The sequence below is a fragment of the Brassica napus genome, chromosome C8 (assembly GCF_020379485.1).
Source record: "Brassica napus cultivar Da-Ae chromosome C8, Da-Ae, whole genome shotgun sequence".
In the NCBI taxonomy this organism is placed as follows: domain Eukaryota; kingdom Viridiplantae; phylum Streptophyta; class Magnoliopsida; order Brassicales; family Brassicaceae; genus Brassica; species Brassica napus.
In genome coordinates, this window is record NC_063451.1 from 42,310,274 (window position 1) to 42,445,862 (window position 135,589).

Below are 135,589 nucleotides of genomic sequence, written 5' to 3' on the forward strand. Positions count from 1 at the left end.
TCACAAGGATTATGGCAACTGGAGACTAATCTCACCAAGATGAACAAGGTATCAATTCCTCTACCAAGTTTTAACTCAATCAGAGAAAATCTCACCGTTAAAGCTACCAAACATTCAAATCAGTAGTACTAAAAAGTTGTGACCACAAGCTTCCTAAACTCTAGATAATATAGATAATAGAAGATCCAACCATTGATATCTATATCCCTTTGGTTAACCTTCAACCCACTAAGTAACAAAGCTTATATATCCCTTTGGTTAACCTTCAACCCACTAAGTAACAAAGCTTCCCACAAAATATCAGTCAAATGGGAACCCGTTTTATTTTCCAAACCTACCCTGACAAACCCAGATAAATCATCTTTTCTTTTCTTTTTTCTATTTTTCTCTTTTTAAAAGTTTTCTTAAGAATTTTTCTTTTCTTTTCTTGTGTTATGTTTTTATAGTGGAGATGTGTTTACCACACAAATTAAATTAAAAATATTTACATTGTATTTCACTAATCTCCAAGACCCAACATTAATGTCAATGTTCCAACTCTAAATTTGGTTATTTACAATCAAATCCATTAAAAAAATTTCCACCGGGAGAAACCCAACACAACGTTAAGCTTTATTCTCGGTTAAGATTAAAAGCTCTTAACAAAATAACAAGAAAACCCCTTACAAATGGAACCGAATCTTTATCGAAAATGCCCAACAAAAACAAAATATCTCAAGTGCATGGACATAGTTGCTAGAAGAGATAGAAAACCGAGTCTCACTACTGGCAAGCTTCCAAGAAGAACAAATTCAGAATAGGTTTTCTTTAAAGAAAAATATCTGGGAATTTAGAAACTTTAGATTCACAATCCTTGGATTTGGACTTTAAGAACATTTCTTACCCAATTCCGATAAAAAAAGTTTAACTCGTATTTAAAAATAAGTTTAGCAAAACAAATAATCCTAATACTTTTTATATGCTCTATATAACTCTATTAGTTAATTATACTAATAAATTGTAAACTTCAAAAACTGAATCATGTTTATTAATTTTTTATTGGTTTAAACTGTGAGAAATAAATAATCAGAAATTTTGATATGTTTTAATCAAATTTAATATATTTTTGAGAAAAACAAATTATATTATTAATATTTGTAAAGTACCTAAATGTATTTTTTAGAAAGAGAAGAAATATGAATTAAATGGTCAAAGAAAAAAAAAGAAGAGATGATAATGTTAAAATCCTAATTCCGTCGTTTTTAGTTTCTCAAAAAGCTTCCATGATTCAGTCTACTAATGTTTTTGTCGGCAGGCAACTTTATTCATTTAATGACATGCTCTTAAACTTTTCAGGGCCGTCAAAATTACAAAACTAGTGTCAACTATTTTATTCCATAAATGCTATGCAGTCCAAGTCTTAACAAAAAGTTGCACATATTGAGAACGTGTACTTCACGCGACTATTATTTTAACGTTTTAAACACACATCTCGCCACGTACTTAATCAACCACATTTTTTTTTTTTTTTGTCATATTTATTATAATGCAAAAGCCTAAAGAGGATTTTACAAGATTGAAACCATCAAGGTCCGACCATACTAAAAAAAAACCAAACGGCCCAAAACGGCCCAACCAGGAAAGACGTCCAAAGGAAGAAAATGACGAGGCTGACATCGTGTAAAATGAAAAGCGCATGTCATGCGCTGAAGGGACACGTGCCAAGCGAAGGCGCCACCATTCTTCACCGACCTGCATGTCATCGTCGGAATTCAAATCGGCATTCCACCGGACACACCGGAAACAGGAACCCGTTCAATGGAAACCGTCGAAGACAATGATTGGAAGTGATAAGACTTTGATAACAACTCCTTAATCTTCAACACCGGACCTTCAACCACCGGAAACCTCAATCGACACCGCCGAGAGTAAATCCAGTAGCAGAACCACCGTCGTACCAAAGACTAAGCCAAACGGTCTCTGCTTAGAGAAAATGCTTCAACTGCATGCGATTAAGCTTAAGAATCTGATTCACAATCAGATCTGAGAACGAAGCTCTGTCGAATCAGGATAAGCTCAAGCGGAGAGAGCAGACAAACCGGAAACTTCCGGATACAAAGCTGCCGTCAGCACCGAAAGATAAGGTGCGACGCAGAGACTAAAGCCGGCCGCCAAACACCTGAAGAAAAAAGCGTTGACGCCAGAACCAAAAGCCGGCCGACCACCGAGGAAGGTGCGACGCCGGAAGAGAGACCCAAAAGGGTGAAGTTACGCCGGATAACACCGGCCTGAGGTTTCGTCTCATCACTTCCCTCTAAATCAACCACAGTTAATCTCTCGGTCGATCGAAAGGTCTTTTATAAACTGCTATAATTTATAGTTGCGGCCTTATTCGTGCGCACTCCGTAAATATCTCTGTTTAAAATTTCATGCATATAGGTGGAATGGTTTATAATTCGGTCATATCTACCAAATTCTTGAAATTGCTGAAGTCTCCGACGAAACTATTCTTCTATTGAATTCTCACAAAAAAAAACCATTTTTTTTTTTTGATAACTCTGGTATCTGGCAGCCACATTCCCAACTATCTCCCGTAGGGGATCCAACGCTCCAACGGAAGGGATGTTAAATCCGCTGTGGCCGGGGCTCAAAGTCGTGATGGCGGGCACCTCAGCCGAGGTTCCTTTACCACCAGACCACGAGGTCCGGTTAAAAAAAAAAAAAAAAAAAAAAAAAAAAAAAAAAAAAACCATTCTTAATTGCAATGGTTTACTTTTCACCAATGACTGCAAAGATCTGAAGTTGGAAACATCGAGACTTTTCTCCTCGTTTGTTTTATACTGCCTCTGTTTTTATTTGTAGGTAGTTTAACATAAAAGCACGCAGATTAAGACTTCTTAACTTTTTATAAATCAGCAAGGAGAATACGTTGTTTTATCTATGACATATTTATTTTGTCGGGAACATTTAATTAAAGAGTGAGGCTATTGCTATTCTTAAGAAGAATAAAAGAAAAAGAAAAATTAAAAAAGTAAACAAGAATACCAAAAATCACACATCTGAACTTTTAAGAATTTTACAACAAAATCTTGGAGCTAATTTTTACAAAACAATTTTGGAGCCAATTTTTGTATAACTAATTTGAACTAAAAACTCAAAATTTTACAATGGAGCCAAAATCAATTTTTTGGAAAGTTTTTGATGCTTATTTAAACACCAAACCAGAAATGGTCACTCATTCTTCTCTATGGCTTTTGATTTTGATTTAAATGTTTCAGTTCAAAATTATGAAAGTGGTAATTTGTTTGATTTAAACACAATTCCATCGGAAGAAGAAGAAGAACAGAGTGTTAACAATAGCTATGAAGTTATTCTTCCATTTAGCTCGGGTGATATTATTTGTTAATCATTCATTTTACTCATTATATTAATATCAAATCATCTATTTGTTGGAATATTTGTTTGCCTTAGATTTGTTAGATTTATAGTGAATTTAGAAGACACAGTTTTTGGTAACTACTTAGTAAATATTAGTAGTTGACTACCTATTAAATTTAAAATTTACTTTGTAAGTTGTGTTCAACTTTTTGGAAAAAGTAACAACTATTTAATTTAATATTTTTTAATTATATTATTTTATTGTTTTGGATTTTGTAACATCTTATATTGTGAAACAAATCTATTTTGCTAAAACTACCTACAAATAAAAACACAAGGTGTATTAAAGCTCCGAAAGATAAAAGAGGATTAAGCGGTGCGCAACAAGTGGATTGAATACTGCAGTGCGGTTAAACTGCAGTTTGTATAAGAGAAACGCACACTGCGGTTCGTCTAAGCGGTGCGGTTCAAAATAAAATATGAATGGTGACACTTATAATAAATAGTGCAACTGCGGAATATATATATATAATATTTTATATTTATACACTAAAGATCACTGATACTAATATAATTTAAAAATATGTATATTAATTATTTTAAAAATATTTTATATAGCTGAATATTAATAATAGGTTTGGGTATTTAGACACATAAATAATAGCTTTAAATTATTTGATATATATAATATATTTATATTTTATAAGCTAAAAATAAATGATACTATATAATTTTAAAAAATTATACTGCCATATATTTTCCTACACCACAAATAATATTGCTTTAGTAAATAAAGGGTTAACAACCGTATTTTATTTTTTCTTTTATGTAGTTTTAAAAATTGACTTAAAACATAATTGTTAATTTTAAAAGTTTTAGAAAAAATTAAAGTTTAAACATGTATCTACAACTCAACCTGTCACTTCGAATATAACTAAATATGTTTCAGTTATATGCAATGTTTTTAAAAACGGACCATAAGCTAAATCGGATCATATTTGGATCACGATTCAATATGGTTTGACCAGGTTAAATCTCGTTCAATAATCTTATTTAATATATTTTTAGTGTATACATTTAAAATTAATGTTAATAAATATGATATAATTAAAATATAAATGAATTTAAAACATAAGACACTATACATATAAACTAATTTTATGTTACTATAGATGGTTTATAGATTTTTGATAGTTTTAATGGTTTTTATCTGTTTAATAAACCGGTTCATGGTCGAACAAATTATTATCTAACTCGGCTATATAACCAGTTCATGGTCGTACAAATTATTACATAACTCGGCTATGTAACCGGTGGTTCATGATCGAACCCGGTTCAAACTATCAAGTCGGTCTGGTTTTAAAAACACTAGTTATATGCTTTAATTTATTTTAATATTTTTGAAAAAGTAATTTGAAATATTGTGTAAACTGATTAAATACATTTATATTAATTTTAGAAATATTTGATCACAATAATTATTTAAGGAAGCTATAGTAAGGCTAGATAAAATTAAATAACAAAAAAGAAAAAAAAAGATTGACCGCACTTGACCGCACTTAACCACACCAAAAATGAGAGGTGAATAAAATGCAAAACGGTTCGTAATTTTGTACTGACACGATTCTCAATGGCGGTACAAATCATTTGAGAAACCCACTTAACCCAACAACCACACCCTTCCCGCGGTATACATTCACAGCCTAAGTTGAATTGCTTCTTGTTCCATTTGCCATCTCGTTGTCATAGCATATCGTAGTTTTGAATTAGATTTTTCTGGACCATATATACAAGGCATATATAGAATATATTATATATTAATAAATTAAATATTAAATATTAAACCGTAAGAATATTTTAAGAATGTCAGGCGTAACATTTTTTTTGTCATCCGGTGTTATTACTATTATATGAGTTCAAAGGTTACAACATTTGGAATACTAAAATGGCTACTAAGACCGTTATCGAAACCGGTTAAGTACCACTGTCTACAGCTCAAATAGAGAGACTATGCCCTAGAGAAAGGAAACCCAACAACAACAAAGAACCTTAAATGCCCTTTTAACAAAAAAAACAAAGAACCTTAATAAGGATGGGGGATAAAACAGACTTAAATCAATCCAAGCTCAAACCATAAACACCTGCAACAAGATGCTTCCACACTAGAACCAATGATAGCAGGAGGGTTGAAGCTAAACAAACGAACAAGAGCACTGAGACTCTCAAATCACAACTCCACCTAAAAAACATGAAGAGAATCGAACCCACGAACTCCACTAGAACCAGCAACGCAGTAAAAACACAAAACAAGGAAACAACCGCTACAAGAAAAGAAGTCATTTCAAACGTCAAATCCGTCAGAAACCGGTTTCCGGCGGATTTGACGGTCAGTTCTATTTGGTTGGAAAATTTTAAGGTCACAAATTGGTTGAAATTTTTTGACCGTTTTCCAGTCGTTACCAAACCGTCAGAAATTTCCAAAATTTCCAACGGAATAACCCCGTCAAAAATTTCCAAAATCTTAGGGCTTAGAATATAATATTTTGGTTTAGATTTATGCTTTGAAAATAAATTTTGAAAATAATAAAATTTTGACTTTAAGTTTTAGATATGGGTTTTGGTGTTTGTAGTATAGGGTTTAAAGTATAAGTTTAAGATTTGAGTTTAACCTTGAGATTTTGAGATGTAATATTAAGTTTGTTTAGAGTTTAGGGTTTAAAATCATGTTCATGGTTTAGGGTTTCAAAATTTGGTCAATCCATCGGAAATTTCTGATGATTTTCTAACCACTTCATTCAGTTAGAAATTTTCGACGGATTTCCAACGATTATATTTTTAAGATTTTGTCGTCTGAAAACAGTTGAAAATTTCTGACCGTCTTCTTTCCAATTTATTTCTGTCGGAAGTTTCCAACCAATTTAAATATCCGTTGGAAATCCATCATAAATTTTCGACCGAAAAAAATACGAATAAAAGTCCGTTAGAAAAGACTTTTTCTTGTAGTGAACTAGAAGCAAGGTGGAGGAGCCACACCTGAAGTAGACCACCAATGGATCAAATAAACAATAAAACAAGGTTCAAGGCGAACCCTTAATCTGTGACGGAAAAACGCCGACTGTGACCAGCAACTCTTACACGCAGACACTCACATTCCAGATTCTGCCACCTTCAAACAGAAGACTGGCCACTTCTCGCAAGAGAAAATTTGATGATCAAAACCACTGCATAGCTAGAAACCCAAACCTCAATAGCTCACCGAGCAACAAAAGAAAGGATTTAAGATGACTCCGCAAAGATTTAGCATCTAGAAGGCGAACCCAAAACACAGCCTAACCATTCTCTAAACTCTGACCAAAGGGACACACTGAACATGGCAGAAGAACGGAACAACTGATACAAAAGTCAAGCAAAACTTAACCCACTCTGAATCCGAATAAACCAAGAAACAAACAAGACATGCGACTTACAACCAGGCCCGTGTTTGAACACATGCTTAAGAAACATTAGCATGGGCCTACAATTAATATAGTTTTTTGGCTTATATTTATGTTTTTGTTGTTAGCATATGAAAGGAAAAATGTGTTCTAAGACTTATTTTGAACATATAACATCATAAAAATGTTGGATATTCTTTTTCATTTTCTTATATAAAATGAAATAGAAAGATAATTTTCAGAATTGATACTTTTATAAGTCTTAGGGATATTGTAATTCTTAACTGTAAATTACAGTTTCAATAATTTAAATTTTTAATTAACTATTCAGGGCCTATATTTTTAGTTTCGTATTGGACCCGAAATATCCCAGGACCGATACCGTATACAACAACGCACAGAGACGTATGCAACCATGGTGCTACGGCCGACGTATATGAACTAGCCACAAACGATTCTTAGAAGACGTAAAGCTACCCAACAAATCAACATCAAAGACCAATAAAACACAGCCCTACTCCGCTCCAAGCTTCAAATCAAAAACTGAAACTAAACTCAGGAAGGAGAAACCCCCATATACACGATTTGTGGAAGATTTCAGCTCCGTAGCTTCTCTCACTCACAAATTATCAAAAAAGTGTGGGGTTCACTTGGGGTTTGGAGCAAGAAGAGGCATTCCAAACACTCAAAGAAAGATTGACCAATGCGCCATTATTGGTATTGCCCAACTTTCTCAAAACATTTGAGATAGAATGTGATGCTTCTGATATTGGGATTGGAACTGTACTGATGCAAGAGAAGGATCTTGATTTTAAGCTATATATCTATTATAGCATATATTCTACTGTCAAAGTACCTGAACCGGATAGCATTAATATTTCCCTATGTTGCCGAAAACAAAAAACAATCTGAGGAAAAAAGTAAACAGCTAGCTAGACACTAGCTTTATAACATTTAAGAATCAGAAACAACCATTTCCATAGCCAAAATGATAAGCATTAGAAAGACCAGAAGACGTGTTCATGTAAGAAGGAGCCGTCACTTTATTAGTATCCAAGAAACCGAACACATCCTCTTTCACCTCCTTAAACGGCACCGTATTTGTCTCTGACACAACAATCTTCCTCAACTCCTCTAACGCACATTTCATTACCTTTAACTGAACCACATTCATCTCGTCCACTGGTCCTTCCCACCAATTTGTCACCAACCGCCTCGCCGCATTCCCTTTTCTCACATCTGCCATCGCTTGACCCTTCTTCTTCTCTTCCTCTACCTCACTCACGGTCTGCGTCAGCAGCATATTCAGCTCGCAGTTCCCTGCAGTGTTTCCCTGCGGTTTCTTTGTTTGGGCTAAGGACAAATCGTTTCGGGACAAGTAACGGTCCAATACGGATTCGACGCTGGGATGGCCGAAAGAGAAAGGCTTTTTGGCAGGAGAATACACGATGATCCCAATCTCTGCGCCACACAATGTGCAAAGCTCGCTAGCTTTCTTGAATAGACCGGCTCTACGTTTTGAGAATGTGACTTGCCGATGAGTCTCTTTCTTTATCTTAACCATCGGAATTCTCTGTCGTCCCATGCTTTCTTTCTTCTTCGACATCATAGTTTTTTTTAAGGTGTAGTTTTAGTTGCTTTGAGTTGTTGGACAATTTGGTGGAGAAACTATTTGTTTATATACATGTTTGAGTGTGTGTGCGGCATAATTACGAGATCAACTTTCATAGTTGGCAATTTATTTTTATTTTTGTAACATCAAACTTGTAATTACTCAGTTTGTCTTTAATTTTGTAGATAGATAATAACATTCTAAAGATATGTGTATGTTATAAAATCGTAGTTTAGTATGGCAATTATTTTATTTCTTTTCTTTGCATTTTTGTCCAGTATATGAATGCATGATTTTCTAGTAACAAAAAGTTAAAAGTTAGCTCTTGTATATTTATATCCAAAATGATATAATGATCCACCAATCATGATGCAAAAAATGTAACTAAAAGTAAATCTAATAATCTGCAACAAGGTGATGAGGATCAAAAATTTAATTGAATAGAATATTTTAATAAGTTAATTCATAGGGAAGAAAAATAACTAGAAGTCAAAACAATGATTTCTATATATTCTTGTAACAGCAAGCTTGTAATTACTCAGTTTATTTTCTAATTTTGAAGATAGACAGTAAAACTGCGAATATTTGTTTATGTTATGTCAAATCTAAATTGGCAAAGCAATGATTCTTTTTCTTTTTTTCCTTGTATTATTGGCTTATGTGTAAATGCATAATTTTATAATCACCAATTGTTAAAAATCATTTCTAATATATATATTAGAAATTTTATATAAGGATTCACCAATCATGATGCAAAAAAATAAAACAGTAAAACGAATAATAAATAATCTGCAATAAGGTGAAAGGAATGGAATTACCTTAATTATACTCCCTCCGTTTCATTAAGATATTAAGACACAAGTTTTTTAAAAAAATTGTTTCACAAAGATAGTTTTTTTTATGTTTCCTATACAAAAATTGGAAATTTCAATAAAATTAATTGAATTTATTGAAAAAGTATTGGTTAAAAAACATTGAAATTTGATAACTTTTAAGAACAATGCATGATTAATGCGTTTTCTTAATGTGTGTAAAAACAACAAAATAACTATTTTTAAGAAACAAAGTACTATTTTATCGGTTAGTTCATAGGAAACGTAAAATATGTAAAAACAATGATATATTCTTTCTTTTTGAGTTATTATTTTTTAAATTTAGTTACGAAAATACCGCAATTACGATTACACTTTAAATTATATATACTACACATGAATTCACAATTAAGGTAAAACAATGATATATTATTTTACCTTAATTGTGAATTCAGGTGTAGTATATATAATTTAAAGTGTAATAGTATTTGCGGTATTTTTCGTAACTAAATTTAAAAAATACTAACTCAAAAAGAAGGAATATATCATTGTTTTTACCTATTTTACGTTTCCTATGAACTAACCGATAAAATAGTACTCCCTTCGTTTCTTACAGATAAATATTTTGGTGTTTTCACACATATTAAAAAACACATTGATCATGCATTGTTTTTTAAAATTATCAAATTTCAAATACTATTACATTTTAAATTATGAATACTACACCTAAATTCAGAATTAGCTCTTCCAAAACATGAATTGATGCTTCCAATTTCCATAACACTTTCGACTTTTTAGTAGAAATTGATTCTGAAGCAAAAACCATTCTCGGAGAAAGTACAACTTGAGTATTTTGATATGAGTCATATCAATGTTTTTAAAACCGGGCCGGCTAGCTAACCGGAATTTTTTTGGGTCATAGGTCATTGTGGTTCGACCGGTCTGAACCGGATTCAATCGGGTTTACTTACGTTAAACTAAATTTAATAATATTTTATAAATAATATTCATATTTTTTTTATAAAAAATAGATCATATCAAATAAAATGTTTACATAGCCATAATGTGTAGAAAAATTTAAAATCTAAAACCAATATGAAAAACACATTTAAACTTTATTCGCAAGATCTTATCACTCTAAATATTCATCACCTTTAAAAAAATATATATATACATATTAGGTAAAAGTTACATTTTGAAATACAAATTTCAGAAACGTAAATATTTTAATTATTTAAAGTCTTGAAAACAAGTGATCATGAAATAAAAATTTAAACAAGGTGAGAAGTAGACAAAAACAATATCTTGACGTGAATATTAAACTTTATGAATCTTGTAATTTATAAGTTGTAAAAACGACAAAAAAAAAGACGAGAGATGATACTTTATTAATCTTTGATAAATCTTACTTTTACTTAAAAAGAAAAAAAAATAATTGTTTCATTAACAAAAGTTTTTGCATATATGCGAACCGGAGTTTGGGCAGTTCATTGGGTCGCCGGTTCCCAGGTTTTTGACGGTTCGATAAGGATTTTTAACTGGTTCGATTTTAGTTGGCTTTTAGCGCTAATCCAACCTGGATTATTTTTGGTTCATGGTTCAACCCGGTCCGACCACCGGTTCAGTCCGGGTTTAAAAACACTGAGTCATATACAACAAAAAAAAATTATGTGTTTTTGTCCTTCAACAGCCCATAAGGATTACCGTGTAACTTAAATAATTAGTGATTAAGAAATGCATTTATAAACAGAACAAGAGTATTAAGAAAAAAAAGTTATTGTACTACCAAACCAAAATTTGTGTAACATACACAAATCCTAAGAATTTTACTGTCTATCTACAAAATTTAAAATAAGCCGACTAATTACAAGCTTGCTGTAATTGGCAAATTATGCATTTTGATTTCCTAATAATGTCACCCAGACTCAAACATGTATATAAACAAATAATTTCTCCAACAAAAAATGAACTAAGTCTTTTAGTTAATTACAATATATAGAAAATAAATATATAAAAATTTATATGTTTTCATAATTCTCAAAATAAAATAATAATTATTAGTTATATATGTGTTTATATTTAGAAAGTCACACATATCGTCATTTAATACCTTTAGTAAAATAAAATAATGGTAAGTCTTTCTTAACAAATACAAACCTAAACAATATTATCATAACATCAAAGCTTATGAATCTAATCTATTAAAACAGAAGTACATTTTCTACTTAATCGAGTTTTTCTAAATAATTACCACACTGGTATTAAACATATTCGTTTTATACATTTGCTAACCTATTATTTCGCTAAACTATACCATGAAGGACATTTGTGTAAACCTACCATTAATCACAGCCAAGCCGGATATTGAAATCGTCGTTGACCTTCTCAATTTGTTGAAGCTCGAAAAGTCCGCCGTCGAGAAGCCGTTCAATTCAACCAACAACAGCTCCGGAAAAGGTTATTTTAACCGCGAGGCTTTCCGGCGGATTTGGAATATTCAGACGTGGATCTCATGTACGAGCTCCTCCACCGCCTTAAATGTGTACAAAACCTGGATAAACGCCTCATATTCAGGTATTTCATCAATCACTCCTCTTCTTTAATCTTTAGATCTGAAAGATGGTATCATTGAACTTGAATAAGTTGTGTATGGAGCTATAGGAATGATGAAATATAAAAAAAATTGTTTGTAATTATAGTTACGTTTATTCTCAAGTGGTTTTGTTTGTTGTTTTGGTGTGCCATATGAGTTTAAGAGCAAGGCAGAGATGCTTGTAATGTTAATAAAGATCACAACCATTAATTTTATTATGTAATAACTTTTAGGCTCAGTTATTGTCTTAGTTTGGAGTAAGACAGATAATGCTTGTACCCAGTGTTGTTTTATTTGGTGACTTTCTTTGTTTTTGGCATCATAGACTCCGTTAGATATAGTCTCTATTGAGGTGTCTTCGTTCTGAAGAACAAATTATGCCAGTAGTTAGAGCTGTAAGCATGGGAGTACTTCCATTTACAAGGAGCAACAATACTAAAATGTGATTATGCGATACTTGAACCAGTTCTATCCTTCGTAGAAACGAGTAAGCATCTGATCCATAGTACTCTGGTTTAGTTCTTGAAGTATTTTCTTACCATATCATTATATCTCAACAGTTAAGTTAGTTAGTAAAAAATATTTATGCGATGAGTCTTTGTTTATAACCATGGAGTCAGTTTTCACCTTTATTGAAAGGGCTCTGTCTTTTTCGAAACTGTAGGTCACTTTCTTTATCATATAGTTGAATAAATATATTGCAGCAAATCAAAGTATATGAATCAGTTTGATGTCTCAAGTTGCCTCTTCAATTAAGTAGTGACTATCTTCTTCTGTTCATGATTTTATGTAGAAGTTATATGACTGAAAACATATTCCAATCTTTGTATGGCATATTCTGTAACAAGTCTGACCATGGTTATTGTATTGCTTGTGGTACAAGTAAAGTTAGTCATGACACATGATGGTCTCTGAATCATTTTTTCCAAACATGTAATCTTGGAATAGGACAATTTTTTCTATCCACTGTGTTTTTGTTCTTTACATATTCTTTTTGAAATTCCCCCTTATAACTATTTTCTGCTATCAATGGATGAACATGGCTGCTACATGCTTCAGAAATGTCTTGGTATGGTCGTCAGGTGCTAATCCAATATTGATTCATGAGAAAATCATAACGTGTTGAGACTCTATGTGAACATTTTTGCGTAAACATGCGATGAAATTATGTATATTCTTATCTCTCCCTTTTGTTTACTCACCAATATTATGTTATCTTTCAGAAATTATGTGGTGGATCTTAAAGTCCAAAAGTTACACTTTTGCTTCGGCAACAGGTGTTAGGAGAGGTAGCTCTGATCTTCTGTGAGCTGATAGTAGACCCTTTTACTTCTTATGTCATTTGGAAGGTTATGCAAAAGTTTAGCTCTAAACAGATCACTCGAATGATTACAATAATCTATACTTACTTTTGAATTTTTTTTTGCAACTTGCTTTCATTATTTTTATGTTTCTATCTAAATAATGTATTTGTTTCAAAAAATCTCATTATAAAATTTGAACTTTATATTCAACTTTAAATCTCCGTATTTGTAGTATAATTTAATAAAACCCACAATTAAAAACATGATTAAAAACACAATTAAAAAAACACAACCTTATAGTTCGGATACTAAACACATTGAAGTAAATACACCAATGTCAAAACTCAATAACATATGAATATGTAGCAAGAACATAAACAATTATATTTATGACATTGTTAAACATGAAAAACATATAAAACCCGCGCGGACGCGCGGATCAAAGGCTAGTAGTAAAATAAAATAATGGTAAGTCTTTCTTAACAAATACAAACCTAAACAATATTATCATAACATCAAAGCTTATGAATAGTAATTAAATCGATTAACCAGTAGTTCATATTTCGCCTATTCATAATCCACTTATTAATATGATCATATTGTTAGACTACAATAATAATAAAAAAATGATTTATTATATTCAACCAGAAGAAAAATACTTTAGTATATCAATAAATAATATTATTTAATGCTATTTTAGAATATTTCTCTAAATATAATAATATTAGTTCAAAAGAAGAGAAATAATTAGAATATCACAAAAATAGCTCACAAATATGAAAATGATCAAAATAAATTTTATTAAAAAAAATAAAAATATAGATATACTTTTAGGTTAACTAATCTAAACTTAAAGTTTAGACGAGAGAGTTTGCGGGTTGAGGATTAAAATTTTAAATTTAAGATTTAGGATATAAAATTTTAAATAATAGGTTTAAAAATATTTTTGAAAAGAATTTGTGAATTTCAAAAAAAAAAAATATTTAAATATTTATATATATTTATATGTATAGAGTAAGAATATAATTATATTATGTATCTTTAATGAAACTTTTTTTTAATCATTTTCATCTTTTTGTATTTTTTTGGTCATAAAATTAATTTTTAAATCTATTCGGGAGATTTGTCCTTAAAAAAGTTATCTTTTCAGGAAACCACATAGAACAAAAAAGAGTTAGAATTGTAAATTACTAAAAATTGTAAAAGCCGGTTCCGTTTAGGGGTCGGGACAAGAGGCTAAAACGAGGGTGGTGTTGCTGCTATGGCGAGCGAAGAAGACAAAGCCCTTGAAGATCTTCTTGATTATCAGCTGAAAGACCAAAGAGAATCACTTTCAGCCATTGAAGAAGCCCTCGCCTCTGACCCATCCAATCCCGAACTCCTCTCGGTAACTTCTCTTCCCCAAAATCAGATCCCAAGTTTCTTGGGAAACTAGATCATCAATCCATTGTGTAGATTACCCGTTTCTCTATTGACTTTATAATCGTTAATTGCAAACAAAGATCTCACCTTTGGCCATGAAAGGCATGATCTTCATTATTGATATTTATGTTTTTTTGTTATCTATTAAGGTACATGAAGAGCTTGTTGGAGCAATCAAGGATGCAGAGGAAGGGCTTTTCCAGTTAAAACGTGCTCGATTATTACAGGAAGCTGACATTGTTCTCCACGGTCTGAATAACGCTGCTGCAGTCAAACCTGCAAATGAGCTGGAGCCAGAGAGAGAGGATTTGGATGATGGATCAAAATGCAGATTCAGGCACACTGATGGACGTTGGTATAATGGTCGCATTATCGGGTTTGAAGGCTCTGATTCCGCAAAGATCTCTTTCCTTACACCCACTTCTGAGAGTATGATGGTAAGCACTTTCTTTGGGTGGCTAGTGTTTTGTGTTATGTGTCTCAGTCTCTCAGATAACTAACGCTGCACTGAACTACTTGCAGATGTGCAAGTTTTTCATGCAAGGGAGGTGTCGGTTTGGCAGTTCCTGTCGTTCGTCGCATGGTATGTGAATCTTAATAAATGCTCTGATAACAATCTAAAGAACCGTGGTTAACTGTGTATGAGATCAAATGCAGGAGTGGATGTGCCGATATCTTCTCTGAAGAACTATGAACAGACTGAGTGGAAGCAGTCCATGGTAGGCTCCAAGATTTGGGCAGTTTCTGGAAGCAAATACGAGATATGGAGGGTGGGCGAACTTGAATCATGGGATGATAAGCTACAGCTAGGCGGAGTTGTTTTCAGAGATGATGGAAGCTCAGCTAAGCTAGGTTCTGATGCTATGGTATTATCAGAGTACGCTGATGATGATGGAGAAGACGAAGAAGAAGATGGGAGTGATTCAGGCTCTGAAGAAGAATCTGTTTCGAGTGATTACGATGAAGAGTTTACTCAAGGCATAGGCATTCTAGGAACCACAGATCAAAGGAGAGGAGGCGTCCAGAATGAGACAGCTATATTCGCCAAGTGGGAGAATCACACCAGAGGGATAGCTTCTAAGTTGATGGCAAATATGGGTTACCGTGAAGGGATGGGACTCGGCGTCTCCGGTCAAGGGAGGTTAGACCCAATTGTTGCAAAAGTGCTACCTCCAAAGAGGTCGTTGGATCACGCTCTCGAGCATATCAAGAACGGAGAAGCTAAAAGCGAGAAACCAAAGAAGAAGAGGAGCAGAGGTGGGAAGAGGAAGCGTGAGAAGAAGTTTGCAGAAGCAGCTAGAGCAGCGAAACAGGAAGAGGAATCAGATTTGTTTAGCTTCATCAACAACCAAGAGAGAGTAAACGGCAGCGGAGAGACTGCGAAAAAGAGGCAGCACGTCGGTCCAGTAGACAGGAAAGCACTGGTTGCATACGAAGACGAAGTCAAGGACTTGAAGATTCAAGTAAAGAAGCTAGAAGAGATGGTGAAGAGAAACAAAAGAGATCAGATTTTTTCAGATGCTGCGACGAGAAGATTGAAAGAAGTCCAGAAGGCACTGGCTTCTACGTTAGCAGCTCAAGCTTCTGCCTCCAATGCTGTAGAAAGCAAAGAGAAAGAAAAGAAATGGCTCAAGTTCTAGAAACATTGCACCTTGAATCAGTTTTAACATATATTTCATTGGGAGAGACAATGGGAACCTTCTTGATTATAATTGCGTTTTCAACTAAAAACAGTTACAATACATTTTCTCATAGTCTTCTGTGTATTCTAACATCTAAGTGAAGTTATTGGTGTTCAGTTGTATAGCTCTTAAGCAAGCATAAGCTGCCACTGAGCACAACGCTGCTGAACCCAACAGTAGAGCCTTCCACTGTCTACTACCACCAGGATAGCCAAAGCTGTCAAGGACACGGCTGCGCCAGAGGACATTTTTCAGTTTTCCGTTACTAAATATACCCAAAAAGGCCATAAAAAGATTGTGGCGTTTGAAAACATTACGTGTTATTCTAGTAGTTGTATGTTTATCCACTATTGGATTCTTCTACTCGCTTTCTGAGTTGATAAGGAACCAAATCTGTGTTTCTGGAAAGGACCCTTCTGGAAATTAAGATGTGAATTATGAGTAATCCACACTCATATATAGTATAGTATGTTTCTATTCCTCTAATTGCGTTATGTGAATAAGACGTACAAGTATGATGTCCATAAGTTGACGCAAATCTAAGAACCGGTTGATATTTTCATAAGTTGATAATGGTTGATGACTGGTTTAACTGTGACCATAAAAATTTAGTTGTAGCTAAGTTGGTTATATATCTCCGTAAAATTGTTACTGTAAACTCTTTTTTGCAGAGATTTTTCCTGTAATTAAATTTGTTGTAGATGTAAGCTATAGACCGTAGACATTTTAAAATAAAATATGTGATGTATATATATATATATATAATTATTTTTATCAATTAAAATAACTTATATTCATTTTTTTTTTAAAAATTTATCAAATTAAATATTATTTAAAATGTGATATGTAAATAATATGTTGCAAATTTCTTGGCGTGACAGTTTTTTTTGGATTGAAAGGGAGCATTGTTGGAAGTAAACCACACACTCTACTACTTGAAAAATTGAAGCTTTAGTTTTGGTTTTTAGCTTACCTATTGCTGCTTATGTTCTGATTGTTTTTGTTCAAACTATGTTGTTTCATAAACTTAAGACTATTGTAGAGCTGGCCCTTAGGCTAAGCCGATGAAGCATGGGTTTCCGGCCAACACATTTATTGATAAATTTTGGCCACAATTGTTCAAATAATTACCATAGTCTACTGGTATAATCTTGAGTACATGGTAGTTGAAAGGACAAACCTGGGTTCGAGTAAGAAAAACAGTTTTTTTTTGTTTTTTCTTCTAGCCATGTCTAGGACCGGCTCTGGACCGTTGGTTAGGATATAAAAACCGAGTCAGAGCCTTAGACCATTTGATGTTATGTTGAAGACTGGCCCAGTAGTAACAACACAAAAGATCAATTGTATTTTTGGACCCTTTGATCCAAATTTCAAGTAACTATCACGGAAAGGCTTACCGACCAAAACTTGTTTTATTGTGTACTTCTCTGAACTTAGCACACCTTTTATTTCGTACTAGGTAACTGGGTGTATAGATCAGACATTACAATTTCATTCTCCATGAATAGTTTACGAGATATAGTGGTTTGTTTATTTCTGTGGTCCTAAAAGAATTAATCTTGTTGTATATCAAGTCTTTCTGCTTGGTCTACAAAGTACCAACCATTTTTTTAGTTGCATAGATTCTCTTGTTCTTGTGTGCCAAATGACGTCTACTATAAAAGGCAAAAAAAAAAACCATTGGGATGCTTAAAGGGGAAAAAAAATTATTTGTACGAAATTCTGTTGCATGCAGTGGCTGTTTACTGTTCAGACTCTTGAGTCTTGAAAGGCGTCTCTCACTTTCAATTTCTAGCATTAACACCAAAACGCAAATCTTGATTTTGCAGATTGACAATGTGCATGCATGATGACTCCCTCTCTCTCACACACATGCACAAGAGAGGTAAAAACTGTCATTAAATTCTCCTGACTCAACCATCTCGCTCTCTATCTCTATCTGACAAAAACACAAATGCAATTTACAGTTATCATTTATCACAACAACTACCTCTTCTCTCTCCCTCTCTCTCTCTTTCTCTTTTCTCTAAGGGAAATTAATCAACTAGCATTGTCTTCACTTCAGAGAGACACATTCAAAGAATGGCGTCTCCCTCCTCTTCCTGCAAACAAGAACATGCATTCCTCTCCCCTCTTCTTCTTTTTCTTCCCCTACTCCTGCTCATTTCTTCTTCCGTAGCTGATCTCTCCTTCAACTTCTACGGCAGTTCATGCCCTGGAGCTGAATTTATCGTCAGAAACACCGTTAGATCAGCTTCTTCCTCTGATCCATCAGTCCTTGGGAAACTCCTCCGTCTTATCTTCCACGACTGTTTCGTCCAGGTATATTACTACCACTCCAAAAACATGACTCGTCCACCCATTTCATTATTTCTTAGATTACAAACTGAGATTTCTTTTTTTTTAATGCTGTTTCAGGGTTGTGATGCGTCAGTGTTGGTTCGAGGGAACGGTACAGAGAGAACCGACCCAGGAAACGCGTCCCTAGGAGGTTTTGATGTAATAGAAAGCGCCAAAAATTTAGTAGAAATCTTCTGTCCAGGCATAGTCTCCTGCGCTGATATCCTTGCTCTTGCTGCTAGAGACGCCGTCGAGGCTGTAAGATTTAACCAAATACACATATAGATATGACTAAAACTAATATTTTTGTATAAAAACTCTGTTTCTTGGTGGTGTGAATACTATTGGTTCGGACAGCTAGGAGGACCTGTAGTTGCAATTCCAACAGGGAGAAGAGACGGGACGGTCTCAGCGGCGGAAAATGTCAGACCAAACATCATTGACACCGACTTCACAGTTGATAAGATGATCAATATCTTTTCCTCCAAAGGCTTATCTGTTCAAGATCTTGTCGTTCTCTCAGGTAGATGTTTAAAAACTCTTAAGAGATTTATTAATCAAACAAGCCTGAAATTTTTGATTGTACTACTACTGTCTGTCTAAGGAGCCCATACTGTTGGTGCTGCGCACTGCAACACATTCAACAGCAGGTTTAAGAGAGATCCTAGAGGCAATTTCGAGCTCATAGACGCGTCTCTCGACAATTCCTACGCGCAGACACTTCTAAACAAGTGTTCGTCTTCTATGGATCCGACGACTACAGTCGTAAACAACGATCCAGAGACATCGTCCATGTTCGACAATCAGTACTACAAGAACTTGTTGGCGCACAAGGGCCTGTTCCAGACGGATTCTGCTCTTATGGAAGATGATCGGACGAGGAAGATTGTCGAGATTCTAGCGAACGATGGGGAGAGTTTCTTGGAGAGATGGACCGAGTCGTTTATGAAGATGAGTGTGATTGGTGTGAGAGTTGGTGAAGAAGGTGAGATCAGACGTTCTTGTTCTTCTGTAAATTAAGCAGAGAGGTTAGATGAATTCAGACAGAGGAGCAAAACTGCAATATAGTTTGTGGTGTCTTACTTGCGGTTAATTTTAGTACCACAATTTCTTTAATTTGTTTATGTTCAGCTGCAATGTAGACCAATGTTTCTTTTTTACTGAAATGTTAATTTTGTTATTTACCAACAAAAATTTAATAAAGGGAAACAGAATTTCAGAAAAAAAAACAAATGGTAGTTCAATCTTTTTTCTAAGAAAGAGCTCAAACCAGAGAAATAAAAAAAAAATTCATGTCAAACACTTGCTAGCAAAAACATATTTGCATAAGCTTAGTGTTGTTGTGGTAATAACAGATGGAGTCTACTAGTTAATATAATGGACTTGAATCATGAGTAATACGAGATAACCTATTTATAGTTTTATTTTCGACACCTGATTTATAAATGCTGTCAAACTCATAATCCAAATCCTTTCACAAGAGTCGTTGATACTCTATAAAAATGCGCATACACAAGGATGATGAATTAGTGAAATAAACGTAGAAAAGTTCACCAAGTAACCATGTAATAAAATGATTACGCTATAAACTTATAGTCATGTTTTTTGTTTTGTGTTTTTTTTCGTGAACAATTTTCTATATATAGCCATGAAATTTGTCTCATAACCACAAATTTTGTGTGTGGCTGTAGCTATTTTTTTTACTAGTGTAAGGGGAACATCACCAAATTGATACAGATGCCTATTATAATCTACAATAAATAATATGGTCCAAATACATAATTCCATGTAGTATCACTACATACTATACTATATTTTAAACTAGATTAAGATCTGCGTCTTGCGCGAAAATAACATTGTATATATAAATTATTTTATATATGTTCTTTTATATATTGAAAAATAATATATATACTGGATAATCAAAAGTCAATAATTGTTACGTGTATAATTAAATTGGTGTAAATATGTAAATAAATTTTATTAATCCAAAAATCAGTTTTTCTATTTTCTATTTTTATATAATTAAATTTACACAATATATACATAGATAAACATTATATTTTTAATATTGATATATTGTTAATTGATGCATTCTACTTATTTGTATCTTTTATAACAAAAAAATTAAATCGTTCATAACAAATTTGCATTGCGCAATGTTTTTGAAAGTTTTAGTAATTTATAATTTTTATAAACATTCAATGCAAATTTTAAATTTTAAATATTAAGTTGTCAGTATTTGTTCAAAGATTTTATCAAAAAAAAAATTGTTCAAAGCAAATTTCAAAATTAAAATATTTATGTATTTTCTATGGTATATAATTTAATTAAAAGATATTAATATGTATGAGACTTTCTACTTACATGATTTTGTAATAATTTGTATCATGTCATAAAAAAATATTAAATCATGGATCATAAAATTTTCAATGTGAGACTTTTTTAAAAGTTCAAAATATAATATATACGAAAAAATCTAAATTTTTATTATATGGTTAATGTTATTGTTTAATTTAGTTTAGTAACTTAAAGTTAAACAAAAATAATAGATAATACACTAATTTGTATCAAATCTTTATTATTCAAAATTATTAATTGTCATATATACTTTAGCCAAATTAGACAATTCCGTAATTTTTATTGAAGGAAAGAATTGAGAATATTAATAATTAATTTATGGTTAGTTTAATAAAAAGTTTTTATTATTTATTTAGATGGACCAATCTATTTTATAAAAAATTTAAAAATCATTGCGGTGATGATACGTGGCTACCTCAAATATTAATCCTTCTCTTTTAATATATATAAAAGATTAAATAGTCGAGTAACCGTCAATAATAGATCCGCAATCTACCGTAGAATAACTCAATCCATACAAAGGGTCATGTACAATTACATCTCATCTTCCTCACGCCGTCTCATATTTCCTAGCATTCGTTTATAACTTATCGGTGTAACTGTAGCTACTCGATAAATTAATAATCTACATAAATTAATAAATTTCGCCGGTCCCAATTTAGGCCAGTTCAAAATTTGACACAAATCGATAAAATAATAAAATAATAATTGTTTAAAAAATTATATGTAAATACATAGTCTCATCAAAATTATAAATTAATAATTTATATGTATACATATTTTATATAATTAAGAACATACTATTATATTGTTTGTTTTATATTTACTTTGGACTTATCTTTATATTTTCTTAACACTTAATATATTTTTGATAAGATTTAGTAATATTATATCTAAAACCATATTTAAATTCTATACAATATATATTATATACACCAAATAATAAAATAATTAATATAAATGTCAAATTTCAAACAATTAATTTCTATACATTAAAATCAAATATTTTTCTTATATTATTATAAATATATCTTAAAATAAAAAAATTTAAATAAGGAAATTTTTATAAATTTATATCTCTATAAATTATTAAAATTTCGAGGTTCCATCGTTATTAATCTATAGAGTTCCACTGTAGGTCCAAACTAATTACAGGCTCCGCACTGATCGGGCCGTAACAATAATGGGCCTTAGAATAAGTAGGTCCAAAATATTCATATTCCTTCTCTCCTCACCTTATCAGTAACCGCAAAAAAAAAAAAAAAACAGGAACTGAAAACCCTAGGCACTCCTCTCTCCTCCTCAGCTCCAAACTCTTCAACCGCTTCCCAGACAATCCATTACCGGAATCATGGCGGAATTGGATATCGACACCCGCGCGGGTAAGCTAGGGATCGATTGGTCTCAGGTTAACCTCGATTCAATTCAACTCCCTCCTGGAGAAAACTTCGGGATCGAGAGGTGAGTTTTTTTCCTTCTCTCTCTATTAGATCTGTAGAAATGAGATGTGATGGGAACTATGGAACTGATTCTGCTTTTTTTTTTAAGTGATGATGAAGGTGTTTACCACGACGACCAGCTAGAGTTCGACACTGGGTTCGGTAACATAATCGTGGTTGATAACCTCCCCGTTGTTCCGAAGACCAAGTTTGAGAAGCTCGAGAATGTACTGAAGAAGATTTACAGCCAGCTGGGCGTTATCAAGGAGAAAGGGCTGTGGATGCCTGTTGATCCCAACACGGGGATGACATTGGGATACTGTTTCATTGAGTTCAATACTCCTCAGGTTTACTTTCTTGTCTTAATGAGAAGAGAACATGTGTTTTTGTAAGAGTTTGTGTTAATGTGTCGGGGGTTGTTTTTTTTTTTTTTTTTTGCAGGAAGCTCAAAACGCTAAGGAGACTCATGGCTACAAGTTGGACAAGTCTCATATCTTTGCTGTCAACATGTTCGATGATTTTGACAGGCTCATGAATGTCAAGGAGGAGTGGGAGGCTCCTCAGACCAAGCCCTATGTCCCTGGGGTATGTCTAGTTTCAATCAGGCTGTGTTTTCTAGTTAGCATGTACCTTGAAGACTTATCTTGAATATTCTCTTGTTGATTTGGTGAAATGAGTTTGATTGCATAACACTAGTTGCATGTACATTTGTGTATTCACTGCTTGTTCTCGTTACGATTTCAGGAAAACTTGCAAAAGTGGCTTACGGATGAGAAAGCAAGGGATCAGCTAGTCACGCGCTCTGGCCCTGATACTGAAGTTTTCTGGAATGATGCTAGGCAGAAGAATACTGAACTCGTTCATAAGCGTCCGGTAAGTTACTTGCATCTTCTTCCTGTGTATGTATGTTTAATGTAACCATCAATTAAATATATATGGTGTTCTCTTCCTATACAGTACTGGACAGAGAGCTATGTGCAGTGGTCTCCTCTTGGTACGTACCTCGTGACACTTCACAAGCAGGGGGCAGCCGTTTGGGGTGGTGCTGATACCTTCACTCGTCTCATGCGTTATCAGCATAATATGGTTCGTTCGTTCGTTGTCTTTCCTCTTGATTGTTACTTTTCCTCTGTTGTCCTGAAGTTTGACTTTTTTTTTTTGGTTGATTCAATTGTAGGTAAAACTAGTTGATTTCTCTCCGGGTGAGAAATACCTGGTAACTTACCATAGCCAGGAACCAAATAACCCACGAGATGCAAGTGTAAGTCCATCTTTGCTTCTGTTCCCTTCCTATTTTTTTTATTTTCTTATTGCAAAGGATTCTGATTTTCTTTTCGACTTTCAGAAAGTGGAGATAAAGGTCTTTGATGTGAGAACCGGGAGGATGATGAGAGATTTCAAGGGTAGTGCTGATGAGTTTTCAATTGGAGGACCTGGTGGTGTTGCTGGTGCTTCTTGGCCTGTTTTCAGGTAAATTTCCGTAACTGCTTTTAAGTTTCCTAAAAATGCGTACTCTACATTTGTTGATATATTGTATACCTTTTCTGCAGATGGGCTGGTGGAAAAGACGACAAATACTTCGCCAAGCTCAGCAAAAACACGATCTCCGTCTACGAGACCGAGACATTCGGCCTAATTGACAAGAAATCCATTAAGGTTGATAATGTCGTGGACGTCTGTTGGTCTCCTACCGACTCCATCCTCTCACTCTTTGTTCCTGAACAAGGTGGTGGCAACCAGCCTGCCAAGGTAGCTCTTGTCCAAATCCCTAGCAAGGTGGAGCTGAGGCAGAAGAATCTCTTTAGCGTGAGCGACTGCAAGATGTACTGGCAGAGCAGCGGAGAGTATCTCGCAGTCAAGGTTGATCGATACACAAAGACGAAGAAGAGCACGTACTCTGGCTTCGAGCTTTTCCGCATCAAGGAAAGGGATATCCCCATCGAGGTTCTTGAGCTGGACAACAAGAACGACAAGATCATCGCTTTCGCGTGGGAGCCCAAGGGTCACAGGTTTGCCGTGATCCATGGTGACCAGCCAAGGCCAGATGTCAGTTTCTACACGATGAAGACCACACAGCACGGTGGAAGGGTTACAAAGCTGGGTACTCTGAAGGCCAAACAAGCCAATGCCCTCTTCTGGTCGCCCACGGGGAAGTACATCATTCTCGCTGGGTTGAAGAATTTCAACGGCCAGCTTGAGTTTTTCAACGTGGATGAGCTCGAGACGATGGCCACAACTGAGCACTTCATGGCCACGGATATTGAATGGGACCCAACCGGAAGGTATTGTCTCTTAAAAACTAAACCGGTCATTGATGGTTTTCTCTTTGTTTCAATTGTAGACAAAAGTGATGTTGTTAACAATGGTTTTCTCTTTTACTTTGATAGGTATGTTGCAACGGCAGTGACATCAGTCCATGAGATGGAGAATGGGTTCACCATCTGGTCGTTCAATGGAAAATTGCTTTACAGGAATCTGAAGGATCATTTCTTCCAGGTATGTAACAAAAACATAACTTGGTCTCACCATGTCTAAATACATAATACTGTAAATTTTCTATGGTCGTATAGTTAGCATGGCGCCCAAGACCTCCATCATTCTTATCTCCGGAGAAGGAAGAAGAGATAGCGAAGAATCTGAAGAAGTACAGCAAGAAGTACGAGTTAGAGGATCAGGACGTGTCGCTGCTGTTGAGTGAACAAGACAGAGAGAAGAGGAAGGCGTTGAAGGAAGAATGGGAGAAATGGGTGAAGCAGTGGAAGTCGCTGCAGGAAGAGGAGAAACTTGCGAGGCAAAGCCTCAGGGATGGAGAAGTCAGTGATGAGGAAGAAGAAGAGGATGAAGCCAAAGAAGTTAAAGAAGTTGAGTTCGAGGATGTTATTGAAGTCACTGAAGAAGTCGTCCAAGAATGAAGAAGTGGCTTCTCGTTATTTACTTGTCCTTTGGATCTCTCTTTAGACATCATCAAACTGTTCTTTTCGTTATTGTCTTCTGTTCTTTGAAGTTTTAAGAGAATTTTCAATTTTGGTTCCTGAGGATATTATGTTTCTTTATCCAGTGTTTGAATTATATGTCGGAGCACTTTAATAAATCGATCGTATCTTAAATCCAAAATCACTTTGGTTATGTCCCACCAGCAACTCTTGAACGTGCTTTTGGGATCACAAACATCCTCATCACTTCCAATCACAACAATTATTATGTTCCTCACACACTGCGTAACATTCCATCTCATGGGACATCTTGATTGTACTCTTCCTCCCATATCAAACTGGGTCTATCGAATTCTTGCCCAAAACCTCTGTTCCGCTCATCATTTCAAAGAGGAGGGCACCACGCCTGATTCGAAGAACTAAGTAACATACTAAATTTCAGCCCTCGACTTACTGGGTTGTTTCACAACACCAAAGAAGCTCTTGCGATCCAAGCTTTTGATCATGAGCTACAGACAAATTCAAGTTTACTGCTATAAGCTGAAATCTCTGGCTGATCTGCTCTCCAATATTGATGCGCCAGTCAACAAAAGAACACTTGTCATGAAAATTACATCGGTGTTATCTAACACAGCCATTTTCAAGCTTTTCCAGTGCTAAATCAATGCTAGAGATGAAGTTCGTCTCAAAAAGATAAACAAGAATAATCACAAAGAGCTTATTAATCCAAAGACTTTCGAAATATCACTTGGACCCTTGTTAGTATTTCTTATCGGTTCATATTTCAATTTCATGTTAAAAGGTGATGTTCTCTTTATGGGTATCAATCACAAATCCGCGTAAGGTTTTATATCTTCTCTCAAAAGGAAAAGAATAATAATAAGGAAACATGTCATTGATATTTAACTCTTTAAATGAAGAACTAAGCACTTTACTAAACAACCCAGTAAGTAAAGAAGAGAAGATACAATGTCCAGGGGGGTGACGAGACAGTGCATGAAGATGATTCTAACCACTTCCCGACTTCAATGTATTACTCAACCTGAAGATCAAAGATAGAAAAAGCAAGATGAATATTTGAGAACCAATCAAAAACGCAAAGAGTTTGTTTTGTAGCATATAAACTGTGGTTGCATACCAGTCCAATCCTTCGAAAAGGCCCTCGCCTTTAACAGCACAAGTTTTGAAGATAGCCCACTGACGACTCTTGATCTTATGCAACTCCAAGGCTTCAGTCACAGCGGCATCATCAAGTGCACCAGGAAGATCCTGTTCAGTTGGTTTTAAGGAAACTCAGAACAAAGTTTTGTACGCATTTAGCAAAAACAAACTAAACAGGAGGAGGAAAAAGGATCTTCAATACAACTTTCAGATGAAGCAGGCAAGAAGGGCTACAACCATTTAAGATACTACTACTAACCTGCTTGTTTGCAAAAATGAGAACAACCGCACCTTTCAATTCCTCTTCCTACAAAACCAGTTCCAAAAGTTAGATGCTGACAGTTGAAGAGTAAGCTTTGATGCAGCTGCTGTCTATAACAATTCCTAAGAAAATGATTCAACAGAACAGAATAGAAAGGAGGAATCCTTGAGCAGTAGACCTCCAAAATGGCATGGAACTCCTCTTTAGCCACCCGGATTCGATCTGTATCGCTCGAGTCAACAACGTAGATCACTGCTTGTGTATTGGGAAAATAGCATCGCCAGTATGGCCTGTCACAAACAACAAAATTAGAAAGCGCACACAAAGGAAACAACTACAATCTTTGATTCAAAGTCTACCTGATGCTCGTTTGTCCACCTGCCACAAGAAACAAATTTGATTAATTTAAAAATGTGGAAACTTTACTCAAATCAATCTGATATGCTAAGTAAGCCTACCTAAATCCCAGACCTGAAACTTGATATTGTTGTACTGCACTGTCTCCACGTTGAATCCAATAGCTAACAACACATCGCCAAATTAAAAACAAAATTAAATCAAAATCGCATCAGCTAAGATCTAGAGATCAATTTACATACTAGGAATCGTGGAGACCACTTCCCCCATCTGAAGCCGATCTGTAATCCATAAAAAAAAATCAAATTCATAAAGAATCAAAAACGAATTGGTTGAGATGGAGAGGGGGGGGGGGGGAGTGATGATTTTACAGAGGATAGTGGTTTTGCCAGCATTGTCGAGACCGAGGACGAGGATACGAGCTTCTTTGTTGCCAAACACTGAAGAGAACATCCGCGTGAACAGGATCCCCATCTTCTTCTTCTTCTCCGGTTCAGATCAGATCAAAGGATCGAAAGAGAGAATCTTCTTCTTCTTCTCCAGGACCATTCGACCTTCTCTTCTTTGAGAGTTGGAGAAATTTTCAGTTATTTTTCGTCTTTTGATGCCTCTGATGCAAACAGAGTCTTTCCTTGGGCCCAAATATATATGTATATAATAAGTCCATACTATAGTTTCTAAGCCCATCGTGTATAATGAGCGCTTTTAGTAAAAATTGAAGATTCCGACAGAAAGCCATTATACCAAAATAAAAACTGATCAAGGATAACGCAAAACCTAAACTATCGACATTTGTATGGAGTGCACTTCACTTCAAAATCTCTTTGCATATCATCAAATTAAGGCAAAGCAAGCAAATGGGACTAGTACTCACGATGATCTTTTGTATTGCCATTTGTACCATACAATGTGTTGAAATTCTTAGTTCGGAAAATGTATTTGATGTTAATTCATAACAAGAGTTATTTTATCAACTCAAAATAATCTACGAATACAGCTAATAATAAGGCTGGTATGTACAAATTAGCTTTGGACTATCAAAATCAGCACAAAGATAATTAAGGGAAATAAATTACACAAGTTCACGTAAATATATGAAAGTAACACATAAATACATAAGAGACAAATTATAAGGATGGTATTATATTAATAATCATATGACGATAGTTTTAATATTTTATCAAAATTGACACGTGAGGGTTATACGTGCATGCATACTGAACCATGTAAAATTCATATCTGAAAATTGTACATCTATCTATCTATCTATCTATCTATATATATAAAATATTCTTTACTCTCTCCAGAACGCGCCACCTCAGCGCCACATCAGAAAGTCGAATTTTGCGGACTCGACAGGTGTCTCGCCTATACTAAACGCTGCGCTTCATTAAAATTGTTTCTGATGGGCTTCTGAATATTAGATTTTGGCCCACTGATGATCACTTTGTTTTCTTCACCTTGACGGGAAAGAACCTTAGAGTTTCCACCGTCGTAAAGCTTATGTCGCCTTCCTTCACCAATGATGAAGGTCCTTCCCGGTGCCATCCATTTTCACCGGCGAATGATTGATGCAAGCCTCTGTCTGCGTCGATTCGCTTCCAACTCTTCTCATACGTTTCGAGATTGGCAACGTGACGTAACTCCCGTCCATTCAATCACTGTCATTAAAGTTTTAATTGCCTCCATCTACCCACTCCTTCGACGATTTCACTTTCAGTACATCCCTTTCCTTCAAGTCGTCGGTGCATCTGCAGCTATATATAGGTGTGTTTCCCTCCATCAAAATCATCACTTTCTTACGGAGATTAACTCCATATATCCCATACCCCCATAAATGAATTCTTACTGCTCCCACTCTATTCTTCGTACCCTTTTATCCTTGCACTCCCCAAACTAGCCTTTCATTTATTCTCCAATTAAATAAACCAACCATAATTCAACAACCTACATGGCCCACAAAACAACCTTAACCAATCAGATTTCTCCTGACCCACATGTCTCCTTCTTCATCGTACAAGCTTCTTCCTCTCATCCTCCATTAGCATTTTTTGAAGCTCAAAAAATAGGCAATTCAGGTTCGTTTTCGATGATTTTTTTTTTGTGATATTACATTTAAAAATCGTGTATATGATGGGTAACGTTAAGAAAGTAAGATTTGATGAAAATTTGAGAGATTAAAAACGATTTCAAAAACTGTGTTTAGGGCTATCGGGTACTTTTAACGTCCGTTTTGGATGAATTTTTTGCTGAAATGTTATTAAAACAAGTGTATATCTCGGCTAGTGTAAAAAAAAGAAGATCCAATGAAAATTATGAGAGATTTAAAAAGATTTTGAAAATTGTGTTTATAGATTTTGGGTATTTTTATGTGTGTTTCGATGATTTTCTGTGTGTAATTTCATTTAAGATGAATTATACATCATGGTTGATGTAAAATACTAACAATAGGGTCCTAAAAGCGAATTAGTTAGTACAAGGATAAGTTCTGGGTATTACTGGTATAACTAGTTTTACTAAAGAAAAAAAGTTTATTGGAAATACTAGGATTACTATATTGATATTTCTTACTGTGATTTCTAGTATTACTATGTATAGTACTGAATTAAAGTAGTATTAGTAAGAGAAGATTGTACGGTGTGATAATTAATTCTAAACATCTTAATAATGAGAATTCTAATGATATTCTATTTTATTTCAGGAAGATGCAAAATCTGAATTGCACAATCATTTGTTTTGATTATGGAGGATATTATATGAAAGATGAGGCTGAAATAAAATGGATCTCGGGAGGTGGTGAAGGAGAAGATGAAATCCACACGATTGTGTTGAGGAAATCAATGGAGGATATCACTTACTATGCTTTGGTTGAGCGTATTTGCAGAAAGATAAGGGTAGATGAATCTAAGGTGCAAGTGAAGATTAGTTACTTTCCAATGGTATTGTATTCGTACAAGCCATCATACATTTGGAATGATGAAGACGTTTTTGGTTATCTACTGCAAGTAAATCATGAGAAGTGTAGAAGTGTTCTACATGTGGAGTTCATCAATGAAGAAGTGCAACTTTTAGAAGAGGATGAGGATGGTACTGAGAATGATGAAACTGATGTCTATGTCGGTCTATCTGATAGAGAGGCTATAGAGGCTGGTGATGAAGATGATAATGGTGGTGTGCTCACTTTTCACGAAGACATTGAGATGCATGATGGTGTCAATCAGAGACGGGATGATGGTATGAATTTGGTTATAGGTCAAGAATTTATAACCAAGGAGGCAGCAAAAGTTCTTATTCAAGCAGCGTCGTATCAGAAATCTTTTGAATTTGATATAATTAAGTCGGATACTAAGAGATTTGTGGTTAAATGTCGAGGAGCCAAAGATGGGTGCAATTGGTTTGTGCGAGTTGCAATGTTAAAGACGTCAAATATTTGGACGGTTAGAAGTTTCATCAAGCAGCATACATGTTCTGTCGTTACAAGAACATTGCCTGATAGAGAGGTTGGTGATGAAGATGGTACTGAGAATGATGCAACTGGTAATGAAGGTACTGGTGGTGTGCTCACTTTTCACGGAGAGATTGAGATGGGTGAGAATATCACGGAAAGAGATGAGCATGTGTTTGAAGATACAGAAGTAAGACCAGTAGTTGTCTATCAGCCACGGGATGATGGTACAGGTTTGGTTTTAGGTCAAGAATTTAGAACCAAGGAGGAAGCAAAAGTCCATATTCAGACGGCTTCACATAAGAAATGTTTTGAGTTTGATATAACTAAGTCGGATACTCAAAGATTTGTCGTTAAATGCCGAGGAGCCAAAGACGGGTGCAAGTGGTTTGTGCGAGTTGCAAAACTAAAGAATACAGATCTTTGGACGGTTAGAAGTTACATCAAGCAGCATACATGTTCTGTTGTTACTACAAGAACACTGCCTGATAGAAGGAAAGGCACATCACAAATCGTTGCATCAGTTTTGGCTCAAGATTATCCTGGTACATTTGACACACCAGTTCCCAAAGTTCTGATCGATTTGGTTCATCGAAAGGTTGGTGTGCATGTTTCATACACCTCAGCATGGAGAGGAAAAAGAGAAGCTGCTAATGAAGTGCGAGGAAGTCCAGAAGAGAGTTTTACTTTATTATACTGTTATATGCACATGCTGGAGCAGACAAATATTGGCACAAGAACTCGTGTGGTAGTGGATGAGGCCAACAAATTTAAGTATCTGTTTTTTGCCCTGGGAGCTAGCATAGAAGGGTTCAGTGCGATGAGGAAAGTCCTCATAGTGGATGGAACACACCTGAAGAATGTTTATGGTGGAGTTCTCCTCATTGCGACTGCTCAGGATCCTGATCATCACCACTACCCAATTGCGTTTGGTGTAGCAGATGGTGAGAATGATGAAAGCTGGATATGGTTTATGGAACAGTTGAAATCAGTGATATCCGATGTCCCGGGATTGGTATTTCTTTCAGATAGAAACAAAAGCTTGATCAAGTCAGTACGTCTAGTGTTCCCTGAGGCCGAACATGGGTATTGTATATGGCATTTGTCTCAGAATGTTAAAACCCACGTCCATAACAACAAAGATACTTGTGCGTTCAAGTTTAGAGAATGCACACACGCTTATACGGAGGCTGAGTTCAAGTACCTTTATCATGCTTTTCGCCGGAAGTATCCTAGTGCAGCAACGTATCTTGACAAAAGTGTTGAAGAGAAGAAGTGGGCTAGATGTTACTTCAGAGGAGATAGGTACAATGTTGACACCACCAATTCAATAGAATCTTTTAATGGTGTTATTAAGGAAGCGAGAAAGTATACCTTACTACCAATGTTTGATGTTATCATTGCGAAAATGTCTGAATGGTTTAACAACCATAGGAAGGAGGCAGCTGAAATACCATACACACTGAAGCTTGTGCCTATTTTGGAAACCGAAATGTCTAAAAGATGTGTTGATGCGGGGTTTCTTACAATTGACGAATTAAACAGCTTCCATCTTGAGTACAGTGTGCATGGTACTGACGGCAAGGTTTATACTGTTGATATGGCTAGGAATACTTGCAGTTGTGAACAATTTGATAAAGACAAATACCCTTGTGTGCATGGAGTGGCTGCTGCCACATTCATGTCTAAGGCAGCGGGAAGGGAACTCCATCTATCAGAGTATTGTTCAAAATACTATTTGGTGGAGCAATGGGCTTTGGCTTATCACAGGACCATATATCCTGTTCCTCATATGTCTGATTGGGTTATACCAGAAGATGTTAAAGCAAAGAAAATACTTCCTCCAGATTTTGACAAGAAGAAAGGAAAACCACAACAAACAAGATTTCCATCAGTAGGAGAATCCCGTGGAAGAGGAAAAAGAGGCAGAGGAGGAGCTAGAGGAGCCAGAGGAAGAGGCAGAGGAGAAGGTATGGCATCGTATTTTGAATGTGGGAGTGGTTCAGGTACTACCTAGGTTTTACTGGAGATTACTGGGCTTATTATGTGAAATTTGGATTACTGGGTTTTACTGGTATTATTATGTGCAATTTGGATTACTGGGTTTTACTGGTATTATTATTTGCAATTTGGATTATTGGGTTTTACTGGTATTATTATTTGCAATTTGGATTACTGGGTTTTACTGGTATTATTATGTGCAATCGAAACCAATGTGTATCACTACGTTATGTGTAATTTAGACTATCTTTATATGATTATTTTCAATTCGTAGGCTACGTATATAATAAATATATAGATTAGACTATTTTTGTTAATTATTTTCAATAGTTTAAGAAAATCTTAACGGTTTCCCAAAAAACTTCCTTAACTTTCATTGTTAGTATGTGAATGGTTAACAATATAGTAAGTAGAATTTTACAAAATACATATTTCTCGTAAATTGCTTATGTAAATGTCTTCTTTGACGATAATAATAGGGTAAAATCATTGGTTCTACTACCAAACATTCTTTTTTGAGATGGATTTACTACAAAAACGTAAAAAATGCCAAAGTATTACTATGTGTATGGTGGTATTACTATTACCTTGAAGATTACCATAGGTATTACTAAGTGTTAAAAATAATATTAAAATATTTATGACGGCTGCACGTTTTAAATGTGAAATGCATTTTTCAATTCGTTTTTTAATAATATATATATATATATATTTTAGTGTTTACTAATTTTTTGTATATCTTTTATAGTGTTTTTTGGCGTAATAAACCCAGTAAATCTAGTTATCCATCTTACTCATTTTTGGGCATGGTAACACATGTAAACTTAGTTTTCCAAACCTGTTGCAACACACCAAGATTTAAACATTCAAAAGCATTCTACTACCAAGTTTTAAACATCCAAAATACTTAACATTCTACTACCAAGTTTTAAACATAGATTCCTAATAAATACATAAGCCTAAGGCTTTGTTTTACGCTTCTTCCCCTCCGTGAAAGGAGTCTGCACCCACTGTGATTTCCTCTTTGGCCTGCCACTCTTCTTAGGTACAGCAACAGCGGCATTCTCCTTGCACCTATGCATGATCCAAGGACTCGGTGCTTCCTTGTAAACAACCATGATCAACCTTTGCTTTTCTTCCTCAGTATATTCCTCAACAATTTCCCCAGCCTGTTCCTCGACAACTTCCCCAGCCTGTTCTTCAACAACTTTCACAGCCTCTTCCTCTTTTTTCTCTTCTTCTGCAACTTTCTTCCTGCTTTTTCCCTCTGTTTCCCCAGCCTGTTCCTCGACATCTTCCCCAGCCTGTTCTTCAACAACTTTCACAGCCTCTTCCTCTTTTTTCTCTTCTTCTGCAACTTTCTTCCTGCTTTTTCCCTCTGTTTCCACAGCCTCTTCCGCAACAACTTCAACACCTTTTCCAGGTTCTCCCTCCATAGTCCTTGTCACTAGTCTCCTCGCAGCCATTGCCTTAGTCCTACCACGTGGTGGTGTGGGAGTTCCCTCCGTCTGATTCCCACGTGGTGGTGTCGGAGTTCCTTTTTCTATCTCTGCCTCCCGAGCCTCAGATTCCACCTCATCAGTCTCACTTTTCTCCTTATCTTGCTCCCTGGTTTCAGACTCTTTCCCTTCAACTTCTTCTTCTTGATCCTCTTTCCTTTCAACCTCTGCTTGATCATCTTCGCCTTCAGCCTCAAATTCCACCACTTTTTCTTCAACTTTCTCATCATCCTCACTGTTCTCTTTCTCTTCGTCACTGGTTTCAGCCTCTTTCTCTTCACCTTCTTCTTCATCTTGTTTCCCTCCAACCTCTTCTTCTTCCGCTTCAATTTCTTTCCAAAGTTTATCAGCTTGTACTCTACATATCTCCTTCAATTGCTTCAACTCATCAGTCTCACTCTCACTTTCACTCTCACTGTCTTCCTTGCCTTGCTCATCAGCCTCACTATTTTCCTTCTCTTTCTCATCCTCTTGCTGAGCATTGTCATCAGCCTCTTTCTCTTCCCCTTCTTCATCATTTTTTCTCTCAGCCTCTTGCTCAGTATTCTCGATGTTATCGTTCTCTTTCCCAGCCTCTTGCTCAGCATTAGCTTTGTCCTTCTCAGAATTAGCTTTCTCCTTCTCTTCATATGTACCATAGTCCCACTGTCGAAAATCCATGTCTTCACCATGACTCGGCTCCACCTTACTCTCAATAGAAGTTAGCTTGTCTTCCATTTTCTTAGCCCTTCTTTTCAAAATCCGCTGGTTCTTTTCAATATGACTCATCCTTGAGCCTAGAGCCTCTAGCTTTGTCTCCACCGTTACGTGAAGTCCAACAAATCCTTCTCCTATGAACTCCAAAATCCTCTCTTCCAGACCTTGCAACCTCGAATCTAAACCAGAATTAGAGGATGATCCTTCTGCAAACGTCACCTTTTCTTTGTCTTTATTTTTTGGCAACACTCCTCGTGCAGCTTGATCTAACTCATATAGCTCTTTCCACCAAATATTCTTCTGCTTCACATTTAACCAGTAGTTCCAAGTATCACTTGGGCTGCCCTGACGGTCATACTCTCGCTCCTCATCAATGATACGAGCCAGCATAATTTGCTCACCAATAGTTGGAACTAACACACTGTTGATAACCTGAAAATAAAACAATAAGTTAGATCAGTTAAATTTTATGTTCATCTAGCTTCTACTATAACTATATACATGTACCTTTGTGTCTCCAACTGCAGCATATATGTCTTCCAAAGGATAACCCTTAAGACTGGACTTTGTAAACCGGCTCTTGCACATCCTTGGACAGTCTTCACTACACTCGTCTGAATAGATTCTAAACGTTTTCCCCAAATCCGGAATACACTCAAAAGCCAAAACCTAGTACATCCATTGTCACAGTGTTAGATTTCAATTATATAACAACTAAAAATTTACAAAACTATATGATTTACCTCTAAAGGGATTATGAATCCAGGAAAGGCGCATGCCTCTTTCACTTCACCCTTCAGATTGTTCATCACGTGCTTAATCTCCTTTATTGCATCCTCAAATGTTAGACGACTCCAGGGAAATGATCTGCAAGCATCTAAATCGTCAATCATCCTTAATATGAAGAGGTCTAAATGTCCAGAATCCTTCGGCTTTCCTCTGATAACCCGACCAAGAAAAAACAAGACAGTCATCTTCAATCTATCTGGACACGGTGGCATAGACAACATCTTCTGCTGCACATCGCTGATGGTGATCTTCTTTCTGTCATGGAAGTAATAATCCACAAACTTATAACCCCCCAACTTCTCGTAGTTTGGTGGATAATCACCGCAGTCTAAGCCAGAGATGAGGGCATGCTCCCTCATAGAATAGCGGATGGGTACACCATTAACCGCAAACCATGCAACATCATCTTCTGGAGTACAAATGGTGCGCAAGAGTAACATCCACATCCCCTGGAGCTTCAGGTTATCTTCGTCTGGCATGTGGAAGAAATGTTGAAATTGAGGATGGCTTGTGAACCATTCAGCCTCAGGCTTACCCTTGATGAGCTTTACTGTCTTGGTTACAAAGCACTTAGTTTGTATCTTGGAACTCTTGGGGAACTCACTGCTTTTGAAGTAGAACTCAAGGGGTTGCATTGGTTGCATTTCCTGCAATCAAAATACATATATACATGTTAGTAATGCTAGTAATACAAGAAGTACTAGTAGTACTGCTAATTACTACTCAGCATTTCTCACTAAAAATAACAATGAATAGAAAATATATACCTCTCTTTCGGACCCCTCCCTTTCGGACTCATCTGAGGCTGAGAGCGATTCTACACTTTGTGCTCTCACTGGCTCTCTCACTGGCCTACTCTTCTTACTCTTCTTACTCTTCTTACTGCTCTTGTGAACTCTCGGCTCTGGCCTTTTTGCAATTGAGTCCGGTTTTTGGATTCTAAGAGATTGACGACGCCTTTCATTGGGGACTCCTTTTTGATTTCCCTTCATAACTTCCCTGTACAAGACATTACAACACTCAATGAAACAGACATTACAACACTCAATGAAACTAAATTCAAACCGCAAAACAACAACACAACATCAACTAAGTTTCCCAATACAATTTTATTAACAAAAATTAAATACAATTTATCACTCAAATCGGAAACACACAAAAACAAACGCATCAGTCTACATACAGATTCGATGTAAACATAAGACACATTCAAATTTTTCCCCAAATTTGTTTTCAAATCTACATACAAATTCGACCAAATAACAACCAAATAAAGGGAAACTAATCACTTACCACAAGGAACGAAGATGGAGCTTCGATTTCGACAAAGAAGGAAGAAGAAACGAAGCGGTCTCGACTTTAGGGTTTCAGACAAGAGAGACAAAGAGATAGTTGAGACACAAACGAACAAGGAAGAACGAAGATGGATTTTCGAATTAAATGGAGAATGAACAAGGAAGAACGAAGATGGATACCCTAGGGTTTCAATCTCCGATTTCTCAATAGAGAGTGTCGCAAGGGGAAGGTTGGGGGGGAGAGACAGACCCGATGATTGAAAATTTTGGAGAAGAGAATGTTGAGTAATTCAAAACGACATCGTTTTGGTTTAGATGGGTCGGGTTTTAGGGTTTGTATTGTATGGGTCGGATTTTTCTTGTTGGATCTTGTAAATAACTGAATTATTTTAGGGCAATCCGTCTTTAACCACATTTTCTATTTAAAAAAAAATGAAAAAGAAATTATATTATAATAAAGGGATAAATAGGAATTTTTTTGGAGGGTAGAGGGCATATGAAGTTATCGTCCCTTTCTTACTCACAATCTTATCAAACAGATAAACTTTTGCAGAGTAGAATGGCGAACTCCTTTCTCCTCCTTGCTAACTTAAAAACTGATTGTTGTAGCACAAAAACTGAAGTTCGTTTTCTTATAGATGTACTTGGCAGACAAAAATCTCAGAAACATGGGGCAGAGCATGATACAGAGGAACTGGAAAGTCTCAATCATAGGGTAAGCGTTCTTAGCGAAGGGGAAATGCTTTTACCATTGTTGCATTAAGCATGTTGTACTTTCTCTCGCAAATTATTTTTAACTTTTGGAAATTTTGCTATATGTCTCTCAGATTGAACTTAAGAGGTTATGCCTTATGTGTGAGCCGATAGTCAAGAGCGAGAAGTTAAAGTAAGTTAATACTTACTACCCTTTAGATCTTCTTTTTTTTAAGCAAAAAAAGCAAATGGGCACTTGACATTTTACTGGTTTATATTTTCAGCGAAAGTTGGCTATTTCCTCACATGGGAGACTTGCTGCCAGAAGAGTTCACGCTGCATGTTGATTACCGGTCCGTGATCCATTTTCTCTTCCCGAAGTTTCGTCGGACTCATCTACAAGATCAATAAAAGGTTATCCAGATAGTCATAAGAGGTAATGACTTCGTTAATGTTTTCTTCTCTGACCCTCAACTTAGATATTGGTCTTAACTATTGTGCTGCATGGACAATATGGATTCTATAGCTCAGGCTTAGAAAGCTCATAGGGTGAAGGAGAGGAAGCTTTGAGAGAGTGATAAAAATGTGGAATCTCTATGCCTGATTTCTAACAAAGAAATCAAAATTCAGAGCAAGATGGTACCATTTTCTGCCCAAATCTTAATCCACATCCTATAGATACTACCTATGTATGGGCTAAAGTTGTACCTAGATGCCCCATCAGAGATCGACGCAGTCACTTGGTCCAAGTGAAACTGACATCACTTGCTGACTGATTTGCTCAGTTATGGTCAGTGTGGTTCAGACATGGAAGAGACATTTAGGTGGAGTATCATACAGTGTCATTTTATGACTACATCACTACGTTTGTTATGCTGCCTCTTTGTGTTCGTTCTTGACACTTCGACAATATTTCCTTTGTTATGTAAATATAATCTTTTGGTGTTGAAAAACTTATAATATTTGTCAACAATCTCTTCTTCTTTAATTACAGCTGAACTGAACTAAAAAGGTTATGTACAACTCATGGAAGCCAATTCAAAAGCATCAAAACTTACGATTAGAAAGAAAATTTAGACAAGTTTGATGACCTCGAAATTCTCAAATATCGAATTGTGTGAATGCTTTGATGAATCCAAATAACAAAAAAACATAGGCATATTTCAAAATAAAGAAAGCTTTAATCGCTAATTCTCTTCCTTGAATTATACAAAATGGATAACCTAAGAGTAATATATAAAAATGTTCAGATTCTGAAAAAGACAGACTTCGTCCTGATTACCCAAAGACCCAACTATACAATACCAGAGAAGAGGCAGAAATAAGAAAAATGCCCCTAAATTTAATCACCAAATCAAAACACAATAATGTCATAAGAATCAGTATTTAATGGAAAACGACGTAATTAGTTCAAACAAAAACTTAGAACACATACAAAAAATTAAGGAACATTCAATTGTTATCCCTGAACTGAAGCTAATTAAACGGAACTCTACACATCTACAACAAAAACTATATAACAAAATTGCTCAACATCGTATAGCTTCATACACACAAGTACACCTTAATGATAAAAACCAACAAATAAACATCATAAACCACAAAAGACAACATTCTGCGGAAACAAACATAGAGTAATATATTTAAGACTCAAACAAACATGTATAATTTTAAATAGTAATGATCACTATTAAATTTGTATGTAGTCTACCTAACTGAAATATATTCTCAAGTAGAATGGGATCAAACTTTACACTACTTATTACTAATAATTTCGCTAAACCATCGAGTAATTTTTTTTAAAAAAATTATAATTATTACTATAGTTAAACTAAAACAAACATTAAATAAAGCAAAATAATAATCATCTATAACTTTTTCAGTAATTAAATAAATTTACGATTTTTAAAATAAATAGATAAATTATTGTAATAATAAACAAGAAAAAAATTGATTATAATTTCTGAACTAAACATTTTAAATATATTTATTTTATTTTTCATTTGTTTATCCGTCCGTAGGGCGGGCCTGCCCTAGTATAATATATAAAAAATTTAATCTTTTTTTTTTTGTAAAATGTTAAATATTATACCAAGTTTTTCAATTTTTTATAGGAGATACAGAGGGAGACTATTAAGGCCATGATTAAGGGGGGCTCCAGGGTGGGTTTTTAGGGGAAAAAAGTGGTGTGGGCCCCACAAAAAAGGGAGAGACCGTGTCTTCTGTCGTGAAAAAAGGATAGGAGGGAGGAGATGAGAACACGAAGATAGACTGGAGAAGCAGAGCAGAAGAGGGAAGAGGGGAGAGGCTCCGGTGACCGCCTAAAGGACACACCGGTCGCCGGGAAACAACGAAAACCCTAGGCGGCTGAACTTTGGTAGAGAGAAGAGAGAGGATAAGAGATAAGAGATAAGAGATAAGAGAGAGGATAATTGCGAACGTTAAGTTCTTCAATTTTTTTTTATCACATATGCGAACGTTAAGTTCTTCAAAAAAAAAAATTAATCTTGTTTCTGTTAGTCTAAAACATTGATGAACTATTAACCTAATCACTCGACAAATGAGCTGATCTATTGTGGAGTAGAGCCGTAAACTGGGTTAGCCCACGTCCATTAACCCATATCCATTTGTCCATTTATTGTCTGCGGTCAGAAAGTGACAATGTCCATTAAGAACCATGTCCATTAAGGACCATACCCACTAACACCCGTATTTACATGGACTGCCATTGAGTCCATAATAGATCATATAAGTAAAGTTTAAATTTTGCGGTTTTGGCGGAAAAAATCAATTTTGCGGTTGTGGCGGAGAAAATCGATTTTTCGGTTTTAGCAAAAAAACCAGATTTTTCGATTTTGGCGAGAAACCCCGATTTTGAGGTTTTAACGGGAAAGCTCGATTTTTGTGGTTTTAGCGGGAAAACTCGATTTTGCGGTTTTAGCGGGAAAACTCGATTTTTGGTTTTATCGGGAAAACTCGATTTTGCGGTTTTGACGGGAAAACTCGATTTTGCGGTTTTGGTGGAAAAACTCGATTTCCGGTTTTGGCGGAAAAATCAATTTTTGGTTTTGGCGGAAAAAATCAATTTTTGGTTTTGGCGGGAAAACTCGATTTTACGATTTTGGCAAGAAACCTCGATTTTGCGGTTTTGGCGAAAAATTGATTTTGCGGTTTTAGTTGGAATACTTGATTTCATGGTTTTGACAAAAAAAACTTAATATTAAGATTTTAGCGGAAAAAATCGATTTTTCGATTTTGGCGGGAAAACTCGAATTTTAGAAACATAAGCTTTTTGTGACCATTGGGCCGTCTATGTTCACATAGTCAAACATAAGCTTTTTGTGACCATTGGGCCGTCTATGTTCACATAGTCCAAATCCATTAACGCACATTACCTATTGGTCATGTGATTCTTGTCCATTTATAATCCGCATGAATAAATGAGTGTCACCAAATTAGACCCATTTATATTTAGACATGTACAACCAATGGTCGGCCTGCCCATTTGACATATATATTGCGGAGGAGGGGGGATAAATTATGTTTCCACTGAAACGTTGTTAGCTTTGCATATGTGATCATTAGTGTTTGTAATATTATAATATGATTAAGTGTAGTATCTTTGCTAATTCTAAAATGAAGAAAAGAAAATATTTCCCCGGTCTGGTGATTGAAAATTACAAACAAACATTCTTTAATCGGAACCTAAAACCTTTTCTCAGAAAATTTACTTTCCCGAGAGAAACAAAGGGAAATCTCCCAAGAAAATCCCCAAAAAGAAAGGCTTAAAAGAAAATAAGTAACAAATTTTATTATTTTTTTGAGCAAAAAGTAACAAAAAAACTAAAATACTAAAACTGAGAGATTTTTTTTTTATGAAAAGCTTAGTGACTCGTTGCTTCGTCATTTTGTTTGGTTTCCTCTCTCTTTGCAGCATCTCCCTCCTTGAAATTTACAATTTCACCCTCGTGACTACAAACACACTTGTTCCCAGCAGGCGTCGCAAGATACGTAGGCAAGTCATCTCCGGCCATTATAACAATATACTTCTCTTCGTACGCTGCCTTCTCTATGGACCGACTCTCTTTCTCTTCATCAACCCCTCTGCCGTTTCCTTCCCCGAAATCTTCACCTGAAGTTGCCAACTGCCAGTAAGAGCATGCCAGAATTAGTAAAGCAAAGGCGATGAGGCCTAACATTGCCGCAAGGCCGCCGAATAAATACGGCACCGGCGAGTGCCTCGGAGATTGTGGCAGTTGGTGATTCCCGAATGATTCTACAGATGTTGCATGCCTCGCTGCATCTAACGATGTTGGCTTAATGCTCAATGACCTCATTTTTTTCTTTGCTTGTACGTTTCTTCTGTTTTTCTTCGTTTTATTTTTAATTTTTTCTTCGTTTTATTTTTAATTTTTTCTTCTGAGTTTATAAGTAGAAAAAGAAGAAAGTTAAAGGATGCATGGCACAATGGGAGAGTTGAGATAATATATTTATAGGTCGGAAGTACCTGGGAAAAAGTAGCGAAGTGAGTCACTCCCAGCTAATTACTTGAATTTAGTAAATTAAAGCTTACTTATTTATTTGTTTTGGTCCCAAGTGGTTTATTACTTTAGTTTTGCCACATATGTATTTGCATGCAGTTTCAATCTTACTGATAAAAGGGTTATGTGGAGACTGTAGACATTATATGTCACGGTGCTTGTTTATCTAAAGATACCAACATAAACTAGCTAGGCTAACTTTCCGGTTGCGGTAGATATTTGACAAAGGCTCAATTCAGTTTGCCACCAGGATTGCTGACTATACGAAGTATTAATCATCACATGGCTAACAATGCAAACTAAACTAATGTATATCTAGCTATATGAAGTATATGTTATGCATCTTCAATTTAATGATATTATGCAGTTAACATCACGAGTTTCATTCATCCAAAAACTGATGTAGATGTCACAGTCCGTTTAAATATCTCATTTTAAGACCGTTTAAATATCTCGTTTTATCAATTAAAATATGACCGATCCAACCGTAATTTAACTAAAATTAGATTTTAATCCACGTTTTAAAAGTGTAAGAATATTTTTTAACAAAATTTAATTTACAAAATCAATATTTTTAACATTTTTGAAAAGTAGTGTTTTAACATTTTATTTTAGTGTATTTGAAAACTATATAATTATATTATTTGTATTTATATTATGAAAGTTATATAATATTATGTAATTTTGTTTTTTTCATGATTTAATCCATTTTATTTTGAACTTTCAATAAAATTTCCGTAATTCGTTTGATTAATTGTGTGGTAAATACTGATTTGATAAAAAAATTAATTATAAAACTTACTTGACCTCAACTTATTGACTCTAACATTTTATTTGTTTGAAACTTATTTGATGTCAACTTAAACCAAACATAATCTCGCATTATAATTATTAATTATATACTTTTAAGAATAAAAATAATCTAAGAATAAGAATCTAATATGAAAGTTTTACTAAGTTTAAATGAATGCAATTTTTATGAAAATATAAATATAATAATTCATTAATTTTATTAGTTTTATATCAAACACATAAAATGTTAGAATCAATAAATTGACATCACATAAGCTTTATAATAAAAAATCGATAAAATAAGTTTTATAATAAAAAATTGATCAAATAAGTATATTACACAATTAATCAAAAAAATTACAGACATTTTATTAAAATTTAATGACAAAACAAATTAAAAAATTATAACCAAAATTAAATAATATATTTTATAACTTTCATATTTAATATAAATAAAATAATATAATTATAGTTTTCAAATACACTAAAATAAAAATGTTAATTTACTACTTATCAAAATTTTATAAAACATATTGATTTTATCAATTAGATTTTTTAAAAATATTTTTACGCTTTTAAAACCCGGGTCAAAATTTAATTTTAGTTAAGTTACCGTCAAGTATGTCATATTTTAATTGATAAAACATGGGATTTGAATGGTCTGTGACATCCATATCACATTTTGGATGAATGAAATTAAACTCGTGATGTTAACTACATAACATCATTAAGTTGAGAGATGTTCCTATGCATAACATATAATTCTTGTAGTTAGGTAGACATTAGTTTAGTTTTCATGATTAGTCATGTGATGGTCAATATTTTATTTAGTTAGCAATCATTTTTCCTAAATTAAAGCTTACTTATTTATTTGTTTTGGTCCCAAGTGGTTTATTACTTTAGTTTTGCCACATATATATTTGCATGCAGTTTCAATCTTACTGATAAAAGGGTTATGTGGAGACTGTAGAGTGTAGACATATATGTTACGGTGCTTGTTTATTTTAAGATACCAACATAAACTAGCTAGGCTAACTTTCCGGTTGCGGTAGATATTTGACAAAGGCTCAATTCAGTTTGCAACCATGGATGTCATGTTAGATCTTGAATATTCGTCAGATTTTGATCCTGTTGTAGTTGGATTTGTTCAAAGGTTTATTAGAGTTCGTAGGTTCTATTTCGAGTTATTGTGTGGCTAACCATGTCATCCGGTTGCACAGATCTAAAAACATGATTATTGACATTATTCATTGAAGTCGTTCAACATTAGACTAATAATATAAATACAAAAATACTTTTGACAAACCTATAGTAATACTTAGAAAAAGAGAAAGATATATTTTGTATACTTTTCTTCATATGAGAAACTCTCCAAACAATTTGAGATTTTTTTTGCTACGCATTCAATTATTTATAAAAAAAAAAATTAATCTAAAATTTAGTTAATATGTCAAAATATATTTATGTAAATGAGGTATTTCGTTATAACTATACCAATACTGATGATTTTACTGTCTCTAATTTTCTGTTATTGGTAAAAAAATAATTTGGTTCTTATTTTCATATTCTCTGTTTTCGTTTTATGTGATCAGAGTTGGACTAGGTTTCGTTTTCGAGCTTAGTCATTCTAATGGTATATACCTATAGGCTTTTCTTTCAGTCATTTAGATTAATTTTGTAATACAGGAGCATCCATCATCGAAGATAATCTAAGCAATTAAAAAAAATGGTAAACCATTCTCCGGAGAAAGAATATGCCACACGCGTAGAAATTTGGTGCGGTGCGTGGTTCAATCTAAGCAATTATAATTACTTGGAAACAAATATTAGAGTCCAGAGGTCATCGATAAAAGTCCATGCTATTGTGTCCATCGAAAACCTCTCACAAATTATAACGTCAGTGAACAGGTGCAAAGTTATTTCACTTTCATATTTATCATATGTATGAACGGTCTATTTTGAAGGACCATATCGGACCATTTTGGCTTGTTATAATCGGTTGCCCTGCATTGCTTTCACTTGTGACACTTAAAACTTGTGCTATTATTAAAATGTGGGAATACGTAGTGCTTACACACTACAGTATATTATAATATATTTGGAAATCATCTATGAGTTCAAATTAACAAATAAAAAGGAAGTAGACAACGCTTATTTTCACTTGTTCTAGTAAGACAGGAATTTAGTTATTTAGTGAAATTAAGAGAGTTCAAAGAAAACCAGCAAACCTAATGTAAAAATTTATGCTCTTATTTTCTTAGTTCACTGGTAAACACTTATAGAGAAATGGTAAACCAGCAAACCTTATGTAAAAAATTATGCTCTTATTTTCTTAGTTCAATGGTATAATTTTCAGATCAAACGTTCAAAATTTTAAATTTACACTGTAGTTTTCCGGGTTCATTTATATATTAAAGTCTTTTTAAGGTCTACAAAGGTTGTAACTGGATTTTTATTTTATTCACTTAATCGATCAGAGGTGCAGAAATCACTTTCAATTTTCAACAAATCATTTACCATAAACTGTTAATGTGTAATAAATAAGTCTAATCTAAAGTCTTCCCAAAGATGCTTAAAAATGTTTACTGTTTAGTGTTGGAGCATTTTACGAATTTATGAACAATTTCTTACGAAATATCTCAAAAATAAATATAGAGAAATAATTAAAAGTAATAGAGGTCTAAAAATATTTTCATCTGAAAACTTTTTGAATACTGGTTAAATCCTAAAATTCTACATGCCACTCAACTAATAGTTAATTTTTTATTTTTAAACAAAATTTAATTTTATAGTTAAATTTTTTTTTAACTCATATTGTTTCTCACTTTTAACATTGCCCTTAGACCTTCAAAATAGTTAGTTAAAAATTGAAGTATTTTCACTTTATATAACCGAAAATCTGTAATGATTTAGTATAAGGAACAGTGAAAGAGCACATTGCCTTGGTGGTAAATGACAATGTTTGCACAATAATAAGAGAGAAGAAATGATTGAGAAAGGACTAAGAGGAAATGGGAATTGTGGGTTAAAGTCCCAGCAAACTCCCTTTGTGCATCTCTTCTTCATTTTTCCATTTTCTTTATTGGTGCGTTGATGTGGTCTATATGTTTCTCTTCAGTTTATGTGGTGACAGTGCCATGCCTAGAGTATATGGGGTCTCAGGCAATTCTAAAATTTGGGGTCTTAATGGTAAGCTGTGAAAACGCAACAATCCGCAAAAACATTCCCTAGACGTATAGTCGACTTAAAAAAGAATATACACAAGGCAAGTATTTCTTTATAATTTGTTGCTACCCAAATGCATAAATACATATTATAAACAATAAACATATCCAGGCAAACTTGGAGAAGTTTGGTGAAACACATGACTACGTGATACCAAGAACGCAGCCAGACACGACTTTGAGAGCTCAAGACACAACCATTTCCATACAAAAATTAAAATGACTGTTGGCAAAATAGCAAAAAAATAAAATAAAATAAAATGACTGTTTTAAATTGTAACAAGGGTGTGTGGGGACAAGCACATGGGTAGATGATAGCAAAAGCACATTAAAACTTAAATAGTGTTTAGTACATCACCATGACACGAGGTACACTCTCGACAATAATGGGTAACATTAATAGAACACAAAATCTATAACGAAAATTAAAGGAAAAGGTTGTTGTGATCCGAGAAAACAAAGCCAGCAGAATGTCTCAAGTATCCAAAGTATGATGTATATCTTAGCGTTCAATCCGGAGAGCCACCACCACTGGAGATGTGCTGAAGATCGTCACACAATTCTTTCTTAAGATCTCTAACAATTGAAATTATCTTCCGGTCTTCCTGTATGTATTCCATATTTGTAGGCGTGTGTTACATAGACAGGCTCATTGGTGAAGACAACTGAGTTCCCACTCACACCACATCCATCAGGAAGCTAGCTCCTTAGCCGAGCAGGAGACATTTCCAAAGTGTCCAATAAACAAAACACGGCCTCTATCAACTTGCTGACCTCGGCCCATTTAACAGCCTCCTCATCTAACCTACCCACTCTCAATGTTAACGGACTAAAGTTTTAATACACCAGTACCACGAGGGATGATTCGCTGAACCAGGAAAAGTTCATCATCACCAGAGGGAACCAAATAATTATTTGAACCTCAGCAGCGGGGCATCATAGCAGCGGCGGAGCCAGCATCATCTCTCATATGGGTCATTTATTAAAATAATTATGTAATATTACTAAAATTATTTTAAGATTGGTCAAAGTAAAGGTTCAAACTAGTGTTATGGGGGTCAAGCATCGTAACTAAATGTTCCGGCCAAAATCAATTGTACATAAGATAAAATTATTTATTTGTAGAACTCATGTGTGTCAACTGACCCCCTCCCCACCACATGGCTCCGCCACTGCATCATAGGAGTCAATTTACGCGAAAATGTCACCGTTAAGGGAGAGAGTAAGTCGGGCGTGTTAATAGACAATCGGAAAAGGGGAACGATGATCACCACGAGGTACACAAACATAGCGAGCATGAAGGACGTCGAAACAGTCAGTAGCGGATCTAGAAACTCTTTTATTTGGGGGCATAATATTATAAATATATTATATAATTTAATATTAACTTTTTGGATAATGATATATATTAGCCAAATAATAATTAAATATTTATTTTAAAGTTTTAAATTTATATTTTTGTGAATCATCTTTTTGTTCATGAAAAAAATACTTAGGTTGTTTAAAAAAATTATTCTCTACCGACTCTAGTATAAAAATAATTGAATAAAAGTATGAACTAGTTTCAAAGAGCAAGAAGCAAAAAAAATCATGCAAAATTAAAAGAGTTTCTAGATCGGTGTTTTATGGGTGGGTACAATAACTAAGTTGGGTTATTATGGGTACAACAAGCCCATTAACATATGTTTAATATTCATAATCTTCAAAATTAAGTTGGGTTGGGAGATTTTTAATAGGTCGGTGTTCGCTTCTTTTTGTCAACATAGGCTTTATAGAAGCCCATAGGCTAAATTAATTATACTATTACAAAAAACACATATTAATCAATATTAATTACCAAATACCAAAAATAGAAAAAGAAACAGAAAATTGCATTTTGAACTTTCAATATAATAGCTTCGGGTTTTTGTAGAAAACATAATATAAAACATTGTTTTCATTCTAAAATAGTAAAATCTTATTTTCCACCAAAAACTGAATATTTTGTTTTTTCACAAAACATAAAAAGATTATTCATGAAACATAATTTTTGTATGTCATATCGGGTTTGGGTGTTTTTTCTCCAAATAAAGCTCCTCTTAGTAAATCTGAGTGTTCGGGGGTGTTGATGTCTTAAGTGAAAGCCACATATTAGGAGATCGGCGTAAGCTGTTTTTGATGAGTCCAATCCTTAAGAACTGATCATTGGGCATGCTAAAATCTATCGGATTTAATTCTCGTTTTCACTGTGGCTCGATTCTGTGGTAAGTGTATTCTGATTTGACGTTTTACTTGTTATGTTAGTTGATTAGTCTATGTTTAGCTAGATTTGAGTTTGTGTTTAGTTTAATTTTGTCAGCTCTTTATCATCTCTGTTTTTTGTACAAAAATGAAAATTGATAATAAATCTTAACAATATTTCCATAAAAAATAAACTAAATTCCGCTTTTTGTATAAATTGTTTCAAAAAAAAAATTCCATCAAAAGCTAAAAATTTATTCTCCTGTTTAAAACTTTTAAAAAATATTCCAAAGAATTGGAGGGAAATTGTTCAATTATTTGGCATTTTGTGCTTTGACAAATGATTCATTGAGATTTATTTGTTTCTTTTTCCTATATGCGCGTGATACTGCCACAAGTGTACAAATATACTACTTTTTCTGGTGATTCTTGTTTCATGATAAACAGGTTGAACAAAACATTGTCTTTTGTTCACAAAAATAATGTTTCAAGATAAATTACCTATACTCCCTCCATTTTATTTTAGTTGTCGTTTTAAATTTATACACACAAATTAAAAAAATTAAAAATTTACTAAATATAAATATCATTACCAATACACCTAATCACATTTAAACAATAGAAAAATAGATTGAAATATAAAATCAATAAATTTTGCATTGAAATTATAAAACAACATTTTTTTGGTAAAAGAAATTACATATGCTGATAGCCTGATATGCATTAACAAACAAAAATATATGATTCAATATCTTGAACACTTCAAGTGCTGTTAATATTGACTACATTTTCAAATTAAGATAGTTTGAATTTTTATCCAAATAACTCATTACCAGAAATAAGTACATCTAAAGGTTTTTTTTAAGAATGTGTTCTCAAGATTATGAATATACAAAAATAAATTTCATCATTCATTGAATATACTTTCAGGGGATATTTGATGGAATATCTTCACCACCAATCGGATTACCTGTACCAGATCTAAACCCATCATCCTCCTTTCCTGAGGAGAATATTTTACCACCATTTTCTCTTCCTATGGAAAGAGATGTTTCCTCGGACTCGGTTAGGAGTGTTTGCTTCAGTTTTTTTATCGGTTTGTTATCTTGCAGAGCGGTTTCTACGGGACCAGAAGATGCAGCCGAGAATACGTTGGTATTTCTCGTAGATAAGATCGGGACCTCAACTTCACTTTATGTGACTATTCTCCAGTTATCCGACTTTGTGGGGAATGCTCTTCCGACGCATTCAAGCATCGTCTCGAATTCACTGTCAACTTTGATTGAAGACCTATATTTCTTATGTTATTTAGCTGTTGTATTTTCTGCTTGTGACCAAAGAGGATGGATAATATAAAATTGTATATATTGTATGGAAGACATTTGAATTTGAATGAAATTAAATTTGTGTTAAAAAAAAAAATCTCCACCACCAATCAAAGTCTTTATAGTTCAGTCCCAACACTGTTTTAGTCAGCTTACATTTACATTTCTCGAAAACAATGACATTTTGGAAAAGCTGATGTAAAGAAAAGAAGCGAGTTCTTGACTTTTTGTTATTATTATATATTACTTCTCTCCATTAGTCCAGAAACACCAAGTTTTTTATTCTGAGAAAAAGAAAAACTCATTCAACAAAGTTTTTTTAGTAATGGCTTTCTGTTCTCCAACTAACCCACATTTTTTCCAACCTCTTCTTCCCGGTTTCACCAAGCACCTCGTATACTCTCTGTTTCCCTATCGCTATCTGACCAAATTGGTTCTGTTTCTAACTCGCGTGCGTGGTGTTTCAGGACATTCCTGTGGCATTCTTTTTGAAGCACTTAGATAAAAGTAACAAAGGCAAAACAGCAAAGCTGAGATCAGACGCATCCGAGACGACCTGGAACGTGAAGCTTGACGGCCGGAGATTCTCTGACGGTTGGGAATATTTCGCCGTCGCTCATGATCTCCGAGTTGGTGACATTGTTGTTTTCAGACACGAAGGAGAGTTAGTGTTCTATGTCACAGCTTTAGGACCAAGTTGTTGTGAGATTCAATATGGAGAAGAAGATAGCCAAGAAGAGGACAAAAGTGGTAAACTTCAGTTTTATATTTGGTTTTATTGCCACATTTAGAATGAGTCCTGAGATTTACTTCTCAACAGAGGAGCTTTGTGATACTATGGAGAAGATTTCAAGAATGAAGAAGAGACCAAAAACAGAAAAAAAAAATTCAGAAGACCAATCTTGTTTTGTTATTACAGTCACGGAATCAAATCTAAGGCGTGATATAGTGGTTATGTTACTTCCTTATTACTCCTTAATATATGCAGTAATTTTGAGATTTTAAGTGAGAGTTGTTTTAAGTATTGACGTATATTAAAACTTGTGGCTGTATTATTGCAGTATCTTCCGAAAGCCTTTGCAGTGGTAAATTGTCTGATGAAGAAACTTGAGATTGTTTTAATGAATGAAGAACGAGAATCATGGAAGTTATACTTGACACAAGAGTCATACTCAAGCCGGTTTTACATGAGCAAAGGCTGGAGAAGTTTCTGTGTTGCTAACGGGAAGAAACCTGGAGACATGTTCACATTCAAAATGGTCCAAAATGAAGCAACACCTGTGCTCAAATTGTTACCCTTGAACAATGAAGATCTGCATAAACTTGGTATGTTAATTTTCCTATACCTTTGTTAATTTATTATCAGGCCCGTTTCATTGTTAAACTTTAATAAAAACAACTAGATCTCAATCCGCGCAACCGCGCGAGTTTTTGTTTTCATTTATTTTTATATAAATATTTTGTTTTCAATTCTAAATTGGTTGGTATATATTATAATATATGTGTCTATCAATTTTAAAACATAATAAGTCTACGGTATTTTTTTCATTGAATAGATTGTTTTAAACTTTCACATGTATTTGTATCTTCTTCTTATATATTTTCGGATTATTATTTCATTATTAAAATCGTAACTATATATATATAAAGATTAGTCACATATTGTTTTATTGTCATATTCAAAGATATTGTAACATTTTGCAAATTTAGAAAGTTTTTAAAAAATTAAACTTTTCGCTTCACAGATTTATATTATCGAGTAAATAATTAAACATTTAGTTTTTGTTTAATTTTTAAAATAAACAATATAGTTTAAAATTTGTTTTCATTGGTTTAAGGTAGTAAAGATTAATTATTGTTAGATAATATGATTTTTTTTTATTTTTAAAAAAATCTTTATAATTTTAAAAGTTAACATCGACAAATATTTAAATATTTAACATATGGAGGTATAGTATTACAACATTAAATTATATCTATTTAATTTATACTATCTATAAATCTAATGGATTATATATTCTTTAAATCTAATTATTGATAGGTCAATAAACATTTCTAGTAGGTCCAAAATTTAAATGATAAGATTAGAAATTAAATGTAACATGACTTTATAGAAATAAGTCCATTAGGTCTATTTTTTAAGAAATCACACATGAATCAATGTTGTGATTTCTGTTTTAATATATAAGATTATAATAGTTTTGTAAAAAGGGCTTTAATATTTTGAGGAAATAGTTTGAATTTTAAATGTTTGCAAAAAAATTGGACACAGTGCAAATGCACTTCTTCCACTTGCTATGTAAGCCGGACCTGTGTTTATTATGCATCAACACACCTGTAGAAGGCGTTCATCATTGGTTAATCTGAGTTTTATATTTTTAAATCTTTTTTTTTTAAAACGTTATATTTTTAAATCTCTAAAAAATAGTGCAAATGAGATTTTACAGTTGATACAGAGGAAGTTCCAAAAAAGAAGCGTCAAGACATAGAAGCAGATTCTTCTTTCGTGGCCATTGTCACGGCTTCAAACATAAGGCGCGATACAATGGTTATGTTACTTTCATAATTCTTCTTACTTATCATAGACACTAATCTTGATTTGAGTGACGTGTGTTTCTAAAGCTGTAACTAAACTTGTTACAACATTTTGTAGTATCTTCCAAAAAAGTTTGCAGCGTCAAATGGTCTGAAAAGTAAATTTAAGATTGATTTAATGAACGAAAAGGGAGAATCATGGACGATAGAGTTGAGACACGAGCCATACTCAGGCCGGTTTCTTATAAGAAGCGGCTGGAGAAGTTTTTGCGTAGCTAATGGGAAGAAGCCTGGAGACATGTTCAATTTCAAATTAATCCGAAACGTCGAAACACCTGTCCTCAAGTTGTTCCATTTGAATCTGCCCAAGCTTGGTAAGTTCCCTTTGAATATGCACAAGCTTGGTAAGCTTGGTAAGTTTGTCCTCTCTTTTGTTCTTTCTAGAAACACAAAACCAAACAGAAGTTGGTTTTTGTTTATCTGTAGAGCCTAGCAATGACACAAGACAAGGTTTCGAAGCTACGGAAAAAGAGTTTCTTGGTGTACAAACTAACCGTGATGACTCAAGGCAAGAACCTACCAACGAAGCTATTAGGAAAGGAAAATGGTTAGAAGCTAATGAAACTACCATCAAAGAAGAAAATATCACAACAAGCGAAAACCGATTTGTGACATTAATACTTACAACTAGTAAACTTGTAAGTTCCACAACAAAACTCTTGTGTGTTTTTCTTTTAATTTTTTCACGTGTTATGGAATGAAATCTAAAGAATAAAATCTACAGGATCTTCCGTTGGAATTCACGAAGGGGAATGGAATAAAAAATGCAGAGAAGATAAAGATGATTGACAGGTACGGTACAACATGGTCGACTTCATTACTCATGGATAAGAAGAAAAGAGGAGCAATGAAATTAGGAAAGGGTTGCATACGCTTCTGTGAAGTCAACGGCGTTAAGATGGGCGAGTCTTTTGTCTTGGAGTTGGTTTGGGAAGACACAGTTCCGGTTCTTAAGTTCTGTTCCAAATGTTGAGAACCATATCAAGAAATTTTTTTTAGATATTATGTTAAGGATCGCTGCTCAAAGGAACTTCAATGGATTTTTAGTTTCTTTTTTTGTGTCAACAATAGTTTATATTATCCTTAACACTGCTCAAAGGAACTTCAATGGATTTTTAGTTTCTTTTTTGTGTCAACAATAGTTTATAATTATATTATCCAAATCTTGGTTACAGGATCATTAACCTTACTAGAGGTTTAGACCACAATCACACACCTAGGATTAATATAGTACCCATGAGATTATCAGGGCTACTTGGTGCTCGGAAGCTGATTAATATATTACCCATGAGATTAGTTCACTAAAGCTAATTAGTTCGATATACAAAAGAAACATGGAAATTTATACCGTTGGAATAGTAGTTTAGTGTTTGTAGTAAGTTCCATTGCACCCTTAGTTCGATTCTCGTTGGAATAGATGCTTTACGCCATGTCACCAGTATTAGCGCCAACTGATCCCGAGCGTTGGGGACTATTTGGGTCGTCCCCGGACACCTCTATCTTTTACAAAAAAAAACATGGAAATTTGCGAGTATGAAAAAATGAGTTTTCTGTAGCAAGAGATGAATGTAAATTTTAGTATTTGGTTAAAGAAATTTATGAATAGAATGCATTTCTCTTTAGGACACATTTTTCACTTTTTTGACATATAAGACACATGTTGCTGGAGAGGCACTTTTTCTCATAGCCTAGCTGAATTTGGACTAAAATGTCCTTCGATTGAAGAAGAAACAACCAACGATTAGGTGTTTGTGGGGACCATTTATTTTTGTATTTTGTAGTGGGGACCAAACTGAATAAATTTTTGGGTTTTCTTGGATGAGTTATTAATATACGTTTATAGATAAAAGAGACATAGTCATTTGTACTTTATTTATCCCACCATATTTAATTCATTATTATTTCAATTTATGATATGTAAATAAAAATATAATAATCATATATAAACCTAATTGTTTCTTCTTATTATTTTGATATCCATATATATATGTACTTTATACTTTAATATTTACCTAATTTTCAAATTATAATTTATTGGACAAGTATTTATGGACATGGACAAAAAAAGTATGTTTTTCAAATTTTATGTTTTGTTTTTTAAGATATATATGACAAATTTTCCTACTGTAATAAAGTTTTTTTTTTCTATATTGTGATATCCACTTTGATATAATTTTGTGATATTTTAATTTTTCTATATATTTTCTATTTTAATTTTTTATATATAACCCATACAAAAAATATGTGGACATGGATGATAAAAGTGTAAATGTTAGAGACGTGGACATGAACATAAAATTTGTAAACGAAAGACATAGACATTGTTGCTCTTGCTCTTTTGAGCGTAAGGGTCTGGATTATACAAATTAAAGGACGTGGACATGTCCACATAAATTTGGATACTTTTAATTTTCTCTATATATTTGCTATTATAATTTTTTATATATAACCCATACAAAAACTATGTGGGCATGGATGATAAAAGTGTAAATGTTAGAGATGTGGACATGGACGTAAAATTTGTAAATGAAAGACGTAGACACAGTTAAAGGACGTGGACATGGACATAAAATTTGGATACATATATACATGTTTATTTGCATTTGAAAGGGTCTGGATTATACAATTAAAAGTTTGTGGCTAGATCAAGAGAACCATAAAACACATTTGAAGAATTTTGGGGTGAAAGCGTGAATAACCAAAACATGAAGGACCACAGTTGCAAAAAGTAAAATTTTGCCATTGTTGCTCTTTCTCTTTCGAGAGTAACCCACCACACCGACTCATAGCAGATCAAACCGGACGACATCATTAGCTCCACGAACCTCTCCGTTTCAACCCCTTCTCTGCTGTTACGTCCGATGTGAGAACAAAACCTCTGATATCATTTTCTGGTGGGGATGGTTGCTTAGTTATCTTCACTTTCTTCTTTGATTTTGGTTTCGTCATCATTACACAGAGCGATGGAAATGGACGACGATGAGAGCATGCTAAAGGTGATGAGAGCGGATTAAGGTTAGGAGAGAAATCAAACTCGCGGCGAGACCTCTGAAATCATGAAGATTACAAAATTAAAGATGAAGGAGAAGAGGGTTCGTGGAATTAGGGTTAGGAGAGAAATGGGAAAGTGAATCTGAATTTCGAGATAAAGATGGAGAGAGAATAAAAGTTCTGTTTTGAAAACTGAAAAAATGTTTGCTTTATAGATTTATTTTTAAAAGAAAAAAATAAAACTTTTATAGTTGGGAAAGTGAAAGTAGTTAGGCCTGTTTGTTTCTCCATCTGGATGAGCCATTTGGATGAAGATGGGAGTTTTGTTTGTCTAGGCACTAAAAATGCAACTCATTCAGATGGATCATCCGGATGACTTTTGAAAATTTAAGCTTAATTTTAAAGTCCATTCAGCTGAACCAATTTGGATCATTTGAATGGAGATGGTTCATTCAAAATGGTATAATGTCTATTATACCCCTAATGTAATTCACAAACTACAAATCTAAACATAATATCATTTTTGTCACAAACGAAAACTGACAAAACTACAAAAACACTTTTTCCCGTGCTAAAAACTACTTTTTCACGTCAAAACCCCAAAACGAATTTTCCCGCTAAAATTGCAAAAAAATGTTTTCCCGCCAAAATTGCAAAAACTTGTTTTTCCGCAAAAACCGAAAACATGTTTTCATGCCAAAATCACAAAAACCGCAAAAACGCGTTTTCTCACCAAAACCGCAAAAACGCATTTTCCCGCCAAAACCGCAAAAACGCGTTTTCCCGCCAAAACCTCAAAAGTGCGTTTTTCCGCCAAAACCGCAAAACGCGTTTTCCTACCAAAACCGCAAAAACGCGTTTTCCCCCCTAAACCGCAAAAGCATGTTTTCCCGCCAAAATCGCAAAAATGTGTTTTCCTCCAAAAACACAAAAAATGCGTTTTCCCGCCAAAACCGCAAAAACGCGTTTTCCCGCCAAAATCGCAAAAATGCGTTTTCCCGCCAAAATCGCAAAAATGTGGTTTCCTCCAAAACCGCAAAAACGTGTTCTCTCTCCAAAAACGTGTTTTCCCGCCAAAACCGCAAAAACTTGTTTTCTCGCCAAAACCAAAAATTTGTATTTTCCCGCCAAAACCGAAAAATATCGTTTTCCCGCCAGAACCGAAAAATATTGTTTTCCGCCAAAACATAAAAAATATGTTTTCTCGCTAAAACAAAAAAAACTTGTTTTTTCGCCCAAACCGCAAAAAGAAAACTCGTTAATTTTGAAATAATTCTAATGTAAATATATTAAACTAAATAATTAAATGTAATATAGTAAAAATTAATATTAAACATATGATTAAATCAACACAAGGATATTTTGGTAATTTTTTTACTAAACTCATTTGAATGGAAATGAAAATAAAGAAACAAACATAATATTCATTTAGATGATTCATCTAGATGAGCTATGTGGATGGGCAAACAAACAATCACAAAAATCTGAATGGATCATTTGAATAGATCATACAAATGAATCATTTGGATGGAGATGTCAAATGCTGAAACAAACAGCCCCTTAGTGTTAGGAGAAAGTGTAGTTAATTAGAGGGTATGTAGAACATTGCACAAAGAAGAAGTGTGCTTCTAGCAACAAGTGTCTTAATATATAATTTGAAAGACAAAAAGTGTCCTAGAAAGTAAAAATTTCTTATGAATAAAAACATTGTTAGAGACATGCTCATAATCACAGATAAACATAAACCTTTAACACACGATTAAATAAAATATATAAAATACTACACATATAATTTCATGCAAATGCAAAAAAAAAAAACAGAACGTATTTCCATTCTAAAATCTTCAAATAGTACCATATCACAAAACATAGTTGATAACAAATAAAAATCAAAAACTTAAGAAATATAAACAAAGATCAAATGTTAACAAAATTAATATATCTTCCCGCCAACCCTAGTAGTTAAGAACAATACAATACAACAAATCAACCATCAAATGACATTGTTCATTGAATATAGTCTACGCGCCTAGATTTCGAAATTTCTAAAAAGAGTAACATTTGGTTACACAGAAGAACAAAAGGTCCTCTGTCCTGAAAAAGAAAACTCTTTCCGCTCTTAGGGTTTTGGCTCAATTGTGCTTCGACATTGCCCACCCCCTTACCAATTTCTTCTCGAAGCTTCCTTAAGAAAGAAGCTTGGAGCAGAATATTCGGACCCACCGTGGAAAGTGGAGACATTTTAGGCTTGAGAGATGGTTTTAGATTTGTCTGATTTAGAACCTGTTGGTTGCAACAATGGTCAGGACGAGACGGGTTAGTTTGGGTCTGTTTGTTTTATACGATTTGTAGTCAAATCTGGAGACTTTTTTACTTTTGGGATGTTCTCGTGACAGAGAACTTCAAGATTGAAGCTTTTTTATTTTTATATATGTGAAACTGTGACTTAAAAAGGGAGTTATGTTCTATGGAGTAGTGTAGTGTCCAAGATTACTTGGTCTGTTGTTGAGGTTTTGAAAATGTTTGGATTTTTTTTTTTTTTAACCTGTGATACAGAACTTAAGAGAAACAAGAAAGCCAAGAAGAACAATCCAGAAAGAGAAGTTGATTCTTCTATTTCTTCAGACCACTCTTGTTTTGTGGCCCTTGTCACGGCTTCGAATCTACACAAAGATGCTCTGGTACTAATACCTTTTATTTGTATATTAGTTTCTAATCACTCACTTAATGAGATGTTGTTCATAAAGTGGCGCACTTTATTTTAGATCCTCTTGTGGTTAATGCTTGGGAGAGAACTTGTTGAAATATAAACAAAAACTTTAACTTTAACATGGCTTTGGATAAGTTTCAATAAGGCATCTTAGGCTACTCTCAACTTATTTTATTGCAGGATCTTCCAAAAGAATTCGCAAGCTCAAACCTCTTGAAAAAGAATGCCGCAAAATTGTTTTAAGAGACAGGTGGGAAAGATCATGGGCGATGGATCTGGCGTTCAACAAGTCATCTGATACTTTCAACATAAGGCAAGGCTGGAGAAGCTTCTGTGATGAAAACGGAAAGAAAGCAGGAAGTTTCTTTGTTTTCAAACTAATTGGAAACAGGGAAACACCTTTGCTCAGTCTATGTTCCACTGAATCAACCAGTAACAAGAACAACACAGAATCTTGTGTGGAGCATTCAACTACACCACCAATCAAAAGCCGTTTAATGACCTTAACAATTGAGCATGCGAGCTTCAGAAAAGGCAGCCTGGTGAGTTTCATTAAATAAACTCATTTTTCAAATGTTTTAAGTATAAATGTTGGTTATGTTTTCCAGCGTCTTCCACTGCGTTTTATGAAGAAACATGGTTTGGATAAACCTCGGTTGATAACTCTGTTGGGCAAAGATGGTACAAAGTGGGTGGCGAATCTGCGACGTGAAAGCTCAGGTGGAAGAATGAGGTTGGGGAAAGGCTGGAAAGATTTTGCTTTAGACAACGGCTTAAAGGTTGGGGACTCCTTTACGTTTGAGTTAGTCGGGAAAAACAATACTCCTCCTATGATTTAAAACAAAATCCACAAGTGATACAAGGCAGCCCAGCAGTGGAAACAAGACCAGGGAAGGGAAGAAGACCATAGAGGAGAGGAGAGATTCATCTTCAGCAATGAAGAATCAACTTGTGACATTAACACTCACACCTGAAGATGTCAGAGCCTGTCAACTAGTAAGTTCTCATCAAACAACTCTTGATTCCAAGGTGGGTTGGTTTATGTCTTGATGGTGAGAAGATGTGTTTTAAATCATATATATATTTTTGTAGATTCTTCCAAGTCAATTCATGAAGGCTAATGGTATCTACAAGCTTGGAAAGATAACTCTGTTGGGTAAAAATGGAACGAGGTGGCTTGCATTTCTACTGTCAAAAGATGGACTTCTGGCTCTTGGATGTGGTTGGAAGGACTTTTGCCAAGCTAATGGCGTTAAGACAGGAGAGTCATTCACTTTGGAATGTATTTGCGAAGCTAATGACGCAACTCATGTGTTTAAACACTGCTCCATCTCTGGAGTAAAGACAAAAAAAAATAGTTGGTTAGAAACATGTTAAGTGCACAATCTTTGACACTGAAACTATTGGTGTAAGAGACACTATCTTTGCAGTGCAATGGAATTGCTCTTGTGTTCCATGAAATGTAGTGATTGTTTTTACTGTACAATCGTTGCTGCTTCATCTGTTAGTATCAGTAGAGCTGAGGACTATTCAGTGCCAAAAAAAAAAGTAACCTCATACTACCTCCGTTCCCAAAAGTAAGATGTTTTAGATTTTTTTCTTGTTCCACAAAGATAGATTTTCTATATTGTTAAGGTACTTTTTTATACTTTTGAGGAACATTAATGGAGAATATTTGAATTGATTAAATTTCATTGGTGGAAAGTTATTGGAAAGTGTATAATAAAGTAAAAAATAAATTAAATTATAAACATTTATTAAAATTCTTAATAAGCGTGTATACTCTAGAAAATCTTACTTTCAGGAACAGAGAGAGTATTGTTTTTATGCCTTGACTTGGGTGTTTGAGTATTCAATTGTTTTCCAGAAAAATATAGGCTATTTAAGTATTTATAAAATTTGGATCGATTTTGGTTCTTTGTTTTGTTTTGGTAGTAAAAATTGGAAAACAGTAAATACCCAAAACAATTTGCATTGAGTTTGTTTACTTTTCATGCTTTTGAATAGTTTTTGATAATTCTCATATAAATATCAGATAATTTAAATATTTCAAGTAAAACTATAGAATAGTTCGGATAATGTCAGATATTTAGATAAAAATATCTGAATATTTTGATTTGCAGTTAATTTTGGATAATTTAGATTTTTAGATAATTTTTGACATTTTTAAATAAAATATGGTTTAAATATTTTGATATTTATTTTTTTAAATAAATATAACTAAAAATAAATAATATTTGTAAATATCTAAAATGAATTTGGATTCTCCGATAATTTATAATATTTTCGTTCATATACCATACCAATTTGTCCCACCGCCAAAAATCAGTTATTTGCTCTGGCCAGAAACCGGAATAAAAAAAAAGGAAGAAGGAAAATTGCTTTTGTAAATACTTTTGTTTCCTTTTATTTAACGACAAAAACAAAAGGAAATACTTTTGTAACTTATAAAAGTGTTTGTTATTATTGTCACCGAAGAAAATCTTTTCTAGGTTATTCTTTTTCTTGTGTTTTTTTTTTTTTTTTTTTTTTCTTGTGTTCACCAGTTCTTCGAGACAATGGCGAAATCAACGCTTCTTCACCCACAGTTCTTCCACACACTTGTTCCTGGCTGTGGCTTCCACACTCACCTTGTAACCTTCTCTCCTTCTCTTACCTTTTTTTTTTTGTCTTCGACCAGCTTTTTAGTCATAGATATCAATCATCTCTTTTTCTTTTTTATTGTTTTCTTGTATAGATAATTCCTTTAGACTTCTTCTCCAAGTATATAGAAGGAAGAAGCGTGGATAACACGGCTCAGCTGAAATCTGACTCGTCAGACATAACCTGGCAAGTGAAGATGTCTGGTCCGATACTCAGTGACGGCTGGAGAGAGTTCACCGTCGCTCATAGTCTCCAAGCAGGCCACCTCATCCTTGTCAGATACGAAGGGGATATGGTCTTTCATGTTTCGCATTGCCTTGAGATTCCAAGCAACAACAATAAGCATTCGCACCCAAGAACAGATGTTGATGATCTTCCTAATAAGAAGAAGAGAGCGAAGACAAACAGTAATGAAACAGAAGCGGATTCTTCCTCGTTAGACAACTCATGTTTTGTGGCCACTGTCACATCATTCAATCTACTCATATATACACTGGTATATATATCCCATTTATCATACTAATATAGTTTCATCACTCACTTGATTTGACTCTGGTGGTATTTGCAGTATCTTCCGCAACACTTCACAAGCTCAAACGGTCTTACAAGAGAATCCCACAAGATTGTTTTAATAGATGGAGAGGGAAGATCATGGACACTGGATCTGAGGTTCAATGCCTCATCAGATACTTTTTACATGACCCGGGGTTGGAGAAGTTTCTGTGAAGAAAACGGCCAAGAAGCTGGAGGCTTCTTCACGTTTAAACTTGTGGGAAACGGGGAAACTCTTGTGCTAAGTTTCCGCCCAACAGAATCTACCAGTAGTACAAGGCAAAGAGACTCTTCTGAAGAAGAGGACACAGAATGGGAGACTGGTGAAGACGAGCCGTTAATGGAGACAGAAAAGAAGAAGTGTAATCCAAAAGGAAGAGCTGTGCCCTATTCATCGTAACATTTACACTTCCACTTGATTATTTCAGAATTGAACGTTTGGTAAGTTTTAGGAAAGAAAAAAAAAAGAACAACTCTTGATTGTCTCTTATTTTTTGATAGGTGATTGCACCTCTTTTCCGGAAACCCAAACATTTTGTAAATAGTTTCTCGTTTTGAATCCCAAACATTTTGTAAATAGTTTCTCGTTTTGAATCCTAGTGGCGGAGTGCCTACTAGACACTCCTTTACCACTAGGCCAACCTATTTGGTATCATGTCTCCTATTAATCCTCTGTTTTTTTTTGTATCTATAGAGTCTTCCAAAGCAATTCTTGAGGGAGAATGGCATAAACAAGCCTGGAGAGATATGTTTATTAGATAAAGATGGTATGAAGTGGCCGACAAGCCTTCTACGAGACAAGAAAGGAATAATGAGTTTGGGAAAGGGTTGGAAAGAATTTGTCAAATCAAACGGCTTAGCTTCAGGATTCACACTCAAGTTGATATGGGAAGACACAACTCCTGCGTTTAGTTTGTGCTGTCCAGAATCCACCAGTGACAAAGAGCAACAAGAGTATTTCAAACATATCAAGAAACAGTCTCTTTACATAGATCCTAGCAACAACGGAGACAATAGCAGCAAAGATTCATCTCCATCAAGCCAAAACCGATTGGTAACAATAAAAATCAGACCCGACATTCTCACATGTAATAGAATGGTAAATTCTAACTCTTTGTACTCTTCATTAGTTCAATCACATTTAAGAGAATACAATATTTTAACTGTTCCTTTCTAATATTTTTCCAGCGTCTTCCAAAGCAATTCGTGATGGAGAGCAACATGAACAAGCCTGGAACGATATATCTGTTGGGCAAAGATGATACAAAGTGGACGACAAAGCTTGTGAAGGAAAGAGACGGGAGAATGAAACTGGGAAGTGGCTGGACAGTTTTTGCTGAAGCAAACGGCTTTAAGCCAGGCGAATCCGTTACGTTGGAGTCGGTATGGGAAGATGGGACTCCTATGATCAGGTTTCTCCGTACAGGTTCTAACAGCTCAAAAGATACCAAGAAAGAGTCGGTTTCCATGGAAGTCATAGAGCCTAGAACGAGTGGTTCATCTTCAGAGATCCATGACCGGTTCGTGACATTAACACTATTACCTGAAGATGTCAAAGCCGGTGTACTGGTAAGTTCGTCAAACAACTCTGGTATCAGACATGAATTATATATAGTTTCTGTCTTGAAATTCTAATTTGGTAATGAGATGTGTGTTTTGTTCAAATACTTTTTTTTTTGTAGATTATTCCTAGTCAGCTCTTGGAGGCTAATGGCGTCAACAAACTTGGGAAGATAACTATTTTGGGTGAAAAAAAAATGGAGTTGTCAGGATATCTATTGTCAAGAGGTGGAACTGTTGCTTTGGAAAATGGTTGGGGTGAGTTTTGTGAAGCTAATGGAGTAAAGCTAGGAGAGTCTTTCACTTTGGAGTTCATTAAGAAACCAGACAAAACAACTCATGTATTCAAGTTTTGTTCTCTAGGGAGACTCACAAATAGTCACCAACATGTTAATTAGATATAGAAGTTGTTCCAGGTGGTGACTACTCTCCATCCTCCCTGGTAGTAAATCAGAGCACATTTTTTACTAATGATATACACGTATTATCAGTGACTGCGAGTAAACAAACGGCAATGTTAATAGGCAATGAAACCTTTTTATTTTGTCACGTAACTTCTTACATTTTCATTTGTTTATTAACCGCCAGGACTGATCAGTTATGTTTTCGCCCATCACTTCTGCACACTTCACTGTTAGAGCATGATTAATGAGCGTTTTTAGGATGAGGTTCTTAACGGAATATAAGAACCCGTTTAAGAACCGATTCTTAGTTTTTTTAGTTAAAAGTTAAGAGACGGGTTCTTATATTCCGCTAAGAACTCCCCATGAATCATCTTATTACTTTTTCAACCAAAAAGAACATAGAAAATGTCAAGAGTACTTCAGATCACGCTTGTTCAATTACTTTAGCTCACTCTTAATATCTGAAGTCAAATCTCACTTTTGAGTTTATCGAAACGCATGGAGACTAGTAGAGTGCACGTGTCTTCCTCTGAAACCAAGCCCTTAAATGGATATACAGAAATCAAGAAACAAATAGCTCAGCAATAAATTTATATGTTACTAGTCTTTTACACAAAATTTATTCAAGACTCTTTGGTGAAATGTTGTGTTTCTTACACACTTTCCACCATGAAATTTAGAGCTAGAGGGTAAGAGATCTAGAAACTTGGAGAACATGGTGAGCCAACATTTCTTTCAGCCTCTTCTTCCCGGCTTCCACAGCCACTTGGTACTCAATCTCTCTTCTTTCATTTAAAAGTCTTTCTCTGAGAAGCTAATTTAGAAAGGTGGTTCTGGTTTATTTGTATATGCATGTTGCTTCAGACCATTCCTGTAGCCTTCTGCTCCAAGCATGTAGAAGGAAGAAATGAGCACATGACTACGGCGAAGCTGAGATCAGACATATCGGACGATATAACCTGGAAAGTGAAGATAGAAGATGGCCGGAAACTCACTGATGGTTGGAAAGAGTTCGCTCTCGCGCACGATCTACGAGTTGGTGACATTGTCATTTTCAGACAAGAGAAAGACATGGCTTTCCACATTACACTGTTCGGACCCAGTTGCTGTGAGATTCAGTATGGATCTTGTTTGAAAAAGAAGAACAAGCTCAAGCTCAGTGAGTTGTTTACAATACGGAACCAGCTTTGATTATGACAAGTTGAATTTTTATTCTTGGTCTTTCTTTCTTTATTTCAGGTAAGATTCAAAACAAGAAGAAAGTGAAGAAGAAGAATAAGAAAAAATATGTAGAGTCTTCTTTGCTAGATCCCTCTTGTTTTGTGAATAATGTCAGGCCTTCAAGCCTCCGAGATAACAGACTGGTACTCTACTCCTAACTTGAACCAAAAAACTCTTATTATAGTACTGTCTGAATTTGATCAAAACCATGTTCTGTTGTAATGAATTTCCAGACTCTTCCAAAGCGTTTTGTGAGGGAAAATGGTCTAGAGACAAGATGTGGAGAGATTGTTCTGATGAATGAAAAGGGTAGATCATGGAATTTAAATTTGGCACGAAAGGATTCATGTGGAACTATGTCTATCACTGGAGGATGGAAAAGCTTCTGTAATGCCAGTGGACTTCGAGCTGGAAGTTTATTTACTTTCAAACTGATCAAAAGAGGAGACACTCTGGTTCTACTCAAGTCCCCCTCTTCCATAAAGTCTGCAGAAGAAGATTGCTTAGAAGCTTATGAGATAGAGCCGGACAGAGAAGAAGCAAGCAACCAAGATGAGAAGCCTAGACTGTTATGGAAAGCCTCTACATCTTCACCATCTCAGAAAAAGCCTAGATCCTTATGGAAAGCCTCTACATCATCACCAAGCCAAAACCTATTTCTGACATTAACTCTCAAAACTTCGGACGTCAAAAACTCAAGACTGGTCAGTTTCATCAACTTTGTCTTTTTACATTCTATCAGTCTTGAATCCTTTTTTTATTTTAATATTTGATGCAGTTTATCCCGGTAAACTTCACAAGGCTGCATGGCATCAACAAGGAAACTGAAATGGCTATGTTGGATAAAAACGGTGTGAAGTGGTCTACGTCTCTACGGTCTGAGACGAGTGGTGGTGATAGAATAAGATTGGTGGGAGGTTGGAAAGAGTTCTTCAAAGCTAACTGTGTGGAGATTGGTGAATCCATCATTGTGAAGCTGATTTGGGAAGGAGACAAAAGTTGTGTCCTTGAGTTCTACTCCAAGGTGAAGCAAGAGACCAAATGAAATATGTGGCTGAGTGTGTTTTTTTTTTTTGAGCTTTTGCAAATACCCAAGACGAATTGAAATGAATCAATGTTACTTTTAGGTCTGCTGTAGGATCCCAGTGTTGGGATCTGTGAGTGTTGAATTAACTTCAGTTGAGAATACTCTGATTTCAAGAAGTCTCAACATCTCACAAAAACAACCAAAGATAGAGGTAGATAAAGAAACACTTAAAAGGCAACGAAGTAAAGGTGGCGACAAATCACAAAACAGGCCCTTGGAATAAAAGTTTTGGCCTTATTTCTAGTAAAAATGTAGTGTGGTGGGTGAGATCGGAGGAAACGACTACATCTACGGTTTCTTCCAAGGCAGTGCCATGCAAGACATGATCCGAGCTGGTGGAGTTAACGTGGTCGTTCCAACAAACTTCTGTTTTCCGATTTGTTTAAACTTTTGTCCCCCAATGAGCCTTCCAAACGATTTCTTTTCAACAAAACGGTTATATTTAATCTAATGGCCCAAATGGCTTAACTGAGTACAACCGGAAATAAACTAAACGGGAAATTGATAAACATAAACTACAAAAGTGAAAGGAAAGATAGATGTGTTTAATGAGTGAAAAGATTCGAAGAGACATTTCACTTGAAATCCAAAGTTGGGTTATAAATAAAGTTGGATATGAATTAGTATTTTAGGTATTTTTCGTCTTTCGGTCGGGTACTTTCAATTTTTTTTTGCTCCTAAATATCCAAACTGAGCTAGACTATTACGTACCCAAATTACATGTATTTTAGGGTTATTTGAATTATGGACTCTTACTGACTCGATTCCAAAAAGAATCAAACTGAACCATAACCGAAAATATTTCAAATACCTAATTGGATCCAAATATCGAGGACTCGAAGAATTCGGATTAAAAAAAAAATTACCCGACCTAAACCGAAAACCGAATGAGTATTCTAAGATATCCAAATGTAAATATATATTAGTTATATTTTAAAATTAGGTCGGTTCAGGTATTACAAACATGACAAACATGTTTCAGATACATTGGTTATTTGGTTATTTTCAGGTTCATATACATTAGAACCGAACATATCCGTATCTGGGAGGACCGACTCGAACCCTACCCAAGAACTCAAAAACTCTAATACCCTAAAGAACTGACTCGTACCCAAATGGGTACCCGAATGCTCATTCATACACTTAGGCCTGGACGTTTGGGTCTTTGAGTTTGGTTTGGTCCAATTTTTTTCGGGTCTGGGTCCTTCGGATCCTAGAAATTTGGATCTAATAGGTATTCGTAAATTTTTTTCGGGTTTGGGTCAGTTCTTAGCACAAGATACGCATATTTAGGGTTGAATATTAAGAAGATCTGATATGCTTTTTTAGTTGGAGGAATAAGGAATATTATTGGAATATAAATTCTACACGATAATGTTTATCCAGTTAAAGTAGGTAACATAATTTTTTTGCACGGAAAATTATCATGTATTGTAGTTAATACGAAACTTGTAGATCAAGTATTCTAAGATTTCGGTTTTTATGTATTTAAAATCGTATCGAGCAGATTGTTTCGAAAATCTATTCAGTTAAAGTAGGTTAGAGAAATTTATGCTAGCAAATTAATAACTTATGGTCGTTAATACTAAATTTGAAAATATTATAACAATATATAGTTAGGATAACGTGGTTATTATAAACTTGATCCGATTTCTTAAAAACAGACTTTAACTTTGATAGATAAGAATGAATTAATAAAGAACGAACTTCTCAGATTAAGAACGAACTAAGAACCCTCTCAAAGAAGAGACTTGGTATAAGCACTAATACTTTGCCATATTAGATTGATTCAAAATGATACAGTATTTTACCAGATAAGTTTTATTCAAAATGATACAGTATATGTAAGGTTATGCTCTGAATCATTTTGGCAGATTGAGAATGAATGTGTTGTTTCATCGAAGTTAGGGTATGATCTGGTCTTTTAATTGAATGAGAGTATTGACATTTGGCGTTTGGGTAAAGAGGAATACATGTGATATGATTATTGTACAGATAACTGTCATCGACATTAGCAGGGACTCAATGAATAAACTATATAGTGTATAGTGTCTTGTGTATAACATGTATTGTGTTCTATAGTATCGTGTAGAACATGTTTTGGTCTGTCAAATATAAAGTTGTTATACTACTGGTTTAGATAAGCCGTAATAAATATAGTTAGCTAAACATACGGTTATATTTTGTTATTGGGCTAATAGATGGTAAGACCAAATAATTGTTACATAGATGAAAGGGTGCAGTAAACTTGTATAAGTAGATTTTTTCAGAATGATTCTCAATTAATAGAATAGATGTATCTAATTATCAATGAAACTCAATTTATAGCAGTGAATGTTTACAATATATGTTTTTAAGTCAAGTAAATCTAGATTAAATTAAAATAGAAAACCAAGAAAAATAAGAAATGTAACAAAAAGAAGAAAAAAAGGGTTAATCTCAAGATTTACACCAAAAAAATGTCATAATAACAAAGATTTAAGAGGCCCAATTTTCTTGAGAGAGAGAGAGAGTATAAAAGCAAAGCAGAGGAGGTTCTCTCTCGACATCTCCGAATCGAATCTGAGAAAGAAGAAGAAGAAGAAAGCTTCGAGATCGATGTTAGATGCATGAAGTAGGATCAACGTGGGATCTCAATTTCTTCACGCAGCTCGTATTGACTCTCCTCATCCTCTCCCTCGGTCTCCTCTTCTTCGTCAAACGAACGGCGGCCAACTACTTCGAGGTCGGCGGCGCCTCCGGTGGTTTCCACCGCCGAAATTTCATGGTTCCCCCCGACGCGGCTGAATGCTCCGTCTGTGGGAAGCTCTCCACCAAGAAGTGCTCTCGTTGCAAATCCGTTCGATACTGGTATTTATCACCCGCCCTCCTCCTCCTCCTTCTCCTCTTTTGATTAGGGTTTTAATGGATTTCGATGTAGACTCTTTTGTTATTACAGAACAGTCTTGCTTCTGTCTGAAAGTTTTGATATTTTAGCCATATCACCAATGTTTGTTTTATTATGTTTCTACAGAACAGTCTTGCTTTTGTCTGAAAGTTTTGATATTTAGCAATCCTCTAGGTCAATCAATGTTTGTTTTATTATGTTTCTACAGAACAGTCTTGCTTTTGTCCGAAAGTTTTGATATTTAACAACAATCCTCTAGATCAATCAATGTTTGTTTTATTATGTTTCTACAGAACAGTCTTGCTTTTGTCTGAAAGTTTTGATATTTAGCAATCCTCTAGGTCAATCAATGTTTGTTTTATTATGTTTCTACAGAACAGTCTTGCTTTTGTCCGAAAGTTTTGATATTTAACAACAATCCTCTAGATCAATCAATGTTTGTTTTATTATGTTTCTACAGAACAGTCTTGCTTTTGTCTGAAAGTTTTGATATTTAGCAATCCTCTAGGTCAATCAATGTTTGTTTTATTATGTTTCTACAGAACAGTCTTGCTTTTGTCCGAAAGTTTTGATATTTAACAACAATCCTCTAGATCAATCAATGTTTGTTTTATTATGTTTCTACAGAACAGTCTTGCTTTTGTCTGAAAGTTTTGATATTTAGCAATCCTCTAGGTCAATCAATGTTTGTTTTATTATGTTTCTACAGAACAGTCTTGCTTTTGTCCGAAAGTTTTGATATTTAACAACAATCCTCTAGATCAATCAATGTTTGTTTTATTATGTTTCTACAGAACAGTCTTGCTTTTGTCTGAAAGTTTTGATATTTAACAATATTATGTTTCTACAGAACAGTCTTGCTTTTGTCTGAAAGTTTAGTGAATATGTATTTTTCTAATTCGTTTCGTATTTTTCTCTCCTCTCTGTATTAATTGTTACTAGCTCTGCGGAGTGCCAAAAGTCAGACTGGAACTCGGGGCATAAACTACAATGCAAGGTGTTTAAGAGCTCTGGCTCATCACCTGTGAGAAAGGATGATCTCGATTTCAAAGCTTCTCTCTTTGGGAATAGGACTGTGTCTAAGACTGCATTGTCTCCTAAGCTGAGCCAAAGCAAAGCTGTTGTCGTCAAGCCAGGAGATGTAATGTGCCTTATTTTAATCATCTCTCTTCGTAATAGTTTTGATCTGATTTTTGCATTATTCTTGTGCAGGTTCTTTTCCCATACGAGACTTTTGTTAACTATTTCAACTGGGACAAACCTACATTGGCTCCTTGTGGGCTCACCAATTGTGGAAACAGGTTTTTTTTTGTTAAAGCTAATTGTTTCTTCTTTTTTTTTGTATAGTTTACAGTCTGTTTTTTTCTTATGCTTTTTATGTCAAAAATCCTCTTTCAGTTGTTTCGCTAATGTGGTTCTACAATGCCTTTCATGGACACGCCCTCTTGTTGCCTACCTACTGGAGAGAGGCCACAAGAGAGAATGTAAGTTTCTTTAAATCTGAGGGGGATTTTTAAATGCTTGACAACTCTTTAATTGTGTGTTTGTGTTTAACAGGTAGGCGCAATGATTGGTGCTTCTTCTGTGAGTTTGAAACCCATCTCGAAAGAGCAAACATGAGCCGGTTCCCGTTTTCACCAATGAACATTATCTCGCGGTTGCCTAACATTGGTGGGAATCTTGGGTATGGGAGACAGGAAGACGCTCATGAGTTGATGAGGTTTGTAATTGACATGATGCAATCTGTTTGCCTCGACGAGTTTGGTGGAGAGAAAGCGGTGCCTCCTCGTGCCCAAGAAACAACACTTATTCAACACATTTTTGGCGGTCTCCTTCAGTCACAGGTTAATTAAAATAAAGATATAGAAAGTGTGTCAAATAAAGCCATACTAATGTTTTCTTAATCAACTTTTGCAGGTCAAGTGTACTGTTTGCAGTAATGTTTCTGACCAATACGAAAATATGATGGATTTAACGGTTGAGATCCACGGGGATGCGGTATCATTGGAGGAATGTCTCGATCAGTTCACTGCTAAAGAATGGCTTCAGGGAGATAACCTTTACAAATGTGATAGGTCCGTACTTTTAATATCCCTTCTTAAACCGGAGACATGGTTGATCTTGTGTTTCTGAAAGTTTTTAGTCTCTCTTTTTTCAGATGTAATGACTATGTGAAGGCATGTAAGCGCCTTTCAATTCGTTCTGCTCCTAATATTCTCACAATTGCCTTGAAAAGATTCCAGGTTTTTTGACCTCTCTTCCTCTCACTTTTGGTCTCTTTACATCTGATGTTGGTTTGCTGATAAATCCAAAACTGTTGTTCAGGGTGGGAGGTTTGGTAAACTGAACAAAAGAATTGGTTTTCCGGAGACATTTGATCTCGGCCCTTACACGAGCGGTGGAGGAGAAGGATCAGATGTGTACAATCTTTACGCTGTGATTGTCCATTTAGATATGTTGAATGCCTCATTTTTCGGCCACTACATTTGCTACGTTAAGGACTTGCGAGGAGACTGGTATAGAATAGACGATTCTGAGGTATAAATCATCTCTTATCAACTCTTGTTTGCCTATTATTACAAGATGTTCTAATCCTCTCTCAAAATACTCGCAGGTGGAAAAAGTCGAACTAGAGGATGTCCTTTCTCAACGAGCATACATGCTCCTCTACAGCAGGTAGAGCCTTTTCACTTTTTGTGCAACAACAAAGAATCTTGTATTAGGAGAATTATCTTTAACAGATTATAATTTCTGATGTTGGTTGGTTCAGGGTTCAGACTAGACCGTCAAGCCTTAGACCCGAAGAAGTTCAAGATGAGAAGAAAACAGATACATTAAACATAGAATCTAGCCAAGATGGATCTGTTGAGAGTTCTGGGGTGGGTGCAAATGTGTCCTCGCTGTGTAACGGCATCTCCATCTCACATTCAGAAGGATCATCATCATCATCTTTGTCATCATCAGTAAGTGTCTCTGAAAAAGAAGGGGAAGTTGCCGAGAGGGTGGATACGGTAGATTCCGAGTCAAATCCTTCTATTGACATGGAACATGATTCTGGAACAGATAATCAAGAAGGAGAAGTAGTAAATGGGAAAGAGAATCCAACGGTTGAAGAACCGGCTATTGATTCTTCTTGTTCGGACAATAATGCTTCATCCCCATCTGCTGCCACAGAAAATTCAACGGTTGAAGATCCTGCTTGTTCGGACATTACTACTTCATCTCCATCTGCTGCTATAGAGTCCAATCACCAGGAGGAGAAAGAAGGTTCAGACACCAAGATGATTGATGATGCTCAGTGAATCCAAAAGGATAGTGAAAGTCGCAACATTTTTCATGGCTCTTGAAGATCAACAAGGGAGCTTCTAACTTAACAATAATGTTGGCAAGTTTGTTTTTAGACGCTGCGGCTTCTGGTGCTTGAAGGATATGATCTATTTAGAAGAAATCATTAGTCCTATGTGAGATAGAAACTTCAGGATCAGCAAGTATGTAGTAAGTTATTCTTTGTCTTTTAGAATAGATTTTACCATTGAACCCAAAACCCTTATAGCAATAACGATTAATACAGTGACAACTTCTGTGCTTAGTGGTGGACTAGTTCACTATGGTTTCTGGTTTTTGATTTCTTTTATATCTATGCATCTTCAGACTGAGGATTTTTTTTTGTTTCAGTTATGATTCCTGTTTTGGTCACAAATTTGAACGCCGGGTTAGGCTTCTTTAGCTTGGTTTCAATGGGGAATTTTAGTGTCTGCATTTAGTTTTACTTTTACCACAATGACAAGTGGAAACTCCGGTGTTGATTAACTTTTTCTTTTCTCATCTCATTTGGTTCGAAAGGCCAAAGAAGTAAAACGGTTCAAAAATGTTAACCGAAAGTACCGCTCTAAAAGAAGTTGCCGACATGTCAGCTTTTGAGATTAAAGACAGGAAAAAATGTTGAACTTTCGTCAATTCTGAACCTACAAAGCAAATGCCATTCATAGCTTTGGCCTGAACTTTTCACATGACCACCTTAATAAGTAAAAAAGCACTCGAGTGTTTCGTACCGGATTGAGTCTGAAGATCCTTGTCCAACAAAGATCAAACCATCAGGACTTCAGATTTAAACTTGGATGAGATATTCTAATACAAAAATTTCTTGAAGGGATCGAATTTTCTCACACTTTTATACTATACTTTTTTAGCTTCTGAAGAGTTTTATGTGTCATCATGCTATGTTCCAATTTCCAGCTAACTTTTAGGTCGTCGGCCATCATTCAAATTCTTCTTCTTTTTACTATTCTCTTTCACCATAAAGGGTCGACACTAGAAAGACATATTTCTTGAATGGATCCTTGTTCCAGACCGTCATTCCTTTTTTATTTATTCTCCTCTCTTTTTCTGGTCTTTCTTCGGTTGTTTATTTATTTTGATTTTTGAGGGTTTGAGAACTATCAAACACTTTCTTCTCTTATATTTCAGCTCTAATATGAATGAATATAAATATATTTAGAACTATTAAATCTATGCTGATTCTGCTCGGCGTGAGATTTGATTTTTATATATTTTTATTTATAATTGTGATTGATTTGATTTTTTACAGTAAATTTGTTTAAAATAGAATTATTAAATTTAAAGAATAGTTAAAAGTTAAAACTTGGTTGAGAAGTAATATGTTAAAAATGTTATTTCAGATTTATACTATTCATATATTAAATAAGATTTGAAATCTTATCTCAGAATATCAAAAATATATTTAGCGGTTGGACACGTGACGAGTAATTTTCAATATAAATTGCATGGACTTATTCACAGATCTTAACTCATGTTATAATGCATGATCATAAATTTACAGTTTGTAATATTTTATTTTAATAAAATAATAAAATAGTTGTTTTTAAAGTTATTTGATGTAAGTTTGATCTTGTGTTGATTTGAAATATTTTGTATCTCATAGTAATAAAAATGTATAGGGAAAACATATGAGATACAAAATATTTTTGATTTAAAACTACGAATAAATATACAGGAGAAACATATGAGATACAAAATATATAATTTATCAAATTTAAAAGTTATTTGATTTAAAATATTTTGTATCTCAAAATATATAATTTAAAATAATAAATATATCAATTTTTATTTATTTTTATAAAAATATAATGATATATTATTTAAGTATGTATCGTATTAGTTTAAATAGTTTGTAATGTTTGATAGAATAACAACAAAACTGCAATTAAAATATATGATCCATTCCCATAATAAAAAATTGATATATTGTTTCTATAAAGTTAAAAATATATTGATCTTATTTTTAATAACTTATACTTAAAATAGTCATCATAAAACCAAAATTAGTTCACATATTTACTTTTGAATATGGAAGTATGTTAACATGGATGATTTTTTGTTGTTTTTTGTATATTTACTTTGATTTTATAATTTATAACATTGTCTTATTAAACTATTAATTACATTTATTTGATTTAATAATTTTATTATGCTTTGGCCTGTATATATCTAAAAATATCAGATATTTTCGTTTTATTAATCAAAACTGAATTGATTTATTTTAAAAAATTTAATAAAGTACGCAATTTATTATTTTTTAAAAAATATATGTATATATACAATTTTGGTATAGTTGAAAAAGCAAACATATATTTATTTTAAACTAAAAATATATTTGAAGACATTTCAAACTTATTAGTTACAAATGTGTTTAATAGTATTAACCTTAGTGACAATCTAAAAAATAAAATATATGCGGTAACATAAATCGTAAATCACAAGTTCAATGAAGGTTAATTTTATATAATATTCATGTTTAAATGAATATATATTAGAACATCTGTTCATTTGTTTTAAAAAGTTGTTTCCAAATAAACAAGTAAACCCGTAAAATCGATGACAACAAAAATATCATAATATAATATATATATATGTTTTTGGTAAACTATTTAAGATATATTAAAAATTTATTTCAGTAAGAGTATAATTTGTATTTAATTTTTCAATATGAAATTAATATTATTCTATTTTTCATATAAAATTGTAAATATAATAAGTAAAATTAGACAAGTATAACTAACATATCAATGAATATTAAATGCAATGGGTTGATACTTAAATTATTCCCCTATATAATGAGTTAAGAATTTCGAAATATAAAAAGCTTTAGATTTAAAGAGGCCATGTTATTTAATGGTTTTGGAAAAGTATCCTCACCAAATAAATTATGTTACTTGATTGATAGATACATTAGATAGTTTGGCAAGATTGCCTATACAACTTGAATCTGTTATTTGTTAATGATTTTGAATATTACTACTAAATAAGTTTATTTGTTATTAGTTTAACGCGCTAAACAAATGAAGAATGAATGGACAGATGTTGAATGATGATTAAAAACGGTAAGAAATCAATCTTAACTATTATCTAATCACTTCAAACCACACAAAAAAAATACCATATTTTGTTTCTCCTAATATATCATGGTCTATAACTCACAATTGTTTGTTTCTTTGAAATTTGTTCCCCATATATAATATTAATAGTGTTTGATGAAAGATTGTTTGATGAACAAAAATATATGTATTTTGTCAAATGCAATTGCCACGTCTTATCATTCAAAACATAAAACTAGGTTTGTTCACTATTACAGAATCTTCTTAATAATTCATTTGAAGTAAATTTCGCCTTTTTAAACCTTGTGATTACTAGCTCATTATATTCAGCTGTTCACTATAATTTTGAATTTGTCTATGCACCTCACTTCCACCTACTCTTCTAAGAGAAAGCTATTATTTTTTATCATAAAAAAAATGCTTTCCCTATGATTCATGATCATGAGATTTTATAAAAAAAAAATCCCTTCTTTTTAAAATTATATTCTGGAAAAAAAGATGAATTTAGCATCTACAAGCCATCATCATTGCGGTAGCTGAAGAGGAAACATTCACATGAAAGTGTAAGGGATCTTATAACATTCTTAGCATACCTCATTTCTGCTTCTCTCTTTCTCCCATTGCCAAAGTATCAAACTTTCTCTCTCTTGCCGAAACTACTCATTGTCTTTACTCTCTCGCAGATCACTATTAATGAGACCCCTTTGAGCTGTTTCTGCTTCTTTGTCTGTTTTTCAAAAACGGGTCTTTAGATATCCGGGTTCTTGGATCTTGGCATTACTCAAAATCTACTTCATTTAGATGGGCTTTGCTTAATCTTCAACTCTTAAAGTTACAATTTTTCAGTTTTGGAATCTTTGACTTGTTTAGGGGAAGTCAGATTAAGTTTGGGAAGAGACAAAAAAATGGCTCCAAGGTTCGGTTTTTCAGATTTGTGGGAGAAAGAAACGAGGAAAGGTACACCGGTTGTGGTGACAATGGAGAATCCCAACTACTCCATCGTTGAAGTAGATGAACCAGACGGTGCGTTCACACCAATGGAGAGAACTAGAGGCAAGAACGCTAAGCAAGTGACTTGGGTTTTGCTTCTTCAAGCTCACAAAGCCGTTGGCTGTCTCGCTTGGCTAGCCACAGCCTCCTGGTCTCTCCTTGGTTCGGTCAAGAGACGGCTCTGTTTCAATCACCGACTTGGCTCCGAGAGACTTGGCAGAGACAGATGGCTTTTCTCGGCCATTAAGCTCTTCTTAGCTGCTTCCTTGTCGGTTCTTGTGTTTGAGTTAATTGCTTACTACAAAGGATGGCATTACTTCAAGAATATACCGACAAGCACACTTGAGATCCAGAGCTTGTTTCATCTGCTCTACGTTGGTTGGTTGAGCCTAAGAGCTGATTATATCGCTCCTCCGGTCAAAGCCCTCTCCAAGTTGTGTATTGTGCTGTTCCTTGTACAGTCCGTAGATCGTTTGATTCTTTGCTTAGGTTGTTTTTGGATCAAGTACAAGAAGATTAAGCCGAGAATCGACGAAGAGCCTTTTCGAAATGATGATGTTGAAGGATCAGGAACTGAGTATCCAATGGTTCTTGTTCAGATACCAATGTGCAATGAGAAAGAGGTATGGAGAACAAAGTATCAATCTTTCTCTTGTTTTATTCACCTTTTGTGCTTCAATGAAGTTTACATTCTTGTGCAGGTGTATGAGCAATCTATATCTGCAGTGTGTCAGCTTGACTGGCCAAAAGATAGAATGCTGATTCAGGTTCTTGATGATTCGGATGATGGAAGCATCCAGGAGTTGATTAGAGCTGAGGTTACTAAATGGAGCCAAAAGGGTGTCAATATAATTTACAGGCATCGCTTGGTTAGAACTGGATACAAAGCTGGTAACCTCAAATCCGCAATGAGCTGTGATTATGTGAAAGCTTACGAGTTTGTTGCCATTTTCGATGCGGACTTCCAACCTAACTCAGATTTCCTCAAGCTAACCGTTCCACATTTCAAGGTCTGTAAGATCAATTAGTACTCCCTCCATTTCATATTTTCGTTACAAAATAAATGCCGTTTTATAATTTCAGTGAAAAATTTGTCTATATGATATATGACATTTTATATCCTCCAATTTGTTTTTCTATTGGTTGAAATATGGTTAGATGTGTAGTTAATGATGTTTTTATCTAGAAAGTATACAAAATTAAATGTTTTTTTAATCTAAAACAGCATTAAAATGAAAAGGAGAGAGTATTAGTTTGGTTGTGTCATGAGATAAGACGATTGTTTGTTGAAGCTTCTAACTTTGCAAATGCCAAATGTTATTCCAGGAGAAGCCAGAGTTAGGTCTGGTTCAGGCTAGGTGGGCGTTTGTGAACAAGGACGAGAACCTGTTGACTCGTCTCCAGAACATCAATCTGTGTTTTCATTTCGAGGTTGAGCAGCAAGTTAATGGTGTCTTCTTGAATTTCTTTGGCTTCAATGGAACCGCTGGAGTGTGGAGAATCAAAGCCCTTGAGGAATCTGGTGGTTGGCTTGAAAGGACAACCGTCGAGGATATGGACATAGCTGTCCGAGCTCATCTCCATGGATGGAAATTCATATATCTAAATGATGTCAAGGTAACTATTAATTTGGATGGTCGTTGTCACAGTTTCATGAATTTATGTTAAAAAAAAAATTCTGTTAGGTTCTTTGTGAAGTACCTGAGTCATATGAAGCATACAAGAAGCAGCAACACCGATGGCACTCAGGTCCTATGCAGCTGTTTCGCTTGTGTCTTGGTGCAATCTTGACCTCTAAGGTATGGTTAATCTGATCATTTTTTATATAATAAATGATTTAAATTTAATAGTTTCTTCTTTGCAGATTGCAATGTGGAAGAAAGCAAATCTGATACTTTTGTTCTTCCTTCTAAGGAAACTCATACTTCCTTTCTACTCCTTCACATTGTTCTGTGTGATCCTTCCAATCACCATGTTCGTTCCAGAAGCCGAGCTTCCCGTTTGGGTTATCTGCTATGTACCAATATTCATGTCGCTACTCAACGTTCTTCCTGCTCCAAAGTCTTTCCCTTTCATCGTTCCTTACCTCTTGTTTGAGAACACAATGTCGGTCACCAAGTTCAACGCCATGGTATCTGGACTGTTCCAGCTCGGCAGCTCTTACGAGTGGATTGTGACAAAGAAAGCAGGAAGATCATCGGAGTCTGATCTTTTGGGCCTCACTGATAAAAGTATGCCACCAAACCAAATGGTTAGAGGAGTTTCAGACAGTGAGCTCTTGGAGATAGGCCAAGCTGAGGAGCAGAAGAAACAAACAGTTGCTGTGAAGAAAACCAATAAGATATTCCACAAAGAGCTCGCACTGGCTTTTCTTTTGCTGACCGCAGCAGTTAGGAGTCTGTTGGCCTCGCAAGGAGTGCATTTCTACTTCCTGTTGTTCCAAGGTCTCACTTTTCTTCTTGTGGGACTTGATCTCATAGGCGAGCAGATGAGTTGAGAAATCTGAGAAGAAGAGGAAGAAGCAGCTTCAGATGATTGAAGATGGAGTTAAACTTTGTGAGTTTCCTTCTCCTATTTTCTAATGCTGGAGCCATAGTTTGTAGGATAATTATTGATTTTAAATTTGGTTACATCTCTCTCCATTGTGATTAATCCTTGTTAGGTTAGAGTTATACTCACCCATATCCCTATATATGTAGTATCTACAAATAGTCAGGAACTTGTTGCTTAATGTCTGAGATGCATTGCTGTTACAAAGACTTTTACATCTATCTTCCTTTTTCATTCTCTGAATTTATTTCTTTTTTTTTTGAAAGAAACTAAAGAGAAACATTATCTGATCTGACAAATTACAAAACTAAAACTAAAACAAGATTTTTTTTTTAAATATAGTTTTCTCTGAACTTGAACTCATTTGAGTCTGTCAAAACATGAAGATAAAGTTGTCGGTTTAAATTAGAAGGAACATAAAAGCATATTTTCGGAGCCAGGAGATGTCTGAATCTTAATAATGGCATCAACTCAATGATGTATGGGGACCAAGGGAAACTGATCTATGGGCAAGTTGATTAAGGATCTAGTGACCATAGCTTAAAACTCTTGGATTGTTTAGTAAACTATAAACTTTTTGGAAACAGTTTATTCTCCAAAGTTTATATGATATGTCTCGTCTTAAGGGATGTATTAACTCATGAACCCATAATTTTCTGATTAAAAAAAAAGATGAAGGACCTAGTGATGATCTTGTCTGATTCAAATATGAATTGATACGAAAAACTAACAAATAAAATCTGAAATCTGAAAAATAGAAGAAGTCTGATGTATAGTCTATATTTATACAAACTGCTGAACATTTTTTATAATTAATTTCAAGCAGCAAAGTTTTGATTCTTTTAACAAACTGATTTTTCTTAACTTAAAAGATTATATAAAAAAAAAAAAACAGTTAATCTGCATCCACAGAGAAATCCGGTTCTTCCGGTTTAGGAAGCATGGGTACATCAACGTCCTTTATCTTACGAGAAGCCCTCCTCGTGTTCTTAGCAAACCTCGAAGCAAGTACCGTTGCAGCAAAATGCGGTTTCCCAATAGAAGTATGATGGCGCGACGGAGTACTGCTCTGTCTCTCTTCTTGTTGACTCATTATCTCCTCGGCCGCAGCTGTCGCAAGAGCTTCTTCTTCTTCATAAGAAGAGTATGACTCAGCCAAGCTAAGACTCTTAGCCAGCATTCTCCTCTTATACCGTCTCCAAGCCACTTGCACGAAGCAAGCAGCCCATGTTCTCCACTGGTGAGAGTAGTAACGGAATGTGTGTTGCAGCTTCTTGCTATGTAAACGTCTGAACTGGTTAGCCACAAACTTGAGATCCTCTGCTTGTAAAGCAAAGGCTTCGACTTCTTCTAGAGCTCGCACCGTTCTCGTAGATGATGGTAGGTTGACTTTTGATTTTGGAAGTAGCGCCCAAGCGAGAAGCTCTTCTCCGCAGAACTCTCCTGGTTTGAGTGTGATTGAGTTGAAGAATCCTGTCCTGCCTCCATTAGTCGTCGAGCTTTCGAGCTTTCCACGGATGATGAAGAGCATTTCGGTCACTGGATCGCCTTCACGTACAATGTAGTTCCCTTGCGTGCTTAGAGATGACACTAACCGTTCGCATATCGCGTCTAGTAACTGATCATCCATTTGCGCAAATAGCGGTACCTAAAAAAAGCCGTCACAAAAATATAAAGTTAGATGAGCTTCCAACTCAAAACCAATTGAAAATGACGAGATTGGCCATAATAGTCTCTTCCAATTTCGGGTGTGGGATACACTTACACGACGAACAAGGTCGAGACAGAGATGTCGTTGGATGTCTCTTCGAAGATCAGCAGGTAACGAATGAAGAATGGTCTCTTCATCAACTCCTCTAGTGGCTAACCATTTGTACTGAACAAAACGTCTCACTCTCTCTCTTAAGTTCTGAGGTAGTTGACGATGTCCCATCCATTCTTCTGTGTCTCTTCTCTTCAATCTCCACTCCTCTAGCCTCACCGTGATCGATTGCAAATACGTCTAAATACATTAACCAAAAAACAATATCAATGAAATGAATAAATAGATTTGATGTTGTTACTAATAACAAGATTTCACTCCCTCTTTTTTACCTGCATGTTTCCGATTAAAAGAGCAAACAAAACCAGACCAAAGATAGCCACGAGGATAGCAAACATTGTCTCTAGAACAGATGTACTTGTGTCAAGATTCTGTCCGTAAGAACTTTAAAACAATAAAACTTTGTGTTAGAGAAAAAAAAATGCTGAAAACGTGTAAGGAAATGAAGAAGTGTAATGAGTGAATCTAACCTTAGTTGCTGCAAACCAAACCATAGGCAATACAAATATTTCTCCAAGAAGGGAGATGAGACTACATTTTTGGTGAGAGCATCTGCGAAAATGCCGAAAGTGAACCGTATCTTGTTTGAAGGATCGCAGTTGCTGAAGACAACAGTAACATTCTGCCAGTTATTCCTATCCTCTCGGTTCACTGTACCACAGTCAAAGAAATCAGTAACACATCGTATTGGGCCTAATTCGTTATGACATTCTGCTTTCCAACACGTTGCTTGACGCTCTATCGACAGTAGATACCATGCCGCACCAAGAATCTACACAGCATAACCAAAAAAAATGTGAGAAACATAAGAAGAATATAAGATTAAACCGAGCCTTAGCTAAATCTGATCTCAATGGTTCAGCTTCTTAAACTTTAGCTATACGTCTATTATAACCAGGGCCGGTCATGGATAAAACCCAAGAAAACATTGGTTTGATCCCGAAAATTTTAAAAGTCGATATATATATAAGTTACATAGGCTCCAAGTTACATAAAAAAAGAGATTCATACTAAATATTTATAATCCAAAATTTTAGGACCGGCCCTCGTTGTAACAAGCTTAGACTAGACTATAACTTAAATAAACAATTAAAAAGAAAGATAACAAAAGGCACACACTGATATTCTTGTGAGTTGGGTTAGAGAGCGTTTAGTGAGTCTCTAACTAATAATACTCTGATTTTGGGTTTGGTGGAGATGAATCAGATTTAGCAGTATCATAGCTAACTTACATGACTAGCGAGCATATACTGAAGAAGGTTGTAAGCAGCACCGGCCCAAGCGGTGGTTGTAACAACTCCGGTCGCTTTGATAATCTCAGCGCTTAGAGGGAAAATAAGATAAAGCCTAGGAATGTACTGAACTAGAACAATGAGGACAAGTGCATTTGTGGTATGGTCTGAGTGAGAGCTTCTGATTGATGGCAAGATAAACCAACTAACAATCTGCAAAATCAAAAAGTAGACACAAAAGTCAAAGATTTTTTTGTGTGTAACCAAACCAAGTGGGGCCATTTGCTTTAACCTCGTGGTGGGGCTTGCTGAAAACTCCTTACCAAACATAAAAAGACAAAGATTTGTTTTGAGTAAGTAGGGTACCTGAGGAAGAGGCAAACAAGCGATGAGATCAACGATGAGATCTGATCTCAAGTATCTTCTAGCAATCAGCTTTGGATCTTTCACAAGCTCTCCACGACCAAACACTCTCGAAGTACGAGAGACGTAAGCTGTTCTGAACTTGATGACAATGTGCAAGACGTAGAAGAGATCCGCTAGTGTTCTGAAGAAAGTAACGACGATTCCGAGTTTCAAATCTGTGGTCATACAAGAGGACCGACCGGTGTTTTTGACTGAAGACAGGAAGAAGAACAAAGGGTCGACGTAAAGAGCGACGAGACACCAGAAGAGGAAAACTCTGTTCCATTGAAGCACTACGTCACCGCCAGGATCGAGAATCTTGTCTCTCTCGATCTCGAAGTTCTCCGGGAACACTTTGAGTCCACCGAATCTTGGGAGTTTGAAGAGACGGGTTTTGTTAGTCTTCTTTGGGATTACTAACTCTGGTTTTAGAAATTGAGTTGTTGACGGTTTTAACATTGGTAATGGCTGACGCTTCTCTGTTGCTTCTAGGGTTTGCTTCTCTTCTCCATAGAATCTGTGTTAGTCAGACCCAAAAAAAAAAAAAAAAAAACTGGGGGTTTAACAATGAGATCAGGAGAGTAAAAATAAGACAACTGTATCTGTTTTGTCTGAAAGTCAATAATTAGATAGAAACTCCAATCCAATAAAATGCAATGGTTATAGAGAACAAAAAGTAAGAAAATGAGAAAACTTGCAACAAAAGTAAAAAAAAGAAAAGGATCAAAACTTTATTGGGATTATTGCAAATGCAAAAAATGTAAACTTTTTCCATCATCTAGAGAATCCAAAAACTTTTTCCTTTTTTTTTTCTAAAAAAATGTAAACCTTGTTTTTGATGAAAATCAAGAACCTGACAGTATTGTCTCTTTTGAACTCCATGTTTTTGAAGTTGGAAGCTGAAGCAGGAAGAGCTTCTTCTTGTTCTTGTTCTTGTTGTTAAGGCAATGAGAAACGAATCAGAGGAAAAGATATTGAGCTGACTTCTTCATGTTCAGAAAATGGCAGAGAGGGAGAGATAGAAAGAGAGAGCATGGGCTGTAACAGATTTATTGAGTTTGACTTCACGTGAAACAACAAAAGAACTGAAGGTAGAGAGAAAGATTATTAATTGAAAACAGCTCATGTTATGCTCTCTGCCAAGGAGACGTAGAACGAGTGAAAGCCTACTACTGCTTGTTGTCTTTGATTAATTTAAAATGTTTTCTTGGAAATCGTAAGAGAGAGAGCGAGAACGTGCGTTCCATTAAAGCCTATTAATGTTTTTTTTTTAAAGGAGATCGATGAACAGCAGTTTCTGCCTAGTACGATTCTCTCTTTGTAGTAGCAACACTCGTTTTGCGTAGAAGATCCATGAATCACTCGAACGTAAACAATAGAAAATTTTGTATTTATATGTAAATTATAGAAAAATATATCGGTAAAGATGAGATTAGTTCTGACGGTTTTCTGATGCCTTTAGATCTCAATTATCCTTTTAGAATTTTTTTCAAGTTTTTAAATGTTTTGCACGAAAGATTAATTATTACGATGATGCGGTTATAACTAAAGAGATTTGATGTTACTTTTATAATAGCATGTGATAATAAAAGAAGAATCGTTTGTGCTCATTATTTGTTTCATTTAGTTTGTCATAGGCTCAATGAGTTTGGACTCTTATGGTCTCAAATCCGGATGTTTGGCCGACCTTTACTTCAAAAATTGGAGCAAGTGGTATAAATATTGTAAGAGCTAATGATTTCATTATCATTACAAAGAATGGAGATTTTGCTTTTATACAAAACTTATGAGTAAGAATGCATGGGAAGACATATTAAATTTCAGTCATCAAATTTCATGGGTAGTAGATGTGACTCATATATATGTGAGACGATGATATCAGTCTATCAAATTTCAATCACTATGATTGAGAGTATCTTTAATAATAAGTGACACCTTGTGTTTTCTTTTTGGAATTAGTGTTCTCATATATTAGCCAACCATGTAAAAAGACCTATTTGCCAACAACAAAAAATTCAAGATTTATTTAGACGAATTAAACTGATTTTGAACGGGTTAAATCGGCTTTTAAAAAATTGTTACAACTACCATTTCATGCCGTCATCACTTGATAAAACGATACCTAGTTGTATTTTGGATTGCAAAGGAACTGTAGTGAAGAAGCTTTTGGTTTTTGTTTGGGAACAGTCTCGAATATATGGTTCTAAGTCATTTGGGTTGCTAATGAGCTGCTATGTTTGGATCTCTTCCTGGTCCAGAGATGGCTCTTAACGTGGCCAGTGAGGGATTAGGCATCGGATTTGAGGATAACCAAAAATTGCTTGGTTTCCACCAGAAACTCTTAAACATAGAGAGAAAATGATGACAAATGGGTTTTTAAAAAAGTTGTATGTTATGAATCTTATGATGTTAGGACAAGTTCATTAACATTGTTTGTTGTTATAGAAAATGATATGAATTTCATTAGGCGTGGTGGTGTTATGTGTCCTCACGCAACGAATGTTAATACAATGCAGATATAATGGTGAAGCACTTTCGATGATGCCTAAAACAGAGCATTAAAAGAAAACATTTCTGTGCACTTTAAAACTGTAGAGATGAGGCCTAAAACAGCCATCATACTTTCAAAGAAAACATGGAAAATTTATTCAAAGCGTGATAAGTACCTGCCAGTGTATAAACAAAGAGACTCTTTTATGTTCAAGAAAAAAAAAAGGCCATAATGGTTTTGAAGAAGGGCAACATCAGAGCTGATGAAGTTTTCAAACATACGAGGAAGCAGAAGCAGTAGCAAGTAGAAGATCCACAACGTGGTAAACTATCATGAAGATGTCAATCAATTTACCGCAGGGCAGAGCAGAAAAACAGAGTTAAGCAACGAAGCAGAGGAAACCCGAAGAAAAGTTAGGGATCCACAAGCTACTACGAAGATGACAGTGCAGGTCGATCAATTAACGAAGAAACTTCAGCGCAGAGCAGAGAAGCAGAGATAAGCAACGAAGCAGTAGAAACCCAAAGAAACAAGTCCACAAACATTGCAGGTCAATCAATTAACGTAGCCTCAGACTCTCAGAGCAGAGTAGAGAAGCAGAGATAAGCAATGAAGCAGTAGAAGAAACCCGAAGAAACCTCGGACACAATAAAACAAAACACTCAGAATTTCATTAATGTTTTTACGTCTTTTAAGAACTTGGGTAGGAATATTAAAAGGTACTTTACCTAACGGCAGACACAACTACGGCTTCATATCCAAACTCAAATAAGAAGCATGATCCAGCAATTCAAAAGTAGTGTAAGTATATCCAATCCACCCCAACAGCTAAAAACATGTTTCTCTTAGTGAGATTCACAGATACTAATTTCCCTTAAGCTGCCCTCTTGACGTCGCAAGAAAACAGTTAGTTCCCTGGTCCCTTAAAACACTCAGCTACGGCTTCTGCGCACATCTTTCAGACCATTTCTGCATAAAACAGATACAAAAACGAATGAGCAAATAATGCAGACAAATCAATGTTACACATAGCATGGAGTCTTAAAGTAAAGGACTTGCGAAAAAGAGAGTATGTATACCCATTAGTATAAGGCACCTCCTCACGTGCTCTGTAAGGTGGTGGTGACCTGCTGTAGTTGCGAACACGAGGAGAAGGACTACGACGTCTTGGAGGAAGAGGAGATCTCGCACGAGGGCTGTAACTCCTGAAAACCAAAAAAAAAAAAATACAAGTTAGTTAATACGCTCACTGGAGCTAGAAGACAAGTTACACAAATCGTCAATAACAAAAGAACCTGCGCCCTCCATAGGTTGGGCTCTTTCTGTATCTTGGAGGACTGCGGCTACGGCTGCGACCACGAGGAGAAGGACTTCGACCCCTCCTAGAGCCACCACCACCACGGGAGCGGCATTCACGTGCAAAGTGACCAGACTCGCCACACTCATAGCACTTCAAATCAGAACCACCACGGCCACGACCACCATCACCACGGCCTCCTCCACCGCCGCCACGGTTATGAGACTGCTCTACTCTCCATCCATTCTTGCCTAACATAAACAAAAATATCAAACTGGCACTGTGATAATTTTAAAAAAGATTCGTATTTGGTACCATCTAAGTCACGGATGGCGTCGCGGGCGTCCCTTGAGTCTTCGAAATCAAGAAAAGCGTAACCAGGTGGTCTTCTTGCAACCCATACACTGCACAACAATAACAAACTTTTAAATACAAACTTCAAATCAAACAATTAATACAGGTTTAAGGTAAATGAATCGAAATTGTATAACCTCTTGATGACTCCGTAGACACGAAACTCATCCTCGAGCTCGCGCTCTGTAACTCGCGGATCCAAATTACCAACGTACACACGCGACATCTGTTCAATCACCTCGATCAAATTCAAATTCAAGTTTAGATTTAGATCAACGCTATGAGATTCAACTGATCAACGAGGGAGATCCTATTAGCTAAGAAAACAGGAGAGGGAGTGGAAACGGAGATCGGGGATCACCTGAAGAGATCACTTGGTGGTGAGGAGAAGCGAAACGGCGTGTCCTTGGGTCGTGCGAAAGAAATTAGGGTTATCTAATTTGAGAGTGGAGGAGATGGGAATATAAACCAAAGAGACTTTTTTTGATGTGGGTCTACTTAATGTTCTTATTGCTTATTTTTGGGCTCCAAATGGGTCTATTAAACTTCCCGTCTCACAGTAATATTATTAAGCTATAACAAAACAGCAAGCATCTTAATAACTTTAGGTTCACCAACCTGGTCATTTTAGATCTACTATCTTTTAATCAAGGAAACAAAATAACTTATCAAATTATATTATGCTTTTAATAAAAAATTAAATAAATAAAAATAACAATAGTTCTAAAAAAATATTATTTAAAAAAAATATTTATTTTTAAGATTTAGAGTTTAGTGTTTAAGATTTATAATTTAGAATTTATCCAAATGTTTAGTGTTTTTCCAAGGGTTTAGAGTTTACCTAAGGGTTTAGGGTTTACCCAAGGGTTTAGGCTTTACCAAAGGGTTTAGGGTTTACCCAAGGGTTTAAGGTTTTTCCAAGGGTTTAGGGTTTAGGATTAGAGTTTAGGGTTTAGTGTTTTGTTGACAACATGTTGAGTGTTTTTCCAAGGGTTTAGGGGTTTACCCAAGGATTTAGGATTTAGGATTTGAGTTTAGGGTTTAGTATTAGAGTTTAGGATTTAGTGTTTTGTTGACAACATTTTTTTTTCTTTTGAATTCGTTTTTTATATATTATTTTTATTTATTTTTAATTTTTATTTTGAAAAAATAATATAATTTGCCAAGTTATTTGGTTTCCTTAATTAAAAGATACTAGATTTAAAATGACAATTTTCTATTGGTTGGTGAACCCAAGAATAACTCAAAAAAAAATTTGATATCGTTTCAAATTCTTAACCAATTACATAGCACGGAACTTTAATTAATTGTTTTTAATAATATTTCTATGTATTAATAATATAAATTGTATAAAATTTTACGCATTACTTTAATATGTGAACCATAATTTACTCCAAAAATAGAATGGAAAGTGAAATATGAACAAAAAAATATACAATCCATTTTAATTTATTTTTTGTTCATACTCCAGTAAATTGTATAAAATTTTTACACTTTAAATGCCTCGTTTATTATTTGTGGTAAATTTTAAACACCGGTTTTGAACACTCTCTCTTTCAAACATGTTTTGTGAACCCCATTTTTGCATGATTCAAAATTCCTATTCGATATTTCCCTGCAGAAATTAACTTAAGTCTGGAAAAGGCAGGAGTTGGTAATGGCTATTATGATTGATTTACATCCTATTGTATGATGAAAGAGTTGTCACCACCTGGATCTTTAATATCTAATTAACATTTTCCTACCTTTTTGTTAGTCTCCAGAGAACAAAACTTAAGTACAGGAGTTGTTCTGTTTTGTTCTTTACTAAACTCTAAAGTGAAAGATTCTCCTAAACTTACGCCATTAGCTTCACAAAACTCGTCCCAACCAATTCCCAAAGCAACAGTCCCATCTCTTGTCAACAGATACGCAGACCATTCCATTTTGTTTGCACCCAAAAGAGTTATCTTCCCAAGTCTGTTGATACCATTAGCCTTCATGAATTCACTTGGAAGATGCTGCAAAACAGTAGGTAGAACTTGCCAATTATAAATTCACAGACAGAAACTAACCCATGTTTGAAAATGGACTTACCAGCTTACAGGCTCTAACCTCTTCCGGTGTGAGTGTTAATGTGACCGATCGATTTTGGATTGCTGAGGATGATGAATCACTACTGCTTCCAGCTTCTGTGGAAACATATGCTTTTGAACTGCTAGACTCTGCACCTGACAACCTGAGCATACGAGTTCCGTCTTCCCATATTAACTCCATAGCAAAGGAATCGCCTGACTTAAAGTTGTTTGCTTCAACAAAATCTTTCCAACCCTTTCCCAAACTCATTCTTCCTTTTTTGTCCTGATGGATTTTTGTCAGCCACTTTCTACCATCTCTACCCAACAGATATATCATTCTGAGCTTGTTCAAGCTATTCTCTCTTGCAAACTGTGCTGGAAGAACCTGGAAAAGGATCGAAGGGAGAATACATATACGTAATACCAAGAGCGCAAGAGAGAAAACTAATCCTCTGAAACAAGAAACTCTTTGATAAACTTACCAGTCTACACGTTATGAAGCAGCAAGGTGTAATCGTTAATGTCACAAATTGTTTTAGGCTCAATGGAGTTGAACCTCTCCCTCTCTTCTTCCTCTCCCATGACATGTTCTCTTCTTTGTTTTTCTCATCTTTGCTGCTATTCTCTATGTTGCTAGGATCCATGAAAAGAGATTGTTTCCTGATAGCTTTGAAATACTCTTCTTGCTCTCTGTCACTGGTAGAATCTGCAGAGCACAAACAAAACACCGGAGTTGTGTCTTCCCACATCAACTTGAGTGTAAAGCCTGACTCTACGCCATTCGCTTTGACAAAATCTTTCCAACCCTTTCCCAAACTCATACTTCCTCTGATGTTGACTAAAAGGCTTGTCGGCCACTTTGTACCATCTTTACCCAATAGATGTATCTCCCCAGGCTTGTTGATGCCATTCTCTCTCACAAATAGCGCTGGAAGAGACTGTAGAGGACGAATAAACATGCGTCAAAAGTTCAAAACCAATAAGGGGCAGAATCCAGAGTTGTTTTTTGATGAACTTACCAATGTATGATGATGTGTGGCCAGGGGCGGAGGCAGCATATGAGGAGGGGGTCAGCTGACCCCACTACTTTTAAAAAAAAAAAAAAAAATTTAAACAGAATTTGTGTTGACCCCACTAAAAAAATAATTTTGACCCCACAAAAATAATTACTAAACATTGGAGATAAAAAATTTATTTGTACAACTAAAGATTAATCATTGAAACTTTGGAGTTATATTAGTTTGAACCTCATTTTTCGATAAAAATCCAAAAATATAAAATCCAAGTTATTTTAAACTTTAGTAATATGTTAGTTTAAGTTCAAGTTGTATTAGGTCCAACTAATTTACAATATAGAAACATTATAAAACAAGTAAACATAAAAAAGAAAAGAAGACTATATTTTTAACTCGTGAACGGGAATAGAAGACGACGGCGGACTCCTAACTCGTGCTCTATAATTATTTTTAGTTCAATTTTAGGTTGGTTTTCTATATATTTTAGCCAATAAAACTGTCATAAAAAAGTTTCAAGCTATGAGTGTGCGTACAGTAGAATTGCTATAATCGTGTGGTTCGGTGGTTCGGTCTGAGAAGATTTTAAAGATAGAGATAGAACTATGTTTTTATTCATTGTTGCTATGTTTTTTCTTGAAAACTTTAAAAATACAGAACACTCTAAAAAAAGAAACGGTCATTATACAAACAATTTTCGGTTTGAATAAATTCTTACATTCAATGGAAAGTGGAGTGTGCCTAGAGTATATGTAGTTTTTTGTGGTTAAATTATTTTTTTTGATTTTTTTCCGACCACGGTACAAAAAGTTTCTGGCTCGGCCACTGTGTGTGGCATAACCATGCCGAAGCGTAAATGTTACATATCGTTTATAATATGGCAAATATGAAGAATATGATGCATATGATGTGACTCTTCGTTTCGGACTACACTTCTTTTTTCCTGTCTCCATCAACGACTCCATTGAGCTGCAATCGTCTTCACTGCTCTCGCCTTGTATGTATTCATCTTCGCTGCTAAGTTCTGTGGAAAGAGATTCCCTCTCGCTAGCTTGTGAGCAGACCCTTGTATCATTATTAGATTCTGTAAGGCCGAGACTGAGCACTGGAGTTTCTCTATTTCCCACTAGTTTAAACATAAAGAAGCCTCCGGGTTCTTGACCGTTTTCTTCACAGAAGTTTCTCCAACCTCGGCTCATGCAAAAAGTATCGGATGATTTGTTGAAGCTCAGATCCAATGTCCATGATCTTTCCCCTCCATCTACTAAAACAATCTTGCGGCATTTTCTTGTAAGACCATTTGAGCTTGTAATATGTTGTGGAAGATACTGCAAACACCAGATTCAACACAAGAGTGAGATTAATTTACTTAGGGGTTTCTTTGTATATTTTCAGCCTTTGGCATCAAGCAAGAACTGAGCACCACAACAAGAGTTCCATATCCCTAAAAATCAACCATCATATCTATTTTGCAAGTATACATAGTCATCTAAACGAATTCCAGTAATTAGATCAAACAACAGCCTACGAAAAACAGAAGAAACCCGAATGAACCCTGGTTTAGTTTCAGTAATATAACAAAACGTGAACAAACTCTTTCATTAGTTATCACGAAAGCAGTAGAGATGCAAGCATAAAGTGCAAATCGAACCAATCAAAAATCCAAATGAAACCAAACCCACGTTGAATCTAAAATATATACAACAGAATGTTGGTTTTACTCAAGACTAAACTAGGCCCTTCAAACAGCCGTTCATTGGAGCTAATAGTGAGAGAAAGAGTAAAAGTAAAGACCAGTTTATCTGTGCGTAGACTAGAAGCCGTGACAAGAGCCACAAAACAGGAGTTATCTGAAGAAGAAGAAAGTGGTTCTGCTTCTGCTTCTGGACTTCTCATCTCCGTTTTCTTGTTTATGGGAAGCTCTGTATCAGTACCACATCTTAAAGACTGTAGTTGGACTGGAATCAAATAATATAACAACAGAATCTAAGAGAAGTGAAATCACCAATGCCATCCTCATCCTCATCCTCATCACATCTATCTACTTGCGTTCTTGGATACAGACGCTTCTTCAACAAAGTTTTATCTGATTTCACTAAAAACAAAATCACTCAAATGAAACATTGAATCTCCAGGAAAAACAAAAAGAAAGTCAGAAGAAGAAGAAGGCTCACCAATGTTGTTGCATGGAGGCGAAATGTCTTGAATCTCACAGCAATTTTGACCTAAATTCGAAACATGAAAGACCATATCTCCTTCGTATCTAACAAGAAGGACGCCGCCGAACCGAAGATTATTATCAACAGCGAACTCTCTCCAGCCGTCACCGAGTCTCCGACCAGTCATCTTCAGTCTCCATTTTTTATCCGACGCGTCGGATATCAGCTCAGCCGCCATGCTTCTTCCTTCCTCAATGTACTTAGAGAAGAAGTCTTCAGGAATCATCTACAAACAAACAACGAAAGTATGAATGTACTGTGAATAAGCTAGCTGTTCGAGAGAGTGTGTAAGAGAGATGGTTTACGAGGTGAGTGTGAAAGCCTGGAACTAGTGTGTGGAAGAACTGTGGGCGAAGAAGCCTTGATTTCGCCATTGCCGAAGCTTCGCTGCTCTCCTCTTCTTTCAACGGATTAAACTGTTTGGGCCTTAGCGAAATATATAGTGGTATTTTGGGCCTAAAAAGGTAGGGTGAAGCCTTGCTTTCAGCTTCTACTGCTCATAGACCCAACTCTCACTGAAATGGACATGATTAGGCTGGACATTCGAGATCCCAATCTTTTAGCTTTTGTCCAAAAGGATCTTAGTTTTTTTTAGGTTTGTCAAAACTAGTAACATTTGGTTTATATGAAAGTTCGGTTCGGAACGGTTCGAGTTCTATCAGGTTCAGGTTGAGGTTAGTAAATCTTTAAAGAACCGGTACAACCCGATGTACTTTCGGCTTTGGATCTCAATCGGTTCTTCGGCTTAAAAGTACCTACTTTGTATGTACTTTGTAACTAAAACATAAGTAAAATCAGTTCTTCGGTTTTAAAGTACCTGATTTGTATAACCAAAACATAATTAAAATCGATTCAAAAATAAGAAAGGTACATCTAACGTGATCATTCAAAATTAGACGGAAGGTAAACATAATTATTGATAGAAAGAAAATCAAATAAATGAAAGCATAGAACGAAAACCAATTTCTCATGAAATGAGAAACATTATTCAATGAAACAAAACCAAAATGTAAAAACTTCAAGCTTCAACCGCCAACTTCAACCATCAACCTTCATGTAACAGATAATTATTTTAGATGTTCAATAATATCTTAGTGTATTTTGGATATATATTAGAAATTTAGATCATGTTTGGTACAAGTTATTTTTTGGAATTTTGAATGTTTCGGGTTCTGTCGGATATCCATTTAGGTTCGGGTTTGGTTCGGATTACACCATAACCGAAAATACCATAAAACAATATCCATTCCGTATTTATATCGTATTCGGATTGGTTCGGATTCGTTCGACTTGGAGTTTCGGGTTCGGTTTATTTGTCCAGACCTAAACATGATACCGTTAAATAATCGAGGTTAGCATTCGTTAGTATATATATTAGCTTTTCATTAATAAAAAGGAAAATGAAACAAGATAGTTTTGCTTACAAACTTAAAAATATTTTTTTTTACAATTTCACTTATAAGTTTTCAGTTTTAAAAAGTAATTTAATCTATTAAAATTAATTGTTAAAAATTAATATATTTTTCATTAACGCAAATATCATTTCTGATGATTGCCTCTATTTTCTATTCTAATAGAGTTTTGCTTCAATTTTTATTTTCATTTTTAATCTAAGAAAATATTTTAATTATATTTCTATTTATTTATTTTTTAATTTTCACAGTTTTGAGAATGTTGAAATTATTCTGATTTAGTGTGTCTTGTACAGGAGAATGACAACTATATTCTCAAAATTAAAATATTATTTAAAAGTTTAAATTTCACTACAACATATAGATAACAAAATATGACATATTAATATCTAAATGTAAGAACTTATAAATATATTATTTTAGATAAAATAAAAAGATGGAAAATGAGAGATCATTATGTCAAAAAATTATATTATAAAAATAGAATAAATAAATAGTATTATTGAAAATTTAGAATATTGCTATTTATTTTTATTTAGTTTGATATCTATACTATTATTTGTGAAGTGATTTTTCGGGGCTCACATGTTAAAAGTTAAACTGGCTAAATACGATGTTACCGTTAATGAATAATTAAATTTATTTTTATATATTTTTATATAATTAACCATTAAACATAAATCAATTATAATAAAAACTTTCAAAATCATTAAATAGTCTTGATAATTATAAGTTTATATATTAGCTATGTTTTGATAAACATAATTAATGATCTTGACAATTAATGAAGAATTAAAATTTAAAAATAAAAAACACAATCAAAAAAATTGTATATAAAGAGATTTCTACAATATAAACACAGCATTATTGTTTCTAATTTTTATAAAATAAATATTTATTTTTTAGTGAAAGACTGTATCATATATAAATAGTTTAATGTTTAAATTTTTTTATTGATTTTGTAAATGTGAATAAATTATTTTGTTAGTCTTTAAATTAATAATTTATTTATTAATAAATATTAGAAAAATAATTGTGTCGCTTGGCGGGCGAAACACCTAATATAATATATCAGTGAAAACGTTTTTATCGTATAAATAATGTTTCTAATATATAGTTATTTCAAAACATAAATAATTTCGAATTTAAGTTTATTTAATTTTTTTAGCTTTATATTAAATTAGGATAAACACGTCTTTTCATATATAAGAAATTGTAATTTTCAAAAATAAAAAATAAAGGTGTATTTTCAAATTTCAAATCACAAATAAGGTAATTTCAAATTATCCCATTTTTTTTAACATGACTCAGCAAAGTTATATGTTAATTAAATATAAATTGATCCTATATTCTCATTTTGAACCAGTCAAAGTTCTTGCTTACGCACTAATTCAGCATTACCAGTCTTGTTTTCTAATCTTTCATGTTTAATATATTTTCTTATCTTTAACACCATAATCGTTTTTAATTGGTACGAAAAGTAAACGGGATAAGGTTTAATTTGTCCACTTGTTTAATAAACTAATCATCCTACTACTTAACAATATATATCCACATAGTACTTTCCTTTTTAAAATATAAAGTAAGTTATACACGAATATTTTTGTATATCTTTTGACTTATTATTGCAAATCAGCATCTTATTTTCCGATCAATTTGATCTGTTCAAGATTTTTTTTCCCTTTTCCGATTGATAAACAAATCTTAAAATGAAAAAAAAAAAATCGAGGAACACAAATAAGAAACGGATAAGGTCGAGGTGGTACCCACCTAACATTAAACGGAGACACAAACCCGAAACGTCCGGCTAAGGGTCCAAAATCAAGCCAATAGAGTTTCGCCACGTCATCAAGACCGTGTCAATCGTCAAAGTTAGCGTGCCTCGGACTATTATTCCCATATTGAAAACATGTGCGTGTCTGCGTCTACACATAAGCCTCACAATACATACTGTAGTCGTATTTTTATACGATATTTGTTAATATAAATATAAATGAGAAATGATCCTTTATCCATCTTTATTCCATTTTTTCTCGATCAGTGGTGTTTGTTTGAGCTTTTTCTTCTCTCTTTCTTCTTCGATATTGCTTAACCAAGAGATCGTATCGGAAGATTAGATGGAGGTCATGGTGGGTTCATCGTTTGGAATCGGCACGGCGGCGTGCGTTAGAGATCGTGGCGGTGTATCGGCGCAGGATAAGGCCGTACCGCCGCCGGCTCTGTTAATGGCGGATGAATCGGGACGAGGAGGTGGATCGCAGATCGGGCTTGCCAGCCGTATCGAGTTAAGTATGAGTAATAAATCAGCGGAGGAATCGTCGGAGGATAGCTCATCGTCGATCGGAGAGATCAGCGATAACGAGGAGGAGGACGAAGACGACGCCGTTTCGTCACAAGGAGAAGGAGGAGCCCTCGTTTCGTTTAGTTCCTCTTTAGAAGACTCTCTACCGATTAAGTAAGTTTTCAATTTATCTAAGTGCAAGGCTTCGCAATGAAACTGTTATGTTGGTTTTGTCTGAATAGTACTGATAAAAAGTTTGTTTGTTTTGTTTGTTCAGGAGAGGGTTATCGAACCATTACGTGGGTAAATCAAAATCTTTTGGGAATTTAATGGAATCTAGCAACATTAAAGCAAAGGATCTGGAAAAAGTAGAAAACCCGTTCAATAAAAAGAGGAGGTTGATTATTGCAAATAAGCTGAGGAGTAGAGGAAGATCTATGTCAGTATCCAGTTTCTACACTTGGCAAAACCCTAATTCCACGCCTTTACTTGCACTCCAAGAACCCAATAAACTGGATGCTGACGGTGATATTCAAACTATCAGTTTGTTTGAGAGGAGGAAGATGATGATGAAGAGTAAGCAAGATTTGATGGCTCAGACTCAAAGTTGTTTCTGTCTAAGTAGTTTGCAAGAGGAAGATGACGACGGTGGTAGTTGTGATGATGATGAGTGATATATAATTCTCGTTTTTAATTACAGGATGTTTTAGTGGTGGAAGATTTGATTTGTTAAGAATATTATTATTTATTGGCAACACATTAAGACTTTCATCATCTTTTTTGTGTCTGATAATATGTTTTAAAATCATCTGAAAATTATTTTCACATATATGTCAGAAACCTTCATGTGAAGAGCTTCTTGAGAAAGTACTACCTCTCAAGTTTTGTGGAGGTTGATGAGGATCTATGGTTGTCGGAGTCCTTCATATTTTGAAACACTATGGTGCATTCATTAACTTTGGTAGAATCAACGGAATTCTTCATATCAGTTGGATCAATCATGACCGTATCTCAGATATTGCGTTTCACAACTGTTCTTTAGTTTGGTGACAACTCTCAAAGGTTATCCGCATATAAAATTTTGGATTTGAATCTTAAAACAATAATATACCTAACTTATTGTCTTACATGTTATGATACTAACGGTGACAGAGGAGAGGGACGTATGTGGTCTGTTTGGGTGTGGTCTATATGAAATATGAAGTGAATTGTGATAGATAATTGGAGATAAGCAGAGAAGCCTTTTGTCTGTTGTTGTATGTGTGAGCAGAGCAAACTAACACTGATTTCCGAATGGACACCAATACACAAAAGCTCATTGACATGTAACTCCTACGACAGACATTGTCCCATGTGTATTTTTTCTTAGTTTTAGTATTAGTTAGTGTATTACAATGTCAGGAATTCAGCGGAAGGGCTTTGCCCAAGCCCCCTAACAGAGCAAGACGTGGGCCTGAAGGTATCGATCAACAATGTTATCTTTTCGAACATTTATTTTGTATAACCTTTTTCGGACGTTTCGAATATTTAAGGTACAACCATATATGAGAGATATCTTGTAATTCCGATCTAAAAAATCTAAACATTATTGAGGTTTCCCATTATACAAATATTAGCCTTTATTTATAGATATATAAATATACTACTAATTTCAAAATATTTAACCATATATGTATACGAGATATCAAAAACTGTTTGAAGATTCTAGGAGTTTCCATGTATACAGAGCAAGTTTCTATGTTTTGGAATGTAATGACATATATATTTTCCATATAAAAGCTAATTGGATGATGGAGGCGACTCGTAATAAATCGGAAATATTGCAAATCGAGAGATTTCAGCTTATATGGAATCAAGATAAAGATAAAATGTATTTGAGATGATTTTGTTTCCATACTATCCTTGTCATTTAACTCCCTTCACGCTCTCTACCTCTTATATAACGAAGGATGGTTTCTCCATTTCTTTCATCCACTTCTAAACACAAGCTCCAAACGAGATAAAAAAAAGTTTCAATCTAATCTTCTTTTAATTGTTTGAAATGGCGCCGAAGGATATGACCGTGGAGAGAAAGGGAGAAGTTGACATGGTGGCGAGCCCAAACGATGGAAAAATGGCATATGTGACCTTTTTAGCTGGAAATCTAGACTATTGGATGGGTGTAGTTGGTCTCGCCAAGGGACTCCGTAAAGTGAACTCGGCTTATCCTCTTGTGGTGGCGATTCTTCCAGATGTGCCAGAAGAACATCGTCAAATCTTGGTTGCTCAGGGTTGCATTGTCCGAGAGATTGACCCAGTTATTCCGCCAGAAAACCAAGCCGGTTATGCTATGGCTTATTACGTCATCAATTACTCAAAGCTTCGTATTTGGGAGGTACAAATCTTACTTACCATAGGATATTTGTATATCATTTCTTTTTTGAAATTTAGTCCCGATCTAGTCCATTTAACTCCAAACCAATAGCGATTCACAAAACTCATATATTTATTTCATCATATGACCATATCTTTTATTTGCATTGCATGTATACAAAGCATGCAATAGCTAGTTAGATTGATTTACACATGGATTTAATGAATGTTATTTTATAAATGCAGTTTGTGGAGTATGAGAAGATGATATATCTTGATGGAGACATACAAGTGTTTGATAACATTGATCATCTTTTTGATTCTCCTTCTGGCTACTTGTATGCCGTTAGAGACTGCTTTTGCGAGGGTAGTTGGTCCAAAACACCTCAATATGAGATTGGTTACTGCCAACAGTCACCAGAAAAGGTGACATGGCCAGTGGAGACTTATGGTCCTCCGCCACCAATGTACTTCAATGCTGGTATGTTGGTCTTTGAACCAAACCTCCTCACTTACAAGGATATGCTTCAAGTTGTTAAAGTCACTGCTCCAACTTCTTTTGCTGAACAGGTCTGGTTTTATTTTAAGTTTTGTTTTTCATTACGCGATGTAGCTTTATATATTTTAAGACTAATATTATTGTTTATTTCTGATAGGATTTTCTGAATATGTACTTTAAAGACATTTACAAGCCAATTCCTACAACCTACAACCTCGTAATGGCTATGCTTTGGCGTCATCCTGAACATGTTGACCTTGATCATATCAAAGTTGTTCATTACTGTGCCAAAGTATGTTTTATTTTCTTTAAATTGCCAATATTTTCTTAACACATATAATATGTATATAGTTACTGAAGTGCTATTTAATAGGGCTCAAAGCCTTGGAGATTCACTGGAGCTGAAGAGCATATGGATCGAGAAGATATCAAAATGTTGGTGAAAAAATGGTGGGAAATTTATGATGATTCAAATTTGGATTACAAGAACTTGGTTGAGACTGAGTTGAAGCTTAACCCGATCATCACAACCCTAGCTTCCAAGGAACCAGTCGGTGATTGCCTTACCAGCCTTGCTCCCTCAGCCGCATAATCAATCTTATTGTGGAGTCTATTTTATTTCACGTTCTGTTTTTCCCTTTAATTCAAGGTTAAGCTATATATATAATTTTTTATAAAATTATATATGGCAACCTCTTTTTAAGTTTTATGTTTGCGTCTCGAGTGGTTTTGGTCTTGTGTTTTGTCAATGACAACAACCTCGATCACCCTCCTTGCTTTTGTGTCTCATCCTCTTGTTAAATCTTTTATCAATAATAAGAAGAGAATGCTGTTTTGGATATAGTTATGTTTTTTCTTTTGTTCTGTTTTTGTAAAACCAGCTTTATAAATATTTAATAATTTGAGAAGGTAACTTTGGATGTGGCTTGTCTTCGATATTGTACGATTCTAAGCTCGAGTCTACTTGGTTTGTGACTATTGGATGATGCAAACAACCGAGAAGCAAAATACGAGACACTTGTTTATTCAGTGTTTACCACTTTCCTTGTAAGAAGAAGAAGGATCGTTGCATTTCGAAGCAGCTCTGTGTAGCCCTCAACGTGACTCGGGCGAGATTGAGGTCAGGTCATTTGTGAAGTTGTGTCTTTGGTTCGGTATCGTTCCAATTCTAAGATCTCTCAGCTATTTACACTCATTCTAATATTTGTGTAAACCTTTCACATACGGCTTCACGTAACTAACCCAAGCGAATCACCATATATACACTCCAGTCTTTGAGACAAAATAATAAGAAAATAGTACTATTATATAATCAATCAGACATAAAGCACGTGACAACTAGCAGGTGAAAACTGAGTACGAGCTTGATGAGAAGACGACGCGATCATCCTCCACTCAACACTGAATTCCCCGTTTTGCCCCTCATCCACTCTACCTTCCGCCACGTTAAGCCCTTCGCCCACCACGAAGACCCGGTCCTCGACTCCCGCCACGGCGAAAGGACGCCTCATCGTCTTTCTCGGAAGCTTCTCTCCACTCACGTACCTCCACGTGTCGTCTTCGGACGAATAAACCTTCATCGGAAAATCGCCGTGCTCCGAGATCACGAACAGCCTCCCCCGGACCACGACGCTCACGCCCGTCCACCCTTCCTTCATCCCGCCGCTCATCTCTCGCCACGTGTCCTTATCAGAGTCGTACACGTGTCCCATCGGCGGAAACATGAACGGCCACGCCCAGCCCTCCGTCACCAGCATCTCTTTCCCGATCACGGCGGAGTCGTACTTCGCCAGCACCATCGGAAGCCTCGCGGATTCCTTCCACGTGTCGCTCTCCGGATCGTACGATTCGACGTCCTTCGTCGCTTCTCCGCCGCCGTCCAAGCTCCCGCCGACGGCCGTGATTTTGCCGTTTAGATTCCCGGAGACGAAGTACGTTCTCGGACTCAGCATCGGAGACGCGAGCGACCAGCGGTTCGTCAAGGCGGTGTAGACGACGGCGGAGCGAGAGGATTCGCCGCCGCCGAGGACGAAAAGCTTTCCCTGACGTGGGGTCGACGCGCAGGAGAGCGCGTGGGGAGACGAGATCTTGGCGAAGGAGCTGGGCATCGGAGGTAAAACGAACCAACGGCCGGATGAGAGATCGAGGGATTGCCATTGAACCTTGGCCGTTGATTTGTTGAAGGAGAAGACGAAGAGGTAAGGCGAGGAGATGGATAGAGATTGCTTGGAGAGGAGGAAGCTCGGGTTGGTGATTGTTGTGTTCCAAGAAGATGAAACGGAGCGAAGGAGAGCATGGTATGGGTAAGGAAGACGAAGGAGACAAAGCTCCGCGATCTCGTTGGGTAAACCTGGGATTAAAGGCTTAGTCTTTGTTCTTGTTTCTTCTTCTTCTTGTTGATCAATGCTAGTTTGTGTTTCTGTCATTGTTGTTTCTTGAGAGATTCAGAAATGTTTTAAAACTGTTTATAGAAAAGGCAAATGGAGAGTTGTTGGTTGGTTGAAACTCGCTATGGTGGAAGCAGTTTGATAAAAGGTCGCATTCGATGAATGAGAGGAGGAGGAGTCTCGAGAAACTCGTGTTTCAAACAAGTCCACGTTTGTGTGTCTGCAGATTTGCGTTGATGTCCGTACTTTTTGAGATGAAGTGTATCTAGATTGGGACAACAACTTTTGGCAGACACATGTTAAGTTTTGCAGTCATTGCTTAATATAGTATTTTACAAGAATTTTTTATTAAGAAAAGTACGTATTACAAAAGAGTTTGCTTGTACATGCAATTTAATCAAGTAGTTAAAGATTCTTCTTTGTGGTATGACTAAATAGAAGACTAAAAAGACATTGATTCTCAAAGTCTGCAGAAAAAGTTGAAGCAAATGTTGTCAACACTCTCACATCTTCCTCCTTATTAGGGGAAAGTAGTAGTGTGTCCTGATTGGAATTTGGAATCTGGAATCTAAGAACATCACTTTCCAGAATTTTTTAGGGTGGAGTTCTTATGAGAATATAAGAAACTTAAAAATTAAGAAATTGACTACTTTAAGAAACTGTTTTTTAACATTTTAATTAAAAAATTTAGAAACTGTTTTTTGTATTCTCTTAATAACCTCACCCTAAAAAACACCGGATAATGATGTTCTAACGCTTTCTGCAGATGTGTTCAGAGCTCAATAGCGTCAACTGACGAGGCCAAGCTCATATCATCAGGTTGGGAATATAACATTCTGGTTTCTCGATCTTATGAATTATGGTATTATTCTAAACCAATACTTTTCCTCCACATTAGCATTGTCATGGTCCCCTCCTTAAAAGTTAAAACATAAGAAATGCTTTAGCCACACATATACATCATTTTGAGGCCACACAATTTCCTTAGAAAAATTTAGTAAAATAAGCAATTTTTAAGTTTTTGTCACAAAAATATCGCCTAAAAAAGAAAATGACCAAAATTTTTTATTAAAAGGTAAAATGTAGTTTTTATCTTACGGTTAACTAATTTAGACTTAGGGTTTAAAGTCAAAAGGTGAGGTTTTAGGGATAGGGTTTCAAATTTTTAAAAATTAAAAATTAAAATTAAAATTTTCAAAACAAAAAGAGGCTATTTTGATCATTTTTCTTTTTTTGAGAACTATTTTGTGACAAAAACTTAAAAATGTCTATTCGAGAAAATTGCACATTTCTTAATCGATATATTTTTTTTAACGCTGGATAATTATGCTATTACAACTATGAGAAATATTACATACGTTTCTACAGCTGACAATTCTACATGCCGTATGAGGATTCACGTCTGACTGCATCACCTGAGCCGCCCTACGGGATAGACGCTTGACGGTACTCCTTATTCACGGCATCTCCAAAAAAAACTCTATTTTATAATAGAGTTTTTTGCTCTTCAAAAAGTAACTTCAAAACTTTGAGAGTTTAAAAAAGTGAAACTTCATTACTCAAATTTCTAAATTTGAAGTTTCATCTTTTTATTTGCATTATGGTCCTTATAATTACACATCACATTTATGGTTCTTAAGTATTTTTTCATTTATCGTTTAATCTTTAAAGCTTTTGTATATCTAAATTTTTCAAATTTATTTTTATAAACTCAAATTTTGCACATAAAATTAAATATAATTTTGAAATAAGATTTATACTATTTTAAAACTAGAATTAGACAACATGTATTACAAAAGAAATTTAATTATTTAAAAAAAAAAGATACATGAAAACATAATTATTACACAAATTTAAATATTACAACAACAGTAATAGTCTAGTAAATTTTCTCTAGAACCTCTAAAATTTTTTCCAAATTTTTTTTTGTAGAACCGAAGACGAAACATTATGGAAATAAGTTTTATGAAATTATGTGGTATTTTGCTTGTAGTTTAATATTTAATTGAGACAATTGGCTGAATATATCCAAATCACCAAGAAATTAAGAAACTACCCTAAAACAATAAAAATTAATGTATTTTTGTCATATTTTCCCGTTTTACCCCTGCTCTAATTTCTTATATGTTTCTCTTTCTTGCCCTAAATTTTGATTATATATACTACAATAATTGTTAACCGCTAGGATAATATTAGTTGAATAGATAATGATTAAGTTAACATGTTAACATAATTTATAACTTCTAACAGAATATATATATTAGTTACGATTGCTACTTTAACCATTTTACCAAACAATGTAAAAAGCGATAACATATTTTGTAACAGTTAACCAAACATGTATCAGCTAATCATAATATGTTTTATATAATATGAATACAAAGTTTCAACGTAAACTATTATGTGACTTGTTTTAACCTACTAACTTATTTCATAGCATCTAACAAACTATTTATCAGCCAAGACAAGCTATTTTTAAAAAAAAAATTACAAACGGTTTTAAAAGCATGTTCATGTTTTATAACACCTAAGTAAACATTTATCAGCTAATGATAATATATTTTGTGAAAAACTCGACATCCACCGGTTTAGTAACAACTAACCAAACATGCATATACTCACAATATTTGATTTGTAGCATGTAATCAAACAATTATCCGTTAACTTTATAAATATCGACTACAAGCACAATAACTTAAATGTTAGATTCAGGTTTCATTAATGTCGGAAAATTTCTATATTTCTTGATTATACAAACCATCAATACAACTATGAGCTTTTACTGGCGAATGAATCGAAGAGATCTCACATGTATATTAAACAAAATTTCTTAGACATTCATATCACGGTCAGATTGAGTAAAAGAATAGAGATGACAGATACAAAACTCATGTGAGGATAGTACTCATTAGATTCATACTTTGTATTAATTGAAATATACGTACCCGTTGCTGATTCACATCGTTGGAAACAGAAAATATAAGGAAAAAAACATTTGTAGATTAATAGGAAAAAAAATTGTGTTTGGTGATTTTAAAAATAAACAAGAGAGAGAAATAAGAAGATTGTTCTCGGCAGAAGATAATAAGAAGACACAAGAGAGATAATGGTTCAGATAGTTGGGGCAGAGGTAATTCTCAGTGTCAAAATTAGTCCTAGGGTATTTTGCAAATATTGGTTTTTTGGTGTATATAGAGCCTAATTTCTCTATTTATTAATTATGTATTTCTATTTATAATTTTATATTTTAGTGTAAAATTTTATTAATTAATATTACTGTTATGTTTTACATATGTGCTAGTTATTTATAAAAGTTTTATGGATTTACATTTATTATGACAAATATAAGGACCATATCATAAATTATAAATAATTTTGAAATTAGATTTGAAGTTTTGCTTTTGGAGTAGAACACATTGAAACTTCAAATATAGAATTATGCAAACTCTAAAATAGAGAATCTTTTTGGAGATGCTCTCAGTTAAGTTATTTGAACCAGCAAATATAATTTTAGCGTTGCAAGTTTCATGATTTAATTTTTTTTGTTACATTATTAATTATGTTTTGTTATAAATGTATGTTAGCTTGTATATATTTTTATAGGAGGATCTGCCCAAAATAATCTAAAATTTGAGTTTGAATGAAAATATATACCCAATATTCAATTAATTCAAAATAACTTAAAATGATATTTCATCATTATAAACAAAAACAAAATACATGTTTACTATTATAAGTCTGCGAATGAGTTTAATCTCAATATTAATTTATAAAACTATAAAAATATTATGATGAAAAATAAATGAAAATCGTATAAATATAAACAATTATAAATTATATAATTAAAATTTAATAGTTATGAAGTAGATGAAACAATATAGATAATGTATAATATCTATTTTTCTTATTTAATCATTTTTTAATGTGTGAAAAACTTAAATAATGTATAATATAAAACAGAGGAAATGATAATGACCTTGAGAAATTGCACGTTAAAACAATGATAAAAAATAATAAACAGACAATATACTAGCTGCCTTGTGTGATAAATTTCTATATATGAGTTAGGGACTCGAGTGCTCAGGTTCATGTTATTACATGAAATAGAGTCTGTAGTTACCAGAAAAAATGAAAATAGGAAATAAAGTACTATGGGCTAAATCAGAGAAAATCGACCCAATGAGCATAAGAATCTTTCAAGAGCATATGAGCTATATAGGTCCTGGACTCGCTCACCAACAAAAGGTTCAGTAAAACTATGGTTTTGTGATCTCACTGTACAAACAAGCGTTGCAGAATCAAACAGCACTAGTTTGGGCGAGACTAATACGTGACGTTGTTGGGCAGATTTCTGATGACGTTACTCTTCATTCCGAGCTTAACACGCATTCTCGCTCCTCTTTTGTTCATCTCTCTCATCACCTTCATCCTCACTATGTCCTCCTTGGACTGCACTGTTGCTAGACCCATGCTTTTGTACCTGCGTTGTTTAACATCCATCCAAGTCAAGATTCTACAATGCCTGATTCGCTGATTATACGAGTAAAAAGAGACGACCACTGATGGGTCTCCAAGACAAACCTCAAGGCTAGAGAGTTGACGATGTGCTTCTGAGAAGATGGTGGTGGCTTCTGTTTGTAGTAGCGCATGAATGAATTCTCGAGACCCCAGAGTCCTGGACGTTACTTTGTTCTCCCCTCTCTTGGTGATCACAAGCTCAGACCCACCAAAAAGCTCTACGGTATTAGCTGGTTCACCAGATACAACCATCTGGTTTTCACCTTCATTGGCGTAACTATACAAACAAAAGAAACAATAGTTCAAGCACGATTCCGTGGATACTAAAAGAGAGGAAGGTTAGATACATGCTGCTGTAGTCATAAAACTCTTCTAGTTCTGCATCTTCTTCATCACCACCGTCACCATAGTGCACTTTGCAATGACTCTTGGCTTCCATATGCTTTCGAACAGCTTCCAAGCTGCTGAACGGATGGCACAACTCATTGCAGTAGAGACAAATGAAGTCCCTCTTGACCTGTAAGAGAAAAAAAAGATCTTTAACCGTCTGTTGAATCACCGAGGGCTAAAAGTGATGAGACGAAACTACATACCTTTAGACCAACGTAGGTTAGGAACCCTTTAGGATCCTTGAGGTACTCGATATCAGGAATGAAGAACCCATGGAACTTATGCATATGACCATGCACTTCTCTAGCGTCTTATGCTTTTTATCACACATCAAACAGCAAGTCGGATCCAATTCAAACTCGATATCGTCCTCCTCCATGTCTTCACCAGAACCTGACTCATCCATATCTTCACCCTTCAAATCCTCGTCAGAATCAACCTCAACCCATTCTTCTTCTTCTTCACTCTCTTCCTCAATCGGAGCAGGCTCCTTCCTCTCAACACGGCGAGGAGGAGGGAGCTGCTTGATTATCGCTTTATCCTACTCCCCGTTGTTGCTCGTCCCTCCTTGTGAAGAAGCGTTCAAAACGTGGCTCTTCGATTTCAGATGCTGCTCGTGAGCTTTGGAACTCCTGTAAGCTTTGTCACAGACTCCACAAGTGTAAAGCAAAGGTGCTTCAAACGATTTGATCCTCTCCTGAGCTAACGCAGCTTGTCTAGCGTCAAACAAACCTTCCGTAACTCCAGGAACACCAGTAATCTAACATTTCAACAATCGCTATTCTCATAAGCATTTCAACCCTAACGAAGCTTACAATCAGCTTGTATCATAGGCTTTTCCCGAGGAAACAAACGATCGAGCAGTTTCATTCGAAGAAACTCTAAGGGGGAGAATCACTGACCTTGCGCTTGAGATTGTAGCGGTGCCACTCGGACTTGTAATGGAGCTTCTGCTCAGCGTCGTCTTCGAACTCCTTGTTACATGAATTACACATGCTAAGCCTGACATCGCTTGTACCTTGATTCGATTGAGAAATGGAGAAGTTTTTGAGGTTTATGGATTGTGGGATGTGATATATATATTTTGAAGCGACGGCTCGTAGTAGGCCTGCGCATAAAAACCATAATCCGAAATCCGAACTGAACCCGAACCGAAAAATCCGAAATGTAAAAAATACCCGAATGGATCTTGTAAGGTGGTACAAAACATATCCGAGCCCGAAGTGTTATTAACCAAACCCGAACGGGTAAACCGAAAAAACCAAAACAACCAAAAAAATCCGAAAAGATATCCGAAGAAACCTGTCCGAATGTCCAAACTAATATACAATGTAATTATATGAAACATGAATATATATTTCAAATATTCGATTTCATATTTATTTTGATATGGTATCTAACAATAAGTATTTAAAATTTATATAACTACTTTAAATACTTAATTATATATAAATAAGTATATATTTCTTATGTTTTGCTTTTAAATTCTAGATTTTATTTCGGGTATATCCGAACCGATCCGATATAACCTGAATCCGAATGATATATTGTTATTTTATAGGTTGTATGATGTGATACAAAACCGATCCGAACCCGATGTGTTATATCCGAATCCGATCCGTACTTGCAAATCTACTAGAATGGGACCTAGGAGGTGTTATCAAAAGGAACCGAAATCCAAAAAACCCGATCCGAACGTCAACGGGTACACGAACGCCCATGCCTAGCTCGTAGGGTCGGTTGAGGGAAGAAGGTAAAAGCGAAGTTTGTTAACGACGACGATGATATGCGTTTTGCGTAAGCGGTGATGTATTATGGGTCGGGTCAAGATCCGATTAGGTTTTAATATTTGGCCCAAACGGAAAGTATAGTCGGCTGGACTGTTTCTTATTTAAACCACGAGCGCATTCAGATAGTTTAATAATTTATAATTTAATTTACCTATTTGAATATTTATAAGGATGAATTCGTGAGATATACATAAGGGGCACTAAAATAAATAATATGTCCATTCTACAGTATAAGCTCATCGATGTGATAGGTTCTTAAAAAAATGACATTACTATCTTTCAAAGAACCCGTGGACGTGTTGAAGAGAAATCAACTAAAACTATATTCTTTATAGTATCGACACAGTTGTAAGGTAGCAGATGAGTTGTTGAGAGTAGGAAACGAACCTATACATGAAGAGGAAGAGATGACGATTGGTGACTGTGGTGGAAGAAGAGAAGATAGTGACAGTGCCGAAACAATCAATAGTAGTAATGGTGACAATGGAACGCTTGACATGAATGAAGAACATAAAAAAAAAGAGCTACGAGAGAAGAAAAGGTCGAGGAAAAGGATAAAAAATAAGAAACAAACGTGAAGAAAAAATATTGTACTAGACTATACTTCTACGATTATCTAGAATAGTATGCTATAATATTAACAAGAATTTTCGCAAGAACTTATGTATATTCTTCATGTAAATGTATTGTTCGTGAAAAAATGGTGGATCATTATATATTAAATGTTGTCATTACAAAACTCTAAAAGTCGGATTCATTTCAGTAGCATACAACCTTTAGTACCATGAATTTATATTCTACTATATTTGTTACAACAATTCAAAATAAAACATATTAACAAAGAGCATTGTTTTTCTTCTCCAATGCAACTCACCATCTAATTCTGGGATGGTTATTAGTGGCGGCGGTGCTGAAAAATAAGACAATGGAGCTGATGGAGTAGTGAAAGAGAAGAATTAGACGGCGAAGGAGATACACTTTGCCGAAGAGAAAGAAAAATATTATAGCATACTATACTGTAATTATAAAATAGAATAAAATATGTTACACAATATTACTGTTCATCTTCCCAAATTCAATCTATCCTTTGCTTCTTCATCACTATCTCCAACCCACCGAACCAAACACCTTGCATATATAATCACCCACAGATACAACCGCCACAGCCAATCACCACAAGAACCCTAAATAGCTTCTCGGACACCCTCACCCCTCTCGTTCATCGTCTCTCTTTGAAATTCCTCTATCTCTTTTCTTCATTTATGATGTGTCGTCTGTGTTCAAAGTTTGTTTGAAGTGAAAGAAATCTCTTCAATTGAAGAAGACACATCGACATCAGACTTTTTCACGCGCATGGATAAGGGTATGTTCGTCACTTTGTAGATTAATATGTATAATATCATAGCCAGACATTCTTATGGTTAGAAACATTATTTTTGATTTTCTTATGTGTATGTCACCTAATTCCCCTATTTATAAACAGAATTATTCAAGTTTGGTTTAATTAGGTCTATTTGGGTTCGGTTGAAATCTTTGTCAGTTCTGTTTGGGTTCAGATATCGATTTAAACTATATAAAAAAAATCAGAAAATTTAACATGCTTTAAAATCCAAAACTACAAACAATATAAAAGATATTATATTCAATAATGTATTTTAAATATCTAAACCTAACATGAAAATTGCTGACACAAAAAAACACTACCATGAAAATTAGTTTGGTTGGGATATTTGGGTAAAGAACTAGTAGACATTTTTGGTGTTTTGAGTTTTTTTTATATGTTTAGGTATTTTCGACATTTTCAAATATTTTGGATAATTCAGAATATTTTTGAATACTTTAGATATTTTAGATATTTTATCTAAAATAAATATATTTAGGTATATAATTGTGATTTGGATATTTTCGGTAATCCAAAATATTTTGATTTGTGTCGGGATCGGATCTGGTTCTTTTGATACCAAAATTTTGATCAGATATTTACCTATTTTGATTCAAATATGATATATTATTTTGGATCAAGTTCGGTTTGGTTCTTCATATTCAAATTCAAGTATTTTACCCAACCCTATATATTCCTATGGCCTTTTTGTTTTGTTTAGCTAACTCAAGCTTTGTTGATTGAAGAGTGACTGTGGAATAATACAACAACATTAAAAAGATTACCAAACAAAATCACTATGGGATAATACAACAACATTAAACAACAATACGAAAATCTATACAAATTTTAAAAATTGTTTTTTTTAGAATATAGTAATATTGAATCCGAGTTAACTGAAATAGGCTTATTAAGTAGAGTGAAAAACATATGAAAAAACAAAATAAAATAAAAAGTAAAAGAAGATGCTCAAACTCAATTAGAGTACATTCATCCCTAGTTTTTTTTTGTCTTGTAAACAAGAATTTGAAGTTGAACATATTAAAACAAAAAGAAGGTGAGTTAACATTAAACCCCTAAAAATTAACCACATGTCATTGCATTTGCCACGATCCACGAGCATCCAGTGCCTTTTTCTTGTTCACATGGCAAAGGAAAGTTTGATCACCCTTTATCCTCGTGAGTTTATTTTCTCTCTAACTTCTTTTCTGGTCGAAGCCATATTTCCTCACATCTTCATTTAATTCATACCATGACGGCACCACAAAAGTTATTATATCACTACAAAATGAACAGAGAAGTGAAAAATCGATTCTCTATTTCCATGGCGCATGAGATAAGATACAAATATACTCACTATACCGCAACAAACAAAACGTTTGCAGATGAAATTTTCAAGTAAGAACTTAAGTCTATATATTTGTATCCATATTTAATACTTAACTAACAAACAATATCTTCTAGAGTTAGGGTTACTTTGGTTGTGTAACCCCATAAAGAATTCGAGATATTTTTGTATCTTATCTTCTTTAATGGAAAAAGTTTGCATGAGTGGGTGAGAGAGAGGATTTTCACGTAAAATTCATAAGCAGGAAATTAAAGGAGGGAAACAAATAGTTGTCTCTTTCACATGTTTCTCCTTTGTGTGTTTCTTTGTCCCACTACTTCTAATATAATTTCTACCCTCAGTTTTTTCTGTAAAAATTATTGTTACATTTGTAAAAATATGCAGTATATTAGAAATAATCATTTACACAATACAATAGGATTTCTACGCTAGTTTAAAGTGCTCTGCCTTTTGTCTTCTCCTGGAACTTCTCTTGTTATCCAGGAGCACAAAAGTTCTGTAACAGAACACTATTTAGTGCTAAACTAAGATCACTTTCATTACTTAAAACTGTAAGTAATATGATAATCAAGTGGTGGTGGTCTAGACTCTAGACGTCTAGTGGTTCCCATTTAAGAAGGAATTATCTTGTTAGTTTAGGTTAGAGATCAATTCCCTTCAAGCTTAGATTAGGCTTAGAGTTGACTAATATCTCCCATTTGACACTAGAAAAAATCTGGTGAATGGGGTACTCGGCAGTCACACTCGCCTTAGGGATTAATCGTGTGTTACAAACTCGGATACCTCATGCTTATAAAAGAAACTTAATAATATGATGAAGAAATGAAAATAACTATTGTTGCTGTCGAGACCTAAAGTTGTGAAATACATTAAAATAAACGAAATGCCACGTAAAAATCCGAAGGGGCAAAAGAAGTGAACTCATGATCTGGCTTACTTTACCAAAAGTGCACATACAAACAAGCCTCCCTCAGTCCCTCGCATTAGCCCACTTTCACACTTCACATTTTCGTTATGTCTTGAATAAATCTTCGGACACAATAAATAGTTAGATACCAAACGTTCTCTTACTCCTCCACTTTCGTCTTCTCCTCATCAATAGATCCTAAATCCTTCCTCTCTCTTTTTTTTTTTCATTTTCGTCTTCACCTTTTGGGCTTCACTATGGCAGCTGCCGCGGATAAAGGCAATGAACTCGACCACATCAAGAATGAAGCCGTTGATCTGGTAAATACATGTACTCCTTTTGTTTTCTTTGGTATTTAGGTATTATGAGTCTTTAACCCGGGTAATTCCAAAACATTATGTATGTATACATATATTGTCACAAACTCGAACTCGTTTCATTTCTTTTCAAAACTTGATTTGATTTCTATTGCGAGTCCCACAGCATTAGACTTCATAGCATATGGCTTCATTGAGTCATTTAAAAATGATGTGCTAACATCACACGATCGTGTGCTAGTTATTAGTTAACTGTGTGTTTCTTTTTCTGCCAAGAAAGCACATTTTCTTATATCAAGAAAGTACAATTTTGTGTACAACAAGAAAATACAATTTTAGGAAGTATTTTTTTCTTATAAAATGTTATCATAGTTTTTTTATTTGCCAAGAAAACATATTTTTCCTAACATCAAAGTAAAATATTGAAAGTAGTTTTTTTGTAGAAACTAAGGGAAAAAGAAGTGAAAAACATTAACAAAATTACATAAATGATGTGGTACAGATTCGAATACCCATGGAGGAAGTCTTTGAAGAGCTGAAATGTACAAAACAAGGTCTTACATCAGATGAAGCTTCTTACCGTCTAGACCTCTTTGGTCCCAACAAGCTCGAAGAGAAGAAGGTTTCTTCTTGATTTTTCTCCCTTTTTAAAAATATGAACATTGATGAAATGTTTTTTAACCTTATGATTTCATAACACGCAGAAAAGCAAAATTATAAAGTTTTTAGGCTTCATGTGGAACCCCTTGTCGTGGGTGATGGAAGCGGCGGCTCTAATGGCTATCGCTTTGGCGAACGGAGGAGGAAGACCACCGGATTGGGAAGACTTTGTGGGGATAGTGGGTTTGCTATTCATCAACTCAACCATTAGTTTCATCGAAGAGAACAACGCTGGTAATGCTGCAGCCGCTCTCATGGCCGGTCTAGCCTGCAGAACTAAGGTTATACCAGTTATACGTATACAACTTCAGTTATTATCGTAGATTCGTAGTGATTCTTTTTTTGGTAGGAAATAGAAAAGAATCGTCAAATAGCGATCGACAAAATAATTATAAAACGCAAGAAAGTTTATAAAGTGTTGTGAACGATAGGGGAAATCGTGTGTTCTCTTCTTATTATCTCTGAATCAAAGTGTTCCCTTATATAGGGATTACAAGAATCAGATAAAAGAAAAGTATACAAATCATTATCCTAAAAGGAAAAGGAAAACCTCCTAAAGATAAACATGAAAGATAAATGGAAATTTATCCTAAGTCTAGGTCGGCCACTCTCTTCCCCTTTGGGCCGCCGACTCTCTCTCTCTCTATGGGCCACGGTTCTGGCCATTTGGTTCCTAGCAATCCACATTGTTCATAACACTCCCCCTTGGATGCTAGAACCATATGGGCTCGTATCATGCACGATGTTGCCTCATTAAAACCTTTCTAGGAAAACCAAAAACCCAAGGTGGGAAAAATGGAAACCGTAGACAGGAAAAAGAGTACAACGCATGACACTCCCCCTGATGAAGGCATCACTGCAGATCCTTCAGCCGGCGCATACCTATCTGGTGAACCAGCTTTCTGAATGTTGAGGTTGGCAGAAACTTGGTGAAAAGGTCGGCTGAGTTGTCGCTGGATCGGACTTGGACTACTTGAACCTCCTTTGCCTTCTGCAAATCGTGGGTGAAAAAGAACTTGGGCAGGATGTGCTTGGTCCTGTCTCCTTTGATGTATCCTTCCTTGAGCTGAGCAATACACGCTGCATTGTCCTCATAGATGATCATTGGCTCCTCCTTCTCTTGTCCCACGGCCAGACCACTCTCTTTTAAGACATGGCCGGTCATGTTCCTCAACCAAACAAGCTCACGGCTTGCCTCGTACATGGCTATGATCTCGGCATGATTAGATGATGTAGCAACTAAGGATTGCTTTGTTGAACGCCAGCATATTGCAGCTCCACTATGTGTAAACACATATCATGTTTGAGATCTAGCCTGATGTGGGTCAGATAAGTACCCAGCATCTGCATATCCGACCAAGTTCTCTCCTGGCCGGTTGGTGTAGAACAAACCGAGATCTTTTGTTCCTTGCAGATATCTGAACAGATGTTTCACTCCGTTCCAATGCCTTAAGGTCGGACATGAACCAAATCTGGATAGTAAGCTCACGGCAAAGCTTATGTCCGGTCTAGTATGACTAGCTAAGTACATTAAGGCCCCAATGGCACTTAAGTAAGGCACTTCCGATCCGAGTGTTTCCTCGTCCGGTTTCATTGGTCCGAATGGATCCTTTTCCAGGTCTAAGGACCTTACTACCATAGGACACGGTAAAGGGTGTGCCTGGTCCATATTGAATTGCTTGAGTATCTTTTCTGTATAAGTTTCTTGATGCACAAGGATGCCATTTGCTTTATACTCAAACTGTAATCCCAAACAGAACTTAGTTTTTCCTAAGTCTTTCATTTCGAATTCTTTCTTTAGACATTCGACCGTTTGGGAAATCTCTCCAGAGGTTCCTATTATGTTCAGGTCGTCCACATAAACAGATATTATAACATAGCCCTTGCTGTCGAATTTCTTTATGAATATACATGGACTTATTGGATCATTCTTATAACCCTCTTTGGTTAGGTACTCGGATAGCCGGTTATACCACATTCGACCTGACTGCTTTAAACCATATAAAGCTTTGTTCAGCTTAATGCAATGTTGTTCTCGAGAACCTTTCTTATCTTTGAGCTCAATACCCTCTGGAACTTTCATATGTATTTCATTGTCCAGTGGTCCGTACAGGTATGCAGTAACTACATCCATTAGGCGCAAATCAATGTTTTCTTTTACGGCCAGACTGATTAGATATCTCAATGTAGTCGCATCCACCACAGGGGAATAAGTTTCCTCATAGTCTATTCCTGGTCTTTGTGAGAATCCTTGTGCTACAAGCCGTGCTTTGTATCTCACTACTTCTCCTTTCTCATTTCTCTTCCTTACAAAGACCCATTTGTATCCCACTGGTTTGACATCTCTGGGTGTCAGGATTATAGGGCCAAAAACGCCTCTCTTTCTTAATGATTCTAACTCCACGTTTATAGCTTGTTTCCATTTGATCCAATCTGATCTTAGCATGCATTCTTGTATGGACGTGGGTTCTAGATCCTCATCTTTATCCATGATCTCAAGTGCTACCTTGTATGCAAATAAATCATCAACGTTGATATCTTTTCTGTTCCATTGTTTTCCAGACATCACATGGTCTATAGAGATCTCTTGGTTGTCCGGCTCTTGTGTCCCGTGAAGTCCAGCGTCCCGGACCTCACTTGGAGGAACGGCCGGATCATCGGGTATGGTCGGTACACTTGGCTCAACCGTCATGGTTGGCTCGACCGGTCCATCTATGTCCTGGACGGTTTCCTTGGTGCTCTCGGATCCAGCACCTTTCTTGGATTTCCGAGGCTGTTTGTCTTTGGAACCAATTGGTCTGCCACGTTTTAGACGTTGCTTAGACTCTGTAGCCACTTGACATTGTCCATCTTGGACGTCTAATCTTATAGGTGCATTACAAGCCGGGATGTGTGATATTGTCACTCTATTTGGGTCAGCAAATGTATCTGGCAGTCTATTAGCTAGCTCTTGAAGATGTATTATCTTTTGGACTTCTAAATCACAATCTTTAGTCCGAGGATCTTGCCAAGATGTTGACGGTCTAAACCATTCTAACTCTTTTGTTATCAACCGGCTGTTATCTCCCCCTAAGGACGGATATGTGGACTCATCAAAATGTGAGTCTTCGTATCTGGCCTTAAACAAATCACCGGTTGTTGGCTCAAGATACTTTATAATGCTTGGGGATTCATATCCAACGTATATTCCCATCCTCCTCTGCGGTCCCATCTTTGTTCTCTGTGGTGGAGCAATTGGAACGTAGACGGCACATCCAAATGTTTTGATGTGGGACACGTCTGGCTCATGACCCGTAAGTAATTGGGATGGTGAATATCTATGCTCACTAGATGGCTTGATGCGAATCAGTTCCGTTGCATGTAAAACCGCATGTCCCCATGCTGACACCGGAAGTTTAGACTTCATAAGTAATGGACGGGCTATCAGCTGGATACGTTTAATGAAGGATTCGGCCAAGCCGTTCTGTGTATGGACATGTGCCACGGAGTGTTCTACTTTTACCCCCATGGACATACAGTATTCATTAAACGCTTGGGACGTGAACTCACCAGCATTGTCTAGACGTATAGTCTTAAGTGGAAAGTCTGGAAAATGTGCTCTCAGCCTTATCATCTGAGCAAGCAGCCGTGCAAAGGCTAGGTTCCGAGTGGACAACAAACATACATGCGACCATCTGGTCGATGCATCAATGAGGACCATGAAGTATCTAAACGTTCCACAAGGTGGGTGTATCGGTCCACATATGTCCCCTTGGATCCTTTCCAGAAAGTTTAAGGTTTCTTTATTAACCTTGGCTGGTGATGGCCTAGTTATGAGTTTCCCTTGTGCACATGCAACACATGTGAGATTTCGTGGGATCACTCCTTTAAACGTGTGCCCTAATGAATTCATCATCAGTTTTCGCATCATCCTGTTCCGGGATGGCCAAGCCGGTTATGCCATAAAGTGAATAGCTCTGAGGCATTTGCCTCGACCATACTGATCCTTGCATAGTAAAGACCAGTGGACATTGCGGGCATGGTCTCTAGGATCTTTTTATTGCCTTTGGTGCTCAAAGTTATGTTAAGGAATTCTTTGTTTCCTTCTTCCCATGTTTCAAGGTGGAAACCATTCAACCTTATATCCTTGAAACTCAATAAGCTTCTTCTAGAGCTTGGGGAATACAAGGCGGTTTTGATCTCTAGGTGAGTGCCCTTGGGCATCATCACATAGGCCTGGCCGTGACCTTCAATCAGGTTGGCCTCACCCGCAATGGTTTGTACCTTTGCACTTTGCATTGTGAGATTCATAAAATACCTTTTGTCTCTAAGGATCGTATGACTTGTGCCACTATCCACCACAAGTATACTCATCTCATCATTCATTTCTATAAATAAAATTTTCTAGACTTTAGAGATTTTGTAAGATCTTTAAGACTTCTATTATTATAAATGTCATTTCATAAAATAAAAACACCAAATCAAAGACATAAAGCAATAAAACAATGTGATTCGAAAAACTAGTCCTTTAGACAGTCGGATGTCTCAAAATCCATTTGGTCATCTTTGTTGTCCCTGTCGGATTCATCATCAGCATCATATCCATATCCTTTGTCGTCATGACCGTTTTCTTGGATCATGTTTGCCTCCGGGTTCTTGTTCTTGAGACTCTCTTGATAGAGTTCGCACAAGTGTTTCGGAGTTCTGCAGTTCTTGGCCCAATGATTGTCCATCCCGCATCTGTGACATCAAGACTTGGACGTGTGAGATGGTTTGGATATGCCACCTCGTCCACGGCCATAACTCCCTCGGCCCCGACCGTAATTGGAACCACGACCACGATTATTATGGTTTCCTCTTCGGCCGGTTGAGTAGTTATCTCGACCGTTATGGTTGTCACGCCTACGCCCCCTGTACCCACCACGGCTATAACCGTATGGTTTCCTGTTGTCTTGAGCGTAGTAGGTTTCTTTGGGATCTTTCTTTTCAACCTCATGGGCTTCGGGTAATGGTGCTGTCCCGGCCGGTCTGGCTCCACTATTTTTCATGAGAAGCTCATTGTTTGCCTCGGCCAAGAGTAGACATGAGATCAGATCAGTGTATGTGGCAAAACCTTTTGTTCTATATTGCTGTTGCAACACAGAATTCGACTGATTGAAAGTCGTATAGGTCTTTTCAAGCATCATCACATCGGATACTTCTTCACCACACAGCCTTAGTATTGAGACGATTTTGAACAAGGCTGAATTATACTCATCCACGGACTTAAAGTCCATGAATCTGAGATGCATCCAGTCGTGCCTTGCCTTTGGAAGCAACACCATCTTTTGGTGATCATATCTGTGCTTTAAAGCATTCCAAAGATCCAATGGATTCTCAATCGTCATGTACTGATCCTTAAGACCTTCTATGAGATGATGGCGCATATAACATATGGCCCTGTATCTATTCTTTTCATTCTCATTACTGTCCTCAATGATAGTATCACCGAGTCCCTTGGATTTTAGACTAATCCTTGTGTCTAGCGCCCACTGCAAGTAATTGTCTCCGGAGAGATTAAGGGCTGCATAGTCTCTGTTTGCTATTTTCGACATCTGATCCACATTATCACACAAGATTTTAGATTCATAATGGGATCACGTGGCCGCATGATATAAGCAAGCTCGGCCACAACACGTCTTATGCATTTATGATGTTCAAACAATACTAATCGACCATGGTGCTATCAATCAAGAGCCACACGGACCTGTGGATTTTCTAATGCAAAACAACCTAAGTTCATGTGATTCTATATGCTGGCCGATCTCGTCCTAAACAATTGTGAATGCAATAACATGTTCGGATTCATGCAGAAACGATTTTAGAACATTCTCATGATCCCTAGGGTTTCAATCTTTAAAGTTCTATCAACTTATGTTTAAGGTTTCAAGGCCTTAAGTATTTGTATGTTCAGACAGATTGATTCAAGCAATCTAAACAATCCTAAACCTCAAATCAAATCAGAAATCAAAACAAGCAAGATCAATTATGAAATCAGACACTAGGTTCTTTTAGGGTTTAGGGTTTTCGATTCCTTGATTAGGGTTTGCCAAGTTTCAGATTCAATCAATCAACATACAATCAGGTTCTAATTGGAATCAATTTATGTTTCTAGTTTGGGAGATTGTCGATTTTAATCTTAGGGTTTCTTTTAGGGTTTAATCAAGATATAGTTTCCATAATGATGGAATTAGGGTTCTTATTGTTCTAGGTTCTCAGATTGTGTTTATACCTTAGTGTCGTAGGGGATTTAGAACCGGACCACCTGAGAATGGATGGAACTTCGAGCTGAGATGATCGGACGTCTGCTGCCTCCTATTGGGTCGCGGATGGAGTCGATCGCGGCTGGAGGTGTCTCGGCTGCGAGCTGGACGGGGATCGGATCGTCTCGGGTTGGTCGTGGGGTTCGGGTTTGATCGTGAGCTGGATTGCGGTCCTTCTGATCTGGAACGTGATCTGAGAAGCTGAGATGGGTCTCCTAAGTTCTTGGATGAACTAAGAACAAGACTAGGATTAGGGTTTGAGTTTTGGGTCGCCGGTTTAGGCTTTTGGGATTCTATTTTGGTCTCAGGGTTCAGAGGCTATCGTGCTGATAACGTGTTGTGAACAATAGGGGAAATCGTGTGTTCTCTTCTTATTATCTCTGAATCAAAGTGTTCCCTTATATAGGGATTACAAGAATCAGATAAAAGGAAAGTATACAAATCATTATCCTAGAAGGAAAAGGAAAACCTCCTAAAGATAAACATGAAAGATAAATGGAAACTTATCCTAAGTCTAGGTCGGCCACTCTTTTCCCCTTTGGGCCGCCGACTCTCTCTCTCTCTATGGGCCACGGTTCTGACCATTTGGTTCCTAGCAATCCACATTGTTAATAACATAAAGTAGATTAACCATATAATATTTCGTTTTCTTCTATTTATATTTTTAACAAGTAAGTACAAACTACCAAGTGTACAAAGAAAACCATGAAAATTAATAATTTTAAAACTACAAAATATGAACAAAACTTAGGTTCCTTTAAATTCACATTCCCTCTAATAACCAATTATATTGCCACATAGATTAACAATGAATAAAAATTATTAAATATTTTAAAAAAAAAAATCAAAATAGAAGGAAAAAAAATAACGTTAATTTTAATAACGCTAACGCCGCCAGCTAAACTCTAAATCTAAACCGTAACCATAAACCAAAACCTTATACCCTAAACCTAAACTCTATACCCTAAAAACCAAACCTACACCTTAAACCTGAACCCTAAACCCTAAATTTAAACCATATACCCTAAAACCTAAATCCTAGACCCTAAACTCAAACTCTATACCCTAACTCCAAACTCTAGACTCTAAACCCTAAATCCAAACTCTAAACCCTAAACCCAAACCTTAGACTCTGAACTCAAACTCAAAACCTAAATCCTAGACCCTAAACTCAAACTCTATACCCTAACTCCAAACTCTAGACTCTAAACCCTAAATCCAAACTCTAAACCCTAAACCCAAACCTTAGACTCTGAACTCAAACTCAAAACCCTAAATTATGAACCCGAACCGTAGACTATGAATCCAAACCTCAAATCCTAACTTTAAACTCTAAAAAAACAATATCAACATTAATCCAAACATTTAGGGTTTAGGGTTTAGGATTTGAGTTTAGAGTTTGGGTTTAAGATTTAGGATCTAGGGTTTAGGGTTTAGAGTTTAGGATCTAGGGTTTGGGTTTAAGGTATAGAGTTTGGGTTTACGGTATAGAGTTTGGATTTTAGGGGTTGGGTTTAGGATTAAGAATTTGGGTTTAGGGTATAGAGTTTGGGTTTACGGGTTTGGATTTAGGGTATAGGGTTTGGGTTTAGGGTCTAGGTTTGGGTTTTAGGGTATAGGGTTTTGATTTAGGGTATAGGATATTTGGTTTAGGGTTACGGTTTGGATTTAAGGTTTAGCTGACGGTGTTAGCGTTGTTAAAATTGACGTTATTTTTTTTCTAGTTATTTTGAATTTTAAAAAAGATATTTAATATCTTTTATTCATCAATCTATGTGGCAATATGATTGGTTATTAGAGCTGTGGTGAATTTAAATATTCACCCCCTAGGGTGAATCTAAGTTTTGTTCACAAAATATTATGTATGGGCATTTAAGTATCTGTGTTGATCATGTTTTCGGATTTCAGATTTTCAATACGAATTATTTTGAAACTTTGATAGATTTCTAGTACGATATTCATAAGTTTCATTAAGATATTTTTGATTTTCTGACCGAATTCAATTTGATTTCTTTAGGATTTGATTTGAATCAAATTTTACCCAATATCCATAATCAATCAAAAATCTAGAAAATATCAAAAATTAATCAAAAATATTCAAAGGATAAAATCCAGTCAAGCTATTTAAGTCACCTAAATGTATTTAAGTAAAAGAAGGTTAATGGATTTAGTTAATTTTTTTTCTTATACTTATACTTTTAGATTTTGATTCATATTTGATAATACCAATATCCTACATAGTCCTTAGACTCCATTGTGATATATTCTAAAATGGTTCATATAAGATTCTTACTAAATCAAATGCCTAGAAAATATAATAAATTTAAAACACAAACAATTGTATACTAATCATTAGACAATCTAATTTTGTAGAATTTTGTAAAGAAGAATTGTAGATTTCAAATTGACAACAATCCGCAAATCTAACATTTTCAAAGGTTTTTAGTTAGAGTCTAAATGTTTTATTCGCGCATGCAAGCATAATCATTTTATAGTTACTTATTAATTTATGCATAATTCATTCAAAACCATCATGATAGTTATTTATTATACTCACAAAATTTCTAAACCAAACAATAAATTATTTATATATAACAATGTTTTCTTAATATATACATGTCTGTTATTTAATTAAATTAAAAAAAAACTCTCACGTATTATAAATATTTTAATCAATTTCTTCATTTAATAATAAATAAATATTTAAAATAACTGAATATTCTTTGATTATACAAAAATAATTTATTTGATTAATATTTAATGATACATCTTTTGATTTGAAAATAGATACATTTATGTATAAATAGTTCCGTTTAAAAATGGTGACAAAAAAAAAGGTTACACTAGTGTGATATACAGTTAAATTACACACTAATCTGATGTTTTGGGTGTGAGTGAAGGTGCTCAGAGATCGTCAATGGAGCGAGCAACAAGCATCCATCCTCGTACCCGGCGACATAATCACCGTCAAGCTCGGCGACATCATTCCCGCCGACGCGCGTTTACTCGACGGCGACCCTCTCAAGATCGACCAATCATCTCTCACCGGCGAATCAATCCCCGTCACCAAAACCCCCGGCGACGAAATCTTCTCCGGCTCGACCTGCAAACAAGGCGAGATCGAAGCCATCGTCGTCGCCACGGGAGTCCACACGTTCTTCGGCAAGGCCGCTCACCTCGTCGACACCGCGAACCAAACCGGACATTTCCAGAGAGTCGTCACCTCGATCGGCAACTTCTGCATCTGCTCGATCGCGCTGGGAATCGCCGTCGAGCTCCTCGTGATGTACCCGATCCAGCGCCGCGAGTATCGCGACGGAATCGATAACCTCCTCGTATTGCTGATCGGAGGGGTTCCGATCGCGATGCCTTCTGTGTTGTCCGTCACGATGGCGATCGGATCTCATAGATTGTCTCTGCAAGGAGCTGTGACGAAGAGGATGACTGCGATCGAGGAGATGGCTGGTATGGATGTTCTGTTGAGCGATAAGACTGGGACTCTCACGTTGAATAAGCTTACCGTTGATAAGAACTTAGTGGAGCTTTTCGCGAAAGGAGTTGATAGAGAGAATGTTATCCTCTTGGCTGCGAGAGCCTCGAGGATTGAGAATCAAGATGCGATTGATGCAGCTATTGTTGGAATGCTTGCTGATCCTAAAGAGGCTCGAGCGGGTGTGAGGGAAGTTCATTTCCTTCCTTTTAACCCGGTGGATAAGAGAACTGCGTTGACGTATGTTGAGTCTGATGGGAGCTGGTACCGAGCTAGTAAAGGAGCTACGGAGCAGGTATTTGATGAACCGGGGCTTGATGATGTTGATTCAATTTACGGGAATGGTTTGTGCTGATGATCTTTCTTTAACAGATACTGAACTTATGTAGTTGTAAGGAAGATGTTAAGAGGAAAGCTCATGGAGTGATTGATAAGTTTGCTGAGCGTGGGCTTCGATCTTTGGCTGTTGCAAGACAGGTTTTTGTTCTCAGTTTTTATAAAGTATTATGTAGAGAAGTTCTTGTCTCATTGTGTTTTATTGGTTGCAGGAAGTTCCGGAGAAGAAGAAAGATGCTTCTGGTGGCCCATGGGAACTTGTGGGTCTTTTACCTTTGTTTGATCCTCCGAGGCATGACAGTGCCGAGACAATCAGGAGGGCTTTAAACCTTGGTGTTAATGTTAAGATGATAACCGGTAAATAATCACACACTTCTTTTGTTTTGATTCTCGTCTCTCTGCACTTCATTTTGATGGTCACTTAAACAGGGGACCAGCTTGCAATTGGGAAAGAAACTGGTCGCAGGCTTGGAATGGGTACAAACATGTATCCTTCTTCTGCGCTACTCGGACAAGAGAAAGATTCTTCCTTGGGTGCACTTCCTGTTGATGAACTGATCGAGAAGGCTGATGGATTTACAGAAGTCTTTCCAGGTACATACACTTAAGCAAAAGGCTATATCTTTAACCACACATTCTATGTCTATATCGTATGGTTCCTTTGCAGAGCATAAGTACGAGATTGTTAGTAGGCTGCAACAAAGGAATCATATATGTGGTATGACTGGAGATGGTGTGAATGATACCTCAGCTCTCAAAAAGTCGGATATTGGTATAGCTGTTGCTGGCGCTACTGATGCTGCGAGAGGCGCTTCTGATATTGTTCTCACAGAACCTGGACTGAGCGTTATCATCAGTGCAGTGCTTACCAGTAGAGCCATATTCCAAAGAATGAAAAACTACACTGTGAGTCAAAACTTTCATAAATTTTTTTACACAGAGAGACTAATTCAAATCTTGACATCGTCTTTCTGTGTAGATTTATGCGGTTTCAAACACGATACGTATTGTGGTAAGTATACTTAGAAGATTTCACTTGGTTTTGATGGTTGCAAATCCTAATCTAAAGCTATTGCAACATGGTGCAGTTTGGCTTCATGTTCATTGCTCTCCTATGGGAGTTTGATTTCGCGCCTTTCATGGTCCTGATCATAGCAATCTTAAACGATGGTGACGTTACATTATAGAGTATTTACTGCATTTAGTAGTGAATTTTTTTATAAAAGCTAACAAAAGAATTGCAACTTATAGGAGCAATCATGACAATATCAAAGGACAACGTGAAGCCATCTCCACAGCCAGATAGCTGGAAACTCATAGAAATCTTCTCGACCGGAGTTGTGTTTGGAGGTTACCAGGCCTTGATGACTGTCGTTTTCTTCTGGGCGATGATAGACACTGATATTTTCTCGGTACATACTCTTATTCATAGTTTCTAATTATAGGCTAGTTCAAAAAACTAACTCTTTTGAGGGTTTACGTAGAACATGTTTGGTGTGAGACCATTGAGTCAACGTCCTGAACAAATGATGGCTGCTTTGTATCTACAAGTTAGCATCACAAGTCAAGCTCTCATCTTCGTCACCAGGTCCCGTAGCTGGTCCTACGTCGAACCCCCTGGTCTTCTCTTACTTGGTGCATTTGTCATAGCTCAGTTGGTATGTATATAAATAACAAATGCTTCCACTTAAATTCTCTTAATGAGAACATAACAACAAGTATCATAGCGGTGTATTCTGTATACACTCTCAGGTGGCGACGTTGATAGCTGTTTATGCCAACTGGAATTTTGCGCGGATAGAAGGAGCCGGTTGGGGATGGGCTGGAGTGATCTGGCTATACAGTCTCGTAACCTACATCCCTCTCGACTTGCTCAAGTTTTTGATCCGCTACGTTTTGAGTGGAAAAGCCTGGTTAAACCTTCTTGAAAACAAGGTATCGATACCAAATTCCACAAAACCATCACATGAATCCAAGAATGACAAGTGAAAATGTTGCTGCCGCTTACATGAGGGTTTCTATGTGTTAAAACACAAAACAGACTGCCTTCACGACGAAGAAAGACTATGGTAAAGAGGAAAGAGAGGCTCAATGGGCTGCAGCTCAAAGAACCCTCCATGGACTTCAACCACGAGAGACGAACATCATCTTCAATGAAAAGAATTGTTACAGTGAACTCTCTGAGATTGCTGAACAGGCTAAACGCCGAGCTGAGGTTGCCAGGTAAAAAACTAATTCATTCCATTTTTTCTCTATTTTCCATCCCACCATCACTTGAAAACTCTCATAATCATACATGAGCTCCACCTGGTTTTCCGCCAGTCTCAACCCGATACTTTTGGTTCTTTCGGGTTGGTGGTTTTGCTAAATGATGAGATGTGTGTTTGATGATATCTGCAGGCTGAGAGAGCTAAGCACATTAACAGGACAAGTAGAGTCAGTGGTTAAGCTTGGAGGACTTGACATTGACGCGATTCAGCAACATTACACAGTCTAATCTACTTTGGTTACTAAAAAAGGCTATTTAATTAGTTTGAAAACAAAAGCAAAGTTGTGTAGACTTGCACCGATGCATTTTTTAGGATCGTTGGTTTTTGTACTAATTTTATATTAAGTTCATGTATTAATATAATATTGAGAATTTAAATTATTTTATTTTGATAGCCTCTTTTTTCAAACACAAATTTTTAATGTCTCATTGTCAGAGTGTTGAAAGGTAAAATGAATGGATCATTTTGCTGAATATTCATAGGAATCCCATTAATGAAGAATATAGCCAGTATCGTTGGTAGGATGGGACAATTACGCACACGTTTTTCCGTTTCGCTCCCTGGTCGCACGTGAAGCGTGAGATTGGAGGAGGAACTATAAACCCATGTGTTCTATTTTTTTGTACCAAACCTATGCCATAGACTTAGCCTGTCTAATCTCTAACATAACACTAAACACAAATAATTAGAAATTAAGCCTTTCCCACCCGGTGCTATACTACGGAGCATTTATAGTATGGGTATTAATATCACTTGTGCTATTCTTTTCCAATAAAAATAGAGAGAAACTATCAGAGGGTGTGTGCAATTGGTGTAGTATAATTTAGAAACCAATAATATTTTACGCTTTCGGTTCAGGGTGTGTGTAATTGGTGTAGTGGATATGAAACATATCGGTTGCATCGTTGTTTCCCGAATGTGGCTTACACTTTGGTGTGAATCATGTCCTATAAGAAACTGAAAAGCTTGATGATGCAACGCCATTTATTGTCGGCCTACTTGGTGCCCGAATGGGTAAAGTTTGGGATCCAGCATGAGAACGATGTAAGAGAGGGATAAAGTTCGAACTATGGAAGGTGGGTGTTGTGGGTAGAGATGTGAGGAATGCCACTTACTTGACATTTCCATACTATATGCGGCGTAGTATAGAATCGTACTGTTAACTTAGGAGGCATCCGTTGCATTGGTCTTTAACTATTAACACATTACGGTCTACACGGAAAGCTCTTAATTCCTCGAGGATCTGATTATAGCACCATTCGCCGATAGGACATACAGCCCCTTAATGCAAGCACTAGACCATAAAAATGAAAGATCCAAATGAAAAGAGGTAAGATGATTTGGTTGAAAAACATAGACGCCGCGTGGGAACCCCGAAACTTAGGGAGCCCAAAGTAACAATTTTGGTGCCGTAAATTATATAAGTAAAACAACAGACGAAAGTAACTAATACATAGACCCAATAATTTTAGAATTACGCTAGTTTGTCTGGGTTAAAAGCTATGAATGCAGCAACTGCATATGACTTCGGCGCAACCGCTAATGAATCATCCGTCAAGTTCCGCAGTTAAGCCCAGTCACTACAGCAAAGTCCCCTATTGCATACCTTATTGGCTTTCCCGCAAACCGACACCATAGTTCATACTTCTCCGGGTAACCAGCTGACGGAAAAACAACTGGTGTGCAAACATAACTGAAAAGGTATACCCCCCCCCTCCCCCAATTAGCATTATCTGCCTGCTAACATCTCCTGATGCGCAACAGATAGTGCTTCTTTGATAACGTGTATCTACCTTAAACTGAAGTAATTATTAATTCTTTTATGTCCGCTTGGTTGTACCCTCTCTGATACAACTGTTCCGACAAACCTAATATGTAACATATCATAGCATGCATTTACCTATGGTTAGTGCCTCAATATAAATCGTACTATGTATATGCATCCAAATTTCCCTTTAGACAAAGATATTGTAATCTCAAGGATATACTATACAATAGCTCTAGTTTTTAGACCGTGTGCGTTTTTGGAAAGACTAACACACAGAGGGAAAATATGTTCTTAGGCTCCAAATGATTCAAACCGCAACCTTGCACTTAATAATAACAAAATTCTCTATATATACCTATATATTTATATGTTTTTGTTACTATTATGATCACACTGTAGTTGTTCTGTATGTTGCATTCAGACCATTAAAATTCTAAAACTGCAACAACCCGTATTCGTAAATTTCCGTATTTTAAACCAGTTATGTCTTGCCTTATATTCATAAACATGAGATTTTTGATAAAGATTTTAAAGTTCAAATCTAATAATACATGGTTTAAATTATTTTTTTAAATTCATTAAAATCTAATGACCATTAGCCCTTTCTTAAATTTTCATATATCCCAAATTTATCCAATTATTTACAATATTAATATTAATTATTTTTGTATTTTTGTGTTAATATGGTTGAACAAGATCCCAGACTCATAAATTATAAGAGATTTTACTAATTGATAATAGTACTAATCAAATGATGAAAGGAAAGGAAAAAAAAAATTGTAAATTAGGCAGAAAAAAGGAAAACTGAGGAAACCAATAAGCAAGATCGACACTTTAAGACACGAGCAAAAGCTCAAACATTCAACTCCAACCAGCAATACGAGAAAGACACGAAGAGCAATTCAAGATTTTGGTTTTATCATAGAAGCTCAATAGTCAATACACATACGGAGTTCGGAACAAAAGGTTCGTCGGAAGTTAGTTCTTCTGTTCTTGTCTGAAAATTCTGGTCAATATTTGCTTTGAATCAAATAGTAAACACTTGTTTTTTTCATGCTTATAAAGCTTTCCTCTTACCTCTTCATTGCCTCTAAGTCTCCTTCTCCCTTTCGAATTTCATCGTTTCTTTTGTTGTTGTAACTAATGTTGAGTCTTTCTTTCTTTCTTTTACCAAAGCTTTGGATTTTCAAACTTGATCTCGATTTACTCTTTCTTATTATTAAATTACCTTTGTAGATTTGGCGTTGACAATGTTGGGTCTTTCTTTGCTGGTGCAGTTTTCAGTGAAGACTTCAGATGATTTTGATTCAAAATTGAGGGCTTTTTTTTTGTGTGAAGTGATGAGATTTGGCTTTGCACTGAAAGGGAAAAGCTTAAATTCAAATCAGTTTGCATCTGGAAAGTGTTATTAGATTGTTTTTTTTTTTTGGTCTGAAAGGGCAATAGAAGCTGAGAGTGAATAGTCATGCAGCGTTCTCAAGATGAGAGGATTAATCTTGGTGAACTGAAAGGTCATATAGTGAAGAAGATTGGTGTTGAAAGATCCAAAAGGTATTTTTATCACCTAAGTAGGTTTCTGAGCCAGAAGCTGACCAAGAGCGAGTTTGATAAAACATGTTCCAGGCTGTTAGGGAGGGAGAATCTCTCTCTACACAACCGGTTGATACGTTCCATCTTGAGAAACGCAACCGTCTCCTCCAAGTCCCCACTGCCTGCTCATCTGACCACCAAACCTGTGGCAAATGGTCCAGAACAAAGGGAATCTTTAGCTCCTAACCATAGTGACCATGTTTGCTCCAACGGGGTAAGGTCAGGAGTGCGCAAGAGGAAGATGAGAGATAGTCCAGTAGAACAGCCAGCTTGTAGATTAGGTGGTGCTGCTGATGAAATAGACGGTGAGTTTCTTCGTCCCGTTGCGAAACCGAGAATACCACTATGTAAAGAACAAGAGGAGCAGGTGAGGGTAGCTTTATCAGCTAGTCCTCTGGTTGCACCTATAGGGATTCAGTTTTGTTCAGCTGGTGGGTCCCGTAGAAGAAGGGTTCCTGTCTCAACCAGCGCTGACGCAATGAGTAGCTACGAGAGTGGTGGGTTAGCAGAGACAGAGGTGCTGAGGAAAAGGATGGAGAGTATTGCAGTAGCGCAGGGTCTTGAAGGGGTTTCTACGGAGTGCGCTAATACGTTGAATGCTATGTTGGATGTTTATCTGAAGAAGCTGATCAGATCGTGCGTTGATTTGGTCGGAGGTCGGTCCACAGATGGAAGAGGACAAGGCTTATTCAAGAAGCAGCAAAGTCAGAAGAGTGTGCAAATACAAACTCCTGTGAGAAGACAAGATGAGCAGCATTCTGCTGTGACTCTGCTTGATTTTAGGACCGCCATGGAGTTGAATCCACACCAGCTTGGCGAAAACTGGCCAACACTAGTGGAGAGAATCTCCATACAGGTCTTTCGAGAGGAACACTGACTTCTGAGGTGTGAAAGAAATCATCAGTTATGAGTTTAATATGATATCAGAGCAGGTTAGTAGATTTATTATTCGGAAATGCAACTAATTATCCTTCCTAAAGAATCTGTAAAAAGAAAGGTACGTGTTGTTAGTTGTCATGTTGTAAGATTTAGCAATCTCAAAGAGCTTTGTTGTGTATACTACTACTAGTGAGTTTTGGCAAAAGAGATACTGAGAGTAGGGTACAAAGTCAAATCATGTAATAGCTCTTCTGCCATTTTTTCTTAGTCTTTTAGCATTTGTTTAGAATTCATTATCTTCAAAAATAACAATTTTTGATATCCCTTTTTTTGTTTGTTCTCTCATCTCAATGGAAATTTCGTTTTGATTCAAAAGTCCGCAATGAATTTGACTCCGTTGTCCTTGTATCCCCTGTCTATTGCAAGTTTTTATATGTCGAACATAAGCTTTTATTCGACAAGTTGTAGCCTGAGGATGTCATCATTGCTAGAAGAATTTAGCCAACAGTAGTCATCTTCTGGCAAGGCTCACTCGTTGGAAGGAAACTTGCTACAATGCATGTTTTGTCTACTGAAGCGGTCAACTGTATCTGGTGAGTTCTTCTTTGAACATTATGACATCTGGTACTCTGTGCCACCATGAAAATGCTTAAATTACGATTATATAATAATCTGAAATCCCCTGAAAGATGACATCTTTCTTCTGCACTTTTATTATATCCTGGAAAAAAAAATAAAACAATTCTTGCTGCGAAAGTTGTTCGAGTCTATGTCTTTCTGATGATTAGAGAGAATATGTTTTGAGATATGCATATGAGAGACTACTCTAATGTGTGGTTTTTAGACATGATACTGGCATGCGTTTCGCTGCACCAGACATATCTTACTTTCAATACTTCTTCCAGAGATTTATTAAATACTTGGATCTTTCTTCAGATGAGTTAAGATGGTAAATAGGCGAAAAGACGGAAGAAAAAATAATCAGCACTTCTTATAAAATGAAGCACCAGGGTCTTCATCTGCATCCACTCTTGCACATAATAATACAGTGTAAGTTCCCTACTTCATCTTGTTTTTGTATATCGTTCCTTGCTACAAAACATCATCATCATGTTTAAAGGGAAACAAAGAAATGGATTTAATTCAGTTTATGTTCTTTCATTCACTTTTGATTTTTTGTGTGTTGGTTATATTTCTTGTGTTCTTGACTAGCATTTCATTATGTTTCCCAAACCTAAGCAAATTATAACCAAAGTGTTTCAGTTACTTTATCTACGTTAACGGAGCTTTTCAAATTAGTCAAGCAAGAGTCAAGACTTCCCTAACTTAACCCTCTCTTGAGCTTTTTGTTTTATTGAACCTGCTTCATTAATAATATAGGCTCTCTCCATTTTTGACTTTTATCTGTATGCGCTATTGGATAGTATTATAGGAGGCACTGACAAGAGGGTGTTGCTCACTGTCACTGAATAAATGTTCGCTTTCAGGTATTTTGATATCTCAAGTGAGAGTGTTCAGAGTAAGCAGCATGAAACTCTTTCCTCGTTGCTGAAACTTGATGACATGGCTTGAGCATTCCCGGTTCAGTTGTCATGTCATATATCTTACATTTATCTCGGCCTTGCCTTTTGCAGACCAGGAACATTCATTGTCTTCTTTTTTCTTCATTGTCTTTTTTCACTTGATCACTTGAGCTCTCTGTTTCCCATCGTCTCTCTTTACCCATATACCGTTTTCTCTTTTGCAGTTTGAGCAAACATAAACTAGAACAAACTGTTTTTTTTAATCAATTTGTGTGATGTCTTTTGGCATATTCAGGTCTCAATTGTGCGACAAAAGATGACAACTATAAAAATTTACTTAATTCTGAAATTAATGTAAACCATATTGAAATTGACCATTAAATTAAGTTTGGTTTACATAAACTCAAATTTCCGACAATAAATCTGGCAAAACATAAATTAAAAAGTCTATCACCACATAAAAAAAAGAGTCTACCAACAATTTTAAGTCGGATATATAACTTTGCCGTAAAAATAAGTCGAACATAAGAAAATAAGTCGGCAAATAAGAAAATAAGTTGACCACAAAAATCTACCATTTATAACAAATCTGAATTTTGTTTTCAATTCAAATCGGACAATCAACTCTGCCGTAGAAACAAATATGATGTTTCTAAGAAAGTCTGGTACCACAATAACGGTAGATTTATTTTTCTATACAGATTTTATAAACACCACATTAACGGTAGATTTATTTTTCTATATAGATTTTATAAACAGACTTATTCTTTGGTAGATTTGTTTTTTTTGCCGTCAATCAAATGTTAAGGGTACTTTGGTAATTTTTTTTATATAACTATGGATAAAGACAATTTCGACCAGAAAAATATTCTAATAATTTTCAAAAAATATGAATCATTGTAGTAATAAAACAATTAATTTATGTCATTTTAGTAAACTTCTCTTAAATAAAACATGTCATGTTTACTGCCGAGTTCGTGACTTGAGTGATAAAACAAACACAATATCTGATTTGTTTGTAAAAGACAAAAAAACCATCTTGAGTTGGTTCTCATTAGCAGAAACAAGATTTGCCTAGTTTAAAACATATACTAGATATTGACCGAGCGGATGTTTGTTTTCATTTATTTTTATATAAATATTTTATTTTCAATTCTAAATTAGTATATATAATATATATGAGGTGTGTCTATCACTTTTTAAAATACAATAATTTTATCGTATTTTTTTATTGAATTAGTTGTTTTCAGATCATGTTTTTTTTTGCTTGGAAAGAATTGATAGTTATTTAGTTCCTATAATGTAGCAATATTGTGTTATAGACATATTATTTAGTTCCTATAATCTAGAAAGTGAGTTATTAGACCTATAATAATGATAAGATTAGAGATTTAATGTAAACTTTCTATTAATATGTCCATTTTAAAAAAAAATCACACATGAATCAAAGTTACATGATTGAATTCTATTCTAATATATGAAATATTGTGAGATTTGTGTCCTGCACTGGTGGGTATAAAACAAATTGATTTTCAAAACAAATTAGAAAAGGAATCTTACTGCATATATATATCATAAACTGTTACCAACAAAACTATTGTGTACGACATAAAACACATACAAAAGAGAGCAACCCTAATGAGCTAAGTGAAACAGATCATATGCCTCTTCGCACGATCCATTCACAAAGACATTCTCTATGAAACTGATGGTAGCAACCGGGAAACATGGACATGGTTTTACTCTCAAAATCGTCAAGACAGATTGCACACGTCTCCTCCCTCTCCAAATACACTCTGCGTGTCGATTCCACAAGAACGGTGATGAGCAGTGGTTGCCCCTGCGGCAAGTCTCTCCGCTGAGATTCATCAAAAATATAATCTCTCATGTACCTGGACAAGTTACTGTCGTTCAATTCCTTGGCGAGACGACGGAAGATGTAGCTCGGTGTGAAGTTATCGAAATCAAGGGAGAGAGTAGAGCCCTCGCGGCAAGGATCGAGGTAGGAGCCTAGGGTTTCGATGAGACAAGAACCGCTACGCTTGTCTTGTAACAGTATCTCCACATGATGATTCTGAAAGATGACAACCTCTGAGGAGTACGAGGAGTAAGATTGAACCCTAGCGGTTGCTCGGATATGGAGGAATCTCTCTGTTGATTTTGTATCCATTGTTTTTTTTCTTTTTGAGACAAGAAACGAAATTTTAGAGGGAGAGATTGTTGTGAGAGACAAGAAACTGAGAATAGAAAGTGTGTGTGTTTGGTATTTATAAGAACTTAAGAAGATTAACGTGTATATGCACTTTCCTTTTTTCATCTCTGTTATTTCCTTTTTAACCTCTTTAAATCTTTAACGGTCATTTAATGTTCTATTTCCTTTTCTCTTGTTGGTTAAGTATCTCGGGTTTATTGGTTTTCTATTATTTGTTGTACCGGTTAGACAATTTCCCAAGTTTTAAACCAAATTATTTGTTTATTTAAAGTGCTTACTTACAGAGTCTTAACCAAATTCAACATAAAATTCACAACGTTAAGCTTCTGCTTTAGATTCTGTCTCGTCTCATTTACTTACGTTTTTATTTTGGATCAATGTAGCTTTGATGATGCTTTTATGAGTGGGCTATAAACTATACGAGAAAATTAATGAATGCGAAGAATTTCATTAACAAATAATACGAACGAGATTGATACATAAAATTTTGAGAAACCCTAGTAATTAACCAAATCACAAAAGAAAGCTGATTAATAAAACCATTACTTAAAGAAGAAACACTAATTGCAAGCCTCTGTTAACTCTTCCAAAATTCTACTCGGGTTGTTGGTTAACGGGTTTGTGGATAGGCGACAAAGAGGGCATGAGTCATGTCGACCCAACCACTTGACGAAACAATCTTCATGAAACACATGCACACACCCCGGCGGTTGGCAGAAGGCCTGTCCCGACTCCGACATATCCTCTAGACAGATGGCACACGGTTCTTCTACTGTTGTTGTCAGGGGAGCAGAATTACAAGGCATGACTACGTAGTCCTTCTCGGTAAATTTGACGAACACCGTCATCGACAAGGGTCCTTGTGGTAGGTCTCTCCGTCTGGATTCAACAACGATCTGATCGGTTATAAGTCGAGACAAGAGAGGGTCGTTGAATCGGTTATGGATAAGTTGATGAACTGTGGTCGGTGCAAAGTCTTGTACTTTGAATCTGAGGACGGATGGCTTGTCGGGGAAAGAAGGATCCGGGTAAGAACCGAGACTGGTGATATTACCGTCGTCATTCTCGTCCACGAGAAGTTCTTCGATCTCCCAACTTTGACGTATCGACACCGAGTTCAAAAAACCTAAGGACAGACCTTGAGGAGTTGCATGTGCAATGACTTCGACCTTGAATGATTTGGTTTCCATTTTCGTACGTAGCTGAAAACTCAACAAGACTAAACTAGAGATGAGTCGTAACAGAGAAAGAGAGTGAGAGTTTGGTGAAACAAGAAATTGAGATGAAAACTTAAGTGCGTTGGTGAATGGAATGGTGAAGTTTTATTTATAAGAAAAAGACCTTATATTAAACGCGTAATGAAAACGCTCTATTTCCATTTTTTGTATTATGTTATTTCCTTTTCTTGAATCAAATCTCTAACGGTCATTTATGTTCTATTCTATTTCCTTTTTTTTCGTGTGGGTCAAGTATCTCAGGTTCATTGGCTTTCTTTTTTCTTGATTGTGCCGGTTAGGATGTGGACTATACCGGAGTTTTAACCAGATTAATTTATGCTATCTATTGTTTACCTTTTAAGATGGTTTATATGGTTTTTTTTTTGTTTTTAAGGAAATATTCCTTGTAGCTGTAGTTAATATTGGTCCCATTAAAATTTGTTACTATTATAGGCTAGTATTGAAAATTTGAAGCAGCAAATAGATAAATAAAATAACAATTAATTTCTTTCGAAGAAAATATCAGTCAAAATCTGATTGTTTCGAAATAATCAAATTCCCCAATATCTAAATTTGATTTAGGATTTGTTGTTTTATTCGAAAATGTTGTCAAACCGCCAAATTCTACGCTGGCCGATTAATGACCGTTTTCGTGTTTGTTTGTAACATTTTGTTGTGTCCTAAATTATTCCAATTACAGAGCGATCTTAATAAGGATGAAACTTGTCTAAAAGACTCTATATTCCATCTCACATTTTTGAAGCAAAAAACAAATCTCAAGAAACCTAAGTTAAGAAATCAAACAGTCTAATGCCAAATATGGAGATAACAACAAAGACAAGTTCAAATTTAGCCAACACATTAGAAAACTATCTCTCCACTTTTCACAAGATCTACTGTATATATACCTAACCAAATCCTTTTATTACAAACTCAGATTTTGAGATTTAGCTTTCACAACAGAAAAAAAAATAAGGATGGGTCTCAAGGCCTCCTCTTCACTCCTCTGTCTCGCCATTTTACTTGGTGTCTCCTCGCTTGCATCATCCGTTAACATAACCCGAGCACTAGAGAATTACCCTGAGTTCAGTACTATGATCGAGCTTTTGGCCAAGACCGAGCTCACACCAATTATCAACAAACGTCAGACAATCACCGTTCTGGCTCTTTCCAACGATGCTATCGGTTCCATCTCTGGTAGACCCGAGGAGGAGCTCAAGAACATTCTTATGAACCATGTGGTTCTTGACTATTACGATGAGCTCAAGCTCAAGGCTCTCAAGGACAAGAGCACATTGCTCACTACCCTTTACCAATCCACCGGTTTGGGACAGCAGCAAAACGGTTTCCTCAACTGCTCCAAAGCTAACGGAAAGATTGTCTTCGGGTCTGCCGTGAAAGGCGCTCCTCTAACCGCTGAGTACATCACGACCGTGTTTCGTAACCCGTTCAATCTCTCTGTGGTCCAGATCAGCATGCCCATTGTGGCTCCTGGTCTCGGGGCTCCGGTTAAGGTTCCTCCACCACCACCCATGACTTCCCCACCGGCTCCGTCTCCCAAGAAGGCTGGAGCCACTCCAGCTCCAGGACCAGCCGAGGAGGAGGATTACGCAGACGCTCCTCCTGGTGCAGCTCCAGAAACTGCACCTGCATCAGCTCCATCAGAAGATGGTTCTCCTGCTCCGGCTCCAGAGAATGCTGGTAAGAAGAAGATGGCAGCAGCTGATGAGGTTGAACCACCTAGCTCTGCTTCTAACACCGGTTTGAGCTTCGGTGCTGTTCTCGTTCTCGGGGTTGTGGCTAGCTTTGCTGGGTTCTAAAATGGTTTAAGACAGAGGCGGACGAGGACAGTAAGCTGAAAATGAGACTCAGACCATAGCGATAATCATGGTTATATGAAGTAGATTAAAGATATTAAAAATTTCTGCATCACATTAATGTAGCTCAATCAATTAATGAAAGTGTGATGTTCTGTCCTGTGAAATATGTAATGACAAGATTGTAACCAATTTGTTTTCTTCATTCATCCAACTCAAACAGCATACACAACCCATATATATGTGCTTCCAAATCCCAAACTACCAAGGATCATTTCAGATGAACCAAAACATATCATCTAGTTTTAGCATCCAGAAAATGCACATATCCAAGTAAGCACAACAAAATGACCAAAACAGAGCTCTAAAGAGTTTTCACCAAAATATCATAAGGAAAGCCTAAAAAAAAAAAAGCATAAACAGTTGGTTGCTCTAGGAGAGTTAGATATATTGAAGCGCGCCTATTTGATTATGTGCAAGCAGCCTCAAAACATTTAATCCTCTCTACGATGTTAGCGAGGACCTCTTCCATATCAAGTTCGGTCATCGGTGTAAATGGTTTCTTCATATCCAAAAGACTGATGAATGATTCGCCGCCTTCCTCTCGAATCTCAAAACATCCACGCCTTGGCTGTTGTTAAAATCAAACATATAATAATGTGACGAAATAAAACAAAAACAAGCAAAGCATTTAAGAAGATAAGAGTACCTTAAGAGGATTGAGAGTGACAATGATGCCAGGAACAGCATTCTCCAGACCTTCCTTCACCTCGTTGGCTCTCTCCTTGAATGATTTGTGTTGTTTGCTTCCAACCAAAACAAACAGAAACGATTAGCTTCCGAGACCAACACAAACCCTAAAGACGAGGGAGGAGACATTTATAGCTTACCAGTGCTCGA

General features: G+C 35.5%; 24 protein-coding genes, 1 long non-coding RNA gene and 2 pseudogenes across 32 annotated transcripts in view; 17 read left to right on the forward strand and 10 right to left on the reverse strand.

Annotated features, from left to right (window-relative positions):
- Positions 1-5,181: 5,181 nt before the first annotated feature.
- On the reverse strand, positions 5,182-9,460 carry LOC106395741 (agamous-like MADS-box protein AGL61). The gene has a single exon (XM_048765012.1). It carries the CDS (start codon positions 8,398-8,400, stop codon positions 7,753-7,755), a length of 648 nt encoding a protein of 215 aa, XP_048620969.1. The 5' UTR covers positions 8,401-9,460; the 3' UTR covers positions 5,182-7,752.
- A 2,054-nt stretch (positions 9,461-11,514) lies between these two features.
- On the forward strand, positions 11,515-13,322 carry LOC106363976. Of its 2 annotated transcripts, XR_001273095.3 has the most exons (3): positions 11,515-11,789; positions 12,134-12,295; positions 13,032-13,322. XR_001273095.3 is itself a non-coding variant. In XM_022708012.2 (2 exons), the coding sequence occupies exons 1-2, from the start codon at positions 11,531-11,533 to the stop codon at positions 13,115-13,117; spliced, it is 345 nt and encodes a 114-aa protein (XP_022563733.1). In that variant the 5' UTR covers positions 11,515-11,530; the 3' UTR covers positions 13,118-13,322. The 2 variants fall into 2 exon arrangements, 1 of the variants encoding a protein (XP_022563733.1); XM_022708012.2 differs by lacking the exon at positions 12,134-12,295.
- Positions 13,323-14,252: 930 nt separating this feature from the next.
- On the forward strand, positions 14,253-16,288 carry LOC106365800 (zinc finger CCCH domain-containing protein 22-like). Its single transcript, XM_013805292.3, has 4 exons — positions 14,253-14,499; positions 14,684-14,971; positions 15,057-15,117; positions 15,192-16,288. Exons 1-4 carry the CDS (start codon positions 14,374-14,376, stop codon positions 16,172-16,174), a joined length of 1,458 nt encoding a protein of 485 aa, XP_013660746.1. The 5' UTR covers positions 14,253-14,373; the 3' UTR covers positions 16,175-16,288.
- A 1,866-nt stretch (positions 16,289-18,154) lies between these two features.
- LOC106363975 (peroxidase 18-like) lies at positions 18,155-19,788 on the forward strand. The gene is made up of 4 exons (XM_013803625.3): positions 18,155-18,538; positions 18,635-18,814; positions 18,914-19,079; positions 19,161-19,788. Exons 1-4 carry the CDS (start codon positions 18,299-18,301, stop codon positions 19,574-19,576), a joined length of 1,002 nt encoding a protein of 333 aa, XP_013659079.1. The 5' UTR covers positions 18,155-18,298; the 3' UTR covers positions 19,577-19,788.
- A 2,352-nt stretch (positions 19,789-22,140) lies between these two features.
- On the forward strand, positions 22,141-25,447 carry LOC106396452 (eukaryotic translation initiation factor 3 subunit B-like). Its single transcript, XM_013836845.3, has 10 exons — positions 22,141-22,378; positions 22,466-22,703; positions 22,798-22,941; positions 23,101-23,229; positions 23,314-23,442; positions 23,534-23,617; positions 23,702-23,826; positions 23,907-24,638; positions 24,744-24,852; positions 24,927-25,447. The coding sequence occupies exons 1-10, from the start codon at positions 22,269-22,271 to the stop codon at positions 25,266-25,268; spliced, it is 2,142 nt and encodes a 713-aa protein (XP_013692299.1). The 5' UTR covers positions 22,141-22,268; the 3' UTR covers positions 25,269-25,447.
- Positions 25,448-26,077: 630 nt separating this feature from the next.
- Positions 26,078-27,689, reverse strand: LOC106390473 (ADP-ribosylation factor 1). Its single transcript, XM_013830940.3, has 8 exons — positions 27,441-27,689; positions 27,312-27,350; positions 27,171-27,233; positions 27,072-27,090; positions 26,891-27,002; positions 26,710-26,757; positions 26,428-26,558; positions 26,078-26,331 (listed from the first exon to the last, which is right to left on the reverse strand). The coding sequence occupies exons 1-8, from the start codon at positions 27,541-27,543 to the stop codon at positions 26,298-26,300; spliced, it is 549 nt and encodes a 182-aa protein (XP_013686394.1). The 5' UTR covers positions 27,544-27,689; the 3' UTR covers positions 26,078-26,297.
- A 560-nt stretch (positions 27,690-28,249) lies between these two features.
- LOC106409438 lies at positions 28,250-39,134 on the forward strand. 2 transcript variants are annotated; one of them, XR_007327194.1, is made up of 5 exons: positions 28,250-28,836; positions 37,433-37,509; positions 37,622-37,680; positions 37,772-37,923; positions 38,019-39,134. It is a non-coding gene; the product is annotated as an uncharacterized LOC106409438 (long non-coding RNA). The 2 variants fall into 2 exon arrangements; XR_007327195.1 differs by lacking the exon at positions 28,250-28,836 and having other exon boundaries at positions 37,508-37,680; positions 38,014-39,134.
- LOC125591226 lies at positions 28,847-33,318 on the forward strand. The gene is made up of 2 exons (XM_048765013.1): positions 28,847-29,147; positions 29,771-33,318. The coding sequence occupies exon 2, from the start codon at positions 29,775-29,777 to the stop codon at positions 32,529-32,531; it is 2,757 nt and encodes a 918-aa protein (XP_048620970.1). The 5' UTR covers positions 28,847-29,147; positions 29,771-29,774; the 3' UTR covers positions 32,532-33,318.
- Positions 39,135-41,272: 2,138 nt separating the features above from the next.
- LOC106363974 (protein GLUTAMINE DUMPER 4) lies at positions 41,273-41,958 on the reverse strand. Its single transcript, XM_013803623.3, has one exon. It carries the CDS (start codon positions 41,822-41,824, stop codon positions 41,372-41,374), a length of 453 nt encoding a protein of 150 aa, XP_013659077.1. The 5' UTR covers positions 41,825-41,958; the 3' UTR covers positions 41,273-41,371.
- Positions 41,959-49,551: 7,593 nt separating this feature from the next.
- LOC106365796 (B3 domain-containing protein REM10) lies at positions 49,552-53,316 on the forward strand. Its single transcript, XM_013805289.3, has 8 exons — positions 49,552-49,983; positions 50,057-50,339; positions 50,410-50,540; positions 50,651-50,915; positions 52,037-52,137; positions 52,243-52,498; positions 52,611-52,822; positions 52,909-53,316. The coding sequence occupies exons 1-8, from the start codon at positions 49,915-49,917 to the stop codon at positions 53,155-53,157; spliced, it is 1,566 nt and encodes a 521-aa protein (XP_013660743.1). The 5' UTR covers positions 49,552-49,914; the 3' UTR covers positions 53,158-53,316.
- Positions 53,317-56,521: 3,205 nt separating this feature from the next.
- On the forward strand, positions 56,522-59,339 carry LOC106365797 (annotated as a pseudogene).
- Positions 59,340-60,443: 1,104 nt separating this feature from the next.
- On the forward strand, positions 60,444-63,438 carry LOC106362587 (B3 domain-containing protein REM13-like). The gene is made up of 6 exons (XM_048767003.1): positions 60,444-60,518; positions 60,623-61,024; positions 61,097-61,462; positions 61,775-62,179; positions 62,269-62,649; positions 62,763-63,438. The coding sequence occupies exons 1-6, from the start codon at positions 60,444-60,446 to the stop codon at positions 63,036-63,038; spliced, it is 1,905 nt and encodes a 634-aa protein (XP_048622960.1). The 3' UTR covers positions 63,039-63,438.
- Positions 63,439-63,641: 203 nt separating this feature from the next.
- On the forward strand, positions 63,642-65,468 carry LOC106363973 (B3 domain-containing protein REM14). The gene is made up of 5 exons (XM_013803622.2): positions 63,642-63,813; positions 63,909-64,203; positions 64,284-64,408; positions 64,499-64,969; positions 65,044-65,468. Exons 1-5 carry the CDS (start codon positions 63,760-63,762, stop codon positions 65,308-65,310), a joined length of 1,212 nt encoding a protein of 403 aa, XP_013659076.1. The 5' UTR covers positions 63,642-63,759; the 3' UTR covers positions 65,311-65,468.
- A 2,352-nt stretch (positions 65,469-67,820) lies between these two features.
- On the forward strand, positions 67,821-71,828 carry LOC106365795 (ubiquitin carboxyl-terminal hydrolase 19-like). The gene is made up of 10 exons (XM_013805288.3): positions 67,821-68,202; positions 69,182-69,380; positions 69,452-69,540; positions 69,638-69,723; positions 69,797-70,083; positions 70,157-70,314; positions 70,398-70,482; positions 70,565-70,777; positions 70,854-70,915; positions 71,010-71,828. Exons 1-10 carry the CDS (start codon positions 67,958-67,960, stop codon positions 71,539-71,541), a joined length of 1,956 nt encoding a protein of 651 aa, XP_013660742.1. The 5' UTR covers positions 67,821-67,957; the 3' UTR covers positions 71,542-71,828.
- Positions 71,829-74,978: 3,150 nt separating this feature from the next.
- Positions 74,979-78,417, forward strand: LOC106365794 (probable xyloglucan glycosyltransferase 8). Of its 2 annotated transcripts, none has more exons than XM_013805286.3 (6): positions 74,979-75,197; positions 75,505-76,247; positions 76,326-76,634; positions 76,951-77,241; positions 77,310-77,423; positions 77,489-78,417. In XM_013805286.3, the coding sequence occupies exons 2-6, from the start codon at positions 75,540-75,542 to the stop codon at positions 78,119-78,121; spliced, it is 2,055 nt and encodes a 684-aa protein (XP_013660740.1). In that variant the 5' UTR covers positions 74,979-75,197; positions 75,505-75,539; the 3' UTR covers positions 78,122-78,417. The 2 variants fall into 2 exon arrangements, with proteins under 2 accessions (XP_013660740.1, XP_048620972.1); XM_048765015.1 differs by having other exon boundaries at positions 74,992-75,197; positions 75,318-76,247.
- Positions 78,418-78,931: 514 nt separating this feature from the next.
- Positions 78,932-83,975, reverse strand: LOC106363972 (probable cyclic nucleotide-gated ion channel 14). Its single transcript, XM_013803620.3, has 7 exons — positions 82,487-83,975; positions 81,595-82,150; positions 81,229-81,441; positions 80,467-80,768; positions 80,269-80,380; positions 79,940-80,176; positions 78,932-79,822 (listed from the first exon to the last, which is right to left on the reverse strand). Exons 1-7 carry the CDS (start codon positions 82,513-82,515, stop codon positions 79,070-79,072), a joined length of 2,202 nt encoding a protein of 733 aa, XP_013659074.1. The 5' UTR covers positions 82,516-83,975; the 3' UTR covers positions 78,932-79,069.
- A 216-nt stretch (positions 83,976-84,191) lies between these two features.
- Positions 84,192-86,293, reverse strand: LOC106365793 (serine/arginine-rich splicing factor RSZ22A). Of its 3 annotated transcripts, XR_002660680.2 has the most exons (7): positions 86,137-86,293; positions 85,913-86,001; positions 85,737-85,825; positions 85,420-85,672; positions 85,204-85,329; positions 84,853-85,093; positions 84,192-84,762 (listed from the first exon to the last, which is right to left on the reverse strand). XR_002660680.2 is itself a non-coding variant. In XM_013805284.3 (6 exons), exons 2-6 carry the CDS (start codon positions 85,999-86,001, stop codon positions 85,057-85,059), a joined length of 594 nt encoding a protein of 197 aa, XP_013660738.1. In that variant the 5' UTR covers positions 86,137-86,293; the 3' UTR covers positions 84,192-85,056. The 3 variants fall into 3 exon arrangements, 2 of the variants coding, with proteins under 2 accessions (XP_013660738.1, XP_013660739.1); XM_013805284.3 differs by having other exon boundaries at positions 84,192-85,093; XM_013805285.3 differs by having other exon boundaries at positions 84,192-85,093; positions 85,913-86,013; positions 86,137-86,290.
- Positions 86,294-87,422: 1,129 nt separating this feature from the next.
- LOC106365792 (B3 domain-containing protein REM13) lies at positions 87,423-92,175 on the reverse strand. Its single transcript, XM_048765014.1, has 9 exons — positions 91,370-92,175; positions 91,020-91,290; positions 90,851-90,940; positions 90,640-90,767; positions 89,682-90,173; positions 88,852-88,872; positions 88,315-88,770; positions 87,852-88,217; positions 87,423-87,775 (listed from the first exon to the last, which is right to left on the reverse strand). The coding sequence occupies exons 1-9, from the start codon at positions 91,436-91,438 to the stop codon at positions 87,506-87,508; spliced, it is 2,163 nt and encodes a 720-aa protein (XP_048620971.1). The 5' UTR covers positions 91,439-92,175; the 3' UTR covers positions 87,423-87,505.
- A 2,315-nt stretch (positions 92,176-94,490) lies between these two features.
- LOC106365791 lies at positions 94,491-95,531 on the forward strand. The gene is made up of 2 exons (XM_013805282.3): positions 94,491-94,931; positions 95,035-95,531. The coding sequence occupies exons 1-2, from the start codon at positions 94,594-94,596 to the stop codon at positions 95,429-95,431; spliced, it is 735 nt and encodes a 244-aa protein (XP_013660736.1). The 5' UTR covers positions 94,491-94,593; the 3' UTR covers positions 95,432-95,531.
- Positions 95,532-95,579: 48 nt separating this feature from the next.
- On the forward strand, positions 95,580-98,449 carry LOC106365790 (galactinol synthase 6). The gene is made up of 5 exons (XM_013805280.3): positions 95,580-95,819; positions 95,910-97,131; positions 97,356-97,679; positions 97,766-97,900; positions 97,982-98,449. The coding sequence occupies exons 2-5, from the start codon at positions 96,799-96,801 to the stop codon at positions 98,198-98,200; spliced, it is 1,011 nt and encodes a 336-aa protein (XP_013660734.1). The 5' UTR covers positions 95,580-95,819; positions 95,910-96,798; the 3' UTR covers positions 98,201-98,449.
- A 362-nt stretch (positions 98,450-98,811) lies between these two features.
- LOC106365789 (F-box protein AFR) lies at positions 98,812-100,408 on the reverse strand. Its single transcript, XM_013805279.3, has one exon. It carries the CDS (start codon positions 100,032-100,034, stop codon positions 98,925-98,927), a length of 1,110 nt encoding a protein of 369 aa, XP_013660733.1. The 5' UTR covers positions 100,035-100,408; the 3' UTR covers positions 98,812-98,924.
- Positions 100,409-104,009: 3,601 nt separating this feature from the next.
- LOC106363970 lies at positions 104,010-106,257 on the reverse strand (annotated as a pseudogene).
- A 4,138-nt stretch (positions 106,258-110,395) lies between these two features.
- Positions 110,396-124,076, forward strand: LOC106365788 (ATPase 5, plasma membrane-type). Its single transcript, XM_048765017.1, has 15 exons — positions 110,396-110,649; positions 111,149-111,268; positions 111,351-111,587; positions 120,488-121,372; positions 121,450-121,554; positions 121,626-121,770; positions 121,843-122,007; positions 122,081-122,319; positions 122,393-122,425; positions 122,502-122,583; positions 122,665-122,825; positions 122,898-123,071; positions 123,166-123,348; positions 123,455-123,636; positions 123,814-124,076. The coding sequence occupies exons 1-15, from the start codon at positions 110,587-110,589 to the stop codon at positions 123,908-123,910; spliced, it is 2,871 nt and encodes a 956-aa protein (XP_048620974.1). The 5' UTR covers positions 110,396-110,586; the 3' UTR covers positions 123,911-124,076.
- A 1,918-nt stretch (positions 124,077-125,994) lies between these two features.
- On the forward strand, positions 125,995-129,731 carry LOC106365787. Of its 3 annotated transcripts, XM_048765019.1 has the most exons (5): positions 125,995-126,417; positions 126,729-127,973; positions 128,389-128,513; positions 128,857-128,970; positions 129,408-129,731. In XM_048765019.1, the coding sequence occupies exon 2, from the start codon at positions 126,917-126,919 to the stop codon at positions 127,916-127,918; it is 1,002 nt and encodes a 333-aa protein (XP_048620976.1). In that variant the 5' UTR covers positions 125,995-126,417; positions 126,729-126,916; the 3' UTR covers positions 127,919-127,973; positions 128,389-128,513; positions 128,857-128,970; positions 129,408-129,731. The 3 variants fall into 3 exon arrangements, with proteins under 3 accessions (XP_048620976.1, XP_013660730.2, XP_048620975.1); XM_013805276.3 differs by having other exon boundaries at positions 125,997-126,417; positions 126,729-128,513; XM_048765018.1 differs by lacking the exon at positions 125,995-126,417 and having other exon boundaries at positions 126,446-128,513.
- A 2,381-nt stretch (positions 129,732-132,112) lies between these two features.
- On the reverse strand, positions 132,113-132,871 carry BNAC08G33990D. Its single transcript, XM_013802459.3, has one exon. The coding sequence runs from the start codon at positions 132,843-132,845 to the stop codon at positions 132,216-132,218; it is 630 nt and encodes a 209-aa protein (XP_013657913.1). The 5' UTR covers positions 132,846-132,871; the 3' UTR covers positions 132,113-132,215.
- A 728-nt stretch (positions 132,872-133,599) lies between these two features.
- On the forward strand, positions 133,600-134,805 carry LOC106363969 (fasciclin-like arabinogalactan protein 3). The gene has a single exon (XM_013803619.3). It carries the CDS (start codon positions 133,850-133,852, stop codon positions 134,690-134,692), a length of 843 nt encoding a protein of 280 aa, XP_013659073.2. The 5' UTR covers positions 133,600-133,849; the 3' UTR covers positions 134,693-134,805.
- Positions 134,806-134,863: 58 nt separating this feature from the next.
- Positions 134,864-135,589, reverse strand: part of BNAC08G34010D — a 1,162-nt gene continuing 436 nt past the window's right edge. Inside the window, exons 1-3 of the mRNA XM_013803618.3 lie at positions 135,580-135,589; positions 135,399-135,495; positions 134,864-135,320 (exon numbers count right to left, since the gene is read on the reverse strand). The exon at positions 135,580-135,589 is cut by the window's right edge and continues 436 nt beyond it. Of these exons, the coding sequence (XP_013659072.1) occupies positions 135,159-135,320; positions 135,399-135,495; positions 135,580-135,589 (269 nt within the window). The 3' untranslated portion in view covers positions 134,864-135,158. The remainder of the gene's footprint in view (positions 135,321-135,398; positions 135,496-135,579) is intronic.

Excerpts from the sequence above, each read along its gene's own strand:
- LOC106395741 (XM_048765012.1), bottom strand. The coding sequence starts at position 8,400 with ATGATGTCGAAGAAGAAAGAAAGCATGGGACGACAGAGAATTCCGATG.
- LOC106363976 (XM_022708012.2), top strand. The coding sequence starts at position 11,531 with ATGAAGGACATTTGTGTAAACCTACCATTAATCACAGCCAAGCCGGAT. Across the intron at positions 11,790-13,031 it reads GATAAACGCCTCATATTCAG|AAATTATGTGGTGGATCTTA; the intron begins GTATTTCATCAA and ends GTTATCTTTCAG.
- LOC106365800 (XM_013805292.3), top strand. The coding sequence starts at position 14,374 with ATGGCGAGCGAAGAAGACAAAGCCCTTGAAGATCTTCTTGATTATCAG. Across the intron at positions 14,500-14,683 it reads CCAATCCCGAACTCCTCTCG|GTACATGAAGAGCTTGTTGG; the intron begins GTAACTTCTCTT and ends TTATCTATTAAG. Across the intron at positions 14,972-15,056 it reads CCACTTCTGAGAGTATGATG|ATGTGCAAGTTTTTCATGCA; the intron begins GTAAGCACTTTC and ends AACTACTTGCAG.
- LOC106363975 (XM_013803625.3), top strand. The coding sequence starts at position 18,299 with ATGGCGTCTCCCTCCTCTTCCTGCAAACAAGAACATGCATTCCTCTCC. Across the intron at positions 18,815-18,913 it reads CTAGAGACGCCGTCGAGGCT|CTAGGAGGACCTGTAGTTGC; the intron begins GTAAGATTTAAC and ends TGGTTCGGACAG. Across the intron at positions 19,080-19,160 it reads AGATCTTGTCGTTCTCTCAG|GAGCCCATACTGTTGGTGCT; the intron begins GTAGATGTTTAA and ends TGTCTGTCTAAG.
- LOC106396452 (XM_013836845.3), top strand. The coding sequence starts at position 22,269 with ATGGCGGAATTGGATATCGACACCCGCGCGGGTAAGCTAGGGATCGAT. Across the intron at positions 22,704-22,797 it reads TTGAGTTCAATACTCCTCAG|GAAGCTCAAAACGCTAAGGA; the intron begins GTTTACTTTCTT and ends TTTTTTTTGCAG. Across the intron at positions 24,853-24,926 it reads TGAAGGATCATTTCTTCCAG|TTAGCATGGCGCCCAAGACC; the intron begins GTATGTAACAAA and ends ATGGTCGTATAG.
- LOC106390473 (XM_013830940.3), bottom strand. The coding sequence starts at position 27,543 with ATGGGGATCCTGTTCACGCGGATGTTCTCTTCAGTGTTTGGCAACAAA. Across the intron at positions 26,559-26,709 it reads TCATTTTTGCAAACAAGCAG|GATCTTCCTGGTGCACTTGA; the intron begins GTTAGTAGTAGT and ends CCAACTGAACAG. Across the intron at positions 26,332-26,427 it reads CTTTTCGAAGGATTGGACTG|GTTGAGTAATACATTGAAGT; the intron begins GTATGCAACCAC and ends TTTGATCTTCAG.
- LOC125591226 (XM_048765013.1), top strand. The coding sequence starts at position 29,775 with ATGCAAAATCTGAATTGCACAATCATTTGTTTTGATTATGGAGGATAT.
- LOC106363974 (XM_013803623.3), bottom strand. The coding sequence starts at position 41,824 with ATGAGGTCATTGAGCATTAAGCCAACATCGTTAGATGCAGCGAGGCAT.
- LOC106365796 (XM_013805289.3), top strand. The coding sequence starts at position 49,915 with ATGGCTTTCTGTTCTCCAACTAACCCACATTTTTTCCAACCTCTTCTT. Across the intron at positions 52,499-52,610 it reads TTTGAATCTGCCCAAGCTTG|AGCCTAGCAATGACACAAGA; the intron begins GTAAGTTCCCTT and ends GTTTATCTGTAG. Across the intron at positions 52,823-52,908 it reads TACTTACAACTAGTAAACTT|GATCTTCCGTTGGAATTCAC; the intron begins GTAAGTTCCACA and ends TAAAATCTACAG.
- LOC106362587 (XM_048767003.1), top strand. The coding sequence starts at position 60,444 with ATGGCGAAATCAACGCTTCTTCACCCACAGTTCTTCCACACACTTGTT. Across the intron at positions 61,025-61,096 it reads ATCTACTCATATATACACTG|TATCTTCCGCAACACTTCAC; the intron begins GTATATATATCC and ends TGGTATTTGCAG. Across the intron at positions 61,463-61,774 it reads GTAATCCAAAAGGAAGAGCT|AGTCTTCCAAAGCAATTCTT; the intron begins GTGCCCTATTCA and ends TTGTATCTATAG.
- LOC106363973 (XM_013803622.2), top strand. The coding sequence starts at position 63,760 with ATGGTGAGCCAACATTTCTTTCAGCCTCTTCTTCCCGGCTTCCACAGC. Across the intron at positions 64,204-64,283 it reads GAAGAACAAGCTCAAGCTCA|GTAAGATTCAAAACAAGAAG; the intron begins GTGAGTTGTTTA and ends TCTTTATTTCAG. Across the intron at positions 64,409-64,498 it reads GCCTCCGAGATAACAGACTG|ACTCTTCCAAAGCGTTTTGT; the intron begins GTACTCTACTCC and ends ATGAATTTCCAG.
- LOC106365795 (XM_013805288.3), top strand. The coding sequence starts at position 67,958 with ATGCATGAAGTAGGATCAACGTGGGATCTCAATTTCTTCACGCAGCTC. Across the intron at positions 68,203-69,181 it reads TGCAAATCCGTTCGATACTG|CTCTGCGGAGTGCCAAAAGT; the intron begins GTATTTATCACC and ends AATTGTTACTAG. Across the intron at positions 70,084-70,156 it reads GCGGTCTCCTTCAGTCACAG|GTCAAGTGTACTGTTTGCAG; the intron begins GTTAATTAAAAT and ends CAACTTTTGCAG.
- LOC106365794 (XM_013805286.3), top strand. The coding sequence starts at position 75,540 with ATGGCTCCAAGGTTCGGTTTTTCAGATTTGTGGGAGAAAGAAACGAGG. Across the intron at positions 76,248-76,325 it reads CAATGTGCAATGAGAAAGAG|GTGTATGAGCAATCTATATC; the intron begins GTATGGAGAACA and ends ATTCTTGTGCAG. Across the intron at positions 77,424-77,488 it reads GTGCAATCTTGACCTCTAAG|ATTGCAATGTGGAAGAAAGC; the intron begins GTATGGTTAATC and ends TCTTCTTTGCAG.
- LOC106363972 (XM_013803620.3), bottom strand. The coding sequence starts at position 82,515 with ATGGAGTTCAAAAGAGACAATACTGTCAG. Across the intron at positions 82,151-82,486 it reads AAAAGAGACAATACTGTCAG|ATTCTATGGAGAAGAGAAGC; the intron begins GTTCTTGATTTT and ends TGACTAACACAG. Across the intron at positions 80,381-80,466 it reads TTTGGTTTGCAGCAACTAAG|TTCTTACGGACAGAATCTTG; the intron begins GTTAGATTCACT and ends ATTGTTTTAAAG.
- LOC106365793 (XM_013805284.3), bottom strand. The coding sequence starts at position 86,001 with ATGTCGCGTGTGTACGTTGGTAATTTGGATCCGCGAGTTACAGAGCGC. Across the intron at positions 85,673-85,736 it reads CGCCATCCGTGACTTAGATG|GCAAGAATGGATGGAGAGTA; the intron begins GTACCAAATACG and ends TGTTTATGTTAG. Across the intron at positions 85,330-85,419 it reads CCAACCTATGGAGGGCGCAG|GAGTTACAGCCCTCGTGCGA; the intron begins GTTCTTTTGTTA and ends TTTGGTTTTCAG.
- LOC106365792 (XM_048765014.1), bottom strand. The coding sequence starts at position 91,438 with ATGGCGAAATCAAGGCTTCTTCGCCCACAGTTCTTCCACACACTAGTT. Across the intron at positions 90,174-90,639 it reads GTCTACGCACAGATAAACTG|TATCTTCCACAACATATTAC; the intron begins GTCTTTACTTTT and ends TGGTGTTTGCAG. Across the intron at positions 88,218-88,314 it reads GCTTCATAACGTGTAGACTG|GTTCTTCCAGCACAGTTTGC; the intron begins GTAAGTTTATCA and ends ATCCTTTTCCAG.
- LOC106365791 (XM_013805282.3), top strand. The coding sequence starts at position 94,594 with ATGGAGGTCATGGTGGGTTCATCGTTTGGAATCGGCACGGCGGCGTGC. Across the intron at positions 94,932-95,034 it reads GAAGACTCTCTACCGATTAA|GAGAGGGTTATCGAACCATT; the intron begins GTAAGTTTTCAA and ends TTGTTTGTTCAG.
- LOC106365790 (XM_013805280.3), top strand. The coding sequence starts at position 96,799 with ATGGCGCCGAAGGATATGACCGTGGAGAGAAAGGGAGAAGTTGACATG. Across the intron at positions 97,132-97,355 it reads CAAAGCTTCGTATTTGGGAG|TTTGTGGAGTATGAGAAGAT; the intron begins GTACAAATCTTA and ends TTATAAATGCAG. Across the intron at positions 97,901-97,981 it reads TTGTTCATTACTGTGCCAAA|GGCTCAAAGCCTTGGAGATT; the intron begins GTATGTTTTATT and ends GCTATTTAATAG.
- LOC106365789 (XM_013805279.3), bottom strand. The coding sequence starts at position 100,034 with ATGACAGAAACACAAACTAGCATTGATCAACAAGAAGAAGAAGAAACA.
- LOC106365788 (XM_048765017.1), top strand. The coding sequence starts at position 110,587 with ATGGCAGCTGCCGCGGATAAAGGCAATGAACTCGACCACATCAAGAAT. Across the intron at positions 121,373-121,449 it reads GTAAAGGAGCTACGGAGCAG|ATACTGAACTTATGTAGTTG; the intron begins GTATTTGATGAA and ends TTTCTTTAACAG. Across the intron at positions 122,320-122,392 it reads AAAGAATGAAAAACTACACT|ATTTATGCGGTTTCAAACAC; the intron begins GTGAGTCAAAAC and ends CTTTCTGTGTAG.
- LOC106365787 (XM_048765019.1), top strand. The coding sequence starts at position 126,917 with ATGCAGCGTTCTCAAGATGAGAGGATTAATCTTGGTGAACTGAAAGGT.
- BNAC08G33990D (XM_013802459.3), bottom strand. The coding sequence starts at position 132,845 with ATGGAAACCAAATCATTCAAGGTCGAAGTCATTGCACATGCAACTCCT.
- LOC106363969 (XM_013803619.3), top strand. The coding sequence starts at position 133,850 with ATGGGTCTCAAGGCCTCCTCTTCACTCCTCTGTCTCGCCATTTTACTT.